The sequence below is a fragment of the Carassius gibelio genome, chromosome A8 (assembly GCF_023724105.1).
Source record: "Carassius gibelio isolate Cgi1373 ecotype wild population from Czech Republic chromosome A8, carGib1.2-hapl.c, whole genome shotgun sequence".
Taxonomy (NCBI): Eukaryota; Metazoa; Chordata; class Actinopteri; order Cypriniformes; family Cyprinidae; genus Carassius; species Carassius gibelio.
The window spans coordinates 25,943,000-26,087,178 of record NC_068378.1 but is presented as its reverse complement, the minus strand read 5'-3'; the positions used below and the strand labels follow the sequence as shown (position 1 = coordinate 26,087,178).

The window sequence follows — 144,179 nt, the reverse complement described above, 5'->3', positions numbered from 1 at the left end:
ACAGGAAGAACGACAGGTCTACAGGAAGCTGAGCTTTACACCATGTGACACTTCCAGTGCTCACACATCAGTCGTCACCTCTGGAAGCGTGTTTGCCGCCGGTAAGGAACGGTCTTGGTGGAAATAGCAGTGTTCTTGTAGCTGTTCTGCTGGAAATGAATCTGCAAACACTAAGAAAATTGTAAATAGTTGTTATAAATATCTTTGTTTTCTTTATTTGTACAAAAAAACAAAAAACAAAAAAAAAACAGAATATTAAGCAAAAATGTGTCTCGTTTGCAGAGATTATTAATATATTGAATTTAGACATTTCCTTACTCCATCAGCAATTTGTTCTTTTTTGTAACATCCTCAATTTTTTAACATTCATTCAATTTCATAATGTGCAATCAATTTAGCAAGCAGATAAAAATAGTTAGTATAGCAAAATAAATAAATATGGTCACACTTTATTTTAGGGCCCAGTTCTCACTATTAACTAACCATTAACTAGGACTTTTGCCTCAATTAACTCCTTATTTGCTGCTTATTATTAGTTTATAAGGTAGTTGTTAAGTTTAGGGTATTGGGTAGGATTATGGATGTCGTGCATTATATGTACTTTATAAGCACTAATAAACAGCCGAAATGTTAATAATGTTAATAAGCAACTAGTTATTAGTGTGAATTGGACCCTATACTAAAGTGTAACCATAAATTTATAAGTAAATAAATATAAACAAATAAGTGAAAGTGACATGTGGCCAAGACCCATAATAAATTACGTAACCTTTAAGGAGAACAGGAAAAATATATATATAAATATATAAATATGTATAATTATTAGAAAATTATTAGTAAAGTATATAATTTACATTCTTGATCTATAAAATGGACTCTTTTCCCTCCTCTCCTTCACCTGACCATCCTCATTCAATATAGACACTCAAGCCAAAACATGGATGGTGAGAATGATCGAAGAAACTGTGAGAAAATCAATTTCTGCAGACTTGAATCACAAAATCGACTTTGTTTTGCTGAAAGTGTTGAACTTTCTTTCCTGCACCATATTCTTCATGCAATCCACAATGGCAGCACAATTGAAAGGCTTGTTTGAGCTGCACTCTTGACTGTACAGATGTGAATTCGTATTTCTCATTCATTTCACTTTTGGTGTGAAAGGGCATTTTACATTTGCCAAAAGAATAGCTTTTTATATAAGAAATAAGAAGCACAGCCCAGAAGAGAAAAAAGTAATGCAAAAGTAATGTAACACATTACTTTTTATGAAGCCCCTCCCTCAGAAATACGCAATGGGCTCTGATTGGTTAGTTGTGATTGCTAACCGCCTAATGCATGTTGTCTGAAAACATCACGCCCCTTCGTGCAAGCCTGCAAACTTTAGCCAAAAAAAGCAGAAAGGAAAGAAAACCAGAGGCTGTTTTTTTATTTACCTTACGTCAATGGAGGTGAGGCTTCACTTCGCTGAATAAACAGCTTATCATTTAATGAATCAACAGCCTATCCATTATCTTCAACATGTTTTACACTGAGTAAAACTATACAATACTATTTTAAGAGTTTACACCATTTAATAAAAGAAGTCACTGTCTTTTTGCGACAGGTGGAGTTCACTTCTCATTAGTTCCTATGGTGTTCGTTAACAGCGACTGAGTGTCGCACAACTCTGACTGAAATTCGATGATGTCAAGGCTATAATGCGATTGATTTTTAACGCACTCTTGATGCGTCTGCCTGCTCTGTTTCTCTTTAATAACTTGTCAAATCAATAGCTATTGACAAGTAGCATATCGATCACACAGATTATTCCTGTCTTGTTCGACTTTATTTACATTTATCCCTTTTTTATCCAACTCTTTTATCCAAAGCAATTTACACATTTTTCAAAGAGACAATTTACTTAATACACAAATGTAAAGGATTATGAAGCAACTTGATTAGGAAGCAAACTAGAGAAGAGGACAAACGCAGGGAAGGCTCAGTCTGAATGTGGTCTACAGTGAAAAGCCTTTCTACGTGATACTAAACCTGGTCAGCACAATGTTTTTCCATCCCTGTTCAAAGATCCAGCACGTTGAGCTCCAGAGGAGGAGGGATGGCCTGGGGCACTGCCCCCAGCAGAGAGAGCCCATGCTGGGCATCCCGCTCTGAGCCCCATGAGATCTGAAGAAGAAGAGCCAGGGAACCATAACAATACCATTTTTCACCCTTTCACTTCTTTTTTTAATGGCTATGGTACAAAGGCATGCTTTGGTGTCAAACTTTTCTTTCTTTCTTTCTTTCTTTCTTTTTTAAATTTGGCAGCAACATGGCCTCACAGGAGTGTGAGTTTTGGCCGAGGCTACCTTATCCTTGCTGTTTTTTCCACCAGCGGTGGTTTTCATTAGCATTAAACCAAGGGCTTCATTACCAGTGTGTCCTCATTCAAACTGCCCCACCAAAAGGGCACGCGAGCAAATTTCTAAAACTAAATTAACTCCATGATGAAGGTCAAGAGCAGCAGATCTGTACGGAGGTACTTCTAATGATCACGTAGTATTGAAGACATATGTTTTCCTTCAGCGCGTGTTGGACTTTGGTGGGATGGCCTGGTTTTACATGAACACTTTGGCCTCTAAAGTCTAGCAGATAATGATGTTACTGATGGAACAAATAGATCACATCCTATAATGATGCCAGATAAATGACAACCTAAGGTTTCCAAAGGAAACTAACAAGCACACTTGTTGTTTTCTTGGAACACCTTGTATTGGTCTAAAAATTGCTTCTTGGTTCCTATTTTGCATTTGTTAGTTTTCCTAACAAAGAACCTTTAGTTGAAGAACTTTTATTATGCAGGGTCAGTGGGTGACAGGTGGATACAAAGGGCCCTATTTTAATGATCTAAACGTAAAGTGTAAAGCTTAAAAATTTGTATAATATATATATATATATATATATATATATATATATATATATATATATATATATATATATATATATATATATATATATATATATAATTAGTCTACAAAAAATTCTTATGCATTGCAATCCTTTAATTTTTTTAATATTTTGCATGTTTGTGTGCTGCTGTGCATCCCTGTGTTTAATAAGCAGCGTGTACGCTCTTTATATAACTAAGAAAAAACATTAGACCAGGTTTGAGTTGGTCTATGGCGCAATCTATTTTCAGCTCCTTAAAATAGCGCCATGTGTATTATAGGGCCTAAAGTGTTCTCAGCTGATGCTTTTGACAAAATAAGTATATTTTGTAATGTTCTGAGTTTTGTGTTCCAGCAAACTTTAGTGTCTTTTATTTTGAAAGAGGTTTAATTTAAAAGGAATTTAATTATTTTTGTATTTCATGTATCTTACATGAATCCATCTAATTTTCATTCTTTATTTTTTTATATGGCACAGAGAAAAATGTACTTTGCAAAAAGTAAACTGTTTAAGTTTGAGTGACGTCACTTAGTGGCGCTGTCGCGTTTGACTCTCTCAGTTCTACATGTGACTGAAGAGAGTAAGCTGTGTTTCTTTGCATCTCTGCATGTCGATTTATAAAAACGATAAAATGGTTAAAAAAAGTGTTAAAAAGATGGATTGAGTGAAGATGTTTGACTTTCTATGAAAAGTGAGATATATTTATCAAGTTTAAGAATCAAGTTTAGTGTTGCCGTCCGCGTGTTAATTTAAAGTGCGGTTTTTTTTCCTTTTAATATAATTTTAAAGTACAAAATTTTGGTGAATCGAGTCTGTATAAATGTTATGCTGCCTATTTGATTTTAGTTTAATGTGTGATTTTTATTTAAGTCATATAATGTGTATATATTTAGCCAAATGAGACCCTGAATTTGCAGTCATTGTGTTAATGGAGGACAGGGATTAATCTATTATTTCTCTCACATCACTCAGAGAGAACTGTTGGTGAGAGGATGTTTGTTTGATGATCCTGTGTCTTTTATTATTAAACTGCAGAACCTGATTCACCAAAGTGCTAGGAGCTGGTGTGTCATTTGTGGTGCTGAAGGAAATCCGCTACAATTTAACATATGTTTTACTGCAGAAGCCATTTTGCTTCCCTGATGTTGCAATGATGTTGAATGAAATGATCCAAAAACCCCAAATCTGACTTGAAATCTAGCACATGTACACAGAAATAATATAAAAAACAAACAAACAAACAAAACTCACCAGAGCCTATATGACCTTGTTGAACCATAGTAGGTGAAAAATATAGAAAGAGGATCTTCAGGATGAAGACTGACTTTGATATTCCCTGATTGTATTCCTGTTTAATAAAATAGATGTTTACCTTTATATATTTATTTAAAGTTTATTAATTTATGTTCAAGATTTACTTAATCTTATATATATATATATATATATATATATATATATATATATATATATATATATATATATATATACAGTGTTGGGCAAGTTACTTTTAAAAAGTAATTAGTTACAGTTACTAGTTACTTCTTCCAAAAAGTAACTAAATTAGTTACTCAGTTACAAATTTTAAAAGTAACTAGTTACTTAAGAAAGTAACTATTGCGTTACTTTTAAGTAAAATTAAATTTTAAATGCTCAAATGTGACCCCACCTCTACCCCTCTTTAAAGGAACTTAAAATACATGTGCATGTTCAATTATTTATGATAAATCTGAATATTATAATGAAATGGACACTTAATACAATACATTATTAACAGAAACATGAAACATTGTACACACATCTAAAAAAAAAGTTGCTGTGGGACAAAGTGAGACTAGCCTCCAATCAAATGCCATGTATGTAGATATTATGTTTATATAGTGGATCAATGCAAATAACACGATAGATTTTTGGGAACTTTTGATATTTCCTTTTATTGTTTCTTTAATTTCTTGAAGGAAAAAGTAATGTATATACTTCCATTTAGAGAAGGCTACTTTTGGATTATTTGGGCTCGTCGCCATACCTGTCTCTCGTTGACTGACTGGCTTGTGTTGTTCCTTGTGTGTCCTGTCCTGTCCGACTATGCGTTATGATGGGTTGTTCGCAATTCATGAGCGTTAGTGATGATGGGTCGTTCGCGAATGAGCTTTTGATGAGTCGTTCGCGATTCGCGAATGAGCCGACTCTAAGAGCCGGCTCTTTTAGTTGAACTTCGGGAGCTGGCTCACATATCTGAAGAGCCGACTCTATTTTTTCAAATTTAGCCTATAGAAATTAAATAATTATGTAATAAAAATTGAAATATTATAGTCAAACTCATTTAAAGAGCCGTTTGTGAGCCAAAGAGCCGGCTCTTTTCAGTGAGCTGAGTCAAAAGAGCCGAATTCCCATCACTACTATGCGTGCTTTCGAACACCCGCCCAACTCTACCTCTGATTGGCTTACAATGAAATTTTACTCTACCTCAGCCAATCTTCAGCATTTATGCGCTTGTCTCGTGCTCTGCCCACTAACCAAGGAAGAACAGAAAAAAAAAGTATTTGCCTCTCGCTCAGAGATCTAGTTGGTCTGATAAAAAAAAAAAAAAAAAACAGCTTCATCATCAGTTATAGTAACGCGTCGCATTTTTTGGCAGTAATGGTAAGGGCGTTATTAAGATGAGAAGAGTAATCAATTAGATTACTCGTTACTGGAAAAAGTAATAGTAACGCCGTTATTTAAAACGCCGTTATTCCCATCACTGCATACTTACATAAGAAGGATCATACTAAATGCATGATACATACACACTAGGGGTGTAACGATTCACTCGTTTTCTCGATGCATCGATTACAAACCCTGTCGATTCATATGAATCGATCTTGAAACATGATTTTTGAATCGTGAATCGCCGATTTTGGACAGCAAATCGATTCAAAATGCTAAGAATCGAATGAATTGCGATTTCTATAGCGATTCAATGCTTTCAAAATGTATACACATTAAATTACTACACGCACGAATTAATGGAGACCTTGAAGAGTGTTTGTGAATCGTGCCTCTTATCTGTCCTACACGCGCTCCACTGTTTACCGCGAGATTTAGCTGATAATATGCATGAAAGAAGCGTTTGTTTCAGTAGCAAACAGACATTTGGCGCGTTTTCTCTCAGAATCATTCGCTGATGGAGAGGAAAAGTTAAATAGAGATGAAGACGTTTTCAAACTGAAAGAGAAGCGATCCCGCCTTCATAGACGTGCCAGGCTATATCTGCAGCTAAACTGAATAAAAGCAGAATGAACTGATGAAACAAAAAAAAAAAAAAAAAACACAAACAATTTATGAATGATGCAGCAGTGCTAATTTATTACAGTACAGAAACTATAAAGTATATTTTCTACCTTATTCTGTGCAGATAATTGCTAATTAAATGTAGCCTAGCATATAAAACAATCATAAAATTGCCATTAGGAAAAAAATATCGATTACAAATGATTGATTATTGTCCAGCAGTGTATTTGATTTATTACAGCTAATTAAGAGTAATTAAAAAAGAAGATAATTCCTTGTAAAAATAATAATAATAATTTTTATTATTATTATTATTATTATATAGGCTACATACATAAAATGATTGTATTTGACATTTCTGTCACTTCTGAAAATATGGCTACGCCCCTGGTGTGACAAAATGTTATCTTATACATAATACTCTTTAAGCTCTTTTTTTAAAACTTGGCTTACATACATTTGTACGTATGCCATGTCGCATCATTAAACTAGCATTTAACCTATGGTTTCTAACCTATGGTTCTCTAAACATAAATGCTACTGTAATTTGCCCCCTGACTAAGCATTTAAAGAATTTAGTAGAAGCATTTAAATAATCCCGTGAATGCACTTAAAGAATGCAGAATCGAATCGTTATAATTGAATCGAATCGAATTGAATTGTGAATCGAATCGAATTGAATCGTTCTAAATTAGCAAAAATCGTTCTTGAATCGAATCGAAAACCTATGAATCCTAATCGAATCGCTACCTTGCCAAAGATTCACAGGCCTAATACACACACATATATATATACACACATATATTCAGGACTTTTTTTCCAAGAACATTGGTTGGTTTCAACGAGGAAATGTTGCTACTTTTAAACTGATTGTGGCAGGTAAAGTCTCTCACAGCTGACAGACACACACTCACGGTGCAGTACGGCAGGTGTTGTCTGTGACCCTGCTCCATAATGTATGTGACATCGAGGAGGCTGGGCAGTCATGTGTGTGAGCGGAGCGCAGGAACGGCTCACTGTCGGACACACATGTCAGAGACGCCTCAACCTCGCCTCTCCACGGAGCAGCCCAACACACGCCTGACAAATCTGTACAAGCAGTCATCTGCTCACTCAGCTGCACACACACCAAAAATACAAAACATTGCTTCACTGCAAGAAAAAATCACAGCAATCAATAGCAGACTGTAGAAGATATGCCAAGTTCTCTGCTACTCCATGCTTTATCACTTTGATAATGTTTTGTTTAATATACAGTAAAGCACTGTGCTAGCAAGGACAAACTCCTGGGTTCGACATCCAGCGAATACATCAACTGATCAAATGAAGATGCTGTATAAGTCATTGTGGATAAAAGCGTCTGTCAGATGCATGAATGTATATGTGAGTCTGTTGAAACAACCTCTACATAGTTTGGTTAAGAAATTATCTTCTTTTATTCAAGTTTTAATTAAGTGTAAATAAAATCAAACTATTTTGAGCACAATTTTAACAGTGAGACTGATTTGTTGTTGTTGTTTTTCAAACTCGTTATATAATACTTGTACTTGAATAAACAGTATAAGTTAGTTTTTACCATCATTCGTTGGCCTGCCTTTAATTGAAGATGATTTTATTTATTAAAATGAATGCATTACCGTAATAGAATGAGATAGACAGACAGACAGGTGTAGATCTGTATAGATAGATAGATAGATTTAGGAACCCCTTGCAGAATCTGTGAAAATGTGAATAATTTTCCAAAAATTGGAGAGGAAACCAATTTTCAGTGAAAACTTTTGAAATTTGAAGGTCAAGGTAAATTCTACAAGTATCTTTTGTTGCTTAAGAAGTGCAGAACTAAATGGAAGATAAAAAATATTTCCACAAAATAAGAAAAATTTGTCCATCTTCATCGTGTTCAAAAGTTTTCACCCCCCAATTAATAATGCATCGTGTTTCCTTCTGGAGCATCAGTGAACGTTTGAATCTTTTTAAATAGTTGATTTTCAGTGCCTCAATTGTCCTCAGTCTGAAAAGATGTATCTCAAAATCATAAAGTCACTGCTGGAAAGGGTTCAGATATGCAAAGATACTGGAAAACTGAAGAATCTGCAGGACCTTAAAGATTTTTCTGAAGAACGCTGCTCAGTTCAACTGTTCAGAACAAACAAGGGACTCATGCACAACCATCACAAAACAGAAAGACAGTCGAGGATCATCAGGTAACAGAACACCGTATTAAGAACCAAGGGTTCCCAAACTTTTGAGTGGGTTATTTTAATAATTTCAGCATTTTTTTTGTCTTGTGGACTAAATGTAAACATCTTTTATGTACAATATCATACTCAGGACAGTACTAAATAAAATATAACATGCATTTAGTATGATCTCTCTTATTTTTTTATTTTTTTTATTATTCACATTTTCACAGATTCTTCATGGGGTTCCCAAACTTTCACATGCCACTGTAGATAGATAGATAGATAGATGGAACAACAGAGAGACAGGCAGATAGCTGTAGTTCTGTAGAGAGAGAGAGAGAGAGAGAGAGAGTAAGGCAGCAGTGCTGGAGGTCTCTGGGGGCAGGATTATGTGTCTGTATGCCCCAGGCAGGGCTGTTCTGAGGGGGATTATGCCTCCAGACCTGCTCCCCGTCTGGATTACCTCTCGCTGCCTGCCTCTCCTGCTCTTTATGGAACAGCAGAGACTCAAACTCGTCCTCTCCAACACACCAATAATGCACTAATTACTCTGTGTGAAAACATGAGTTTATTTGATTAACCGAGCTGATGAGCTCCGCGTTATTCATATCAAATATAACAGTTACAGTATTAAAAATCATAGTTATTGATATAATATGTATTCATATATTCCATTTTCCCCTTGCTTTAACCTCAGCAGTTCAACCGGAAAAACCCCAACATCTCAGAGCAAGGATTCCTCTTGCCCAAATATTAAGCTTGGTCTCTGGTGCCGCATTACTTGAGGAGCAGCATGAAGTGTGGCCTGTATTTGTCCCTGTATCACTGATGGACCATGGCTGGATATTACTCATGTGTGCAGGTGAGTTAGCGCAGATGTTGTTAAAATCTAAAGGTCAGTCCCAGAGCTGCTTGTTGCTGCTCGTGGATCCACTCGACCATCAGCTCGTGCGATTTGCAAGTCTGCCAAGCTACAAAGACACCACTTTTCCATCTGCCCATTTGAAGCACACTCCCAGAATTCTGTGCAGAGGAACTGGCAGCTGCACTCTTTATAATTTCTGACTTTTTAAATTCGCCATTTACCGTAATTGACTATAGGACCCAGTGAGCTATCTATAAACTGTATATACAAAGAAATGTATACTAATTTATACAGCTACTTGCAAAAACAACATTTCTCCTTTTTTCATTTAGTGCAACTTGATGTACTAAAATAACTAAAACTGCAATAAAAATGAATAAAAACAAGAAATATTTGTAAAAAGCAATAACAATAGAGACAAAATACAAGACAAAATTACTAAAGCATTAAAACGAAATCTTATTTAACCACAAAAACAATAATAGAATCTCAATTTTACAATACTAAATCCAACATTGATCTACTTTTTGGTTTTATGCATATTACTACACTTACAATGCAATTATCTAATATTTGTGTTTTGTCAGTAATTAATTAAATATCATTAGATTTAAATTTAAATTCATCCACCATCTTGAATGATTTAGAGCTAGTTTTAAAGCATTGTGCGATTGATTTCCATGTTCTAGTGAAGGATGCATGCAATTCTGCATTTAATTTTTACCAGCTCTCACTTTTTCTTAAGTGTCCTATCCTTTGGAAGACCTATTAACCCCTAAAATACTGTCTGAGTAGGCAGCTCACTAAGATTTGTAACAGAGCTATTATGTTTCAGGGAATATACCGATATAAAAATATACATATAACACATACTTCCTGCCAGCTTATGATGTGGATTTCACAATAGCTTCACAGTTAACTCTGTAACGCGTGTTTAATTGGCCCTGTCTGAGAACAGAAACGTGTTTTACGGTATTGAATCTTGAAATAGAATAAATACACTTGGCACGCTCATTATTGCTAATCCTGAGAGGCTAGTGAATGTGTGTGTGTGTGTGTGTGTGTGTGTGTGTGTGGGATGCAGACAGTTGGCAAGCGTGTGCGCAGCTCCTTAACAAGCCTGACACACACTCGTACACTCTCTCTCTCTCACACACACTGTGCTCTAACCCCACACACCGAGGGTCAGTGACCTGCATATATTAGGCGCACCATTGAATGCAAATAAGCCTCCCTGACTCGTCCTCTCCTCTTTTCTCGCCACGCTGATCTCTGCTCAGCAGCTCCGAACACAACAATGCTCTTGAACTCTTACTTTCTCAAGCTGGGCTTAAGTTGAAAATCAGTGTCATGTCACGCCTACAGGCCTCTTTTCGGCATCTGTGTTGTGATATATGTTACATCCACTGCATGGTTCAATATATCATTAAATGGTGTGAAATGCATGATATCATTAGTGGTTTCGCTGAGCATCTCTATTACTGCGTTAAACTTTACAAGCTCAAACTTCTGGTTAGGGATTTGAACAAACCCATTACCCAACATCTGTGTGTCCTGACCAGGTCAGCGATGAGCAATCTGTCCAGTGACAGCAAAAAAATAAATAAAGTAATAATAATAATAAATAAGCAATTGGAGCATATTTGTTTTGTGTTTTTTGTTATGCATAGTGAGATTTAGATGGATGGATAGAAAGACAGAACGATAGGCAGATATAAAGATGTATGCATGTATGATTGTTTAACCCGTTAAGGCCCAGATTTGTTTTTAAATGAGTTTATTCTGAATGGTGAAGCTGCCATGTGTGTGCATGAATTAAACGCCACCGTATTAGACGTTATCCAGCTAAAGCTCTTCGTAGACACCCGAAAAATATTCACGAAGCGGCTTAAATAGCTTCCAGCTGTCTGTGTTTGTCAAAGTAACGGACATTGTAATAGAAGCTCGATTTGTTTTGCATTGCAACCGCGAGCTTCCGTAAAACCATGACCAATTAACACAAGAGCATGTCCAGAGCTTTCGGTAAACGAACACAGCCGTGTGTTTATATGCACACACCCACACACGATCACACACACACCCCTCGGAGCGCTCGCTGGCACACATATGTGAGCTCTCTGAATGTTGGCAGCGTGTTAGTCTTGCAGCGGAGTGGAGAAGATGTGCTGTCAGGTCTTGTCTGCAGGCAGTGTGCGTGTATTCCCTGCCACAGAGACTAAATAGGAGTTTAATTCTGTTAACAGCCAGTTCACCGTGAACTCTGCGGGGCCCGGGCCCCCGGTCCACCTGGCAGTAAGAGTCCACGGAGGAGCGATAACTGCTGGGAGCCAAATAAAAAATCGATGAAGATCTTCGCTGCTACGGGTGGAGTTTAACAGCGATTTCTGCTTTACTCTCTCCAGACCGGAGCTGAGGAAAGCACCATTGATTTTCCCTCTCTCTGCATCTTAGCATGGTTCTTTTTCAATAAATATCAGTGCGTATGGACAAACAACGAGGGTGAAACGTGTTGACCTGCACTTCAGGGCTGAGGACCAGCGCTTGTCTTGCGGTAGGACTGTCGGTCAGCGGCGTTTGGAAGTCGAATTTCTTACCTCTCAGCCACTAGTTCAGAGGATTCCTCATCCTCGCAACTGCACTCATGCTATTCTCTGTGCATCCGCTGACAATGGACATGTGCCCATGTTTTATTCAGCTCCTTTTAGATCAATAATGCACTGTGTAGCAGAGTCCTGGAGAGAAAGAGAGAGAGAGGTAGAAGAGTCAGAACATCATTGCACACAAACGAATAAAGCCTCAAATCTGCTTTCAACAGCATCAGCTTCATTTAGCTTCAGTTGTGTCTCCCTCTTCAGGGCGGATAATACATTGAATCCTCAAACTCTAATCAGCATGTTCTCTTCAAGATGGGTCATTTAAAAGCAACACTAACATCTGGGAACAATCTGGTTTAGAAAATGCTAACTCTACCCAAAATAAGATCTTTAAGCAGATTATAAATGCTAATATTGCATTGCTGAAAATAAAATTGCATCCAAATGTCTGTTAGTAGAATTTGAATCAGTTGAAACTATTGAATGATCACATCTATTATACTTAAATATAATTACAATATTTATATCCAGCTTCATATTTAGCTTTAGCTTATATTATATCAGCTAGTTGCAACATTTGTCTTTTAATTAATAAAATTAAATCAATCTATTTATATATATATATATATATATATATATATATATATATATATATATATTTATTTATTTATTTATTTATTTATATATATATATATATATACACACACACACACACAATTAGATTGATTTAATATATATATATATATATATATATATATATATATATATATATATATATATATATATAATTTTTTGTATTTGTAATGAAATTAAAACAAAACAAAAATTACACCAATTAAAATAAGAAAATATAATATAGAAAATCTATAAAAAATAAAACAGAAAATGTGAAAATAAATTTAATAAAAATAATAATATTGTATTTTGTATTTTATTGTTTATTATTTGTATAGCACATTTAAAAGCAACTCATGTTGGCCAAAGTGGTTTCCAATAAAACAATACATAACAAAAACTTAAACAACAAGAACATAAAATAACATGACTTAAACAAACAAGACCATCACATATACACCAACTATCTCACGTCAAATGCCCTGGCAAATAAGTGCCCTCTTTAAAGTGTTTTAAAATGACCAAATGATGCACAACGTCTAGTTTCCAGTGGCAGGTCATTCCAGAGGCAAGGTGAGGCACAATCTCCTTTTGACTTTAAGCAGGATTTTGGGATCTTTAACAAACATTTTTGAGATGACCTCAATGGCCGTGTCAGAGAATAAAACTGGATCATGTCTGAACTGAACTCTAAAATTAACCAGCAGCCAATGCAACGAAGCTAGCACTGGGGAAACACTGACCTGTTTCTGGGTCCGAGTCAGTAGTCTGATTTCTGCGTTTTGTAATACTTGAAGACGATTCAACAGAACAGTGGGAATCCCCAAATACAACGAATTACAGTAATCCAATCTTGACATAATAAAAGCATTTATAACACGCTTCAAATCATCAAAGGACAGAATCGTTTTTATTTTTGCGATATAACTGAAAATATCCCGCCACTTGCTTGTCAAATTTAAGCTCTGAATCGAAGACCGCTCTCAGGTTTCTAATACATGTGGAGACGGTATAATAGGGCGATATTAGCCTCATTTAACTGTAAAAAGTTATGTTCAATCTATTTCTTAATCTCATAGTAGCAAGTAATCAAATCATGTAACTCATCACAGTCACCTGCATTCAGTGGAAGACTGAGTTGTGCATCACCTGCATAAAAAATGGTATGCAACATATCTCAGTGGTACTTAAAAAAAGCACTCCTATGTTTTGCATGAGACAGCGGTCATTACATACAAATATCTGACCTAATAATGCAGCGATTCACCAGTTAGAATAAAAAATTCCAGACACACATGGAATAAATTGAATCATTTACAATTCTAAACAGTTTGTCTGTATGTGCTAATTGGAGACATTTAATTCCATCTGAAAACGCCCTAAAGCAGCTCGCATCCTGTGACTCGGGTCCCCAGTGTCACACGCAAGAGGGACAAAGCTTCCATCTGTCAGCGAGGACCAGAGGTCCCAAAAAAGACCAGACCTGCACCGAGGGCCGATCCAGCCAACAGCAGGGGCCCGGGGACAGAAGACACACTAAAGAGACAGCAGTCAGGACCCACAGTCTGTCAGACGAACCTCATATCTATTATAAAGAAAACAAGCCGTTGTTTGCAGTAGAATTAAACTGAGGTTGTATATAAGGTCACATTTATGCAACTTATTGAATTAGAATGGTTATAAAATTAAATAAAACATTCCATGAAGGATTGTTCCCTTTAAAACATTGAGCGTGAACTCTGAGCTTCATCAGTTATTGTTTCTGATAATAACTATTCATGCACTACGATAGAGCTATTTTATTGTATACATTGCCTTGGGTATATCTTTGCAGGTCACGGCCTTTTTAGTGTACAAATTGATGTACATTACAAACTGGTTTCATTTTAATGTGAGTACGTCTCCAAAGACCATTTAAAGACAGTAAATGAAATATAAAATATTCTGTTTTCAGGCACTTGTATAGTAATGTTGATTGTGTCCTAAGGGAAACATGCTGCTAACTGATCCGTTTTTGAGCATTTTAAAGACATTGATTCTCTCACCATCAACCAACAACATGTAACATGGATCCTCTTGTGTGTGTCCTTCTCTCCATGTTGAACACAGTCACTGACCCACAGTGTAGGGTGTTGATGACAACTAATGCCTGGTTAAAGGATATAAAACACAGTTACAAGGGTTAAAGCTTTGTCATATAAGGAAAACATACATATATATGCCAAGACTCGATCTCAACTACATGAAATCACCGGGACTAAAGGAACTAAAAGTTGATGTTTAGCCATCAAAGAGGATAATAATAGATTTGTGAAATTAATAAACATCATTTAAATAAAATCAATAATTGACTGCCTTATATACCTGCATTGCATTATAGCATGGGAATAAATGTGAGACTGAATATTATCAATATATCAGGGTTTCCTAAGCTTATGAAAATCAAATTAATTAAGTTAACATAATAATTATTTAAAAAGATGTAATCTGAAACATGTTATCTGTTTCTGATGCAGAAAAGCTAGTTGATGCATTCATGACCTCTAGACTGGACTATTGTAATGCACTTCTAGGTGGTTGTCCTGCTTCTTCAATAAACAAGCTACAGGTCGTCCAAAATGCAGCAGCTAGAGTCCTTACGAGGTCAAGAAAATATGATAATATTACCCCAATTTTACAGTCTCTGCACTGGCTACCTATTAAGTTCCGCATCAGTTACAAATTATCATTACTTACCTATAAGGCCCTAAATGGTTTAGCTCCAGCGTACCTAACTAGCCTTCTACCACGTTACAACCCATCACGCACCCTAAGGTCACAAAACGCTGGACTTTTGGTAGTTCCTAGGATAGCAAAGTCCACTAAAGGAGGTAGAGCCTTCTCACATTTGGCTCCCAAACTCTGGAATAGCCTTCCTGATAATGTTCGGGGTTCAGACACACTCTCTTTGTTTAAATCTAGATTAAAAACACATCTCTTTCGCCAAGCATTCGAATAATGTATCTTTTTAATTGTGAGTGTAGTTGCTTCTGATCAAAGGTGCATTTTTATTCATTAGCTTGGGTTAAACTAATTTTACTTTGTTGGATCAGCAGCTATGCTAATGATGTCTGTATTTTGTTTCTATGTTTTGCCACGGGATTCACATCCCGTGGTAACTAGGATTTACACAAGCTCCAGTCTGGATCCAGAACACCTCAGAAGAGATGATGCTGACCCTCAGAGGACTTCAGATGATGCTAACCCTGAATGAACAAACAGAACTAACAATTATTCCTAAATGTGTGACTTAATCATCTAATAACTTAATTAATAATATTGATAGTTCATCGTCTAGCTGACTACGTCTTGTATTATTATTATTATTTTTTAGTTTTTCTAAAATCCTGTCAAATGTGCACAAACTACTAGCTACTACTAAATATTGTAGAAACATAATTTTCTGTAAAGTTGCTTTGTAACGATTTGTTTTGTAAAAAGCGCTATACAAATAAACTTGAATTGAATTGAATTGAATGTAAATATCAAATAAATGTAAAATTAAAAAGTACTTTTTTGGTTACTTGTGTGTCATATGACCATTAACTAACATACTGAAATACAGTAAAAACTGAAATATTGTTAAAAATATTTTTTTTATTTCAAATAACTGATTTTTATTGTAATATATTTTAAGATGTTATTTATTTATGTGATCAAACTGTATTTTCAGCACCATTACTCTCCAGTCTTCAGTGTCACATGATCTTCAGAAATCATGAAAATATGCTGATTTGGTGCTCAACAAAATGTTATGATTCATTGATGAATAGAAAGTACAAAAGATTTTAAAAAATAAATATTTTGTAACATTCAAAATATCTTTACTGACACTTGATCAATTTACTGTGACCTCGCTTAACAGAAGTGTTCATTTCTTTAAAAAGACTCACCACAAACCATAAAACAAATGCTCATTAGGTCACAGCCTGCTCGAGTTACAAAAAGATATCAACATTAATACAACTAACATTTCCAGTCGTGTAAAATAAACATTTGTCATGCTAACATCTTACTTCCCGAATGCAAATGAACCTGAAAAAGAATATGCACTACTTTCCCTCAACTAGTCACTGCGCAAAACAACACATAGTGCACTGCAAATCCTACTGCGATTACACCGTTTATCACTGTGTGTGTGTGTGTGTGTGTGTGTGTGGAGACTAAAACAATGAGAGAAAGTGCAAAAACATCTTTGGTCTTTGGGCTTTCTGAAAGCGTGCATTGGACTATCCATGCATGGAGAAATATTATTGACAATGAGTAGGAAGCGGTGGCCTTCTTCCCTGTTTTAATTAGTATGTGTGTGTGACTGTATTTTATTTGCAGATGAGGGGTGAGGTGCTGTCAGCGTCACTCCTGTGACCCACCTTACCACACACACACACACACTCGCTCTCAGATGCTGCACTGACACACACAGATCAGCGTAATGAGCTATAGTCACCACAAAAGGTCAGAGGTCAAAGCTATTATACCGCATCTCCACATTAAAACACTGCAACATGGCCCAGGCAGCCGTCCTCACCCCTGCTCTCCACAACCACAATTAAGAGCACGAATCACTGACCTGAAACACAACACTTAATATAAAGAAGTGCAGTTAGTTTAATAGCTGCAACACAACACACAAAGATGCATACTTTAAAGATGCACTAAACTGGCACAAACATTCATGAGATCAGTGATGACTAATGATTTTTTGAACTAGTTTATAGTGCTAATTGCAATGTTATTAAACCTCTAAAAGACTAAAAATGAGTGAGTGAGTGAGTGAGTGAGTGAGTGCATCATCTTATAACGTTTGTGATCCAGACATTAATGTGTCTTGCGATTCTCAAAGGAAGCTTATTTTTGGCATGGAATAATATATAAAGATGGTCACTGTGCATTTTTTTTTATCTCACAATTATGACTTTTTTCTCATGCAATTGAAAGTTATTAATTTTGAGATATAAACTCAGAATTTGGAGAAAATAATAAGCAATTGTAATATATAAACTCACAATTCTGTCTGTGTGTTTGTGTTTCTTAGAACTGAGCTCTAAACTAAAGATTCTGTCCTTTTTTCTCGCAGTTATAAGATTGTCTTACAATTCTAGCCGACATTTTTCTCCGAATTTAGAAACTCAGCTTGCAATTCTGAGAAAAAAATCTAGATTTGTGAGACATAAACTCATAATTGTGAGAACTGCAACTTTCTGACTAATTTGTAATTCTGAGAAAAGTCACGTTTGTGAGATGCAAACTTGCAATGGCGAGAAAAAAATGGTCAGGATTGCGAGACAGTCACAATTACCTTTTATATTTATATTCCAAGACAGAAATAGGTTATTCATTTTGAGATGTAAATTGAAGGGGAAAAAATCTGAATCATGTAAACTCACAATGGCAAGTTTATAACTTTATTTTTATTTTTTGCAGAAACATGCTTTCATTTAATTTTCCAGCTATAGTCCAAAACAGTAAATAAATATATATGCATAGTGAAGAAGTGACTCGAGCTATAACTGTTTCTTCAAAACATAATTAATCATTAAATTCTTCTTAGTTTGCACACACTAAACTTCATGCAAAATGTTGATGTTCATGGATATTTAACTATATAAAATACCCATTAAAAACCCTTGTGCACAACGACACGCGTTTAACTCCAATTAATCTGACACCGCATCGCTCGTGGAAGCCTCTGTGAGAAAATCGGTCTAATTGTACGTAATACAGGACGATATAACCAACGCATTTGATTGGCTGACCTGCTTCTATAACGCACATGGTCATCGAGGAGTTAATTAGTACCAGTGCGTCTAAATTTCGGAGGGTAAGAAGCTCCTCCTCATTAGCACCGCACATGACACACGTCCTTGATGAATCTCAGGATGTGTTTTCATAAAGGGCAGCATGCTTTTGAGTAATACCCACAGTGCTCATGTAAATACACTTGCCATGAAGGTCTTTCGTTGAGTGTCAAGGGGCCAGAGATGATGACAAACGGTTGGAGATTTAATCAAACGAGCAGTTGGCTGAATGAACATGAAGGCAGACAACAGAAGACAAATGTGTGTGTGTGTGTGTGTGTGTGTGCTGGAGAACAGCGCCCTCTGATGGAAACACCGACATCTGCTCTGACCACATGCAGTGTCCACAGGGTATTATCATTGTGCAGAAACACAACATTAAAAGCAATATTTAACTATTTATTGACCTATTTATCAATTTTATGAATTCAGAAATACTACTTTGCTCACATACAGGTTTAATTACTATTATTTTTTTTATGTTTTTTGCCTACGCAATTCTCCAGTATTGAATATTCAGAAAATAACCTTATAATATTCATTCACTAGATGGTAGAGTACACAGTGCAGAGTATTTGGGACACGACTCCAGTATTTGCTATGGTGTAGTGAAAGATTGCAGGAATGTTGCATATGTCTCAAGTCAAAAGAGCTGTTTTATCTGTGTGAGAAGTGCAAGTCTAACTGCTTAGCAAACACAGCTGCTTGGGATGTAATATTTAAATAATATTGCTCATTAGGCTTCAGAATACTTAAACTATAAATTAAGTCTTTTATAATGCCTATGGAGCTTCTTCTCTTTGGATCTTGATGTGCACCTGCTATGATTGGATAATATAATAAAAAACAGAACCTGCATGCTTCTGATGAAATATTCCTTTAACCCTTAGACATAATTAATCTTTAAATATACATTAGCATGCATAATTATTTGCAAGTGTTGGTGAGAGCAATATCCGTGTGTGTGTGTGTGTTCTCTGCCGTGTGTGTGTCTGTCTACTGTATATGTCAGAGAGTTCACTGACACAAAGGATCGATGGCTGGAGGAGATCTGGAGCCAATTATTTTCAGCTTAATGGTCCCTCAGGTATCAGCTAGAGGAACAACAAAACGAGTCTGCAGGAGAGAGCGAGTCCTGACAACCCCAGCGCTCTGTCACCGGCGTAACGCACCGCTCTGCCATCAATTCCCATGAGCCTCTGAGGGGAGGGGGGCGATCTGATTGGCTGGCTGGCCTGAGGGGGAAACTGCCATGAGAGATGATGCTATGCAGCGTTCCTGTATTGAGTGGCTTTAGAGAGTTTTTAGAGTTTCTGTGAAATTGATGTCAGAACGTGGAGTGGTTTATAGAAGATAATATTGAGCATTTCTGTGAGAGCTGCACTTAGGTGATCTTGCTAAAACCAATCCATGCAATGCATTACACAACAGTTTTCAACATGAAGAAATGTTTCTTGAGCAGCAAATCTCTGAAGGATCATGTGAAACTGAAGACTGGAGTAATGATGCTGAAAATTCATCGGAAGGAAGCAGTTGTTTGCATGTGTGCATTGGTTTGGCAGTAACAAACCAGAATAGCTGTAGAATTTCTTTCAGATGTCTTGTTTTTCTCGGAAAGATTACCTTCAAACGGTTTCTCCATCATGATAGCAGTTAACCTGAAAGATCCCGGATGAACGAAGAATCAGTCATCAGCTGTACACGCAATATGAGAGCAGCATATATGTGACCCTGGAGCACAAAACCAGTTTTAAATCACTGGGGTAAATTATTAGCAAAAGCTCAAAAAACATTGTAGGTCAAAATGATCTAATTTTCTTTTATGCCAAAAATCATTAGGATATTAAGTAAAGATCATGTTCCATGAAGATATTTTGTACACTTCCTACCATAAATATACAGATAATTTTTGACTAGTAATATGCATTGATAAAAACTTCATTTGAACAAATTTAAAGAAGATTTTTCTCAGTATATCGATTTTTTTGATTCCAGATTTTCAAATAGTTGCAAATTTCTGCCAAATATCGTCCTTCTAATAAACCACACATCAATGGAAAACTTATTTATTCAGCTTTCAGATGATATATAAATCTCAATTTCTAAAAATAAGACTGGTTTTGTGGTCCAGGGTCACAAATACTGGAACAATAAATGCTTTTACACTTAAATCACATAAATCACATGAATTGCATAAATAATGTTATGAAATAAATGTTGTAAATATGAAAATATTTCTGCTTTGCATTTACACAGAACTAAAGTCGTTGTTGTTGTTGTTGTTGTTTGTTTTAATGCAAGGAGTGATTTGGGTCAAAGTGGCCTATTTTGAAACTTCAGTGCCTCAATATTTGGAGCAGGCACAGAGCCACCTCACCTTCAGCAAAAAGGTGCTAGAATAACCATTAACATGTTTATGGTCTGTGTGCTGGTGGGTGGTGCAGCTTGGCGAAAAATAAACCTGGAGGATTGTGTTGGAGATGATGTGAGAGCTTTGCCCGCTTTAGTTTGCAGTCAGCACTAAAGCTAGCTTTCTCCTGTGTCTCTCTGGAGGCATTTCAACAATGGTGCATCGTAAAAGTACAATACTTACAGCACAATATCCATTCATGTTTCCAGATCAGCCTGATATGACACGTTCAGAGCCCTGGAGGTTTAATTCTTCTGGGAGAGGACAGAGGATCGGGGGAAAGCCTGGAAAGAGAAAGAGAGGGAGAGAGAGGAAAGAGGGGACCCGCAGCTCTTTAAAGCGTTCCCAGAAGGCATCTGATATGCACTGAAATCTGGGGTGCCTCTGGCTACACTTTCTCTGCAGCTTAGACATCATAAAGTATTTAGGTGCACTTAACACACACAGGTAAGTAACCAAACATTCAGAGCTCAACTTAGAGACGGATGAAACGTTTGAGGTTTGAGCCCTGTCACGATCTCCTCTGATACACGTTTCATTAGGAAGAGGATGTTCATCACAGAGACAGCCATATAATCGTTTACATCTCAGTATCCAGTGAGGAGACAGACTCGAATGAGCTGCTCTCGACAACTCTTTGAAATTATGGTCTTGGACTCAGACTTGAGTAGTGCAACACAGGTTTGTACACAATTTGGGAACCACATAGTTCAAGCCATGCTAAGAGACATGATATAATAACTGTTGCCAAACATCTGTACCATTAGCCAAGGTGATATATTAAGTAAATTAATATATTAGGAGTATAATTTTTGTCTTGTTTACTAATATCTAAACATCCTCAAATCAAGCTGCATTTACTCTGAGAAGCAAAGTTTTACAAATAAGAAGTCTTGTCTTCTGAGAAACTGATTAAAATAAAGTGAGTTTTTGCTGAAAACATTTTACTTACCCCACTGGCAAATATTGTTTTCTTTTTAAATATCTCAAGTAATCTTGATTTAATAATGTTTAGATATTTGTATGGGAAAACATGACATTCAGTACGCTCTAAACAATGCTGGGTTGTTTTAAACCAACTTTGGGTCAAATATGTATTAATATTACATTAAATTTTTAACCTTTTTAAGTTAGTCCATGTTTGACCCAAAGCTGGTTTGAAGCAACCCAGCATTTTTTTGAGTGTAAGCGGAAGATTATGGATGGATGGATGGATGGATGGTATCCTTTCCATTCCACGAAAGGTTCTTTATAGTGGAAAAGGTTCATTTTTTAATTATTTTAAGAACTGGTTCTTTGGGGAATCACTGTGAAAACCATCAACTGAAATGAAGAGTATCTACGGTTCCATGAAGATCTTTCACATCAATGGAACTTTTCAAATGCTTAAAACATTCTATAAAGTAAACAGTTTCTTTAAATGATTAAAACATTCTTCATATTAAGAATTTGTTTTTGTCTTTTAAGGACTGTTCACTGAAAGGTGCTTTTTGGAACTTCTGCTTTTAAGGTGAGACACTGCAGGCAAAAACACTGTTTTTTCAAGCACCTGTCAATTTTGAGATTTTGGGCTTTTTGGTTTTTCATAAAGTGCTTTTTCAAACTAGTGGAAGGAAAACATCCAAAAGACACTGTTAAGTGTTTCTTTTATAGCACTTTATCTGTTTGTGTCAATAGATTTCAATTAAAATACATATTTTTAAAGGCCGTTTTCTCAAAATGAGTTTTTTCTTCAACACTGAGCCATAAATCTCCACTTCAGTAGCACTTACACACACCAAACTATATATTTTTATTCCTGTCTATATTCTGAAGGTTTTGAAAGAGGGATTTGTTCATATATATTTTCCTTGATTATATACAACATCCCCCCCCCACCCCCCCAAAATTGTGAAAATATATTGTTTTCTGGCTGTTCAAAGTATTTTCTGAATTATGAAGTGACAAAAAAGATAACCAGAATTCCCTCTGTAAAAACATTTGACTCTAATATGTCAAAAAAATTAAAAATGTTGAAACTGACTTCATCTAGTGTTCAGATTTTTGTACTAGACATTTATGCAAATTAGCACATATTTCATTAAATAATGCCTAATTTGCATATTTAAACATAACATTTTTGAAAACTTGTAATACAAAAAATTTTGCAATAATCAATGTAATCAATCAACTGGGTAAGTAAGGTCATAACTATTAGTTTTTTTTTTTTTTTTTTTTTTTGTCCTATTCACCTGCAGTGTCTCACCTTAAGAGTAATATATAATTTAAAATCGACCCATATTTCCTAACCATGATACTATCTCAGTGTGCTTATTACGTATGTCTTCCACAGTAACATTTTTTAATTTCTTTACACTAAAGACCCCGTCCATCAGCAGAGCTCACTGACACAGCTCTAACGCTCCTCTGAACTTATTCGGTGGCTCTTTCTCACTCCATCACCTCCACAATGTGCTGGAAACAGTGATGGATGAAACGAGAGAGAGGAGCAGGCAGCGAGGTCGGCCTGGTCACCTGCCGGTCAGAGAGCAGTGACCACTCCTCCCAGAGGGTTTGCAGGGATGTATGTGCATGAGTTTATGTACGGCATGTGCATGTACCAATCTGAACAAAGAGCTTCCCCAGAAGAAATATGAACATTCGTTTCCTGTTATAAATGTGTCTGTGAAGCGTCTTTGCTGTGTGTGCGTGTCGGTCAGAGAGCGATGACCACAGCCGCCTGCGCTCTCACAGGGGGGTTCATTACAGCGAGTGACAGGGCCTCCTCTAAAACGCCGTCTGAGGAATACACACTCTGCGTGGGACAAAATAAACACCCGGCTTCGAGTGGGGGCACCATAAATTATTTATATCACCGACAGAACAGCAGAGACGCTCTTAATATCGCTACCTGGTCGTCTGGACGCGTAAAAGATGATTTATGTCTTATGGCCACATTAAATTTCACTGCAATTGGGCCTTGTGCCTTCTGGGGTCTGGGGAGACACAAAATAGTGGTTATAAACTGCTGCAGTTGTTCTCTGGAAACACAGAATCGAGTGGAAAGCTTCCCAGCGGAGTCTTCTGGCTTTTGTTTATTTCTGCACAACACGTCTTGGTCAAGTTCTTCCATGTGCAGTCGCGATCCGTGGATGATACAGAGATGCCGTTTTATTTTGGTTGAAATGCAACCATGCAAATTCTTACCGCTTGAAAAAATTTAGATCAACACCAATCAAAAAAAAAAAAAACATACGTAGACAAATCTGCTGGATGAGAACCGAATGTAACAGCATGGCAGAGTTTCATCATTTGTAAAAACATGCAAACGCATATGCATGAAGAGAAAGACACCAAACATCATGCAAGAATACTCAAACTGTCTTAATATTTCATGTGCCCATTAAAAACACCAGATTTTGTGTTCAGCATGTGATGAACCCTAGAGGCGTGCTCAGTGCATGAGACACAGCAATAATCCTGTGTTTATTTCCATTTGGAGCGAAGGATGATGTTTATGGAGCTACACAGTTATGCATCAGAAATGCGCTGTGATACACAAATAATCTTATATGAAACCACTGAGACTGTGAGATATGCATCATCGATAACAGGTCTTTCAACTTGATTAACCCATTAGTGGCCATCATTTCCTCTTGCACAATCTTTCATAAATCTGTTCACAAATATAAAGCCGTTTACCCTTTTACAAGACTTGGATTGAAATGCTCAATTGATATGAATGGCACTTTTATGGGTTTTGGTTATCTGGACTTTCAATTAAAAACATCTTGATTTGTGTATCAAACATGGGTTTGGAACAACATGAGCTTGAGTAAATAATGATATATTTCATTTTGGGTGAACTATCATTTTATATTTCCACAGGGAGATTATTTAATACAGACACAAATTTAATACAAATGCACACATTTTTCCAAATAGAAACTCTAATATAAATCCATCCAAACAATAATGAGAGATTGTTTTCCCCCCCACCAGCCACTAAAGATGCCAAATGCATTTCAGGAGTAAATACCAACCCGATCTCACTGCAATTCGTACATTTTTCACAAGGTGGCTTATTCGTATGAATTCGTACGACCACACTCGTACAAATTCATACGATTGTTGCCAAATCGTACGTATTTTACGATTTGCACAATTCGTATGAATTTGTACGAATGACCTACACCTAACCCCGCCCCTAAACCTAACCGTCACTGGGGTCGTATAAAATCATACGAGTGAGGTCGTACAAATTCGTACGAATAAGCCACCTCGTAAAATAAGTACGAATTGGTCGTGAGATAGCGTTGGTAAATGCACAAAAATGGCAGTGTGAATTAAACACCATATTGTATATCATCCAGCAAGATGTCAAAAGCTCTTCCTAAAGCTGTCTACTTCTAAACTGGTTCCCTACAGTTCAAAACACAACTAAAAATAGAACTTAGCATTGCCCACTTTTAAATGAATATGCCTCATATACACACACATATAGAGAGAATTGGATCATTTCAAAGCATCGTTCTTGCAAGAAAGAAAAAATAAAGATCAGTGAACAAGTACAAGGCTTTAACATCTTCACCAATATTTGAAACTATAAAAGCCCTTCAAACTAATGGGAATCTCTCTGCGCCTTTTCTAATTTCCTGACATTTGCACTCATTACTCATTTTTAATGGAAATAATGGCCACGGTTGGTGGCGAAGGGACCTCTCACGCAGACACAAACAAAACTCTGAGAATAAAAAGGCTTTCCACCGAGATCAATGCTAGCGGAGGAGAGGAGAGACAGGTCTATTTCTTTTCCTCTCTGGCTCGCTCTATCTCTTTCTTCTCCTCCTGTTTAAGGGAGCTCCCCAGCCGCCCCCGGTGACAAATGGGGGTGGTTGAGAAGTGGCCGTTTGGTGTCTGGCATCAGCGCAGTCACAGAAGAGTCTTGGAGTCTTCAGGGTGGGGAAGACAAGCCCTCGACCACAGCCAGCGGAGAGGGGGGTCCTCAGGGGGCCTACAGGCGAAACGGACCCCCATAAATCAGTCTGTTTGAGCTGTGCTCACCATCCATCTCGGCCATAACGTCCCAGAGGAGAGAGAGAAACAGAGAGAGAGGCAGGCCGGAGAGGAACAGGGAGGGGTTCGAGCGAGCAACCTAAATTCTCACTTTACAGCATGTGTGTCTGCATGAGAGAGAAACTGAGACATTCACAGAGGAAAGCAAGGATGGAAACAAAACTTTATCTAAAACACAGTTTAACAAGCTGTTAAATAAATCAAGGGACATTATGCATTAATATTAATTTCATTCATTACAGCTATAAGGTGTTTTACTGGAATCACAAATAGTTTTGCATTCATACTGACAGAAGTATTTAAAACCTGAAACATGCAAAATGAAAAAAGTGCTAAGCAACAAATTTCCTTCCTTTATTTCAGTATTGCGAGGTATTTCTATCTGAAATGGAATATTAAATAGATTCTGGGGTTTATTTCTCCACCTCTTGCTCACAGCGGACTATAACGGTTGGAGAGGTGTGTTTAAGGATATTCTGCCCTATAGCCTTTAAACTGATGTAATCAGAGAACGAACGCCATACCAGAGCGGAAGTAGATGTTCAGATTACCAAAACAAACTTTTTTAGTTTAACTCAAGACTAGCAATGTGTGCCTGCAAAGAAAATAATGTACTTTTTGATTGCCTGATGATTTTAAAATGTTTGTTCAGAATCTGTTATGCTATATGGAAGTTTTTTGGAGAGGGTTGTTGGCGTAATATTTGCATGATTATAGTTTCAGGAAGTTGGTGTATATCTGGTGTACTGATCATATCAGTTACCTTTTATACTAATGCATTAGGTTCAAACATTGCTCAAACATAAAAAAAATTAAAAAAACATGTCACCATGACTTGTCCTGATAAGTCAAGGAAATGTTTTACTTTCACAGTCCTGCCCATGCAAACATATCTTCCACAGTAAAGCAAAATCACAGTTTACACACAACCATTCCAACGTTTGTTGATAAGGTTTTACACATATGTATTTGAAACATTATACACTCTTGTGCTCACCAAGGCTGCATTTATTCAACTGAAAATACAGTAAAAATGTGAAATATTATTACAATTTACAAGAACTCTTTTCAATATGAATATATTTTAAAATGTAATTTATTCCTGTGATCAAAGCTTCAATTTTAGCATAACTGTTCCAGTCTTCAGTGTCACATGATATTCAGAAATCATTCTAATATGATGATTTGCTGCTCAAGAAACATTTCTTTTTTTATCACCAGTGTTAAAAATAGTTGTCCTGCTTCATGTTTGTGGTAACCAACATTTTTATGCATCCTTGCTAAATAAAAACTTTTGAACAGCAGTGTATAATGAGACATTAAACACTCACAATATACCAAGTTGACAGACTTTATGTACATTGGTGCTATTGTCTCTGTGTAGGACTGTGAGATGTTAGTGAGCACATATGTTGTGTCTTCCTGAGGCGGTGACCCTATATGAACTGACTGATGTTCAAACACACACACACACACACACACACAGAAACCACGTCGATGCCGTAGGCTTTCAGTGTTAACAACAGCAATACGATGTCTTCAAAAGATACCAGACGTGAGAAGAAGCCAATGCCGTTTTGGTCGACCTGTTTTTCTATACGCATGCAGGCCACACAGAGTCCAAGTTGTGTCATGACAGATCGTAGATCACACAGCGACAAACATACTGACACCGTCCAACATTAAAAAACACCAGCGATGGAGAGTGTTTGCATTACAGAGCAAAAGAGAGAGAGAAAAAGAGATTTCATTACATCCCAAGTCTACCATAGTTGTGAATTCTGCATGCGGTGTTGAGACGCCATAGAAAAGTCGTTCCCCAGAGTGGCAAATGCTCCAAAAGCAAGCCAGTAAATAACAGTCTCCATTCTTCAAATGAATGCTAATTTCATACTGTATCTCTCTCTCGCTCGCTCGCTCTCCTCAACTTTGTTCACATATTGATGTGCTCTGAAATCAACTTCAAATGGTGCCAGCGATATATCGCTGAGAAAGGGATCCCTGATTCTTCTCCGTGTCCTTTTTTTCTTCTTCAGCGATGCCCTGAATGTCGGTTTCATTAGCTTGCCGCTAATTAGCCTCCTTCTGCTGATTTGCAAGTCGATGGCGGTGGCTGCAGGACAGGCGTCTTTGAGGCTCTCGCCCCTCTGATCTTGGGGGTCCTCCAGTCCCCCTCCCGTCCACCCAGCGCCCAGCCTTCGCCACAATTAGTACTAAAGAAATTCATGTTCCTTTTCACAGATACATTATTCATATTGTCTCAGAATGTAAATAAATCATCACGTTCTAGCGAGCTTAGCTCAACCGCTCCTGTTCCTCTGTTACTGCGAGCTCCAGTCGACTTTTGTCGAGTGACCTTCGCCCATTTCCTTCTCAAACGACCAATTTAGTGTCTCGAAACACCAATATCTTCCTGATAGATGTCTGGCTACTTAAACCAGTGGTTATCTTACTAGTGTTGGTAAATATGATTTCTTAAGGCTCTCTTCTCTGCCGTTGATCAAGCGTTTCTGGGAGAAGCGCTAACTGGACAGACACGCTGCAGTGATTTGAATGATTTAGTAGCTTCACTTTGTGCTATTATTCATGGGTCTGAAGGGAGGCCAGGTTTGGCCGAGAGGTCTGCATGTTTTATAACCACTGGAGGGCAAAGCTTTCCACCACAGCCCTGCACTTCTGTGAGGGGAGACCAGACTCTTTCACACATGGAGATGTGCTGTAAACACAAACTGAGATAGTGTTTATTCACACACACACACACACACAGAAACCAGTGTGGAGGACACAGAGACCCAAAAGCTGGTTTATGGCCATGTCCTACTCTCTGTCCACCAGAAATACCAGCATTTGTTGGTGCTTGTCGGAGGAGATATGAGAGTGTTTTACAGTGAAACTCTGCTTAAAAAGAAAATGTTTTATTGCTTTTAAGCCCGGGATACACAATATTTGTCTGTCTTAGATGGAAGACTTGCATCGTGAAACAATCTTGGGGATTTCTATGATTGTGGCTCCTAATCTGTGGTCTGATGTCGTACAGTGAAACAGGATCAAAGATGGCTGTTATCACGGTCTTGTGATCAAAATAGCGTATAATAGTTTTCTGACAGTGTCACGAATTCAACATGATCGTGTGTTTTCTGCTACGACCCACTGACCAGCTAATAAAAATACGAACTCAACACGACAGCGTTAAAACTTAAAACTGCTTACCTCAAGTTTTTATCCCTTCCACTTTTTTTCTACACACATAAAAAGTACAACTACACTTTTTGTTTACCACTAGCACACGCTGATGGCATTTTATTCTTCAGTAGAAACTTCCATGTCCATGTAACACAGTGTGATTTGCAATGATCTTATAAGACTACTGAAAAAGTTGAAATATTTGTCTTTAAAATACTTTCACCAGGCTCAATCAAATTCAGAAATGAAGATTTGACTACCGGTCGATTAAAAAATGTAGCAATCGAATCCGAATTTAAAAGTAAATCTCTTTTCTGCTCCCCCTTCAGCAGTCTGTTTGCGAAGTGTGCTATTAGGGATTTTCTATAGACTCATTTGGAGCAACAAATAAGCAAATATGAATATGTGGCTTCATTTTTCTATCCAATTAGAGCAGATATCAGGCATTTACTACATTTGGAAGAGTCTTAGGTTCCATTTCGGGTTCATAACTGCTCTTCTGAGAGAGACCAATGGCTCATTTTGGGTGATTTGTTGCACAGATTGACTATGTCTTTGTGCAGGACGGGGCTTTGACTCATTGAGTCAGGGGTGACGGGAACGGGGCACCCCGTGGTTTTAGCAAGTCTGCTGAATTGCAAATGAAAGAGGGGGGCGAAACTGACGAGGGAAGCCAGGACCGAGACAAGCACCTCATCTGAATCATTTAAGCCCGGCCCCAATTATAGATCCGATCCGTTAGCGAGAACAGAAACGGGCCGGTTTTAAAGGCAACACAAATCAATGAGAGCTGACAGTAATCTGTTTGACAGAAAGACCTGTTAGCGGTTTGAGGGTCATTACCTCTCCGTCGCCCGATGCATTATGGCAATGAAACACGAAATGGAAACACAAAACAGCGGGAGGCTGCGTGCCATCTGCATCGCGGCCCATGACTGCTTGTTTGTTAGCCCTAAAGGGAACGGGCATCTCAAGTTTATGCCCCTTGAAGTATTTCCATCTCGTAAACTGCTGAGGTCGGCCCACTCGTCCACCTTGACCTGCCTTTCAACCCGATGGACTTCACTCACCCCCTCGTATCAAACCTCCTGCAAACACACAGCCGTTGATAATCATTTGCAGGAGTTTTCAAGAGCTGTCAAAGTTCACAAAGGAACCTGACCGCTTGGAGAGAGAGCGCGGTGGAAGGATATCGATTCCCGTTGAATCACACACACACACACAAGAATTCGAGATGCAGCCGGTTACGGATCTCCGAGCTGCCAAAATCAGCAATTGTCAGTAAACGCTATTAGCATAGATTTGGGCATTGCATTCCCTCTTGACTCGACTGAATACTGTGGTCCATATACAGTATAAGAGCCCATCTGTAGTGGCCTGGGTCCTGGATGGTGGAGGGTCTTCTCAAAACCCCACCCAAGGGAGAACGGATGGGGGAGGCCTGGCTCCTTGGCTGCTTGTGTTCGGTAGCAGTATTCCCCTCTGCTCCCGGTCGCCATCTGCCACGGCGCTGGTGTGAGGAGTGTGAGGAGCGATGTGAGCTCGGCCGGCTGTGTTCGAGGCAGCTGGAGCGATGGCGGCCCGTGTATCGACAGGGGAGTACATTGATTTCCTGTCGGCACGTTTTTACATCTCATAACACCTATACACGTCGGAAGCCTTTCCTATACTGTGTCGGTCGGAGGGTCTCAATTCTGATGCTAATACCAGCTTTAGCAATGGCACAGCGTGAGGAGAAGATCTCCGTACCCCTGGGACCTATTAGGAAGGCTTGAAAAGCATCAATATTACTATTCGCTATTGATTTGCATTGGGGAACTTTGACTTCTTTGGTATTTTTGACCAACCTAGACCTCATTCTTGTGTGAATTTAAAAATATATATCAAGGAAACGTTGTATGTTTGACACGACCGCAAATTTACTCTAATAATAATTCAGACCTGTAAACCAGATAGTGTGTTGACAGAAATCACAGATAGTTAATGGGTTAGTTAATACATTCAGAAAAGTCATCTTGTGAAAAAGAGACGCCTTGACGGTTGACGACAAGGAAACCCACCGTTTGTTATTTATTCAGACCTGGCATTTATTTGAAGCGCAATAGTGCAATCTTGCATCGTTTGCTGTAAAATAGAATCCCATTTGCCCTTTGTCAGCACAAAACACTTGGATATAAAGGTTTGACTACTGAGTAAGCAGCACATCTCAGCGCAGCCCCCTGAGACGCAGGAAATGCACAAAGGTCACTTCCTCTCGCCGCTCCTTCATCAGCACCCCAGTTGCCAAACAATCACTTTAGGATTCATTTATTATTCAAATCTAACATGAGCGAGGGCATCGACAGACAACAGCCAAAGGGTGTTTACAGACCAAATACAACGCATGGCATGAGATTTCTGGCTTGACAGTGGTCTCTAAAATGATCCCCTGCAAAATAAGTCTGTGCTGAAAAATACACATGTCTGCAATACTACTACTACTAACATATCTGCCTTTCATTCATGCATCTGTCTATCTACCAGCTATTACACTCATAGATCTATTTATCTGCTATTTAAGTAACAAAACCCTGACCAAATCTCTTTACTTTCATTCATATGCATTCAAAGTATATGCATTACTTTATTTTTATATTTATTAGGATGCAGCTGATTTTGCAAAACTGATGAATCCCCCTCAGGACCTTTTACATAATATACAGTACAATGCATTCCTTTATTATTATTATTATTCATATCTAGTTTATATTGTACTTTTAAGTTTTCCATTTGCTGTTACGTATAATACTTTATTATTATAATCCTTCTGCATCTTGCATCAAGTTTACCTGCAGATGGTTGTTTCTTCATTTCCAGATCCTCTGACTTTTCTTTAAATAAAATCTGATGAACAAAGACATATTCAGCAAGAAATAAAGGTAGAAAATATTAAATAAGGAACTTGAATAACGGTTATACACCACATCTTGTGTGGAATGACAAAGGCAACGGTTTCAGGCCTGTTTGTGAAATAGCTGACACACCAGCTGAAGCATTGCTTTTTAACGTTTTACTGTGTCCTTCTGTTAACATTCGCATTACCTCGAAAACGGTATAAATTGATGTGACAATTAGACCGGCGCTTTGGCGTACCCAAAGGATGCCACACATACATAATGAGCACGTTTTAGGGATGAGTTTCAGCAGAAGTTGTCACAGTATGCAGAATGGTCTAATTATCTCTAGCATGCCCAGCTGCAGGTGTGTGATGACTGGTTAATAGGGTCTCTTAGTGATCGCTGCCGTGGGTTTTGTGGGCTTTCGGGTCACCAGAATGACGCAGAAGATGCACGCCTATGTTCTGCATAATTGCTCACCTGTCTGCAACAACACCAGCCATGCTTTCCTCTAAAACGCATCCAGAAAGCAAATCAATTTCTGGCTGATCAGTACATGTCGCACTAAAAAAATATTGCATTCACCATCCAAAATTCTGTCAGGAAGTAAAACCTGGAATCTACCTGAAACCACTTTGGAGTTTCCACCTCCATCAGAGGTGTTGAGACAGTCATGCACAGATCAACAGCGCCATCTCCAGGACAGAAACAGAAGATTTTATGAAGAAAATTCAGAGAGATGAATTGCTCCTGGATCTTCATGCAAAGTTTGCTCGAACCTAAGGACGTATAGAAAACCTGAAGAGCAAGTCACCCAGATCCAGATCCAGCCTGCTAGGACTGAGATCACAAAAAAGACATTTGCAATTAATAGATAAAGTCTTCTAATGTCATTACATAAACAGTACTTGTTATACTGCTAAATGAAATGTGTTGTTCTGGGAAAGGCACAGCTGACCACAGATCCAGTTTCTGAATACACATGAATCTGCAGATAAGTAGACCTACTATGCATTGTTAAAGAAATAAATAAATACTATGGCCATCATGCACAATACAAAATGATAAAAAAAATTGACAAAAACACAATGTCAAGCACACACTGCAGTATTTTTTTATAAATTATATTCTGAATATAACTGTATTTAGGTTTTACTGAACTGCCATTTTTTTGCTTGTTTTTGGTATAAACAACAAGTGTGTGTGTGTGTGTGTGTGTGTGTGTGGGCATGTTTTTGTGACATATCAGGACACAACTCTGTATAATGACATGGGTATGACACAGGTATTACAAGGAGAGGGAGACTTATGAGGACATAACCCATGTCCCCATTTTTCAAAACACTTATAAATCACACAGAATGAGTTTTTTTGAGAAAGTAAAAATGCACAAAGTTTCCTGTGAGGGTTAGGGTTAGGTGTAGGGTTGGTGAAGGGCCATAGAATATACAGTTTCTACAGTATAAAAACCATTACACCTATGGGATGAACACACTTTACACAAAAACAAACATGTGTGCGTGTGTGTGTGTGTGTGCGTGTGTATGTCTATATATGTACATATATATCAGTTTGCTTGTTTAATTTTTTTAAAGAAGAAGAAGAAGAAAACCATTTTAATCTTACTGTTTGATAGTCCACTAAATCTATTCTGGACAAACTGGTTTGTGCAGTCAGTTATGTTGATAAGCGACAGCGAGACAAACCCATCTTATTTGTGTACTTTCCCATAAACCTGAATAACCACTATCATGACCAGGCCACTCATAACCTGAAACGCCAAGCCTACCATTTCTCAGATATAATAACTTTAATACAAACATAATTATATTACCATGCATACTGTACATTGTGTCTCACAATTAACTATTTAATAGTAGTATTAAATGATGTCAAGCTCAACCCAATGATGTCATACAGTGAACTGATACTTACCATTGTGCCTTGTGTTCCCTTCTTGTCTTTTTTACATATCACTGAACCACAGAGAAGTTAAAGGAGCCATTCACTTAGAAAAGGAAATAAATGTATTTAAACGTATGTTGTGGTTTTCATTCTTCTGAATGTACTGTAGTAGCTGGTCACTCTTTCCCATTCAACTGCAAACAATCTGTTGGTTGTGTGGTTGACATTTGTCTGACTTCAAAGTCAAAGTCTGGTAAATCTGCACTCGGTCTGGCCATCATGAGGACACAGACACGTACATGGAAACTTGAGACACTAGACAGAGAAAGACATGAATGGCACAGTTGCACAACAACAGATGAATCAGCTCAAACGTCAACGAAACATTGCACTCACTCAATCAACACTCGCTTTATCATTTCTAGACGTTTACTGCACTGGACTGTGCTTGTCAAACACCAAATTCATTTTCAACACTAAGGATAAAAAAGACTGTGGACCTTTTACATCTGATAAATGTGACCACAAAGAAAACCAAAACCAGAAGCATTTGTCTGTCACCCAGAATGCATACATTTACTGTATACCTCCAGCTCTCTCTCTCTCAGATAGTCGCCACATTGCATCACATCACAGCACAGTGCAAGGATTGAAATGATTTCCTTATGAAATGAACTCCTCGTGAATGCAAATGCAATGCCACAAAACAAAACCGGTCACATGGTCCAGGTCACTAAAAGCCCATAGTGTGGAGTGTATTTTATATGCTGAAGTCAGTTATACATTATACGCACTGTATAGTTGTTTATTCTCTAAAACACCTGAGTGCTTTGCTATGCATTTTGTTCATTGTTAAATCTGTTTGTCTCCTTAGCTGTTTAAACTAAATCCCGATCAATTCATGTAGAAGACAGAATATGCATTAAACCTTCGAACCAGGCCGCTGGATTTTTCTTTTCGGGCAGGCGGGTGGATCCTTACAAACAGCTCATTCATACAACAATTCTTCATCTTCATAAATATAAAACTGCCAAAGAAAATAAATGGAGGCACACACCTGAACTAGTCCATCAAGGTCTGCGGGTTTTCCCGTCATTAACACAAAGCCAGCATGTCATGAGGATGGAGATGTGGTTAAAACCAAATCTAACACACCTCACCTCACCGAAATCAATCAATAAATACATGGTGTGGTGGTGTAAAATATATTAAATTAACCATCACAAGTTCTACTTGTAATATTCAAATTCAAGGAGAACAGCATTTTGTACACATTTAATTCTTGTATTTAATGAACTGGGTGGGAAGAGTAACTTTTATTAATATTTACATGTATTATAGTCATTGCACATGCATATAAAAGTATAGCGCACTTGGATCTGTGAATGCATGCCAGTCTTTAAATCAGGGTGCATGTGTGCATTATGTGTGCATTACTATAGATTGAGTCTGGTTTGCTTGACTCACCATGCATGAACATTAATGGGTCATTTCTGGTATCAAGTAACATTTTGGCTTCATAATAACAAAAATAAATAAATTATACAAAATAAGTGGCATGTTAACCATTAGGAATATATATCAAGCTCAGGGACTCAGGGAGCTCAAAAACATATGCTGTTAATGCTCCTCACCTCATTAAATAAGACAAAAGTATGACAGACATTAAACGTTGTTTTTTGTTATTGTTATTATTATTGAAAATGACTTGTCTAACCTGTAAAGGTTTGGTGGTATGGCTCGGTTTAAGGGTTGGTTAAAGTGTCTACAGTGTACAAGGGTCAGTTTGATTACTACTGTGGTTAGTTAACAATAGTTTGAAAGCGGCTAGTTAAAGTGTTTTTATGCTTCTTTATGATGGTATTCAACTTAGTTAAACATTGAAGTGTAAAGCCTCTCGTTCGAGTCCAGTCTTGTCAGTTTAATCTTTTCTTTCGGTCAAACAATTAGTAATTTGTTGGTTAAAAGCCAAATCTTTCAATGATGTTTCTATTGACAAGAAAGCTTTGGAAACACTTCAGAATATGTCGGAATGTAAAAGGACGACAAAAGGAGGAGTGGTTGGTTTAATTGTCATGACACTAACATATTCTTGTTCTTTTGTTGCTTTTGGTTGCTTCTATTTACATCATTTGTAAGTTGTTTTGGTGCTAAATGTAAAATGTAAGTATAAAACAATAATTTGCATCATATAACGTTGTTATTTTTATGTATTCTGAATTATATAGGGAGGAAAACAGACGGATGGTTTTCATGTTGGATGCAGTTCTAGCTCTGACAAGTTATGTTATGTTATTTTCTATCCGCATTTTACTTGATAATAGTAATATATATATACTTAAAATGTACTTATAATTCATTTTGAGTCAGCCAAAGTTCATGTGCGTTGATTACTGGCTTGTGCTGAGAAAACGAGTGTTATCATGACACAAACCAGCATATAATGCATACATTTCTTCAAGTACCAGCATCATCACTTAATTATTAGATCATTCACAAGCAATGATTAGTAAGCAAAATACTTTCACCAAAATTGTTACTAAATCTTGTATAAAAAGTCACAGTTCATATATAAATATCTGATTTCAGGTGATTTTAAGACATTGACATCAATTGAAGTACCACTCATAGAGATCGTGAGCTTCTTTATATTGTCTGTGTCGTGCGGTATAGTCACACGCAGTGCAAATAGCCAGAATAAACTCTTGTGTCTGTAATATTAAATGAGGACTTGGAGTGAGATGTTTCCTCCAGTTAAAGTACTTGCGATATGCATCTTTATCCTTGTCCAGATAAAGCAGATATTTGGCTAGTGACTTTGCGTCTGGGAAGTCATTGACATGAATGAAGGACTCGGCGGGAACAAAGTTCTCATAGTTTCTTCTCGGAGGACCCAACACCACAGGGACGGTCCCCGCCGCGAGCGGCCCGTTGATCTTCTCAGTGATGTAGTCTTTGTGGATGGAGTTCTCAAAGGCAAGGTAAAACTTGCAGGAGGCCAGGGTTGGATAGTAGTCGTCGTAATTCAGAAACCCTGAATAAGCCTTTCCGAACAAAGTCACTTTGATGTATTTGCTGAGTTCTCTGTAAAAAACGTTCCTTGTGTCAACACCTGTTGAGGGATCATCGTTACTCACAATCCAACACACCAGTTTATCCTTTTTGGGAATGATGAAATCCTCATTAGGTTTCTTCCTGGTCATCAAGCGCATCCGTACAGGAATATCAGCATCCTGTCTGTAGCTGAGCGTGAGATTGAACAGGTTTTCCAGACCTGGAATCCTTTTGGTGTTGGTTGGTGATTCCAAATGCAACCAAAGCCACCTTTGGAACGGAGGACGAGGAGATGGAGGAAGGTTGGAGAGATCCCATTGGATGTTTCTATGATAAACGATGACGTTATCCGCACTGCTGTAGAGCGCTCTGTCATCCGTCAATTGACAATTATCAATATTGTAAAACTTTTTGCAGACACTGAAATCGAACCTATAATTTTCAGGCCAAACCCATAACAGAAGTATAGGTTTCTCCTCTGCTTTATCAGAAAGAGAACTGATTTGTGAATATTGGTGTGGTCTAAAAACTGGAGGTGGGCATTTGTTTGGAGATGAGAACCAGAAAAACATAACGCCCAGAGAGATGACTCCAGCCATCGTCACTATTACACCCAGACGAAACAGCGATGGGCCATTTGTGTTTGACATTTTTAATCTAGAGAGAATAATTGAAAAACATTTACAAACAAGAATAAAAAGAAACACTCTGTAGAATCAATTCACACTTTAGTGTGGGACAAAAAAAGTCACAGAAGTGAAATTAAATCATTATCTTGTAATAAAATATAAAATTTGACCATTTTAGTCTGGTAAAACATATATTCAAATTACTTCTCTTTTTTAAACAAAGTACTTAATTGACTTCCTTACCTGATTAAAGAAATAAAATCTGATTTTTGGTCTCCCATTAAAAAGCCGGTATCTGATGATTACTCTAAACGGACAGAAACATGGAAGAGAGTTTCTTTAAAGCATAATTCCGTAGTTTAACTAAAGACAGAAAAACCGGGTTGTTTTGTGGCTTGCCACACCTGGAGGAAGTGCGGTCTGAGACGTGCACGGCTTGGACCAATCACAGCTCAGCATGCAAATATCACCATGAGACAAAACCTTCCGCAGTTAATCCTCTGATCTAAACACACCCGAACCAGTTTATTAAAATTCACCATTTACAAGCAGCACGTATCCTGGTTAAAGCACTGCATCTTAATAATAAATATTGTCTAAAACATAAGTCAAATAGAAGACAATTACTGTATAAATATGCAGAGAAACACCTGGCCAGCAGGTGGCGCTTGTAGTGCACTCATGACGTGAGAAGATCAATCATGTTCTTCAAATATTAATGCATTTCAAGGAATTAATTCCCAAAACTAATTCTGCGTGTGGTCTTACATCTTTTCAATCTGCGATTGGAATGCTCTGCAAAACATTGTCAAACTAGATAAACTAATTACAATTTCTTCCTTCAAAACTAGTATATCATACTTGTTCACGGACAAATGCAGTTGCTTCACTACATAATTATAAGTTTTTTTTTTTTTTTTTTTTTTTTTACAGTAAATAGATTGATGATGTTTGATGTTGTGATATGTATTTATGTAAATGCTAACCTGTGTTTCTAATGTTCTGTATTTATTTTAGCCCTACTTCCCTTTCCTTAAGTGGTCATTCCACTTTTCAGGCTGCCATTGTAAATAAGAACATGTTCTTAATGACTTGCCTGTAAAAATAAAGATTGAATGAATGAATAAATGAAGAATACAACATTAAATAGCAATGAAGCAAAGCTACAAGTCTGACCTTGTTCCTGGTGTGACGTTCGTTTAAAGCAATACTATTATACTGTAGGTAACACAAATATAGCTTTTTCACAAATACTTTTAAACAGCAAAATATTTTCCCTATTTTATTTGTGTGTGTGTGTGTGTGTGTGTGTGTCCCAGGTTGAATCAGAACAGGGAGAAAGGTAAGACAGATCCTAACTGATAGACTTACAAAAAATAAACACATCATCTGCATTGCATCAGACAACTAATATTGATCTAGTATTAATGACACAGGTGCACCTTCTGAATTGCATCAGTAAGGAATTTTGGTAAAGAAGTTGGACAGATAGTAATCCAAAATTCCTTTTAAGCTCGAGCTTGACATGTTCTTATCTAAAGAGAAGAATGAAAAGGAACTGGTTATGTTTAAAAAAAGATTATTTTTTTATTTTTTTAAATAAAAGGCATCTGAAAAAACAACAACAAAAACACACACACATGACATCTCTGACCATATTTCCACATGCATATTTCATTCAGCACACGTTCTCATGTCTTGACTCTTCTACTGGACCTTACAGCTTTAACACTTCTATCTTAAATGATATAACTGAACCATAACTACTACCAGACTAATGGAGTACCAGTCAGTTAAGATCTTACTCTAAGCTGTTGGAAAATGGGTCTCTATCTGAAGATTATTTACATATTAAATCAATTATCTTCATACCTCATTTTACTACTACTAATGTGCTCCTACATGCCATTTCAAAGCTGTTAAACATATTTGCTTATACCCAACTTATAACTAATTAACTTATCTAATTCTAAACAGTGTGTGACATTCCTGAAAAAAAGAAGAAGAAGAATTTAAAACTGTCATGGTTCTGCCATCATGTTCTGAGTTTTCTCTAGTCTAGAGGCAGGATCATGAAAGACTCGTGTTTTGTGTACAAGCACATGGCCTTGTCTTGCTTGTGTTGTCTCGTTCCCTTGCCCCGCCCCCCTTGTTATCCTAGTCTTGTCGTGATTGTCCCATCTGTGCCACCTGTCGTGTCTTGATTAGTTCCCCTATTTAGTAGGGGTGTAACGATACGCGTATTCGTATTGAACCGTTCGGTACGAGGCTTTCGGTTCGGTACGCGGTACGCACTATGTACCGAACGGTTCATTGGACTAATTAATTATATTTGGAAAAAATAATTGTGAAATATAATGATACGCATTCAACAAGGTAGCCCAATAACCCAAACGACGTAACAGGCAACGCCCCTGACACCCCCGAAGAAGAAAAAAGCACCAACTTATATGTTTATGTTATGCTGCTCAGTCAGGCGCTTGCTCACTCAGTACGCGCTGAAGGCTCGTTTAAAAAATGGCCAATGCGTTTAAAAGACCAGAAATAGAAAATCCTCCAATAACCAACAGGTCTCGTGTTTGGGTGCACTTTACCAATCGATCGGGGCATCCAAACAAGCACGGAAATCAAAATGGACTAGTACTATACTGTGTCGGAATTTCCTGAGCAGTACGATACAATTAACAGGCCTGCACGTTATTAGATAGAAGAACTGTTATAAATAGAACGTATGCAAGGGCAGTTTTGAAAACTCCACCTACTTTGCTCTTGGTATGGTGCAGCGCAAATCGTGTTGTATCTGAAGGGCAACACTGAGCCCAGGGTCCAGCACCGCGCATACCGCGTCCTGTGTGAAAGACCCTTTGGCCATTTTCCAACGAGCCTTCAGCGCGTACTGAGTGAGCGAGCGCTTTACTCTGTAGTGGAAAACGCAGGTTTTAAGAACATGCTTAATGTAATTGAGCCCCGTTACAATATTCCTTCACGAGCCTATTTCAGCCAGAGAGTAATTCCTGCTTTGTTCCAAAAAACATAAGCCCTATAGAGAACCAATTGAGTAAAAACACACTCAATATAAAGAGTTATAGAGTTCCATATAAAAGGTTACATCTTTCTATGTGTTCATAACTACTACAACAATATGACATTTTCATTTTTTTTATTTTTTATAAGGAGCTGTTTTTGTTTATACAATATGCTGCTAAGAAAACACCATAGAATATGGGTAAAGAATAGCTCCATCATTGTTCAATGTAAAAAACAAAAAAAACAAAAAAAACATACTTTGTTAGTTTTAATAAATAAAACATTTTTTAAAAATCAAGGAAATTTATCTGCCAATTTTTCTTTTTGCTGTATCTAAAACGTACCGAACCGTACCGAACCGAACCGTGACACCAGTGAATCGTATCGAACCGAACCGTGAATTTTGTGAACCGTTACACCCCTACTATTTAGATCTCCTAGTGTGCGCTGTCTTTTGTCGGTTCATTGCGATTGTTTCATTGTGATTTGTGATTGTTTTCTCAAAACTGTTCTACTTCTGTGTTCCTACCTGTCAGCCTCCTGAGATATCGTGTCCTTGTAACCCCTCAAAGAAGTCGTTGTACTATTGTGAGTGTTTGTTAGTAGTTAGTGTTCAGAGTCTTTGTTTACCTTGTTTATTGTGTTTAATAGAGTTATTCAGTGTCTACCCTAGTCCTTGTTTTCCCCCTCGTGGGTTTTGTTTTCCCCTTTTTGTACAATAAATCTTGTGTTCAGTAAATCCTGTCTGCACTTGAGTTCCTCCCTACCCCTCCTCATAACAGAATGAACCGACCAAATAGGAACTCAGCAGACAGGATGTCCTCCACTCCTCAATCCCAGTTGGAGTTTCGTCGTCAATGTTGGATGTCATCCCCCACCGACAGGAAGGGGGTTACCCTCCCATACTCGCCCGAGGGGGAATGGATCCTCCACAATTATGCCCGGCTGTGGGAGAAGTTCTCCCAGGAGGAGCCACAGGCCTCCCCCCAGAGGTCCCCACCATCGACCCAGCTGCCAGTGATCCCAGAGGGTCATCTCCTGGCAGTTACTACACTGGGGGAACAGGCAGATCCCTCCCAGAGTCCTGAGGCGCCTTCCACAGCCATCAGTCTCCCCAGGAAGCGTGGGAGACGATTGTCGTGGGAGTCAGCTTCAGAGTCTTCGGCGACCGAGTCTGCCCTGCCCGAGACCAAGCTCCCCCAACCCGCCTCCGACCCAGCTGTGGCCTCTGCACCGCGGCCAAGGAGGAAGAGGAAGAAGAAGGGGCCTGCCGGTCCTGTGACCCTGTCTCCTCCTGAGTCGGCGAGGTCTCCTGAGCCAGCGGCGGTGAGCGCTGGCGTGCCCGAGCCAGCAGCGGAGAGCGCTGGCGTGCTCGAGCCAGTGAATAAGAGAACAGTTTTCAAGTCTGCTGTCGTGAGGGCGGAGGAGAGAGCCGCGGCCGACTCTGCAGCAGAGACTTTGATACAGTCTGTCTCATCTCGTAAGGAGATGCCGGTTATTATAGCCGCCAAAGCCTTGTCTGATTATTTGTCCCGTCTTGTCCAGATCCTGGAAGTCCCCGCCAGTCCTGTCTTGTCCCCAGACCCTGTCCCCAGAAATCCCGAGTGTCCATCCGCTGTCTCCCCGTGTCCTGTTGTCTCCCCGAGCCCAGTAGATGTTGTCTCCCCGAGCCCAGTAGATGTTGTCATGTGTCCCGTTGATGTAGCCCCGTGTCCCGTGAATGTTGCCCCGTGTCCCGTTGATGTAGTCCCGTGAACGTTGCCCCGTGTCCCATAGATGTCCCGTGTCCTGTTGTCCCCCCGTGTCCAGCTGTCGTCTCCCCACATCCCGTAAGTGTTGCCCCGCGTCCCGTTAGTGTTGCCCCGCGACCCGTGTCTGCTCCTGTCATGTCCTCTGTCAGTTGTCCAGAGACCTCTTCCCACCCCTCACCACCTAGACCTGCCCGGACCCCTCGTCGTCAGCCTTTGTCCCGTCCTCCTAAGATTCCTGACCCACCCACCAACCCTGGTCTGTCCCCCATGAACTTTGTGGTCCCGCCTCCTCCCCTTCCCTGTTTGTTTTTTTTGATATGCCACCCTAACCCTATAGTTGTGTTTTCATGTTTGCCATTATTACTATTTGTCATGTCGTGTTGGTTTTTGTCTCTGTCCCAGTCAGTCGTGTCCCGCGTTTGATGTTCCCTTAGGGAGCGTCTGGAAGCCGCTCCTTAAGGGAGGGGTTCTGTCATGGTTCTGCCATCATGTTCTGAGTTTTCTCTAGTCTAGAGGCAGGATCATGACAGACCCGTGTTTTGTCTTTGGGCCACGTGCTTGTGTTGTCTCGTTCCCTTGCCCCGCCCCCCTTGTTATCCTAGTCTTGTCGTGATTGTCCCATCTGTGCCACCTGTCGTGTCTTGATTAGTTCCCCTATTTAGATCTCCTAGTGTGCGCTGTCTTTTGTCGGTTCATTGCGATTGTTTCATTGTGATTGTTTCCTCAAAACTGTTCTACTTATGTGTTCCTACCTGTCAGCCTCCTGAGATATCGTGTCCTTGTAACCCCTCAAAGAAGTCGTTGTACTATTGTGAGTGTTTGTTAGTAGTTAGTGTTCAGAGTCTTTGTTTACCTTGTTTATTGTGTTTAATAGAGTTATTCAGTGTCTACCCTAGTCCTTGTTTTCCCCCTCGTGGGTTTTGTTTTCCCCTTTTTGTACAATAAATCTTGTGTTCAGTAAATCCTGTCTGCACTTGAGTTCCTCCCTACCCCTCCTCATAACAAAAACACTGTATAATGCTACCTGTTGTTAGTAGCATACGTGTCGTTGTTTTACGAGTGACAGTGTGTTTGCTTTGTTAATGTTATGGAAGAATGAGTTGATTTGGATATGAATGGAGAAAGTGTGTATAATTCAGCCGGTTAAACTGGCCATCTGCTTTAAAACTTTTATTGGTTTGTTTTATAGTGTAAGGTTCTTTTCATTACACAGTGTAAAACAGACTTAGGCTCGCCTTAGGCGATATGATAATACTGGATATTACGAGAAACGGTGTATTGAATTCTGTAGTGGTTTAAAGAAGGAAACATGAGAAGAACAGATCATATGTCAAAACCCTTTCAAATGAACCAGTCTTAAATGATTCAGTAGTTCAGCAGTTCTCTACCTGTTGTTGGTTCTCAGCCAACACGTTATTGAAATCACCTTGTTGGCTGAAGTCAGCACTAAAAAGAGAGGCAATAATTGTCAGCACCGTTTGCACAGATGGTAAAGTGTGATGTTTATTTTGACCAGATCGACCTGGGTTCATATCTGCCTTTTGGTGAACTTATTTTTCTTTTCAAATTTCAAATCACATCAGAAAAGCATTTATTTTCAATGAAAATAAAGAATATAATCAAAGAGTTGAAAATAGAGTATCGAGTAGGGATAGGATAGGTTTAGGGCTTTATTGTCCCAAATAAAGCAGCATCAATTTATTAATTTTAATTAAAATAAAAATTTACACTCAATAAGTTAATATTGCATACCGTTTTACAATGTAGGCTACTACAATACTGAGGTGCAGATAATTGCCACTATTTACAATAAGTAATAACATTTTAACATAGTGTAAATAGAATCTATAGCCATTTAGCACTTAGTGTAGCTAAATAGCATTTCACAAAAAAATATATATATATTTTCTTCTATTTGCACTTAGTGTAAATAGCTGCTGTCCATTAAAATAGTCTATAATTATTGTGTTTTGTTGGAGTTTTCCCTCTTTTCCTAGCTTTCCTTCACATTTAAATCAGATGAATTGTCCTTAAGTGGGACACTGCCTAATGTGGGACATTTAAGGTTTCATGTTAGTAGCTCCCCCATAAATACATGAATGCCAGTGAAACTCTGGGTTACCAAAGCTGGGGGCACATCCTGTTTTTTTTTAAAAATGGTATTAGTTGTGGATTTAATGTTTTGGTTACACATCGCAATATATCACAGAAATCTGAAATGCAAAAAATGTCCCACATGTGTTAAAAATGCTCATGCGCATATTACTTTGACTTTCGGCAATGCCGCATCAATTGCTTGAATGAACAACAAAAACAACAACAGTACAATAACAAACTCACTTAGCCTATATTACACATAGACCTAGAACTTTCAATAACAAAATGATTAAAAATACACCATATAAATAATAAATCATGTTTATAAGCAAAACAAATAAGAAAGTTTAAGTGAAAATCAGCGCATTCATTTAATCACTAAAAAGCTGTCACTCACTTCAATTTGATCGCAATTGAACATTTTCGTACATGACAAAAGCTTCTTGTGGTTTCTTGGTTTGACTGATTTGAGCATCCTTAAACAACGCAAAGCATAGACATTTTAAGTGAACCCTATATAGACAAATAATTTCCCTCCAGCTGCATTTCGCGCCACAGCAATGATGTCATGTGCAAACAACCGATCTGTCACTTACAGTTTGCAGCATTGTTGTTAGGTCCAGAACAGTGTGTGTTAATCTGTGAGCAAAAGAAACCAAAAATAGAGTAAAAAATAAACTGAATGCATTTTTTCTCTGAAATCGGGATCCATCAGCTGAACCTGAAATAAGGACTGTAAAAAGATGGACAAATTTAAAAGCCTGCTTCGACTGCAACAGTTTTATCATGCCAAGGACATGTCATGTACAGGTATCTACAAAAATTATTTGAGAACTAACAGAGTTGAGAATTAACAGAGGTTTAGATGTTTTAGTGCAAATGTTTTGTTCGACCTCACCATTATTGCAAACAGGATTTGCTTTAGTTGGTCTCTTGACCCTTGACTCTTTAATATTAGTTTTTCTCTTGCTGCTATGAGTGTTTTTGTGAAGCACATTTGTTATAGCAGGAAATGCCAAGAAAAATGTATTATGTGGTTTTGGTTAATTATTGACGGTGGTGTGATCAGCATCTAGTGGCTTGATTTACTGATCTTTTCCAGAGGCTAATCTTAAATGATATGGAGTGGTTTATAATTAGTGTTATGATGTCATTTATAATAGTTATATGACTTTATGAGATGGCAAAGTTTTCTGAAAAACTAGAGCACTATATAGACACTTACAAATATCAGGAATCAGGACATGGATCTCAACAATGGTGATTATTAACCAAACAAAAGTTTAATGCTGCAATATGCTGGAGGCCAGAGTGGTACAAAACTCCCAGCATGCACTGCAGCATGTATTAATTATGCAGCAGCAATTATTATACCATAAAATCAAGAAATAAATAAAAAAAAACAGCAAAATACTGCAAAACCTAACAGTCAATTTTCTGTTGTGTGTTTTGTGGGTTGAATTGTGCTGGACTGTAAAGTCAGTTGGATGGACAGAGAAACAACGATGTTATGCTCCAAGCTGCTTTATTTAATGGCAGTAACTGCAGTTACTGATGCAGTGAGAATCTCTTTGATTATTTCAATCAAACATGCATGTGTGCTGCTGTTATCTGCAAGAGAATAGGGGCCAGATGTATTAATCCGCTCAGGGAAACAACAAAAAAATTACAAAAAATGTATTAATAAATTATTTAAGAGCGCTAGAAAGGTCTCCCAACCTAGTTATGAGGAACAAGATGGCAGTAAAGAGGAGGAGACACACACTTTCCAATGAAGATATGAAGTATTGGAGTTATGATAATGTTATGTAGTGGATAAAACAATACAAATTTGATCATCAAGATACTCAATTATTTTTGTAACTGATCAAGAAAAACACTTTTATAATTCCACTCTACAAATCAATGCTCTAACTGATGAAATAAAAGTAGTAATTACATATTGTGGGCTAGAAAAATATTTTTGGTTCAGGAATCATTTGAATCATTTCGGGAGTTCGGAGCGGGTTTGCGAATCATTTGAGTCAGTTCGGGAGTTCGATACGGGATTACGAATCATTTGACTGAGTTCGGTAGTTCGGAGCGGGTTCGCGAGTCATTAGAGTCAGTTTGGGGATTGCAAATCATTTGAATCAGTTCGGGAGTTCGGAGCGGGTTCGCGAATCATTTCAGTCTGTTCGGGAGTTCATGGCGGGTTCGCGAATCATTTGAATCAGTTTGGGGATCGCGAATCATTTGAGTCAGTTCGGGAGTTCAAAGCGGGTTCGCGAATCATTTGAGTCAGTTTGGGAATCGCGAATCATTTGAGTCAGTTCGGGAGTTCAAAGCGGGTTCGCGAATCATTTGAGTCAGTTTGGGGATCGCGAATCATTTGAGTCAGTTCGGGAGTTCAAAGCGGGTTCGCGAATCATTTGAGTCAGTTTGGGGATCGCGAATCATTTGAATCAGTTCGGGAGTTCAAAGCGGGTTCGCGAATCATTTGAGTCAGTTCGGGAGTTCGTAGCGGGTTCGCGAATCATTTGAGTCAGTTCGGGAGTTCGTAGCGGGTTCGCGAATCATTTGAGTCAGTTCGGGAGTTTGATTTGGTATCACGAATTCATTTTTTACCTGGGTCTTCAGTCTGTGATTAAATCACCTCTTGTCTGACAAGTCTTTGGGTTCAAGTCATTCCTTAATCACGTGACATATCCATGCACTATTTCTAACATTTCTGTCACTGTGTTTTTGTTGTTTCTTCAGGATCTGTGGTGTGTTATTATTTTATAAATAAATAAAACCTTGTTATAAACAAAATATTGAATAATTTGTCTTTTTGACTGCCTATAAGTAAATAAACACTAGGCTATATAATAATATAATAATCCAAGTATTTATAGCCTAGTTTTATTTTTTATCCAATTTTGAGTTTTCTGGTATAATAATTGCTTTTCCTAGGCAGACTTGACAAATTGGTCTAATATATGAATAAGATGCTTGCTCAAAAAGGACATAATGATATAAATTAAAGCAAATAACATTTTGAATCCTAAACAATACTACAGTTCTATAGTCTAATCTGAAGGGTGAACTCAAAAGACATAAATCATACAACAAGGTCATTTTTGAAGATTAGAATCCACTGTAAATAAAAAAAAAATAAAAATAAAAAAACAGTCAAAGATATGTCGCCATCATAGAGACAACTCATTCTTCCCTAGCCACATTAAAGATTCGTTCAAAATGAACGCATTGTTCAAGAACGACACATCACAAGACACCTTGCTTGTGATAGCAACTTGCTATCAAACAGTTAACACTATCATGGTGATCTGCATATTTTGTATCAGTTTATTTTGTGACAGTGACCACATAGCAAGATTGCACAACATGACAATATGCACAAAATATTCCATAATAATAATTGTCTGGTGACACGTTACTTGTTAATGCATGAGAGTAATCAGTTAGATAGTCAGTTAAATTGTCAGCCCTAACTTAGTCATTTACACGTGAAATGACATGGATGCATGTCATTGAGACTGAGATTCAGATTGAGATAACAGAAACACAAAAGTGTTTATTTTGAAGGCAGGGAAGAGAGCAGTGCCAAGCCATGAAAAGAGGTAAAGATATAGAGAGTTTCTTTCAAAGAATATATATATATATATATATATATATATATATATATATATATATATATATATATATATATATATTCTCAAATTTAACTTAATGGATATATACAGGGATGACAAAAAACTAAATTAATAAAAAAATTAGCTTTATTACTGCATATGTTTACAAGTAACTTTATTCAAGTTAAAATAATATTTAATAATATATATTTATATTTATATTTAAAATAAATAATAAAATCAATAGGATTTCCATAATATACTGTAGAATTTAGCTTCTTTTTTTTCTTTTTCTTTTTTTTTATTTGTCACTAGCGGGCACCCCATTTGGAGGCAGGATGATGATGATGAGTGGATAAAGACTAGAGCGATCAAATAGAGAGAGAGTGATCTGCTCACCTGTTCGTGGATGTTTCGACGTGGAAAGCAGTTCGGAATGGAAATATTCATATTTTATTTGTTAACACATACTTTTCGTAACTTAATTTCAGTAAATGTAATGAAATTAGAGAACTAAGCCAATAGTAGCGCTGGCGTTTTCATTTGATTTGGATGGGAACTTCAGATTGTGAATCATTTGAGTCAGTTCGGGATTCAGAGCGTGATTCATTTGAGTCAGTTTGGGAGTTCAAAGCAGGTTTGCAAATCATTTGAGTCATTTTGGAAGTTTGAGTCATTTCCGGCTTCGGATCATTTGAATCAGTTCGAGAATTCAGAGCGGGATCGCGAATCATTTGAGTCATTTTGGGAATTCGAAGCGGGTTCGCGAAACATTTGAGTGAGTTCGGGAGTTCGTAGCGGGTTCGTGAATCATTTGAGTCAGTTATGGGATCGCGAATCATTTGAGTCAGTTCGGGAGTTCGTCGCGGGTTCGCGAATCATTTGAGTCAGTTCGGGGTCCGCGAATCATTTGAGTCAGTTCGGGAGTTCGGAGCGGGATCGCGAATCATTTGAGTCATTTTGGGAATTCGAAGCGGGTTCACGAAACATTTGAGTGAGTTCGGGAGTTCGTAGCGGGTTCGTGAATCATTTGAGTCAGTTATGGGATCGCGAATCATTTGAGTCAGTTCGGGAGTTCGTCGCGGGTTCGCGAATCATTTGAGTCAGTTCGGGGTCCGCGAATCATTTGAGTCTGTTCGGAAGTTCGATATGAGATCATGAATCATTTGAGTCAAGTGTGTTCTGATTGGTGGATGATGACGATGAGTGGATAAAGACTAGAGCAATCAAATACTGAGAGAATGATCTGCTCACCTGGATATGTTCGTGGTAACCCCACCAGACACAACAGTGGCCAAAAGTAATGTGTGGAGTTTTTTCATTTTTTATTTTTTTATGACCCCTCATTTCACTTAAACCCTGAAAATCCAAGGGGGAAACAACTCTGACCAGTGTTCAATTGAAAGTAGCTAAAACAGTCATTAAAATGTTACTAGATTACATCATAACGGCCAGTTGACTGATTTATATAAATAAGATCAGTGGGAGAGTCTTGGAATCTAGAAGAGGTTTGTTAAAAAAAAATAGCTTGGCCTTTGAAAAAAAGTTTCAAAATGGGCAAGGAAGTAAAGAACAAAATCACTAAATTGCCAACACTGACATTGATTAAAACATAATTACAACATAATCAGTTATTAGTATTTCGTTAGTACTCTCACATTACTAACCGCATTAGCCTGTTGGCATATTTCATTGCATTATTATCACAAATAAAACAATTGATTCTAAGCAACTGTGCAATATGCTTACAAAAATCATATTATTTTAATTAAGTGCGAATATGTCAGATTTCCTAGGCTGAACATCACTTTTAGTCACTATACTATATGGCAGCTACTAAACTTTCCAACTGACTGCAAAAACAAGTCACTTTTATGAATCTATTATAATGAAAGAACCAGAGGGAAAACTGTTTATTTTAGAAGCATTCAGTAGGAAATGGCAGACAGTTGGGATGTCATACAGGTCGACACTATTAACACTATTAAGCAAAATAATTCACAACTTAACAAGTTATTTTCACACATTTACGAACAGGACATTCAAATCTAAATCATACTTTACACATTATAGGGAAACATAAAACAGGATGTCATGAATTTACTATAACCAGCTTATTAAATGACGGTCCAAATTCAGGAAAGCAAATAAATATAGTTATGACATTTATTAATAATAGTAGGTTATAGTATAGGATATAAGATGGTTTAGTCATTCTTTTCACACTCCAGGTGGCGGTATGCACCTTTAGAGTTGGTTTGCCCACCATTAAATCAAAAGAAGAAGAAGAATTATTTGTGTACAGTGTATCTGTATTTCCTGCTTTCTCCTGCGTGCTTGCGTTACGCATTGTGTATATGTTCCCAGACTATCATTTGTCTGGCTGCTTAGAGTTACTGTGTGTTTGCCGACAGGATTTGTCTGACTGTCTGTGGAGTATCCTAAGGATATACATAGTGTGGATCCATGGGTCTATTCAGTCCACGAGTAAGACAATCGGAATTATATTGTCTGGAACGGACAAGCAGCAGAATGACTACAAGAGAGTCGCACCTAAAGTTTTGGAAGAATCTTTGTCAAGCGAGAAATTGGAACATCTGACATCTGTTGAACTGAAACTGAAACTCTGTGACGTGCTGCTGACAGACAGTTTAACCTAGTGAAGGGAATGTATCTGCTGATTTCCTCCAAAGTTTGGACATTTTGGCCTTAATTCAAATAGAGCTCGGACGAGATCGGGAGGAAACCCGAACCGGGATTCGAACTCGCTCCGCTCACGCGCAAACGGGTGTGTCTGAACTCTTATCATGAGGTCGCAAGCGCTGACTTTCCAGTGTATTTTCAGAGTAATTTCCGATCGGATACTTTTTAAACTTCCGTCTTTCGTCATAGATATAGTGCAATCCTCTGGCACTGACTGAACACGTAGTCAATATACGCAACAAACAACTTCAACATTATATTTTAATAAATGGCTCTTAAAAGCGGTGAGGATTGTTTTTTATTTTATTTACTTTTTTTTTTTTTTACTACTTATACTAATTTACTAGCCTACTTTGTTTCCAGACATGTTGCACTATTTAACTCTTATCTAATTGTATGACACACGTCAAATTTAGCTAATAACAAAATATCGTGTTTTTATTCTCGTTGGTGTTCGAGTCTGATCTCTTCCCTTTTGTTATTGTTTTTAGATCAGAAGATGTCAGGCATAAAAGGCTCATGGCTGTGCCGTTTGGTTGTAGTAGTGACATTGGCATGTGTCATCTCTATGAGCATCATGTTTTACAGTTTCTCGCCTTCTAACTGTCCACTACCATTTCCTAAACCCAAACAAAACTGTGCAAAGAGCAGCATCCCTCTTTCTGATAAAGCAGAGGAGAAACCTATACTTCTCTTATGGACCTGGCCTGAAAATTATAGGTTTGCTTTCAGCGACTGCAAAAAGTTTTACAATATTGATAATTGTCAATTGACGGATGATAGAGCTCTCTACAACGATGCAGATAACGTCATCGTTTATCATAGAAACATCGAATGGGATCTCTCCAACCTTCCTCCATCTCCTCGTCCTCCGTTCCAAAGGTGGCTTTGGTTGCATTTGGAATCACCAACCAACACCAAAAGGATTCCAGGTCTGGAAAACCTGTTCAATCTCACGCTCAGCTACAGACAGGATGCTGATATTCCTGTACGGATGCGCTTGATGACCAGGAAGAAACCTAATGAGGATTTCATCATTCCCAAAAAGGATAAACTGGTGTGTTGGATTGTGAGTAACGATGATCCCTCAACAGGTGTTGAAACAAGGAACGTTTTTTACAGGGAACTCCGCAAATACATCAAAGTGACTTTGTTCGGAAAGGCTTATTCAAGGTTTCTGAGTTACGACGACTACTATCCAACCCTGGCCTCCTGCAAGTTTTACCTTGCCTTTGAGAACTCCATCCACAAAGACTACATCACTGAGAAGATCAACGGGCCGCTCGCGGCGGGGACCGTCCCTGTGGTGTTGGGTCCTCCGAGAAGAAACTATGAGAACTTTGTTCCCGCCGAGTCCTTCATTCATGTCAATGACTTCCCAGACGCAAAGTCACTAGCCAAATATCTGCTTTATCTGGACAAGGATAAAGATGCATATCGCAAGTACTTTAACTGGAGGAAACATCTCACTCCAAGTCCTCATTTAATATTACAGACACAAGAGTTTATTCTGGCTATTTGCACTGCGTGTGACTATATCGCACGACACAGACAATATAAAGAAGCTCACGATCTCTATGAGTGGTACTTCAATTGATGTTGCCTCAGGTTTTGGTGACAAATATTTTTAAATAATTAATTAATCTTTTCATCTGCAAATTCCTTTTAAATCACCTTTATATCATAATCAGGAAAAAAAAACAACAGTTATAAGTTAATAGGTTATTCCTCATGTCTGTAATTGTTGTTTGCTGGTTTCTTTTTTAAATACAAATGTCCTCATGTGCAGTTTGTTAGCTACATTATTTCTGTTTGTAATTACAGTTTGGTTATGTTTATTACATAAGTATAAGGCAATGTCTTTGAACCTGTCAACCCAACTCTGCAGTTGTTTTTAAAAAGAAGCAATTACCCATGGTCCAAAACCTTATTTACACTCGTAAGCTTATTGTACACTTGAAATACAATGCGTTTGCTACCTCATATTCATGGTATTTTCGACGTAAAAGGTCAGATATAAAATATTTTGTCGCCAAGACAAAAGAGGGCACCAGAACTCCGAGTCAAACGGAAGAGACTGACGTTCTTGACGTACGCAGCGTTAGTGACGTCACGTGCGTGAAACGTGTTTTGTACTACAGCAGAGGTGTTCTGGATTGTGTTTTAAACCAGGAGACTAGTTTTATTATTCATCTTTAAATCGTCAACTCTTTGTTTCATAACGGCTTAACGCTTTAGTTTCGTCAGCACGTCATCGTCTGTCGTCCTTATTCTTTAAATGAATCACTCTTCGTAGGAAATACTTAAAGGTTTGTATTATTATTATTATTTTGTTAAATGATTTTTTTACACATCAATTACTATTCTCAATGCATTTTAATGTGTTACTCTCTTAAATGATTCTTGAATATGCTGATTCTCTCAAACGCTGTGAACTTACATATTCATTTATAGTTTCTGAAAACTATTTAACCCTTTCAGGCACTGAATGTATTTCAGGTATTAGTTTAGTCATTCGTTAAGCGAGTAACAAACCAGTAAGCAGTGCACGGGTTTAGGGTCATTTTGAGGTTTTCACCAGGGGTCCAGGTACATAGAAATGCACTTTTACAGTTCAAACCAACAACTTTGATTTCTGTTATGGGGAAATGCCATTAAGTAATGTTATATATTTATATTCTGAAGCATGTTACTTTAAGAGGACATTCAAATAAATATTAAATATGTGTGTGTGTGTATGTATATATGTGTATATGTATTTCAGAAGGACCGTCATGTTCCTTCAATCTAAAGAACATTTATGAAATGAGTTGGAAATAATACTAAGTGCCTGAAAGGGTTAAAGCAGGTGTTTTCAAACTAGGGTCCACAACAAGGTGCACGAGGTTTGTGAAAAAATATAGTGAAATAAATTAAATTAATTAATGAGATTAACTAAATAGATATATAATTAGAATAAAATAATTAAATTAATATATTTGTTTTATTTTTTATTTTTAATAATCAATCTAATACTACTATGTTGAGTAGAAAAAATTTAATGACACAATAAAAAATAAATGAGTTAAATTTGGTCTTTATACATATAGCTGCATTTCCATGAGTTCAGTCTAGTTTAGTGTTTTGATATCTGACATTTCTCTGAAATGCTGTGCAGTGTCCTGTGTGCGTCATCATGCCGGTCCAGTGCAGTAACTGCGTCCAGAGACGTGCCGTACTCAAACGGCCCAAGACCGGACACTCTCTCTGTAAGGACTGCTTCTTCTGGGCGTTTGAAGAGGAGATCCATCAAACCATCGTATCTGCCGGACTCTTTAACCGTGGAGAGACCGTGGCCATCGGTGCCTCGGGCGGAAAGGACTCTACTGTCCTGGCTCATGTGATGAAGGTCCTGAACGAACGCTACGATTACGGCCTGAATCTTCTGCTGCTGTCGGTGGATGAGGGCATCACGGGTTACAGAGATGATTCGCTGGAGACGGTGAAGAGGAACCAGCAGCAGTATGAGCTGCCGCTGAAGATCGTGTCTTATGAAGAGCTGTACGGCTGGACCATGGACGCCATCGTGAAGCAGGTGGGCCTGAAGAATAACTGCACTTTCTGCGGTGTGTTTCGCAGGCAGGCGCTGGACCGAGGAGCCATGATGCTGAAAGTGGACAAGATCTGCACAGGCAAGTGATCGGTGTCTTACACTGCCTTTACTAGTTTAATCAAGCATGGAAATAAATAGCATCTCAACCTTAAAACATGTGCATGTATGTTTGGAAATAGAGATGTATTTCGATTCTTTCAAGGTCTTCTGATTATTTAATCCTGATATTTCCGTTCATGTATTTGCATTTTTACTAAGATTATCCTCCACTGAGAAACATTGCTAAACATAAAATTGTGACACATTACAGTATGTAACTAAATGAATATTAAAGTTTATGCAAAAAATATAATTGTGTGTTTCTTTCTTTAAATTTTAGGCAAATTATCACATAAAAAAAAATTGTTTCATGTGGGAATGCATAAATTAACCTTTTTTTTCCAAATCAAAAATATTATTTAATAGGACTAAATCATCATGAATATATTAGATTACACTTACAAAACATTGAGGCTAATTTATAAGGATTTATACATTTATATGTAGTTTTTCCTGTTTCATCTAAAATTATTCTGAAACACTCAAATAGTCTGAACTACTATAGAAGGGATAGACCAAAAATCATTCTTGTGAAGAAAGAAAGAAAGTTAAATAGAGTTAACACTTCTCTTTTATGCATGACCAAACCTGTAAAATTAAAAATGAATGTAATAGACCAGATCTGATGCTTTTCGACCAATGATGCCGAAAGCACCAGCTCCCTTATTTCCATGCTGCACACAGAAAAGTAAAAATAAATAAGTGTATAAATAAATAAATATGCAAATAGAGATACAAAGAAAAAAAAAAAGTAAAAAATAATTTTAAAAATAAATACAGAAAAAAAAATGTAATTAATTAACAAAATTAATCTTTGTTTTTCCTTTTATTCATTTATTTATGCAAGTTTGGTCCTCCATACATAAAAAAAAAAAAAAAAAAATGATAGAAAGAAAAGAATTTTTAAAGGCCGACTGATGTTGTGTTTATTGATCAGGGCACAATGCAGACGACGTGGCAGAGACGGTGCTGATGAATGTCCTGCGTGGAGACATCGCTCGTCTCCGCCGCTGCACCTCCATCAGCACAGCCAGCGACGGAGAGGGTGCCATCCCACGCTGCAAGCCCCTCAAATACGCCTACGAGAAAGAGATCGTCCTCTACGCCTATTTCAAGAAGCTGGATTACTTCTCCACAGAGTGCATCTACTCGCCCAACGCCTACCGGGGACACGCTCGCGCCTTCCTCAAAGACCTGGAGTCCATCCGGCCCAGCTCCATCATAGACGTCATCCACTCCGGCGAGACGCTCTCCGTGAAGGATGGGGTGAAGATGCCAGTGCAGGGAACGTGCTCGCGCTGCGGCTACATCTCCAGTCAGGCCCTGTGTAAGTCCTGTGTTCTGCTGGAGGGCCTGAATCGAGGTTTACCCAAACTGGGCATCGGGAAACATCACAGACTGCACGGCAAAATTCTGGCTCGGGAGCCTTTGACCAAACAAGAGGAGAAGAAACTGAAGGCAGTGGACTTCTGACACAAAATCAGGAGTTGATTTTAAAAACTTGACGCTTGAGTTACGTGTCATCTGTGTTTTTAAGACGCTTTGAAATGAATGTTCATAATGAGAGATGATTTTGGAAGTCTCCAGCAACTTTTTATTCATTTTTTTTTAAATCTCAGACACAGTGAACTGAATGTAACATGCATTTGCTGAAAAAGCATCGTACAAACTGCTGTTCAGAATCAGAGAAGCCTGTTTAAAAACAAACGTGAGCTTTTCCAAGTTATGGCACGTTTATTTATTTAAACACTATGACAATAGAGTTACTTGTTTTTCAGGTTTTTCTCTGCCATGTACAGACGAATTGTTTTACAGGTGACATGTAGAAGTTTTTTAATGCTTTTCAGTTTGTGACATGATAAAACGGATAATACACGTGATACATGATCAGCTTCCTCTGGCTTTCAGGTTATTCATTTTATAATATTTCATGATTATTGTTCGTTCCTCATTTAGCAGCGACTTAATTATAGAAACTGAACTAAAATAGAAATATTTGTCCTTTAAATCTGTCCTTTTTGTGCAGGACATTTACACAACTACATGTGCATTAAATGAATCTTCTGTATTTTCAGGATCACTTCTCTTCACTAACTTGTGTTAATTCTCAATGTCTTTGAATGAGCAGGTGTTTAGTGCATGTATGGGGTCAGTTATTCGCAAGTTTATACAGGTATAGGAGAATCACATTCATTATCAACATGATCCACTAACCACAAAACCGTTTCAGCATCTTCCAAGAGAAATTATCCTTCTTATCGTATTGAAAAAGACATTGTACTTGTGCATTACAGTATTTGTTCCCCAAATATGATTCAAGTACTTTTCAAATGGAAATTATGAAAATGCAAAAAAATAATAATAAAAAATAAAAATACATTTTATAATCTTTTTAAATATTATTTTTATAAACTGATTTTGGGTGAAATATGAAATTTAACTGGCTTTATTCCAGTCAAAATAAAATTTTATATAACTGAATCAAGCTGAATCAATTTAGTTACATCTTTAAACCTAAACCCCAGTTTATAAGAATCTGATCAAGTCAAAACAGCATCTAATGACTGCACATGATGATGCATGATGTGGTGTCTACAAGGGAGCAGATAAATAATATTTCATTTTAAATTGAAAATTATAGTTTGGAAGATTTACAAGGCGGATATTAACATACAAAATAAATGACTATTATGTTAACGTTGACATTGTCACATTTTAAATGCTGACAGTTTTAACAGTCGAGAGATTTTCAAACATTAATCCTTATTACTTTCCGAAGAAGTACATGGTTTACACCTACACACGACATTTTAAAATTTTTGATTGAAGCTTGGTATATTTAATAACATAAATATTACTATGTGATAACATACCTATTCATAAATATGTGAAATGGAAAGTTTGGGGCTGGTTCTCGACGCTGTTTCGCTCTTCGGCCGCCAGGGGTCGCTGCAGGGGAGTGAGTTCCTCTGTTCTGTGATGTGTAGGGGGTCCAGTACGGTCCAGTCACACAGACCTGCGTCTAAACAGCAGGAAAAACTTCAGCAGAGACGTGTCTTCTGAAAACGAGCTTTTCACACTGTTCTCCAGACTCGGATCAGGAGCGGAGCACTTCTGGAAGCGCGCGAACATGGACGATCTAGGTAAAGACACCCAAATTCCCACATGCTGTTTACAGAGAGACACAAACATAGCGGAGAAATGAGTCTGAGAGAGGCTAACTACAGTAGCCAGTGAGCTAACGCACAATATCAGGAATACAAAGTAACAGTTCACTGACCGCGACGTCACAGAGATACAATGTAACTCTTGACGTTCCATTCTGCGGAACGCGTCATTAATCTGTTACAGTTACAAACTGAGTCCAGCAACTTTAGGCTGTGGGAAGCATCTTTAGTCAAGAAATGTTCTTTATCTCTTTAAAGTGAATCTCGCTGTCGCACATTGTTTGTCATTAAGTTTGTCATTAAATATCCTCTATAAATTCATTAAGAGAATGATTCCAGGTTGTGGCTCCAGGAAAGAGAAGAAATAGATTAGAATCACAGATTTGAAATGTTCATTAAGAAATCACTTTCTGTAAAGACATGTGATTAAAATAGCACATTTGACAGGTATTTTTGCCTGATTGGAAAATGCATTCCAAATGGAGCTTTATTTGAACATGTTTAAATACTCAGTGTAGAAAATGTGAAGAAAAAGTGAGGGCCTACTGAGGAGTTTTCACAGACCTGTCAAGCTTTTCATTTCAAGCTAGTTTGCTGATTTGTTTGTACTCGGAATAGAACTGTTTTGAGTGATTGATTAATAATAGATGAAAGACTATACAGCCTTATTTTTACTGATTTTGTGAACTGCTGGACAGATGATAACTTTAATGAACTCCATGTAGATGGGCGTGTCCTCTTGGGGATGAACTGGCCACGCCCACAGCCACCCACACCCCACTGCTGGCTATAATCCATAATGCTTCCTCATTAAAAAAAGGTCCTTCTCCTGTTTTCCTCTCAAATCAAAATCTTGATCTGCACAGATTTCTCTTCTGATTCAGATGAGATGACTTTTTCAGTGGAGAAAGCAATGGATGAAAGACTCTTAATGATTGATTTGTTTCTTACAAACACACTGCTTTCTCAGTCATGAGGTGACGGACTGGAGTCTTGGCAGAGATGTATAAAGTACTAGAGAACCATACTTGAGTAAAAGTACAAGTGCTCTATCAAAAAAGTGACTTGAGTAGAAGTAGAAGTGCTCTTTAAGCACCACACTTAAGTAGAAGTACTAAAGTATTCAACATTTTTTTGTACTTAAGTATTGCAAGTAGTCTATTTTAAAATTTACTACTCAAGTACTGAAAGTAAAAGTAGAAGTATTGTGTTATGTAGCTATTAAAGAAAGTAGTCAAAAGTTTAAACATATTGTTTTTACTATTTCAAATGATTAACCTAAAGGACAATCACAATTCCTTTGACTGTAACTTCTTGTAAACAAAAAACGGTTACTAGGGTTAGTTAGCCCAATTTGCAAAATGATGTCATTAATAACTTACCCTCATGTTGTTTCAAACCCATAATACCTCAGAGGGTCATTTCGAATCTTTTGAAGCATCGAAAATACATTTTGGTCCAAAAATAGCAAAAACTATGACTTTATTCAGCATTGTCTTCTCTTCCGTGTCTGTTGTAAGACAGTTAAAAACAAAGCAGTTTGTGATATCTGGTTCGCGAACGAATCATTCGATGTAACCGGATCTTTTTGAAACAGTCCACCAAATCGAACTGAATCGTTTTAAACAGTTCGCGTCTCCAATACGCATTAATCCACAGATGAATTAAGCTGTTAACTTGTTTAATGTGTCTGACACTCCCTCTGAGTTAAAACAAACCAATATCCCGGAGTAATTCATTGGCTCAAACAGTACACTGACTGAACTGATGAAGAGAGAACTGAAGATGAACACCGAGCCGAGCCAGATAATGACTCGTTCACGAGTCAAGAACCGTTTGTGTCAGACGCGTCCGATTCGTGAACCGAGGAGCTGATGATACTGCGCATGTGTGATTTAGCGTGAAGCAAACCGACACACAGAGCGTCTGGAACCGAACTGTTTTCTTTTGGTGATTGATTCTGAACTGATTCTGTGTTAATGTTATGAGCCCATGTGCAGTCAACGCCAATGACGCCATTGCATCGAGCGCAAAAGAATCGGTGAACTGTTTTCTTCAATGAATCGAACTGTCAGAAAGAACTAACGTTACTGGTCATCCGAAAACCGATGCAACCGGTTCTTGACTCGTGAACGAGTCATTATCTGGCTCGGCTCGGTGTTCATCTCTCTCATCACAGCAGTTCAGTCAGCACGCGCAGTCTTCTTAATCGCTTGATTCGCTCAATGATGTGCCAGCTTCATCAAACCTGCCATCTACAGTTCTAGCAGTGGTTTGTAATGGAATGAGTCGTAACATTATTATAATTGTAACGAGTAACGATGCAGCACATAAAAAAAATATCGGAGTAAAAGTATTAAACTCAGCGAAAATATGTACCGAAGTAAAAGTGGAAGTAGGAAAAAAAAATAATACTCTAGAAAAGTACAGATACCTCCTTTTAGTACTTAAGTACAGTAGCGAAGTAGTTCTACTTCGTTACTATACATCTCTGAGTCTTGGTGAGGTAAACTGTTCCTTTAACGCCAAAAGACAAGGGCAGATAAGCTCAGGTATTTTACTGTCCAAACTACGCATTGCCTGTTATTACACGGCTCTCACTCTGATTGGTCAGTTTCAGCACAACACTGTATAACAGAGCACTCATCTGGGCAGCCTTCCGCTTCTGCTGTCTCTACAGAGTCAGATAATAAAATAATTTGATCTCAGATCAGCATTTGCTCAAAGGTAATAGGTTCGATGCAGTGAATGCATGAACTGATGAACTGCATAGCTTGGATTCAGTGTCAGTCGCTGGGATAAAAGCCTTTGCCAAATGCATAAATGATAATGTATGTTCGTTTCGGAAGTTGTCATGTGATAAGTGGGCTAATGCACAGCTCGTTGGTCATTATCACTTGATTGTGCTGCAGTAATGACTGGCTGACTCTGACATACAAGCAACAGTTGCATGTTGTTTCCAGTCTCTGTCGGCTGGAGAATGAGGTGATTGTGTTCTGTCCCGAGCCGGAGTGACAGACGAGTGCGTGCCGGCCGGCCGTCAGTGTGTTTGAGCTTGAGTTTGGATCTGATGCTGCTCTTCAGCTGTTGGCATCACACGGGGAAGTCCAGCGGCTCGGTTTGGACTGGGGGAGGGAACTGACTCACTCCAGGGTCAAAGGGCAAACGAGAGGAGTTTTTCCAACCAGCTGCACAGTGGAATGCTTTATTAGCTTCCTTAGAGGTGATCAGTGTTTCAGATTAAGAATTAGTCTGCGGATCAGGCCAAATGACCTCAAAATATATTTGGCCATTTAATTTATTTTCTCAGATAGCTACTTCACTTCTTCCATTTTAATGATTTGATTAAGCGTACTGTTCAGCCCTGCTTTTGATTTATGCATCCAAATTCTGTGACATTCTGCATTAAACTGTAAAATCAGTGTTTGTGACTGGATTCTGTGTTTTCCATGTTGGGTTTGTGTGTAAGTTTATTAAAAATTTAGAGCCAGAGGAAGTGATTCCTAACGTCCCGACCCCAACACGGCTTCCCTGAGCATGAGCAGAGTTCATATAAAGCTCAGTATTCTCCCCTGTGGTGATCCAGAGATCTGTTTATGCTCACACACACACACACACTCGCTGTTAAAGAGGCTGTTGTGGTCATAACACACAGGTGCACAATGAGCGTGTTGTTCAAGTTAATGGTGTTTCTCATCTGGGACGAGTCGTGGAGGTAGTAATTTGTGGGGAACGGCAGAACAATGCTGATTTGTCTGTGGAAGAATTTGGCTCTGGCCCACTCAACCACAGCCTGCTGAAACACTAATGCTGGATCAGACGCTCTTTTACATTTCTAGTGGACAACGTAGCACAGACTGTGTTTTTTTTGAAGATATATAAAGCAATCTTATCTGTTTAGATTGGAATTCGGTCCTAATTGGGCACAAACATTATACACGTCACCACATTTGATCAGCTGTTAAATTTCTGTGGCATCAAAATCTCATTCCTCATGTGTTAAATATCAAACGTGGACCGAAGAGAATCATTGCATGAGCTGAGAAGCATCAGATATTGTCTGATCAAGAACAAAAATAAAAGCATGCTGTATGCAGAGTTATGAAACACAAAAAAAGTTTGGAAAGAGGTCAATAAGATCTGCTAATGTTTATGAAAGAGACTCTTCTGCTCACCGAGGCTGCACTTGATTGAAAAAAAATAGAGGAAGAAACTGTAATATTATGAAATATTATTGCAATTTCAAATAAACGTGTTCTATGTGAATAGATCGTAAAATATAATTTATTCCTGTGATGCGCAGCTGTATTTTCAGCATCATTCTTCCAGTCTTCAGTGTCACATGATCTTCAGAAATCATTATAATATGATGATTTGCTGCTCAAGAAACATTTCTGTTTATCATCCATTTTTAAAACAGTCGTTCTGCTTTGTATTTTCGTGGAAACCAGGATTTTTTTCAAGTCTCTTTGATATATAGAAAAGTTAAAGAACAGCAGAAATCAGATTTGTTTTCTTTACTTGCTGAATAAAAGTATTAATTGCTTTAAAACATTTGTTCTTTAAAAAATCATTGTGATTCTTCAGAACACGTTCACACATCTGATCGGCTTTGATTTTGTTGCACAGCTTTTTCTCTGTCTGTGCACTACAAAGGGTTTGTTACTATTTTCGAAAAAGGAGGAATAGAAAAATGACATGGCAGAGCCCCAGACACAGACTAAATTCTCCCTTCTCAAAGCACACTCACACACACACACACTCCTCCATGGCCACAGCTGCCCTCAGACCCAGGTTTCAGGGTCTTGTTTCACTTCCTCAGGAAACCCTAGAGAAGGAAGTGGCTTTTGTTTTAGACCCACTCAAGAAGTTCAGAGTTTCTGAGATGAGTCTGAGAGGTGTTGGTGTGTCCTTGAACACTAATCAACATCCTGTCTCCTTCATTTACTCACCCTCATGTCACTTCAAACCTGTATGAGTCTCTTTCTTCTGTAAGAAGAAGATCTTTTGAAGAACGTTGGGGTGCAAACAACATTGTATGGACAATAAATACTGAAACTGTTTTTAGGACAACATTTGTTTGGGTTTTACAAAAGAAAGAAGGTCGAACAGGTTTGGCATGATTAATCGAAATAAATTGTGAAAATAGTGATCATGAAACGGCAAATGGTGTAGTGTTCAGTTAAATAAATATATGCACTTCATGTTTGGGAGTGAAGCGCAGCACTGTTCATTTACACACGAGCAGCTCGTTACCTCCCGGTGTATCTGTGTCTCAGTTTGGGTCACTTTAATGAGCATTTTGGAATGCAACATGAAACATCTTGATAAATAATCATTAATAAGAGTAGATTATGAAGGGCTTCCCATCAGAATAAAAGTTTGTTGGTTTAACATGGTTTGAAAATGAAGAAATTAAGACAGCCTTAAATATTAGTATTGTAATTTTACAGTTGTAATATAAAATCAAATTCTAAGTATTGTTGTAAGTGCTAATGTTTTTATTGTAAAGTGTTAATATATTTTGTATTTATTAGGTATTTTTTATATATCATATAGTTACCGTAGTAATAATAATTTTTTTATTATTATTATTATTATTTTTTTATATATTTTATTTTATTTTATTTTATTTTAATAGTCATATTGATATAAAATGACAAAATAGGCAGCCCTACAAACAATACAGCAGACTTGAAGTATTTTTAAATCACATTCTATTTTTTATTTTTTTTTATTTCCTTTTCAGAAAAAATCAGAAGTACATTTTCCCCAAATTGTGCAGGCCTTAAATACAACATACCCCATTTGCCTTGTGTGTCAGTTTTTTACCAAAGTTGTTTGGAACATTTTTTCCATTACAGCATCTTACAATCTCTCACTGCATTAAGTTTGAGAACACTGACCATCATATTTGGTTGTTTGAAAACATTTTCTATTTTCAGTTTTCTCTCTTCAGTTAGTGTCAGTCCTAATCAAAAGCATTTTTAGGGACTGATACCCTCAGATTGTTGAGAAGTGCAGGTCAAACACACATCACACACACATCTGAAACGAAGGCCTTTTATGAGCTCCATGAAGTATAACACACAGAATACTTGAAGATTAGCTCATTAAAGTTAGCGGTTTTTCCAGCAGATAGTCTTCTGACTCATTATTGTGTCATTTTTAGAGTATTGGCCTGTTTTCAATTACGCTCATGGAGCGACGGTGAGGCTTTGCCATGTGTTTGCCTGCTGTTCTGAGGTGATTCAGATGAAAACGCTCGGACGTGTTGGCCTTTTCTCTCTGTATTTTGTTCGAAGTGGTTTTCAATGCCCCCTCCCTCTCTCCCTCTCCCTCCTTGGCGGGCGTCTGTCCTGACACACAGCGCTGATTGTTTTCCCGATGGCCTTGGATGTTCCAGAACTCATAGTTACAGCAGAATTCCTCCCACATGAGTGGATTTGGGAGACACTCCCTGTCTAAATGCTGCACTGGACTCATCAGAGTCATCAGAGGTGTGTTTGAGACACACAGGGATGTACGGATAACCAGTGGCGTGAATAAATATTATAATGCTTTCAGGCAGTTATTGAATAGCATGCAACATTAGGACATTTTGTAATGTTTACATCCTTAAAACCAATGCAAATCCTGAAAAGTAATCTCTAGAATTGCAAATCCCCAGAACATGATAACTTGGGATGCACTGCAAAAGATATAAGACTTCTTTTCAGAGATCGTTTCTTTAATATAAGTGTGTTTTGTCTTGCTTTTTAACTTGTTTATACTTCAAACATGATGATGAATCTGCTAGACAAAATACACTCATATTCAAGATACGGTTAATGAAAGCAAGTCTTAATATCAAGTCATTTTATCTTGTTTCAAGGATTTTTGGATATTTGAACTGGAAACAAGTCAAAAAATATATATTAGGGATGGATTCAGTTGCTCTCAGAATGTGAATGCTGAAAGCACTTATTGTTTGTAATGTGTTTCTTTGTTCCTCTTTATTAGTTAATATTTGCTTGTTTTGAAGCTATATTTATATTTTAACAATTCTTAACACAGTTATTTAGATTTATCATTGATTATTATTTTTAAATGTGCTCATAGTTATAAGTTATTGAATAAAAATGCACAAATAAATTTGATATTCAACGCCATCAAACTCATTAACTGATAGGGGAGAAAATCTGTTAATCAACTATAATCGGATTGTGATATTGATTAATAGTTTTTTTTTATATATATAATTATACAAGTAATTTAATTAAAGTGCACAGATAAATGTAATATGCAAAGTCGGTAAACTCAATAATTAACCAGATAAAACTTTAAATAAATGCAAATTGGATTGCGACATTGATTTAATAAAAATACCCAAAGAAATTGATGCTCAAAGTTTGTAAACTCAAAATAATTAGAGGAAAAATATAATTTAATTGGACCACAAGTTGATTTGTAATAATTGTAAAAAGTACTCATATTATAAGTAATTTAATATTAATAAAAAAAAATGCAATTATTTTCAAAGTCTTATTTAATAATTAATTCGCATAAACACATTAATTAATAAGATTATAATTGTAGTTACAATTATAATTGAATTTTGATTGCCTGAATCGAATCAGAAGGATTGTGAGGCACCCATAGGCTCTCGTCCCAGTATTTGTGGTCTCCGTGGGTCTCTTACCAGGTTTAACACGGTGAATAATGAGTCAGCTACAGCTTATCTAAATAACCATCCAATCAGATCTAAGTGTGCGCGACAAGTCGTTGGTTGTTCTCACTTCTGCGTAGATGTATGTGTCCAGAATAGACACGGGACCCCCAGTCTGCTTGGCTTGAAGTCCCATTGGGAAGAGCTTTTATTTTGGCCCCCTCGCACCCCACCTCTTGCCTCTCTGTTATAAATATCAGAGTAAGTTGGTTAGATGGTATAGAGTTTCCTTTGGTGAGGTCTCCAGTTGTAAACAAGCAGAGTTGACCAGGTCTCATAGGAATAGTGTATTGATTTGGAGAAATGTAGCATTGCCTCTGGATGATGATGCTCTGCAGTGAATGGGTGCCGTCAGAATGAGAGTCCAAACCGCTGATAAAAACATAATAATAATCCACAGCTCTCCAGTTCATCAGTTAACATCTGGAGAAGACAAAAGCTGAGTCATTGTTAGAAACAAGGTTTTTTTACCTAAAATTGTTGTTTTTGACTAATATATAATTTATCCATAATATCGCTTCCTCCTGTGTGTAGGTCGTCTGGTCTGAATCAGGAGAGAAATCTGCACAGATCAAGCACCGTTTACAAGCCGAAACATATATAAACAAATATGTGTGTGGATTTTGATGAGATAGACAACAGGAGATGGGCTTTTTTCACTGGAGGAAGCGTTATTCTGAATTATGTATTTCATGTGGAAGAGACTGTTTAAAATTAGTGTCTAAATGGATTTGTGTCTTACAAACACACAGCTTTTCACTTCATGAGATGTTAACTGATGGACTGGAGTGCTGTGGATTACTCTGATGATTTTATCAGCTGTTTGTGACGTATTAAAGTGCTCCTATTATGACTTTTCGAATATTGCCTTTCATGCAGTGTGTAAAGTAGCTGTCAGTGAATATACACGATCTGCAATGTTCTGAAGCTGAAAATGCATGACAGATAAAGTTATTGTCTCCCAAAATAAATTATTAGATCTGAACATCCTAAACAAGTCGTTAGTAATTCGAATCCACATTTGCATAATCCCTGTCTATGTTCCACATTGGTTGGCCGAGACCAACTTGACCCCGTCCACAAACACTTCATTTTACTGATGACTGTTTCTCGAATCTCGAGGAGTTCAACACGGATTCACAAACCTTGCTCTTGAGAGATGAATCAGTGTCCGGTTTATTTGGCTCAGCTGACTCCACTGATCACAACCTGTAAATATGATAAATTATAGATGTGTATATTTTCAATCGAGCGTTCATAATACAGAACTGTGGAAATAGGAATATCGTTTCCGGCATGAGCTGAACACGGTGGGCCAATCACAACAGACTGGGCCATCTGACCAATCAGAGCAGAGTATAGGTTCACGGAAAGGCGGGGTTTAGAAAGACTGAATCTAGAACTGCTTCGAACGAATCATTCGAGAATCACTGGAAAATTAGGTGATCAATGCATGTTTTGAGAAACAAAAGCATTTTTTGTCCTTGCATGCATGTAACCGTACTGTAGGAGGCTACCAAAACAATATTAGGAAGCTTAACAATGGCATAGTGAGGCACTTTAAAACCTAGTGGTTTGAAGGACAGCGGCAAAGATGGGTAAAAACTTTACTTTGTTTCGATTCTTCAAAACCCGTTTTGTCTTTGACCTATATATAACCAGTCACTTAGTTTGTCAAGGTGCATTCTGGGATTGCCTTCTCAGAGGACAGGCTAAAATGAGGCATCTCGGAAAGCAATATGATTACGCTGCTTGCGCACAAATGATGCTTTCAAATTCTGTATGTTAAAAGCGTGCAGCGTACGATGAGAGGAGTTTGGTTGGCAATCTGTCGGTGTTTAATCCAGTCTGACAGTGACATCATGGACTGGAGATCTTGCGGTGGGACTGTAGTGCGTTCACGGTTTCTGGTATTTTTAAATATAGGTGGGTGGGATCGTTCCAGTGGAATAAACACCAGTCGTTGTGAGGCTGCGAGCGCTACATTCCTCTCGCAGTGTCACAGTTCAGCCCACACGCCCCCTGCCTGTCCTCCCTCTCTCTCTCTCTCTCTCTCTCTCTCCCTCTCGCTCTCTCTCCCTCTCTCTCTCGCTCTCTCTCTCCGTCCTCTATAGTGTTCCTTTGGCAGCTCTCTGATGGAATGTGTGGAATTCTTTGCTCGGAGTCTAAGTAGGAAAGCGATAAAGTGGGAAACTGCCTCATTTATGAAAAACGACTCTCTGCAACACTTTATAATATGTGTTCCTTGTTAGTGTCACACCTTTTCAGATTCGGTTTCTTCAGATGCTTTTTATAAACCTCTCTCTGCTGATGTTGATGTTATATACTCCGCTATGCAGAAGAATGAGACTATAACAGCTTAATGCTGTAGCTAGTTTGTAACATGTTTAACATGCAGCGTCTTTTCACATGACACGAAGAAAGAGATCTAGTCTTTTATTCAGCAAGGACACATTCAATTTAAAAAGTGACATTAAATACATTTACAATGTTACAAAAGATTTAAATAAAAACAGTTCTTCAGGAGTTTTTTTTTTTATTCCATAAAACAATCGGGAAAAATGTCACAGTTTCCACAAAAATGTTCAACATTGATAATAATCAGAAATGTTTCTTGAGCAGCAAATCATCATTTTATTATGATTTCTGAAGATCATGTGACACTGAAGACTGGAGGAATGATGCTGAAACCATTTACCGTTTATTTCCTGGTAAAATAAAGGTAAAAAATTAAATTAAATAAAAATTGTAGTAATATTTCACAGTAGTACTTATTGTATCTTTGATCAAATAAATGCAACCCTGATGCGCAGAAGAGACTAAAACTTTTTTTTTATCTTCCCGCCCCTAAACTTTTTTATTGTAGTGTATATGTTGTTTAATTTTTGTTGTTGCTTGTTTTTTACAAACTGAGTTACATGTTAAAATTAGTATTTTGCTGCGTCTCAGAGTTGTTTAACCCAAAGATATTCCAGTATGACATTCAGTAACCCTAAAAGAGCGGAAGTTCGGCTTCACACCCGTCTGCTTTCTTGATCACCTTCACTAGCATTGGTTAGTAATGTTCTGATGAAATGCGTCTCAGAGCCTCCCTGACTCATCACAGATCCTGACTCAATACTGACACACGTTGGTGAAGTCAGTGAAGCTGTGGCATTGACATTTAACACTTGGAGCCAGCTTGCAGTCTTGTAGAGAGCTAACATTCACCAACAATCCTTCATTTTTCTTTTTTCTGCTTTTACAAACCTGGCAACTCCCAAAACAGGATAGCCATGTGGTGTTCAGGATATCCTGTCTCTGCACTTTTGTTCTAATGCACATTATAGCTAAAACACAGAAGGGTGGTTCAACTTTTGGAAAATGAACTCTTTAAATGCACTTTTATCTTTCTTACTAGTCACATTTTTATCTATTAATTTCTAGTAGAGTTATTTTTTTAACTATTATAAATACTTTAATGTGGTGTAATTATTTAATATTTTTCATTACTGTTTTATGTCTTCATTAGTTAACGCTTTATAACTTGTTTTTTATTCATAATTAATTAAACCTTATTTTCAGTTAGGTTAGAGATTAGGATCCAAAAGACATGAAAATAAATGCACAACTATAAATGTGTTTATAAAATTTATATTCCAACAAAAAAAATTGAAATCATTACATCATTAAAAATATGCTGTTTAAAAATTGTATGTAACTCTTTTTATTTGAGTGTTGAATAATGAAATATTATTAAATAAGCTTTATTGGATGTGACCCATCAGTGATGAAGCATTGCATTAGTCATGGTCATCTTCCCTGCTGTGGTCGAGGCATGTGTGGCATTGATTGTGTTTGTGCTGTTTAAGGTTGTAATGATTGTGCTGGGCGCTGAAGCCCTGAAGAGTTTATTTTCAGGACGTTTGCATTGACTGATCTCCATATACGTCATGCATTTAAACAGCCAGAGTTAACCATGGATCTTGCTAGATGTTCTGCATTTCTCCGTGTGTGTATTGTGTAAATGTCTCACACCAGTGGTCTGTCCATGCACATTTTGCATGCAGTTTTTTTCAGTGACCACACCTAATATGCCTGATTAGTTTAGGATGTCGGATCTATCTACACACACACATTTTTATTTACTTATTTTATACACACCATTTTTAACACTGCAAACAAGCAACCAACACGCCTGGAAGTTCATGATTTTAACTGTTTTGTTACATGTTTTTATTCATAGCCTATTTCCCATATACTTCCATTGTATTATTTCATAGTTTTATGGTTATGACTTCACTGAAATGCAGGAGATAGTCATAAACAGAATGTTTAGACACTGCATGTGTCTGAGGGCAGGACAGGGTTAATGAATGGCGTCTGCTGTGTGTGCATCCCCCTCAGACACACACACACACACACACACACTCGTGTACTAACACCCAGGTGTGAGGGAATGTTGGGATACATTCTGGAATTCTCTCTCATTCCCGTGAGTCCATGTTACTGATCTTTGCTCTGTGTAGGCAGCATTAATGCATCTTGGTTTGTGATCTGTTTTAACCCCTGGTTAACTTCTGAGCCAGGACAGTAGCAGACAGTACTCCCTTTTATTGTTAAAAATAGAGTGAATTCAAGAAAGAGACATTTAGATGCTGTTTCCAGTTTACTAAAATACTAACAAAGTTCATGTTTTTTGCCAGTTTTACTGTTTGACCAGTGAATGTCTATGAATAGTTGTTTTATTTCTGAATAAGGGTCTTCTAGAAATACATTTGATTCCATTATGAATGCATTATAAAATCATTTAGATTCTGAATGATTTGTGAATGATGTTTGAAGTCATTCATGTTTTGATGGATTAATGAATCATTCCGACTGGTTTGTTCTTTTGAATCAATCAAATCAGTCATAACTCTTTTAGAACTGAGCGTAAATAGAACAAGCTGACATTAGAATTTTGTTGTTTTCTGGTGTGTGTTTTCGTGTGAATTTTTTATTCTGTTTTAAAGTACAAACATGTTGTTATATTTAGCATAAATGTAACAGTAGCATGCATGCATATTTATGCATTTAATATAAAGTTTCTGTTGGTGGCTCAGAGGAGGGTCTCACGGTTGACTATATTAACTTTGCAGGCATGTCAATTTGCTAATACTCTAATGAGAGTTAGTTGACATATAGTTGCAACAGAATGTCTAACTGTATAACAAAATAGTTCAACCCAAAGATCATTTCAATAATAAATAACCATTAAATAATGCTTATTTTTGCATATTCAGTGTATAAAATACTGTGGAAATAAAGGATGATCTCACTGAATTATGTATTTTATTCTAAATATGATGGATGCAAACCATATAATTGAAATTATTATAACATCAGTGCACAATCTACTATCATTTGCACACTTTCATTTTACTTTCACTTTCAAATAATTTTTCATTCAGCTGTGAATATTGCACTTTTTATAAGCAAATATAATTTCAGTCTTTCTAGTTAAAATTTTATAAGCAGTGTGTTGCTTTCTGTTTTATTGTAATTATGTGTGAAATTAACCAGTGTTTTCATAAATAATTATTGAATAAAATTATTTATATAATAAATTAGTGAATAAAAGTAGATTGTTTCAACACCAATTAATAGCAATTAAACCGCTAGGTTTAAATGTATAAAATAATAAGTAATACTGCTATTATTACACCATTTAAAATATTTTTGGACACTAAATAAAAACATAACTTTTGAAGTAGGTTTAAATGAAAATACTATTTCTGTCTTGTTTAATTCATGGTGTTTGAATTTCATTTTTGTGGTATTTACTAGCAATTTTATGAGTGATAATTGTTTCCACATTTTTTTCCATTTAGTAAAACCTGAAATGAAAAATTCTACAGAAGCCATATTTTAAGTATGATTAGATTGGTCCCATTCAAAGACATGTAAAACATTAAATGCACAGCGATTGATCTCTGTCTTTAATGGGTCGTACTGTGACATGTGGCAACTAGACCACCAGTCTATACTAAAAGTGGGCACAACGGTGTCAAGATTCAACACTTAATTGCATTTGCAGACCGGACTGTAGTTTTCTGCTCGATGTTGGATGATTTAAATGTATTTATGCATCTCATCCTTACAGTAGTGGACTGAACACGTGTAATTCTGTCACAGTTCCTCGTATTGAAGGGTCTGTTCCTGAGGGGCAGATCATGTTCATAGCTCAACTCTTACTGCAGGATCAGAACGAGTACGGTGACATAAGCTCAGCGTGACGGATGTGTTGACAAGGTCTCTGTGGTCCGTCACAACGGGTGTTTATCTGCCAGCTGAGACGACCCAGACACAGCGACCGAACCGAGTTGAATAATGTCATAGTTAAGGGCTGTTGTGTGATGTAATGCAAAAAGTGGACTACCTATATCCCCTCTTGTGTATTTGAACTGAACTGAAGCAGTTTTCTGTTTAGTTTCTGTGAGAACAGCCCCTGTGGGAGGGTCTTTGGTTCCGGCGCTTACAGCTGTATCAGGACTGTATTTAGTAACATGAATGAGGATGCTTCGAAAGACTGGAATGCCTGACCGACTCAGACAAGCAAACATCATATCTGTGTTTGGAGACACTCACTCTCTCTCTCTGCTGGAGAGGAATATCATGCAAATTAATCTTATTTTTATGCCTGTTGTTCTTTGAGACTTTACTCTTTGATTATGTCTCTAGCTGCATTAGAGTTTTTTATTATGGAAAATAATTTCAATCCTTCGCAAACATAGAGTACCATTCAAAGATTTGGGGTTGGAAGGATTTTTTTTTTTTTAATGTATATTTAGAAATTAATACTTTTATTCACCAAGGATATATTAAATTGATAAAAAATTTATGATTTTACAAACGATTTCAAATAAAATTGTCAAATTATTATTAATTATAATATAATTATCTTTATTCATCAGATAATATTGAATAATAAATTGTGTCATGATAATATTTCTCAACAATATAAACTGTTTCTATTGTATTTTTGATCAAATAAATGCCGCTTTGATAACCATAAGAGATTAAAAAAAAACTGACCACAGTTTTTTGTTTTGAATGAGAGTGTATTTGTAAGTTTTTCTTTAAAGGGAAAGTTTTCTTTGAAACAAGTGAGTTTGATGTAATATTGACAGCAAAACAGACTTTTATATTATGATAGTCAGAGGGAGAGCTGCAAAGGTCATGCAAAACAAAACCTGACTAAGTTTGAAAGGAGTTTATTCTTTCCTTGAAGTAACTTGAGGAAAAGTGCAATAAAAATGTGTTTCTTCTTTTTGCACAGACGCATTGCTTGCAGATCTTGAGTCTTCCACAGCCCATATCTCCAAGTGCCCAGTGTTTCTACCCGAGGAGACGCCATATTCCTTTCCCACTGGTGGACACCTCTTCCAGGATGAATCTCCTCCTCCGCCCCTGCCCCCTCCTCCCTCAGCGGAGGCCCTGAACGGATCGCTGTCCCCGCAGCAGGACTCCCAACACTCCTCACAACAGGTTCAGCACACACTATCTTAGGACTTTCCGAAATAGTTAGTCATATGTAATGTCCACATCACCTCCCTGTGTCTTGTCATTGCTAATGGGTTTGCTAATATGTACAAAATACATATTTTGTAACTAAAGTTTGATAGTTCTGTACTTTATCTTGGATTCACAAATGATTTTGCTTAGTACTCAGATTTGATATTGAGCATTAAGTGGTGACCCAACACAAAACCAAAACTGTTGTATTAAGTCAAGGTTGCCCAAATGTTTTGCCACCTTAAATATTTACTTGAAGTTCCCCTGAGTTTTGATTTAATGTTTCAATAATTCAACAATTGTTCATGTTCCTCTGATTAAAGAGAACCGATTTTATGAATAATGGTCACCTGACATGCTGGACAACAGCTTTATATGTAATTATTATTATTTTTTTTTTACAAAACATATTGATTTTCTTTTCATAAACTCACAAACCCAATACAGTTCCCTAGAAACCCTAGTTTATGAAACCCTGTACTAAGTAAAGAAAATGTTAATTCATTACAATTTGAAAAATTACTGAAATAAACCAGCAATATGAAAAATTATTAACATGAACTCCTTTTGGACTGTGGCAAGCCAGTAAAGTGTTAGTGATGCATTACTTTTGCAATATAGATTTGCATAAAAGTTATGGATTTTGGTTTTCTTGTGTTGAAACTCAGTCTCTGGGCTCTGGTCCTAAAAGCACGTTGTCTCGGGACAGCAGTCCTCCAGCCTCGCATACAGAAGAAGACCACGTCTATAGGTGAGTTACAGTATCACAGATAAGAATTGACTGATGATATAAGACTGATAAACTAATACTGATATTGGCCAAGTAAAAAAGGTATTAGATATTTGTCATTCTATGATGTGAGTCACTATAATATCCCTTCCTTTGAGCCATGACCTGGTATTATGAAAATTGAAACATTAAATGGACCACTTCTATTGGTCTAGTTTTCCTAACAAGCAGAAGCGTTCAGACTCTTCGGCCGCAGCTATGACTTCTGCCCTGGGCAGCAACTTGTCTGAACTGGACCGCCTTCTTCTGGAGCTCAATGCTGTACAGCAAAATGTCCCATCTTACTCCACAACAGGTAGACATGAAGACACACTTAAGGCATTCCACAAAAAAAAATTATTACCATGCATGAATATACTGCTTTGATTATGGCTCAAGTAATGGCACTTTGAAACTAACTCTCTGTAGAAGATGCTGCACCTCCATTGCCGCCCTGCAGTGTTGCCCACTATATCCAGGAAAATGGCGCCCACCCAGGCATCGCACTGACACCGGCAGCCCAGGACAAGCCTCAGAGGAATGGTACGAAGGGGACAGAAGATGGCCGTTCCACTGTAGAAAGTCTTCTAAATGAGTTGGAGAGCTCTGTGCCTTCCCAAACGTAAGACCACTCTCAACTCTAGATGGAGAAACATGGATTTTTACATTGTGGGTTTTAATGGAATAATGTAATGTGCGTAAACAGGCCAAACCCCTGTGCTCTGACGAGAGTATTGACGGACGGACAGGTGGACACAGCTTCCGAGCAGCAGGGCAGAATATCAGCCACCTCCGCTACACGAGAACTAGATGAGCTCATGGCCTGCCTGTCAGATTTTAAGGTGCAGAGCAATGGGAGTGTGTGTGTATGTGTGCATGTGTGACATGGAATGGCTTTAGTGGGAAAGAAGTAAGTGAGTTGTGTCTGGGAATGTGTGGTGAATTATGTTGTTTGGGTGGAAATCTGAACTGTGTTTCCCAAAAACGTCATAAGCAGATTGTTGAGACCATTGGTGCCAACGGTGTCTACAATCTGCTTGGGCGTATGGTGCTGTTGGGAAACACTACCCTGGCCGGTCTTCATCTGACCATCACAAACTTTACCACTTTATTTATTTACAAATCTGTTTCTGCTTGTCTATGTCTTTTAGCTTTAATTTCATCTCATTACTTCAACATTCTGTCCACAATCTGTTTGGTTATTTCCTCAGCTATTCTGTACTTCTCATTGAAGTTATTTATTAATTACTTCTCATTCTCTGCCTTCCTTAATCTGTCAATCTCTTCTGTTTCTCCTTTTCCCCCTGTCCCTCCTTTATGTCCTCCAGCCAAGTTCACTGGGTTCCCTGAACTCTGAGTTAATGTTTGAGCAAACTTCTACAGTCGCTGAAATCCACCCTCCCCATACAACTGCCGTGTCCAAATCCCTGTCCCCTAATTGTACCCAATATTATCCAAGTCTCTCCCCTCTTTCAAACTTTGATCTGCACATTGTGGAGGATTCTGGTGAACCGGGGGCTCCACCTCAACCATCGAGTGTTGTCCCAAAGCCTTACTCTCAACTGTCTCCACCTGTAGCATCCAGTCCTCGTTGTTCTCCAGTACCTGACCTGGACTTGGATTCTTCCATTGAGGTTTCTGCTTCCCTGCTCTCCTCCCAGGTGGAGTCTCTAGTGGCTCTGTCTCAGACTATAACCACGACTTCCACATCTGGAGATGGGGACATGTGTAGTATCAGGGAGAGAAGTCCTTCTGCCAAATTGCCAAACACTGGGCTGAAGTCCTATTTACCTATTATCAAGTCTCCTAGTCCAACAAGTGCCCCAGCGGTCAGCAGATCCAATGAAAGAGTTAGTCCATTGTTGACACCAGCATCTATTCATCTGTATCTCTCTAGCTCTGAAGCAAAACCTATGAGTCCAGTCCCATCTCTTCCTATATCTCCTCTTCCTGCAGTCTCTGAATCACCATCTCTGTCTCTTCCCAAAGCTGTTTCAACCCCTCCAGTCCTGTACTCTTCTTCGTCTGTAGTGGTTCCCAATTCCCCAAGCCCAAAACCATTATCGGGACAGTCTGATTCAACTGTTTCTCTCAAACCCCTTCCTCCCACTTGGCTTGAATCCGCAACCTATGAGCCATCTCTTGATGATGCCTTGGATAACCTTCTTGCCATGAGCTTCAGCAGGCCTGAGAACGAGGCTCCAATCACAGCATCAACTGCCTCACAGCTTGCTTCAGAAGGGCAATCAGAAGTTTACGAGGAGACAAGAGTTGCAGCCGATCGCAGCAACATTTATCCTGACATTCACACAGAAAGTGAAGTTGGGGATGGGCTCTTGGAGGATCAGTCGGACTGCAGGAGTGATCTTGACTGGGCTGACATGGAACTGAAGATGGCCTATGAAGGACCAGATGGCTCCTTGACCCCCATGACTGAGGCAAGCTGGATGGATGACTCCCTCACTCCGTCATCTTGCCCTGGAACCCCAGATGCCCAGATGGACATTCCCATGCTCCATATGGCTGGCACGGTAGACAGGATCTCAGCCTCTGGACATGTATGGATAGGACTGCGATGCTTGTTGATTGGAATGCTGTGTAATTTAGTTTGGAGTTATTTCAGACAAGTCTTGCAGTGGTTTGATAGCCAGCATCTTAATAAATGGTGTCCAATCTTGCTCCTAGAAAGCCACCTTTATGCCTAATTAAACACATCTGAACTGTGCAGGTGGAAATGTGCAGGAAGGTGGTTGTCCGGGAGCAGAACTGAACATGCCTAAATTTAACCTGTTAGTCCGATGGTTGAAAGTCATAGTTGTTAATCTTCATTCTGAATTACATTGTTATTCTCCCTCTAATTGTTTAGTTTACACTCCATTTATGGTAAATTGTAATTGTAAGAACTTGTATGTTGCTGTGTCTGCACTTGATAACCTGTGGTACCAATGGTACATTGTGCACTTGATAACTAACAGTAACTTAAAGGTATACTCCACCCCATAATAACATTTTGTCATTAATCACTTTACCCCCATGTCGTTCCAAACCTGTTAAAGCTTCGTTCGTATTCAGAACACAATTGAAAATACTTTGGTTGAAAACCGGGAGGCTTTTGTCAGTACTTTTACTACAATAATTTTTTTTTTACAATACTTTTCTGGACCTCGACAGTGTAAGTTACTTGGAAGTCTATAGGACTGACAAAAGCCTCCCGATTTTCATCCAAAATATCTTAAATCTTAAAAAACAGTGCTAACCACCACCATGTGTGCAACTCCTAACTATTTTATGATAACTGATTTTGCACCTGAATGGCATCTGAATGCTTCCCTAGTCCCTGCTTGTCTTTATTGGTTTCTTTGGACCATAATAAACCATTCTTGAGGCATGTGGCATCTCAAGGAGTTTGTACTGCTCCCAGATCAAATCAGTTATTAGACGTACCAAGGAGATTCAAAACGTCCACCCCATGTACCGAGATGGCCTGATACGTAGGAAGATGGCCCCCCTGATTTTCCACAAGAGCAACTCCCAGGACCGGCTCATTGAGGAACTGCAAGGCAAGCTGGGAATTGCCCATAAGGATCGTCCAAAAAAGCAGCAGCCAGATGATTGGCTCACAGAAGGCGTCATTGTCATGTCCAACCCCAAGCGCTCACGGGAAGACCACAACAGGGAGGTGGATAAGGTAGACGGGAAGGATCTACAGATTCAGCAAATTCTGTTTCCATTCAATTCCTGTAAAATACTTTTGCTTAATTGCATTAAAGTTTCTCTTTAATCACCTGCTTCTTTCTTCTACATTCCTACTTTCCATCTTTTCTCTCTCTTCTTCTGTCTTATTGGTGTCTTCCTCTAGATAATCATACCTCCCGAGTCTCCTCTTCCACAGAGGAAGGTGATTCCACCTCCCAAGTCTCCCCCAATCCCTCGCCCCCCTCCCCCTGCTGAAGAACCAAAGCGCCCCTCTCCGGTCAGATTAGCTCCTGTCCCTGTACCTCCACCCCCACCACCTGCCCCCTCCCCACCTCTAATAGAGCCCATGCCTCCTCCCCAGCCAACACCACCTCCAGTTCCATCCAAGCCCCTGACCCCTGAACCTGTGGAGGTTCCAGCTTTTTCCCCAAAGCCCAACCCTGCACCCCAACCCACACCCACCCCACCACTTTCCCCTGTGGCACCACCCAAAGTGCTGGTGTCAGTTGGCTGCCAGACGGAGTATGACCCATTCTTCCCTCCACTGCAGGTGCAAACATGCTGTCATGCTCTCACTCTGTCCTACTGTCCTCTTTTAGAAGAATCACAAAACTTCTATGGATTTGTGATTTGTAAACTGAATGTTGTGTGCTTGAAAGCTTGGAGATGTTTTGTGTGTGTGCTCAGCCTCCTACTCTGGTCATAAATATTAGATTAGATTAGATGAGCCCCAGGGAGAGTTTGAGACAAGCACTCGGTTTGAGGCTGTGTTGTATTGATTAGGTTTGTTAATATTTGATCTGTGAATTATGTGATTGGATTACTAAATTATGTACTAAATTATGCTGTCAGTAGTATTATAAAATCTTGAATACACTCACAGTTCGGTTTTGATGTATTCCATAAATTTTGTGCAAAATATGGGGAGACAAAAATGTAAAAATGGAAAGTTGGGACATTTTTCAATGTAGTGGGACACTGACAAAAATTCAACAGATTTAATATTTACGTGATCAAGAACTGTAACTTGAAAGAAAATAATATAGTAATTATATAACAATTCTGTTCCGTCAGACATTTTCATCTTATTGATCTTATTTATTTAAGGTGGTTGTGTGTCTTTTTTTGCATTGAAGACTTTTTTTTATTCTAGATCTTTTGTTCTTGTTTATATGTAGATTATGTCCCAGGGAAAGGGTCCGCAACCACAGGTTAATAAACTGGACAACATGCTGGGCAATCTTCAGTCTGACCTCCACAAGCTGGGAGTGCAGACAGTTGCTAAGGGAGTGTGTGGCGCCTGCTGCAAACCCATTGTTGGCCAGGTGAGGAACCAAAGAGCTACAACACAAACACACAGAGGATTTTAGCTTTAAGCTAATAATAATGATACATTTTATTTGTAATGCACCTTTCTGAAACTCAAAGCACTACAACGGTTACAGAAACTAAATAAGAAATAAAAACAAAGCATATAATATATTTAAAAAAAGATCACAGTAATAGTTACAAATTAAAAGCTTTACTAAAAAGAAGTCTTAAGATGTTTCTTAAAACAGTCAAGAGAAGAAGCATTCCTAGTAGATACAGGTAATACAGTCTATAACTTTTTGTAATTATAATGAGGATGATGAAGGAGAGAGAGCCAGCAGAATGAAGTGAACGAGAGGGTATCGATGGTGTAACCGAATCATGGATGTAAACTGGAGCCAGCCCATGTTCTGCTTTAATAACCAAAATAATAATTTTAAAATCAATGCATGATTGGCCTGGGAGCCATTGCTGTTGCCGAAGCACAGGACCAATTTGATGGCTTGAAGATGTATAAGTCAAAACACGTGTAGCTGAATTTTCTATATATTTCATATTTGAGGTTAAAACTGTTACACTTAATAACATTAGTAAGAATACAAATTAAATAAGATCTCAGTTTTAAAACCGTGAGTTCAAGAAAGTTGTGTTTCATCCTTGCCTTAATTTCCATCAAACAATCAGAGAGAGTCGAAGAGGCAGGAGCAAGAGCAGGCTAATATAAATCTGGATGATAACAGTGATAGCCTTCTGGATAATCTGCCTCAGAGGAAGCATATAAACACTAAATAAGATAGGACCCAAGACTGACCCTTGAGGCACACCATCACATTAACACTGTCTGTCCGGACCTAAACCCGGATTGAAATGTTTCCATAAGACTGTTCATAGGAAGACGATGTTGCAGTTGGCCAACAACCACACACTCAAGAACTTTCTCCAGAAAAGCTATATTTGAAATAGACCTGAAATTGGAAATTTCCGCAGTATCACTCCCTGGCTTTTTAAGAACTGGCATGACTGCTTCCATTTAAAAGCGAAACGAGACATTCTTAGTTAAGATTACATGCTGTGTGTCTAGGTAGACAGATCTGGACACATCTAAACAAAAGATGTGTGTGTGTTTCTGTACAGGTGGTAACTGCCATGGGGCGCACATGGCATCCAGAGCATTTTGTGTGCACGCACTGCCAGGAAGAGATTGGTTCCAGAAACTTCTTTGAGAGGGAAGGACAGCCATACTGCGAGAGAGATTACCATCATTTATTCTCTCCGCGCTGCTTCTACTGTAACGGACCCATACTGGATGTGAGAACAAAACCATTTTTCATTCTGAACAGCAGATTAAGCACATTCAATATGTTTACTTGGTCGATGCAATCCATTTTTATATGTGAGAGATTTGTGTTTAGTGCGAAAAAAGCCAGTGTTTATTATGTCAGCCTGTATGCATTAATTTAGTGTCACCTCCATTATAAGTGATTAGTATTTTGATTTTTGAGACACAAGTGGAAATCAGTTCCTGTGGTAATTGACAGCGTGCTACAGATTATAAAAATCTAAATTGTTGTAACCTTACAGAAAGTGGTGACAGCGTTAGATCAAACATGGCATCCTGAGCACTTTTTCTGTGCTCAGTGTGGGGCGTTCTTCGGTCCTGAAGGTGAGTAAATGCTTACAGAAGGGTCTGATCATTGGGAAGTACCCACAATTACCCATATTTTGCTTGTTCACAAGTTCGTAATTTTATTTTTCCTAGAATACATTTACACTTTGCATAAACATTTGCATTAAAAATACAAAAAAGCATAATCATTGCCCTTAAACCTTAAAGGGCGACAAAACAAATATTGAAATTAAAAAAGAACTCTTCTGACTCTACAATTTGTAATGAAATGAAACTCTTGGACTCCACTGTTGTCTTAAACTAACAGGCACAGATGAAAAGCCACCAAACTATTTTCTTTTGTCTTTGTTATTGCATACTTGTTGTAAATACATCTTTGTTCCATTTTTTTTTAGGATTTCATGAGAAGGATGGAAAGGCGTACTGTCGTAAAGACTACTTTGACCTCTTTGCTCCTAAATGTGGAGGCTGCGCTCGTGCCATCCTGGAGAATTACATCTCTGCCCTGAGCGCCCTCTGGCACCCTGAGTGTTTTGTGTGCAGGGTTAGTGTATGACAATGAAAGACCTTTCAATTTTTTACATGTTCATTTGCTTTAGTTTTGAATATACAGTTGGTCAGAAGTTTGGAATAGTTTAAATGTCTTTAATGTTTCTAGAAGTAGTTTCTTCTACTGCCTTCATTTGATTAAAAAATACAGTAAAAACTGAAATAATGTGAGCTTTAAATCAGCATGATAGAATGATCATGTGACACTGAAGACTGGATTAATGATGCTGAAAATTTAGCATTGCATCGCAGGAATAAATTCAATTTTGGAATATTCTACAATAGAAAACACTTATTATAAATTGTAAAAATATTTCACAATATAATTGTTTTTTTCTGTATTTTTAATCAAATAAATTCAGCCTTTTCCAAAACCTAAAACAAATTGTTTATAAGTAGTCATGTGGTTTTGTTGTGTGTGTGTGTGTGTGTTTCAGGAGTGCTTCACACCCTTCATCAACGGCAGTTTCTTCGAGCACGACGGTCAGCCGTACTGTGAGGTTCATTATCACGCCCGCCGCGGGTCGCTGTGTTCCGGCTGTCAGAAACCCATCACGGGCCGCTGCATCACAGCCATGGGCAAGAAGTTTCACCCTGAGCATTTTGTCTGTGCCTTCTGCCTCAAGCAGCTCAATAAGGGCACCTTCAAAGAGCAGAACGACAAGCCTTACTGCCAGGGCTGCTTCATCAAGCTCTTCAGCTAGAAAGATGTCTGACTGACTGACTGAGTGTGTGTGTGTGTAAGTCTGCATATTGTATTGTTTGCCTCTCTTGTGTGTATGTTTGTATTTGATAATCAGGTTCTTGACGTCCCCACATGTCATTGCTGGTCAGATTAAAACGTTGGTGCCAATAGTACGTGCTCTCAAAAGCCAGGTTGTTTTTAGAGGAAAGTTCAGCTGAGACCGTTGAGTTCTTTTTAGAGAAAGTGTGTGAATGTGTTCTGCTCACTGGATGAGCTGGAGACACACTGTTTGATGATGAGAACAGTTCAGGAGGGATGATGGGAAATATGTGCAGTGTGAACGTATGAGACACAATCAGTAGAGGTAAATGAAAACAGCTAAACGAATAACCAACTGGAGCCATTCATTACTGCTGACTTTCATGAATTAATTCAGGTCATATATCAATCAATAAGAAATTATATTTTTCAATAAAAACATTTAAGCCATTTTAAGAATATATATATATATATATATATATATATATATATATATATATATATATATATATATATATATATATATTCATATAAAATGTTGCATTGTGACATTACTTTCAGAAAAAATTGACACATTTTCTACCTTGTTTTTCAATATTGTGTTACAAATAAAATCTAATTCTCATTACTGTAATATGATGAAATAATATTCTGTCCAATAGCTATTTTTTTCATATAATTATTAACAGTATTATTACTGTATTTCTTTTTTTTTTTTTTTTTTTACTAATAATATTCAGAATGGTGTTGTTGTTGTTGTTGTTTTTAAACTATAAATCCTTCATTGTTATTATTCCTAAAACACAAAATATAATTTATTGTTCTTTCTTTTTATCTAGGTGTGAAATATGGCCCTGAAATATTTTTACTATGAAAACATCTAGCGTTAAATTTCACCTCAAAGAATTGCTACTTTTAGTGCCTTGTTTTGTAACACAAGTTTAACTGAATTTAAAAGTATATCAAACATGTAGTTTTGAATACAAGATATAACATGAAGTTTTAATTGAGAGACTAAAGTTTAGATTATTCCTCATGAAGTCTGTGGAGTCATTTCTAATGATTAGTTGAATTATTACTGACATCTGGAGCCCATAGATATGAATGTATCCTACTGTTAATGCTCACTTTTCCCGCCGTATGCGTGGAATTCATGGGAGTTTATGCATCTCATCTCAAAGTGTTATTTTATTAAAGGAATATATGGGATTAAATAGACACAGGATATCATTTCTACCTGTTCTTTCATTTCTTAAATCAAAGGCAACAACCTGTTTACAGTTTTCAAAGTATAGCCACGACATTGGTTTCACAACACATATTTCCTTAATTTTAACGTTCTGGTGTCAATAGAATATAATATTTAACCCAGAATATTCCAGACTAGTCCTCTTTAGGAATTTTTGTAGTAAGAATGACTGATGATTCGAATGATCCACTCGAAGGAACAGTTCATAGTTGAAAATGTGTGTTTGTTTCTTCATCAGATTTGGTGAATGGGTGCCGTCAGAAACAGCTGATAAAAACATCACAATAATCCACAGCACTCCGGTCCATCAGTTAACATCTGGAGAAGACAAAAGCTGTGTGTTTGTGAGAAATTGTAACTTTTTAACTCCTCGATCTGTGCATTTTTCTCTCCTGATTTAGACGAGATGGCATTTTCAATTCAGGAAGGACGCGTTATTATGATTTGTTTCTTACAAACGCGCAGCTTCTGTCTTCTCCAGATGTTCACTGATGGACTGGAGTGGATTAGTGATGTTTTTATCAGCTGTTAGGACTCTCGTTCTGACGGCACCCATTCACCGCAGAGCATCCGTTTGCTGAGACACTGATGCAATGCTACATTTCTCCAAACCTGATGAAGAAACAAACTCATCCTAATCTTGGATGGCCTGAAGATGAGCACTCTTTCAGCATATTTTCATTTTTGGGTGAACTACTCCTTTAACAGAAATCAAAGATGTGATATTGTTCATCTAAATAGCTGTGACAATATTGTGCAATTCTCAACCTTTGATTTCAGTATATTGATTTGATTGCAAGTGAGTATCTTTTATTGTCTTGCTCATTCTCAGAGAAAATGTAAGACCATATTATAACTGCTGTATTATGATATTGTGAAATACTATACTAATTATTTTCTCTCTCTTTAAGATTATTATTGTTTTTCTTCAGTTTTTCATAAAAGTCTTAAATGTCTTTCAATCCTGTTAAAGGGTGAGTTTTGAAAACTCGTGGTGTTATGAAGGGGTGACTCGATGAAGACTTTCTTATATTTTTAGAAATGTGTTGTCACTGGAAATAGAAGTGATTTTCAGATTAAGAATATTGAATATAAACAGTCCCTGGTGTGATTGCAAACTGCAAATATGATATGTTGGATTCATTGGACAAATACACCAGCAAGTGTTTATTACACGAAAGCTTTTATATGACCCGATGCACCAGAGATCTGTACATGTCATTCTGTCTCATCTTTGACGCTACTTTGAAAGTAGAAGACACTTGTTTTGATTTGATTCACTTTGAATATGCCTTCTTTGATAACTCTGTTGTGATAATCTGTCGCTGTTTTGTTTGGCTCCTAATCGCTATGTGCCAAAAAATATATATAATCTAGGGATCATATGATATCCTTATGTGTTTTAATCACACATTTACACTGGTCCAATGTTGTGCCTTTGTTTATTTTGGGATTTTCTATCTTATAAATTGATCTGACGGTTTTCTATTTCTGTTCATAAATCATTATATCAGTGTCCCTTTTCAAATATTATCATTTACTTAATGTGAAAACAGCTATGCATCATTTTTTCTCTCTTTCTTGTAACACTGTCACATCTTGTTCTGTGAGTATTGGATACTGTTTCAATTCATGCAGATATATACAAATAAATTTGGTTGTTTAATGCACTGAATATTTTTTTTCCTCCTGATGTTATCATTTAAATATTTAAACCTCAGCACATTTTGCATTACAATATATTTTGTAAAATATACAACGTGTGTGTATATATATATATATATATATATATATTAGTGCTGTCAAAATTAGCGCGTTAACGCATTCGATTAATTTGAAATATTTAACGCGTTAAAAAAAAATAACGCAATTAACGCGGTTGCAGTTTTTTTTATTTCCAGTTGTGGCCTGTGTGTGTTCAACGTGCAAAGAAATATGGATAAGACCAAGGAAGGACTTTTAGACGGAAAGTTTCAGTATAAAACTCTGCCGGATTACTCTTCAGTCTGCCACAAGAAACATTACTCTTCATTCAGTCTGCCACAAGAAACAGCAACATTAAAATCATGAACTCAAATGTCATTGTTTAAAAAAAAAAAAACAATGACTGTAACAGTGCGTAAATCAGACCTTTCTGTAACGCTAATGTTAATAATCTTAAACGAAAATAACAAAATAATTGTGTAGCGGAGTATTTTTTGTACACAGTGCCGCGAACTGTCAATCACTCCTGTGCGCGTGCATCACTGTCCTCCTCGCAGCTGCAGCAACTTGCGCTCTCTCTCTTCATCAAGCTTTAAAACAAAAAGGGGACAAAACGATCATATTGTCTTTGTGCATAGGCTATAGATTAATTAGATAAATGAATATCTAAATTTGTGCCTTGCCGTCTACAGTATTTTTTTAGAACTTAGAAAAAAGATGCTGCAGCCAATGAGCAGCCAGCGGGGGCTGCAGGACGACTCAACCTCCGCAGACAGTTTTTAATGTTTATCAGACAATAAATACTCAAGATTTTGCTTTAGTATAACTCACAACGAGTTTCACACACCTTCTCCGGCCACGTTGAGTTGTTGACACTTAACAGTGGGAAAAGCGACACATGCGCTATTCACTTGTATAACTTAAGGGTGAATGGGTAATGTAGTTTCTGCTCTGGGTGGGATGAATTAGGAAGCTTGCATTGTGAAGGGCGCTCTGAAAAGCGGCAGCGGCAGGTAAAAGATTAAAACCTCTATTAAAACAGATGTCCAAATGAGCGTACCGGTACACTACAAGCACGTTCTGGGCGCACCGAGAGTTGGCGGTACGCTCAAGAGCTATATTTGGAAGTGGCGGTACTGAGTACCGGTGCGTACCGGCCCACTTAAAGCACTGGCAATGACTATACTTTTGAATTTTTTTGCAGTCCACTTAGAATTCAACATGGAAATCATTTTTGTTATTTATTGGCATTGATTGTTTTGAAATTCAAATGGTACTTACATGCCTGTGTTTTTATTTCTGTAATAAATATGGCTTTCAAGCCAACAGTTAATTTGGAGGATATTGATGGTTTATTGCAGGTATGTTGTTTACATGAGAAAATCTGTGTTACAAGTTAAACAAAAATTCCAATAAACAATCATATTTTGAATTTAAATAGTTTCTTTGTCTTGAGTTTACATTAATTATTTACATTTTACATTTACATATCCAAAAAGTTTCAGTCTTTTAATTGCGATTAATCGCGATTAATCGCGATTAATTTTAAAAAATTGTGCGATTAATTAGTTAATTTTTTTTAATCGATTGACAGCACTAATATATATATATATATATATATATATATATATATATATATATACAGTACAGACCAAAAGTTTGGAAACATTAATATTTTTTATGTATTTTTGATCAAATAAATGCAGGCTTGATGAGCAGAAGAAACTTCTTTCAAAAACATTAATAATGTTTCCAGACTTTTGGTCTGTATTGTATATTTATATATACACACACACAGACATATATGCGTGGAAAACGATTTAGTTAAAAATGCCTATCCATATACAGCTACCCCAAACTGACTCAAATAATTCGCAATCCCCAAACTGATTCAAATGATTCGCGAACCCGCTTTGAACTCCCGAACTGACTCAAATGATTCGCGATCCCCAAACTGACTCAAATGATTCGCGATCCCGCTACGAACTCCCGAACTGACTCAAATGATTCGCGAACCCGCTTTGAACTCCCGAACTGATTCAAATGATTCGCGATCCCTCTACGAACTTCCGAACTGACTAATGATTCACGATCCCCAAACTAACTCAAATGATTCGCGATGCCGCTACGGACTCCCGAACTGATTCAAATGATTCGCGATCCCGCTACGAACTCCCGAACTGACTCAAATGATTCGCGAACCCGCTACGAACTCCTGAACTGATTCAAATGATTCGCGATCCTGCCCCGAAGTCCCGAACTGATTCAAATGATCCGCGAAGCTGCTCCGAACTCCCGAACTGATTCAAATGATTTGCGATCCCCAAACTGACTCAAATGATTCGTGATCCCGTATCGAACTCCCGGACTGATTCAAATGATCCTCGAAGCGGCTCCGAACTCCCGAACTGATTCAAATGATTTGCGATCCCCAAACTGACTCAAATGATTCGTGATCCCGTATCGAACTCCCGGACTGATTCAAATGATCCTCGAAGCGGCTCCGAACTCCCGAACTGATTCAAATGATTTGCGATCCCCAAACTGACTCAAATGATTCGTGATCCCGTATCGAACTCCCGCACTGATTCAAATGATCCGCGAAGCGGCTCCGAAATTCCAAACTGACTCAAATGATTCGCGAACCCACTACGAAATTCCAAACTGGTTCAAATGATTCCCTCTCAATACTCCGACCTCCCAAAATGACTCAAATGATTCACGATCCCGCTCAGCCCCGAGCTCCCGAACTGACTTAAATGATTCGTGATCCCGTATCGAACTCCCGATCTGACTCAAATGATTCGCGAACCCGCTCCGAACTCTCAAACTGATTCAAATGATTCGTGATCCCTGCTGTGTCCCAAACCTAAGAGTAAGAACTCCGAAGTGCGAATTTGAAGTGCGAATGCGACACAGGAACTCGACGAAGGGTGACCCAAACTGAAGTGTGTGGACTACGAAGTGCAGATGTGAAGTGCGATTGCGTAACAGCGTCACGACGTAATCTGTCCCAAAGTCAGAATGCACACTTCGAAGGGCGCATTTGAAGTGTGAATGCGTCAACGCGGCGCGACGAAGGCTGGCGAATTTCGAAATCGACTTCAAATGCGATCTTCAATTCCCATGAAAATGAAGTGTACATCTGATGGACACTTTGCACCCTACAATATCCCAAAATCACTTGCGTGCATATGACAACGGTGGCAGGTGAGAGTTCTGTGGAGGACTTCACATTGATATGTAAGTAGGCTATTGTATTTCATTCACTCAAATAACTATTGAAAGTGTTAAAAAGCCAAGTTTTTTTTTTTTTTTTACATAAAGCCCACAAACAATAAGACGGCCACTACATAAGACAATTGTCTTTCTCTTTGTTGTGTTTTTGAAAAGCTGTCATGCGAGAGATGTCTACAAATGTTTTAACAAAACTTAAGCACTGCATTATTTTTTTATGCATGTCCTGTGTGATATTTTCTATTGTTAAGATTAAAAACCTGTCTTTATATTTTTCATAGGTGTTTCCATTTTCTCTCGTTTTATTTCTATTCTGGAGCGAGTGAGCCTGCTTGGAAAGACTTTTTTTAATGCAGCTTATTTTTTTTCCACAAAACATTCTTTTATGTGTTTATATTTTTAATCATTTTATTTACTAATAATTTGTTGAAAGGGAGAAAAAAAATACTTTCTAGTATATATACTAGTTTCAGGTCTGTTGAATATTTGACAAACCTGCGCCCTCTAGACACGTAACAAAGAAAAGACTCAAGCCCGGAGAAGAGAAGCACGTGGGGCACGCTTGGAACACGGTGATGACTCCGGAAGTGACGACTCAAATCCTTTCCAGATCGAGGCCGGCACGATGGCGGCGGACACGCAGGTTGGTGTGACTCGATCCGTTCCTGCGTGAACATTAAAACGCTAACTTTTTCTTCTGTGTCTCACCGCTTTTTTATGAGTTCTGAAAGAAGACGATGCGAGATCCGCGAGCGCGTGACGTCCAGATACGTTAGAAAACGCTGTGCGTGCGCGCGAGTACATGAACGTGCATTAATAATATTAAACTGACCATTAATAACGGCACAGTTGCACAACACACGCATTTATTAAGATTTAACCTTAATTTGGAAGCGAACGATACTGTTTTAAGCTTCTCATCCACTTATTTGATCTCAAGCACACATGCACTTCAGACTTTAGCAAGAAAGTGCCAGAAGAACAATGTTTCTGGACATAGTATCAAAGTAAAACTATGTGTTTATTGAAAATACAACAATGTATAATCACAGTAATCTACCGTGTTACATAAAACTGAGCCAACAGTCACCTAATGCATCTTGGAGTCACTTATGTAAAAGCTCATCTAAATGCATGCATGAACTACTAATATTAAACCATAATGAATGAATATTCATCAGTCAGCTGACTAATACAAGGTCAACTCATGCTCTATTATTGTAACAACAATTTGAGTGATTAATATGGTGGTGGTAGCATGGTTAACCATAATAAACTGTGATATGATATCCATGTTTTGATTGCGTTGCATGTGTCTGATGGCTGTTCTCTGTGTTTGCAGGGGCAGGTTTCAGACACACTGAAGAGATTCGCTGTGAAAGTCACGTCATCCAGCGTTAAAGAGCGCAAAGAAGTTCTTGAAGAACTGAAGGAATGTGTCAAAGGAAAGGGTGAGTTTATTCACCTAAAGAAATAATCGGACATGTTTAGTGACAAAAACAGTGTTAACGCATCATTAGAAACCCTGCACTGCTTTCTAATGTTTTTAAACGAGTCTCTCCTGCTCACCAAGTCAACATTTATATGATCAAAAATACTGTAAAAATTTGAAATATTATTGTTATTACAAAATAACTGTTTTCTATTTGAATTTATGTTGGAATGCAATTTATTTCTGTAACGCAGCGCTGAATTTTCAACATCAGAAATCATTCTAATATGCCGACTGCTGTTCAAAAACTTTTATTATTAGTATCAACAGTTGTGCTACTTTGTGTATCGTGTAAACACTAATGCATTTGATTCTTGAGGGTCTTTGTTGAACAGAAAGTTCAAAAGAACAGAATTTATTTGAATAGAGAAATCTTGTGTAATGTCTTTACTGTAACAGAAACAAACTGTACTTTTGAGCAGTAGTGTATTAACTCTGTGTGCATATTCAGAATGATGTGACTTTAATTTGAATCCTCTAAATAACTTTGGTTAAATTCTATCCTCAGATCTTCCCGAGCCGGTCATTAAAGGACTGTGCAAGCTCTTCTATCTGACTCTGCACAGATACAGGTGAGTGGGAGCCGTTTCCTCTCCTCTGTGCATTAAAGCATGTCCTTCTACTGAAGGTGGGCTTGATTTCTCTTCTCAGGGATGCTGCGTCTCGGCGAGCTTTGCTCTCGGCCATCGAGGTGCTCGTCCAATCACAGCCTGATGCCATTGCGACAAACCTCCCCCCCGGTCTGCTGAGCTGTGGGGTGGTCAGCAGGGGTGTGATGCCCGGGTGAGTGACCGCCCCATTTATACACAGCCCTGTGATCTCTGTAATGGGCTGGATCACAGAATCCAGGCAAAAAATGACGTGGAATGTCAGGAAATTAGATCATGAAATAGTGTCTGAATATGAATCTGTAAACTGGCTACTATATAATATATTGTTATTGTCGAGTAGAATGTACATATTAAAGTAACAATAATGATATAAAGCTTTAATTTTTAAAGAATAAAAAAATAAAATTTCCCCACGTTTTACTTTTAACAGTAAATCATTAATACAGAAAATTAAAACAAAGCATTGAATTTGGAAAAAAAATATTTATGTAGTTTTTGTTAACATTTTAATAAATTGTTGTAAACTGTTTTGTTTCATGATTTTAGTCCTTTATAAAATATATTTGACTACTGAAAATTTAAACTGAATCCAGAATTTTTTTTAAACTTTTTGGAGTAAAAAAAAATTAAATAAAATTTGTTAAACTTTTATTAAATTGTTTATTAATTGTATTAGTTTCATGATTTAAATGAATTAGACATAATTTTTGATTACTAAATTTAATTTAATCATTAAAACTGAATACATAAAAATTACGGTAGATTTTTTTTTTTTATTTGAGACAGAAAATGTAATTGATTTCACAGAGAAACCAGAAAAATGAAAAGAAAAACTATGTTTGGGAGCAAAATAAGATAGAATAATTTTTTGTTAATCTTTTATTAAATTGTTTGTGAATTGTATTACTTTCATGGGTTAAATAAATTAGACATAATTTTTGACATCATATCTAAATTTAATTCAACCATTAAAACTTTATCCAGAAAAATTAAAACGGAAAAAAGAAACGGAATTTGAGAATGTTTTTTATTGATTTCAATTAGAATCCAGAAAAATATTATATATTTTAAAAAAGAACTGATTCCAGAGAGAATGTGCGTTTGGAAAACTGTAGAATTGATCCACGATTTATTGTCTGACCCCTAATAATTATCAGACGTTGAAAAACCATGAGATGCAATCTGATTTAATGTCAAATGTCCTCAGGAAGAGCACAGCTTCAGGAGCCTGCTGCGCTCTGCCCTGGACCTGCTTGATCGTTCGGATCGTCTTCCCCTCCGCAGACAACAGAGAAGGGGCCAAATGGAAGAAACTGGTCAGTAGTATATGCCATTCAGAGATATATTTATCAGTCATAGCTGAATTTAGCAGTAGCTCCAAACCTCTGTGACTGACTGACTTGTTGTCTTGAGATCTTTACATGGGGTCTGTCCAATCATATTCTCTCTCTCTGTGTCTCCTCCAATCAGGTTGAGGTTCAGAGTGTGCTGCTGGCGGAGGTTGTGGGCGGAGCCTCAGGGAACGCTCTCAAGTCAATCAGCAAATGCTTTAACAAGCTGTGGAAGGAGGTAAAGCTCCTTTAGTTCACTCGGACGTCTTGTACACTACAGTTAAAAAGAACGAGGGTGCTAAGGTTTTTAATGTTTTTTGAGAGAGTGTCTCTTCTGCTCACCAAGTCTGCAAAAAACAGTAATATTATAAAATGTTATTGCTATTTAAAATAACAGTTTTCTATTGTAATCTACTGTAAATTATAATTTATTTATTTGATGCACAGCTGTATTTTCAGCATCATTCCTCCAGTCTTCAGTGTCACATGATCTTCAGAAATCATTCTGATATGATGATTTGATGCTTGAGAAACATTTTTTAATTATTATCAATGTCAAAAACGGTTGAGCTGCTTTATTTATTTTTAAAATCCTGATGCATCTGTTTTCAGGATTCTTTGATGAATAATAGAAAGTTCAAAAGAAATTTGAAATTTAAATTTTTAGGAACATTCTAAATTTCTTTAATGTCACTTTTGATTAGTTCAATGCATGCACACTGAATAAAAAAAGTGTTATTATTATTTTTAAAAGATCCTATTGACCCCCAAACACTTTTTAAAACTAAGTCCTTCTCTGTAAATGTAATGTTGTGTCTAATCAGTCTCTACTGTTGTTCAGATGAAGTCTAACTCTCCGTGTTGTGTTTAAAGCATGCACTCTATAGATTTGAGCTGATGAACGGAGTGTGTTTGTGCAGAACCCGGGTCTGGTGGATCAGTACATGAGCACTCTGCTGAGTTTGGATCAGAGCTGTGTGTGTGTGCCGCTGCTGGGCTTGTGTGTGGACTTCTGCACAGCTCACAAAGACATCGCCACCATCAACAAACACAAGGTGGAAAACTGGAGCGCTCCCTGTGCTAAACCTTCCCCGCTGCAGCTTTGTCTTAGTTTTTATATTCCAGTGTAGAAGTCACAGTATTTTTTTAATCATCAGAGATGTGCTGTGACTTATACATATAATATAATGTAATATAATAAAAAAATGTTTGCATAATAAATCGTAGCTTAGCAATGAAATGGTAGGCTATATTGTGAAGATGGTAACGTTTGGATTTCATAATGTGTGTAAACATTTCATTTGTTTTATGATACCTTAAATGGTTACCTGACATTTTTAAAATCTCAATAATGCACTTTTCCCCCAATGTGGCTTATACTCAGATGTGCTTTTTTTTTTTTTTCTGTGAAAAATATGGTTTAAAAAATTTCGATTAGCTTTTATTTTTGTATTTGTTTTATTTTAATTCTAGTTTAATATTTATAAACTTTATTGCATGTTTTTTTTTTTCATTTTCATTAAGTTTTTCTTTTTATCTTTAATTTATTTTTATTCCAGTTTTAGTAATTGTAGTACTTTAAACTACTTTATTTTAGCAACATTTCTAATAAATTGAATTGAATTTATTTATTTTTTTCATTAATTGTTTAACAGAGTTTTAATAAAAGCACCCTGTTGTGTTTCAGGCGTCTCTCTTGGACCTGTACGTGAAGACGGTCCTCATGAGTAAGACCAGACCGCATCAGCACATCCTGGTGAGAATCTGCACTGTCTTCGATGCACAATAAATCTTTGCAGTGCTGAAATCAGAAAGCCTAAAGCTGGATGTGTGTTTTCAGGAGAAGAGCGGCTCGATGCTTCGTCACATGTCTCACGCAGAGTTTAAGGAGCAGCTGCTGCCCACGTTACAGAAAGCTCTGCTGCGCAGCCCGGAGAACTCCATGCCGAGTGAGTTAATAAATATGAAAGAATCTCAGTCTTATTTTAGTATGGTTGAGATAATATTATAGCTTTATTAATATTTTGAGGTAGTTTTGACTCATGCATTTCTGCTTAAAGTTGAAGACCCAACTCTATATGTTTTGCAAGACCCTCTCTTTCAGTGAAACCTATTTTATTTTAAGTAGATAATGTAGGAAACTCACTTAAGGGGTTTAGTAAGATAAGAACGGTTTTAGAATTATGTACATGTTGTATTATGTGTGTGTGTGTCTGTGTATGTACACATGTGTGTGCGCCTATGTACACGTGTGTGTCTGTGTATGCACAGGTGTGTGTGCGTCTATGTACACGTATGTGTGTGTGTGTCTGTGTATGTACACGTGTGTGTGCGCCTATGTACACGTGTATGTTTATGTACACGTGTGTGTGTGTGTGTGTGTGTGTCTGTGTATGTACACGTGTGTGTGTGTGTGTGTGTGTGTCTGTGTATGTACACGTGTGTGTGTGTGTGTGTGTGTGTGTCTGTGTATGTACACGTGTGTGTGTGTGTGTGTGTGTCTGTGTATGTACACGTGTGTGTGTGTGTGTGTGTGTGTGTGTCTGTGTATGTACACGTGTGTGTGTGTGTTATTTCAGTTAAGATTTATTTTAAGTACTTGGCAAAAAAGTAATATTTCTGACAATCCACTGATGTTTGCTTTTGTTTCTAGAAATGCTAAAAAAAAATACAGATTCAATTGCAGGAATATTTATGTATTTACTTAGATTAATATTGTTCTCTACCAAGAGTGAACACGATATTACTTACTATGCTTGCTATGATATAATCCTGAAATCTGAAGTCTTATGTGTGCACCTCTGTTTGTCTCTCTCTCTTCTCCCCAGCGCTCTCCTGCATGCTGGCGTCCCTCACTCTTGATCTGAGTCAGTACGCGCTGGACATCGGGAAGGGCATCTCCAGTGAGTGCCCTCGTCAGTGTGAGTGATGTTCGTCTGAGGCGGCGCGTGCAGGTTTGATGTGGTTTGGTGTGTTTCAGGTCAGCTGAAGGCCAATAACCCAGAGCTGATGGAGCAGGCGGTGACGGCCCTCCAGAATCTGTCCCAGCAGTGCAGTGACCCCAGCGCCGTCCAGGACCTCGTCAAACACCTCTTCAGCATCCTCGGAGGTCAGTGCATGCTTTTACTGGCTTCAGTGGTCATGGAGCATGCAAACATAAAACTGTATAGCTTTATTCTGTTTTATTTAATTGTCTAGTTATTGTTGTTTGAGAGATTCGTGTGGAGTTAAACTTGTTTTAACCTTCAAAGCACATTCTGGTCTTTTTTTAAACAAATGAAATACAACATTGTATAGAAAGGGAATTTCGCAAGTGCTTTAAGATCCTTAAAATACACTACTTTTTTACCCTTTTAAACTGTTTTACAAAAAGATTCGGTCATTTTGGAGCTGGTTATGTATGGCTTTCCATAAGGTGTCAAAAATACAGTTGGCTTAATTATATGATGTTATTTTAGTGTCATAAAGCAATTGTAAAATATATTTCATTCTTTACCCATAACTCACACATTTTTGGAGATTAATTTTGAGAAACCTATATATGTACAACTATTGACCAATGTTAATGTTAAAGTTAATAAAAATGTTATGACTGTTTTATAAAACAGCAGAAATCATATGCAGATTTTAAATGCATTATGAGGGTTAAACCAGCTTTGTCATTTTTATAATGCATTAAGCAATACAGATAGTTTCAAAGCAGCTTAAAAGAGGTCAAATCATCTGTAAGCAAAAGTGCAGAATATTAATATTATTTTACAGTGTAACAAAGAAAATATACAGTGATAAACATTTGAGTTTATGAATTATAAGGTTTAAAACCAGACATGCATGGAAAAACACACTAGTAAGCTCAGTCAAACTGTTAATTGTTTTGAAGTCATGGGAAAAATCATGAAAAGTATTGTTTTAGTAAAGCGAGTGATCAGGACCAGCTCACTCTTTCAAGCAGGATTAAACTCATTCTGGCTTGTTTTGCTCAGGCTCTGAGGGGAAGCTCACTGTTGTGGCCCAGAAGATGAGCGTCCTGTCAGGTGAATATTTCATCTATCTGTCTCTCTCAGACGCTCGTTAGGTCTGTGGGTCAGTGCACTACATACATGGTTTTACAGAGCATTTGTATTCTTTATTTCAAGACAATCAGAGTGTACAAGGATGAAAGTCTCTTGAAAGTCTTTTACCACTGCTAATTTGCGTAAGGAAATGTGTTTTTGCATTCGACTGCACTGCATTTGATTATTTTCTTATGTAAACTTCCACTGCATCTTTGTGTGTTGCTCTGCATCTTTTGCAGTGTCTCTCAAATAAACACTGCATTTTTAGATGTTCAAAAGTTCAACTTTTTTTTGTGCATTCCACATTTTTTTTAAATGCAAAGAAACGTTTTGTTAAAATCACCCCCTCCAGCACAGCTCCCAAGTCTCATTCTCACTTTTGCATGAATCTGTGAGTCTCTTGCGCTCATGTATCTGCCTGCTGTCATCTTGAGCATGGTCTCTGTGTGATTTTGAATCAGGAATCGGAGGTTGCAGTCATCATGCCGTCTCTGGCTCTTCCTCTCAGTCTCTGAGCTCCAGCGTGGCTGTGATGTTCATTCCTTACCTGCAACAGGAAGGTGAGAAACAGTTTTTTTTTTTTTTTTAAATGTACATTAAAAAAATTACTTTTTTAGTATGTATTTTTAATGCCGATTCATTCATGCTTGAGATTGCTTTCATAAATTGTAATTTTGTGAAGGAATAGCAGGGGGTTTGTTTTTTAAAGAGCTAAACATTTATTAAATCATATGTAAAATAACCCTCATTAAAAAAAGAATCTTCCTAATCTTTTATTCCTTTTAAGCTATTTTTAGAAAAAAATGGTGCCTGCTGAATGCATAAATTTAAATGCCACATTAGTTGAAGCAAGTTTATTTATATAGCACATTTGGTACACAATGGTAATTCACAGTGCTTTACATGAAATAAGTAAAATAATCATAAAAGAATAATCACAAAAATAAAACAATTTTTTTTTTAGTTAAAATGAATTTAAGACAATGCAATCATTTTGAGTTGCAATTCATAAAAAAAATGCTCAAGATAAATAAAAAATCTATAAAAGATTAAACATTTTACCGCCTAGCAACATCAGAGAACTGTTAACATGTGAATCTGTTGTTTTGAAATGATTAATAACTTTAATATTAATGTAATATTAAAAAAGATTAATTTTAATAACTCACAATTTCAACAGGACTTCAAGTAAATATTTAAAGTCAAATATTGACAAAACACTTCGGAACTATTTTTACGCAATTTTTTTTTAACAAGGTCTGTTTATTCAAGATTTTACAATATTCACAAAAAACAAAGGAGAACTGAAACAGTACAGTGTAAAACAAAACCCCAACACAACCCATCCCTCTACCCATCAGACAGAAAATTATTGGGTATATACAGTAAAAAAAAAAAAATCTGGTAAAGATTATCAGAAAAGGATACATAAATATACATGCATAGACATGAAATAGATAAAAAAAAAACATATATAGATGAGAATAATTTTGGGACAGTATTCTCTACTTGATTTTTTCAACGAATGTCAAGAAGGGTTGCCAGATTGCATAAAATCTCTGGACAGACTCTTGAAGAGAGTATCTTATTTTCTCTAGTTTAAGATACTGTATAATCTCCTTAATCCAATGAGAAAAAGTGTGAGGAAGAGAGTCTTTCATTTAAACAATATTCATCTTCTGGCAAGAAGTGTGCAAAAGGCCAACATCTTACAATTATAGCTGCTCAGGTGCATGTTCTGTGCTGTAACACCAAATAAAGCAAGAAAAGGAGATGGTTCTATTGGGAATCCTATTGTTTCTGAAAATGCGTCAAATCAATTTCCAAAAGTTATACAAATTTGGGCATGTCCAAAACATGTGTAAAAGGCTTGCAGGAGCTTGCCTACATCTATCACAAATAGGATCTAATTCTGGTCTGAATTTACCTTAGACCAATGGAGCCGATGTACCACCTTAAATTGTACAACCATTTGACGTTGACAAATAGATGATGAATAGATCAGTTTAATACCCAATTTCATTTTATATATAATATTAACTTAATATAATTTTTCACTTCTTGCAAAATTGATTGATTTGCATGAAACAATCTTAAATGGTCTTACATTTCTAAAACGTGCATTAATTAGAAACCTAATATCTGCCGATTGTTTCCCTCTCTCTCCTCGTGTGTGTGTGTGTGTGTGTGTGTGTAGTCCACGAGGGGACGCTGGTGCATGCGGTGTCTGTTTTATCTCAGTGGACGAGCCGTTTGACGGTGGACGTGACCTCAGAGTTGAGAGAATGGTTTAAAAAAGCCTTCACCCTCAAGACGTCCACGTCTCTTGTGCGTCATGCGTATCTCCAGGCCATGATCGGGGCTTTCAAAGGTCAGTCGGGCTGCTGGGACACTTCAGATTTATCCTCCAGCTGCTGAAGTCTAGTCAGAATGAACAGTGTTTGTGACTCTGTTCAGGCGATGCTCTCAATCAGGCGGTGGAGTTCCTGCCTCTCCTCATCCAGACGGTGGAGAAAGCTGCTGCGCAGAATACCCAGCATGCTCTGCTGTCTGAAGGCGTGGCCGCCTCTGTGCTGCTCTGTCGGCTGTCTCTGCTGGACTCTGTGTCAGGTGAGCGTTCACACTGAGACTGATGACAGTTTTCCTGTGTCTCATGCTGGAGATGTTGATGTTGATCTTCATGTGTCTTCAGAAGCGAAGCTGGCGTCCTTCTGGAACCTGATACTGGATGAAAAGAAGCCTCTGTTCACTACCGACAAGTTCCTCTCTCAGGCCAGCGAAGAAGGTCAGAAGCTCTCCAGTTCTCTGATAGAACCAGTATAAGTGCATGAGGGGAAAAAACGGACAGATCGACCCAAAATGAAGTTTCTGTCATCATTTACTCACCCTCAAGTTATTCCAAACCTGTATGAGTTTCTTTTTTCTGATGAACACAAAAGAAGGATATGATTGTTGACGTAGCCAATGACGTTTAGAGTAGGGATGTCAACGATTAATCGATGATCGATTAATTGTCGATAAGAGATGCAATCGATTAAGGCTATCGATGGTCGGTTAACCGATTCAATGTTGGGCTGCGTGCGGCTCATGCGCACTCAACACGTGCGAGCGGCTGTGAGTGACGGTGACGATATATAAAAGCATCATCATTCATTCACAATGTACAAATTAAGCTTTTAATGTGATTTAAACTTTAAAGTACATTAAAATAGAAACAACATAAAAGTTCTTCAACATTAAATGCAATAGAAATGTAGTTACTAATCATTTCATCAGATAACTGTTTTATATCGTGCGCTTTGCAGGGCTGCGGGACACAGTGACAGGACAGGTAGTCTATTCATTCCTACAACTTGTTAATTCATTCCTACGAATTATTAATGTGGCAATTGCCCATGTTTCATTAATTTTGTTCCCTAAATAACCCATGATTTAAGTGAAATAAGGGAACAAATTAATAAATCGAACGAATTCTTAATTCATGAAATCTTTAATTTCCCTTCCCATGTTTACCACAGTAAGAGATGCGAAAACAGTTATTAAAAGCGAAAGATAATAAAATAAACCTGGGAAATTAGAGGGTTAGACTATGAAGATTTAGGAAAAGAAACGATGCCTAAATATACTGAATTTGTGGAAATTCGTGACCAACCGGCAAACCAGAACAAAGCCGCGTAAATGAAGACTATGGGGTCCAAAAGCATGGTCACGATCTAACATTTTCCAGTTAACCTATTATTCCTCTAATAAACAAAGCTTTTATACCACACTTGTCATAATCAGATCTTATCATTTCTAAATAAATAATTGCTGGATTCAAAACAGCGTTTAATAGGCGCTGTGACCGACACATTCCTGGAGCATTCACTGCTGTCACTAAACGGTGACGCCGAGCATCGTTCACAAGTTTCTGCATGGACCTGACTAGGGCACAGGTTCTAAGCCCTGGGACAAAATGGGATGCTTTAAGGAAAATTTATAGCCTACTAAGTAATAGGCCCAACATAAAAATAACTTTTTTTTTTTTTTAAATAGGCTATGCGAAATATATCCGACTTAAATAGGCTAATTAAGATTAACGGATTTAAAACAGAAGTGTGGGCGCTCCATAAGTTCACAAAAAAAAAAAAAAAAAAAGGATGACAACGCATTCTGTTTGTTTGCTTTATTTTACAAGAGCATAAATCTTCTGTTTTTATTGTGAGTGTGCACAAATGAAAGTAAACACTTTTGCGGAAAATATATATATATTTTTTTTAATGTCTCAGCTGTTTGGATCGCCCCGGAGCCTGCTGCACACGTATATTCTAGCGATTCAAACTTACATCGCAGTCTGTTCATTATCAAAATAAAATAGTCAAATAAACATTAAAAGGTTACACTGGTCAGTTTAAATAGACCGTAGTATACCGGTCCACTCTGCTGTTATGCCAAGGACGTTTTTGCTCATATGAAGAGGATCATCTTTTCCGTCTATATGCGAATGCGTGTTAAGTACAAGCCTAGTTTACATTATAAATAATAGTTTAACATTCAAATACATTGCGAATATGGAAACATTTCGATTTGTGCCGAATGAGACATGAGCAATAACCTCCAAATAAATCTAGCCAAAGCCGCGCTCGCTCATCCTCGTCTGCACGCATGCACTGTCACGATCTAATGCGCTGTATGCCGGATTTTTAAAAATCTGACATTTTCTAGGACAGAATCCAGCAGGATCAAATTAATGTGAGCAACTGTGTTTTGGTGCAGCAGCGCCGATGTAGTTCACTTAATGTGCAGCGCAGTCACACGCGCTCCACATTTCGGATAATTTTATACAATAATGTCAGTTGAAAACATTGCAATTGTGCTTTAAAATACAACAACGAGCACCACAAAACCATTTAAAGAGGCGCGTTCAGCGTTCTCCGTGCGGGATTGGAAACTGTCAACAAAGTAAAATTACCTCAAAAGTATGGCGTGCTCTCTTCATTTTATCAAATGATCATAATCGCATCTATTCATTTTATAATCCTGCTACTAGCATTTTATTCAGACTAAAACCTCTTTAATTCAAGTGAGAAAGCGTTTTGTGTGTGTGTGTGTGGCTTTTGCACATCCTGTCATACAGCTGACTGCGTGCCTGCAATAGACACATTTTGCAGTATTATGGTTAACGATTAATCGATTAATTGATCGTTAATTTAAACGACGATCGATCATGGAAATAATCGAAATTTGACATCCCTAGTTTAGAGTATGGAAAAGATTCTTTAACACTTGCTCCTCAATTCTATTTCTATTCTATCTGCTTATTTTATTTTATTCAGTCCCTCCAGAAAAACGCGATTATGCGATCGCGTGATTTAATGCATTATCAGCCAAGGGCCGCATATTTATGCGGAGGTCGCATTTTTTCAAATACGCCGCACTTTCGCCGCATAAATTGCCGATTTCAGGAAGCAAAATATGCGGAGGTGGCATGATTTCATAATAATAATAATTTTCGTTGCAAAAAAGTCACATATATCTTAGCAGAAAGTTGGAAAATGTTGCGTTTACTTCACACAAGTAAATCGCCATTATTTTCCAATGGGAACCTTATAAAGTGACGTAATTGCGCGACGTGAACATCATCTGTGAAGCCCGCGGTGAAACCAGGGTGAAGGACGCAAATCATTCTCATCTGCCAACAAAAATAAGCACAAAAGACCATGCAAAGCAGTTACCCGGTGTGTTACATGACAGTGGGGGCAAATTATTTTGACAGAGGGATGAGGATGGCGAATGATAGGCCAGTGTTAAAGGCTACGCAGTTAGTTTTCATTTTCACAATGGACTGTTGTAGTTTCATTCAGAAGTTGATGCACCTCTACAGTTGTAAGATTGTACTTTTTTGTTACAGAATAGTACCAAAACCTTACAGTTGTAAGTATATTAGTAGTATCTTTTTCATCAAACCGCAGTTTTTGCAAGTTCCCGCAATTTCATCGCATAAGATTGCAAAAATATCCTGAATATTCCATCGCATTTTTTAAGAAAACCTGCCACAAAATCAAGGATTTTTGCCCGCAACAATCACAAAAATAATCTGCGTTTTTCTGGAGGAATTGTTTATTTAATAAAACATTTGACCCTCTAACACTAGCACTTTCTCTTTATTTTCTATTTAATCTACTTATTTTTGTTGTTGTTGTGTATATTACAAATCTAGACCCTCTAACACTTGCTCCTCAATTCTATTTCTATTCTATCTGCTTATTTTTATAAAACATTTGACCCTCTAACACTAGCATGCTCTATTTAATTTCTATTCTATCTACTTATTTTCTTTAATTTATTGTATATAACAAATCTTGACCCTCTAACACTAGCATTCTCTATTCAATTTCTACTCTATTTCTATTTGTTCGACTAAATATATTTTGTTTAACAAAACACTTATTTTTAGAGGAGATTGAGATGAAAGGGTCTAGTAACACAGATAAATACCAGCGTCATTGTCATTTATATATGTCATTCTGTTGAGCTTTATATTATTTCTGTTTCAGTTGTATTGATTGAAGTAGTGCTATATCTCCGAAGTGTTAACCCTGTCCTGTGTCCTCAGCTCTGTGCACTGTCCTGCTGCTGTGTGAAAGACTGTTCCTGGATCAGCCACAGAGACTCAACAGCAGCAAGTCTCAGTGAGTCCCCAAAATTCCCCTGGGATGCTTTGCATAGAATATCATTTTCCATTAAATTTAGGAACTATTATTTCCTTTTGTTCTAATTCACATTTGTTTATTTCATCACTAGGATCACTGAAAGTTGACTATGATATGCAAACTAAAGTTTAATGGGATCGTGTGACCCTAAAAGAGTTTCACTGAAACCACTTACTGTTTTGTTGATTTAATTTTAAGATTTCCGTATAATATTTGTTTTATTTCAGTTTTATTTCTATTAATAAAACTGTTTTTATAATTAATTTTAGTTAACTGTAACAATGCAACCAATCACATTAAAATATTCCAGAGGGATGTATAATAATGTTATTAAAGCAAAAGAAAGTTAGCATTTTAATGAAATATTTGAAACTTCACCCTCTAACACTAGCATTCTTTGCTATTTCTATTCTATCTACTTGTTTTCTTATTATGTGTAAAAAAAACTTGACCTGACACCAGCACACTTTATTCTATTTCTATTCTATCTACTTGTTTATCTTATTATAACATGCTTGACCCTCTAACACTAGAATTCTTTATTCTATTTTATCTTCTTTCTTTATTATTCATTATAAAACATTTAACCCCTTTAAAACTAGAACTCCCCATTATATTTCTATTCGATCTGCCTTTTTATTATATATTTACATTTAGTCATTTTGCAGACGCTTTTGTCCAAAGTGACAAAAATCTAGACCCTAACACTTGCTCCTAAATTCTATTTCTATTCTATCTGCTTATTTTCTTTCATTTGTTATAAAACATTTGACCTTCTAAAACTAGCACGCTCTCTTTAATTTCTATTCTATCTACTTATTTTCTTTTCTTTATTGTATGTAACAAATCTTGACCCTCTAACACTAGTACTCTATTCAATTTCTAATCTTTGTACTAATTTGTATTTATTGTACAACAAATCTTGACCCTTTAACACTTGCTCATCAATTCTATTTCTATTCTATCTGCTTATTTTCTTTTATTTAGTGTATATAGCAAATCTTGACCCTCTAACACTTGCTCTTCAATTCTATTTCTATTCTATCTGCTTATTTTCTTTTATTTATTATAAAACATTTGACACTTTAACACTAGCGCTCTATTTAATTTCTATTTATCTACTTATTTTTTTATTTAGTGTATATAACAAATCTGACCCTCGAACACTTCCTCCTCAATTCTATTTCTATTCTATCTACTTTCTTTTATTGTATATAGCAAATCTTGACCCTCTAACACTTGCTCCTCAATTCTATTTCTATTCTATCTGCTTAATTTCTTTTATTTTATTGTATATAGCAAATCTTGACCCTCTAACACTTGCTCCTCAATTCGATTTATATTCTATCTACTTATTTTTTTATTTAGTGTATATAACAAATCTGACCCTCGAACACTTCCTCCTCAATTCTATTTCTATTCTATCTACTTTTTTTATTGTATATAGCAAATCTTGACCCTCTAACACTTGCTCCTAAATTCTATTTCTATTCTATCTGCTTAATTTCTTTTATTTTATTGTATATAGCAAATCTTGACCCTCTAACACTTGCTCCTCAATTCGATTTATATTCTATCTCCTTATTTTCTATTTATTATAAATCATTTGACACTTTAACACTAGCACTCTATTTAATTTCTATTTATCTACTTTTTTTATTTAGTGTATATAACAAATCTGACCTTCGAACACTTGCTCCTCAATTCTATTTCTATTCTATCTACTTTTTTTATTGTATATAGCAAATCTTGACCCTCTAACACTTGCTCCTAAATTCTATTTCTATTCTATCTGCTTAATTTCTTTTATTTGATTGTATATAGCAAATCTTGACCCTCTAACACTTGCTCCTCAATTCTATTTATATTCTATCTGCTTATTTTCTATTTATTATAAATCATTTGACCCTTTAACACTAGCACTCTATTTAATTTCTATTTAGCTACTTATTTTTTTATTTAGTGTATATAACAAATCTAACCTTAGAACACTTGCTCCTCAATTCTATTTCTATTCTATCTACTTATTTTATTTATTCTAAAACATTTGACCCTCTAACACTAGCATGCTCGATTTAATTTTTTTATTCTATCTACTTATTTTATTTTATTTATTGTATATAACAAATCTTGACCCTCTGACACTTGCTCTCTCTATTCCATTTCTATTCCATCCATTTAAAAAAATAAGCTTGCTGTGTTTACTGCGTTCAACTGAATATATTTTGATGCTCTTTTGCTTCTGTTGTCCTCATGTGTACGTCATTTTGGATTAAAGCTTCTGCCAAAAGATTAAATGTGAACACACAGATTTTGAAAACATACATGTTTATATACAATAATGTATAATCTTATGTTTTCACAAAAAGACCAGGAATATTTGTTAAGAAAGTAAATAGGGGGTCAATTTTGACTTTCAACAGTAGTGCAGAATCTTAAATTCATGAATGCAGAAGTGATCATGTGACTCAAACGCTTGTCTGCTGTCCTCAGGATGTACCATCAGGCCACAGTGATGGCGCTGCTCTCCCGTCTGTGGCGTGTGCGAAAGCGTGCTCAGCAGACCGTGAAGAAACTCCTGTCCTCACTGGGCGGCTCCAGTCTGGCCCACGGCCTTCTGGGAGAACTGCGTGTCGTCATCAACAAACACAAGGTGAGGGATTGACGAGGAATTCAATTCACACTGATGTGTTCCAAATTTACTTATTTTTATGTCTCTCGACTCAGATTCTGCCGTCAGACGTGGTTTATACGGAGACGGGCGAGCTCACAGAGATGGGCCGCTCTTACATCGCCCCGCGGATCCTGCTGGACGCTCTGAGCGTGATCTGCTCGGTGGCAGCTCAGTGGACCGACCCGGCCGAGACTGAGAAACTGGCCTTGGATATGCTCATCGTGAGCCATCATCCGTCGATCGGTCCGTCTCTCTGATGGCGTCCGTGCAGGAGTTATTCCAGCAGCTTTTGTTGAATCCTGTGTTAACCGGGCTCTTTCTCTTTCAGTGGCCGTCAGGTCTGAGATGTGGCCTTCTCTGCTGTCCACCATGAAGCTGGACGCAGCTGAATTCATCGATAAACACCTGGAGAAGATCGTCCCACTCCTGTTAGAAGCTAACACAGACAATCAGGTCTGACCGGCTGTGTTTAATTATCCAGCTCTGTTTTTTTTTAGCAAAATCATTTTACTAAGCTGCAGCAATATGTGCAAAGGACAGGTCACCCAAAAATTTAAGTTTAAAATTTAATTTAGGCAAGGCAAGTTTATTTATATAGCACATTTCATACACAATGGTAATTCAAAGTGCTTTACATAAAATAAAGTAAAATAATCATGAAAAATAAAAAAAAATAAAACAAGCAATTTTAAAATGATTAAAACATTTACTTAAAATTAATTTAAAAACAGTTAAATGATTTTATAAAAACTGTAAAATTATAGTGCAATCAGTTCGGACATAGCACAGTGCTCATTCAATAGGCAATTTGGTTCTTTCTCATTATTTGACTCAGTGGAAGCATATACAGGCTAAACAAGAGCGGTGCAAGAATTGAGCCTTGTGGCACTCCACATGTCATGGATGTCCATTTAGACTTATGATCTCCTAGACTCACATAATAGCCTCTCCCTTCTAAATATAACCTGAATTTAGTCTTTAGTTAAATGTTTTCATGCACATCGAATTTGGTTTTATACCACCATAATAGCTCCTACTTTTGAGCGATCATGTATTAAGTGTTATATTGATTTAATAGTAATTATATTGATTAACTAAACTTAAAATGCATGATTTAATCAAATGCAATTCTGTAAATATTTTATCTGTATTTTTAAGCTAAGCAGAGTCTATTCTGGTTGATGATTAGTATTTTTTATAAACTGTTTATGATATATCTATGGAAGCTTGTTTCCACCATGGGGTTCAAAATAAAAAAGGTAATTGTGACTGTTTATCTCACGATTATTTTTTTTCCTCACAATTGTGAGTTTATTTCTCAAAATTATGACAAAAAACTAAATTGTGAGATATAAGCCAGAGTCGTAAGATATAAACTCAAATTCTGAGAGAGAAAGTCAGAAATGTGAAATATAGATGCAGAACTGCAACATGAAAATTCAGAATCGCAAGATATTAGTAAAGATTTGGGAGATATAAACGCGAAATTGCAAGTTTACATCTCATAATTCTTATTCAGGTTTATATCCCACAAATCTGAGTTTATATCTGCGGTTCTGACTTTATTTTTTATTTTATTTTTTTCTCAGATCATTTAGTTTTTTGTTTTTTTGTGAGAAAGTCACAGTTGCCTTTTTAATCTTTTATTGCATGATGTGATCAAAAAAACTGAATTGCTACTAATGTAAACTGATAATTCTGAAAAATCTGAATTGTGTGATTTTAAAAAGTTACCTTTACCTTACCTTAAATTCCCTTTTTTAGGGATGCACCAAAGTGAAAATTCTAAACCTAAACTGAAAATTCCAAAATTGCTTTTTAATAATTATTTTATTATCTTATTAAATAACCTAAAATAATTTTGTAAGACTTTTTAATTTAACTCAATAATTAATTATACTACATTTAGAAAAATTGCAAACCAATAAAACGACCACACTTTTATTAAAAGTAAAACAATAAAATTGGGCAGAAGATATATTCATATTAAATATAAATATAATATTTTTATTCAGTTCTATGCAACAAAATTAGAATGCACAGATTGTTTGTTTGTTTAATTATACAAATAATGGATAGTCGTATAATACAAGTATACAACATCCAAAAAAAAATTAAATGCCATTTTCATCAGCTGAAATTTCGGTGCATCTTTAACTTTTTTTCATTTTGTGTTAACTTTTTAAATATGATTATTTAATAGCTTGTAGTGTTTCTCCAGATTCAGACAGACTTATTTTGGATTTTGGTTGAGATTGTGTCTCTCTCTCTCTTGTCGTAGGCCGTTCAGAATGCGGTCGGTTCTCTGTCGGTTCTGTCTCCCACCAGACTGCTGCCTCGTGTCATGGATCATGTGACCCAGCGCTTGTCCAATCCGGCGCTGAGGCTGGTGACGCGTCAGGAGTATGCCATCATGAAAACCCCGGAGGGAGAACTTTACGACAAGAGCATCATTATGAGGTAAAGTCAGCTGAACAAGATCGAGATGAAGGAATGAGAATCGCATGGATTGTTGTAAACGTTGTTGTCTCATTATTGACAGCGCTCAGCAGGAGAGCACAAAGAAAGGCAACATTAAAAGAGAGAATAAGGCGTATTCCTTCAAAGAGCAGATCATTGAACTGGAGCTTCAGGAGGTGAGTGAGAACTACAACACATGATCCACTCAAATAGAAATTATACTACTAATTTAGTGTTTATTATGATGAAAAACAAAAATGAATTAATACATTTTATTTGTAATGCGCCTTTATTAATCCTCAAAGCGTTAAATTATCAATTAAATTATAAATATATTTAATAACTGAGATATCTTGAATTTATAATAAACATTTTATGTAATTCTAACATGTATGTTTTATAAATAAAATATACAGTAATAATTTAATGTAATGTTATCATATTTTCTGTTCGATTTATTGTACATTATTATTATTATTTCGCATATATATGTGTGTATATAATTATATAATTATTAATTATAATAATGTACAATTAGTAGAATAAAAATATATCTTTGCATATTTGTATAATAAATCATAATATATAAGAAATTAAAAGCCTGTATTTTGGCAGTCAGATCAAAATACATAAAAAAAATCTTGGCTTATATTTATAGTTCACCAGTCACACTGGAAATGAAACAAGTACTTTGCATTGTGGGATACAGCGTATGTTGCAGTGCATTCAGTTTTATACAGCACATCTGATTGAGCTCGTGTTTGTCTTGTAGGAGATCAAGAAGAAGAAAGGCATCAAAGAGGAGCTCCAGCTGACCAGCAAGCAGAAGGAGATGATGCAGAGCCAGCTGGAGAAAGAGTCGGGGATCCGCAAGCGCTTGCTGGAGGTGAGAGGTCATAAGGTACCAGAGGTTACCTGAGACACAGCCTTCAGCGTAAACCAAACACTTTCTCTCTTGTTCTGTCTCAGCTGGACTTGGAGCTGCAGTGTGCGGTCAGTCTGCTGGAGGCGGCTCTGGCCCGTCATCCTCCTCTCATCTGGATGCATCTTCCTGGAGTCCTGCAGGTTATTCTGCCCCTGCTTCAGTCTCCTCTGGCTGCTCCACGCATCAAACAGGTCTTCCTGCACATCGGCGTCACTCTCATGCCTAAAGAACTGCACTACCTGGGTATGCTTTCTTTTGCCTGTTTGTTTAAACTTTGTTTACTTTTATTAAATGTCTTCATTTGTTTTTAAAAGTCCTTGTTTTTGCATATAAATTAAGGTTTTTTTTTTTTTTTTTATACAAGTGCATGTTTAATGCTGCCCATATGTTTTTGCATATATCAGTAAGAGATATTGTATTTTTTGGTTTAGTGTGTGATTGTGGCTCAAGTGAATATGCATTTGTGTAATTAAAATCAGATGTAAAAAAAGAAAAGAAAAATAATTTCAACAGCTAAAGTAATTGACATAAAAAAAAGTTTGTCTAAAAATCAATAACTGTTTCATGTTAAAACAAAATTTATATTTATAAATGAATATATTTTTTAAATAAAACAATTTTATTAAAAGTGTTATTTTCTACATTTGTGTATTTCAATATTTTATATTAACAGAATAAAATCATTTAAATTTCCTTAAAAAAAAAAAAAAAAAAAAAAAATATATATATATATATATATATATATATATATATATATATATATACATTTATTTATTTAGCAGACGCTTTTATGAAGTAAACAATACATTATTTGATCAGTTAAGTTAATTTACATTTCAAAAATGAATATTCACTTGTGTAAATGAAACAAAAATAATATATTTTATTAATTAATATATTTTGGCAGCAAAAATATTTGGCTTTTTTGAAAGATATGCATTTTTGTACAAATAAACATTATTTCACCTGCTAAAATAAGTAAAGTAAAAACATATTTATGTAAATAAAATAATAACATTTTCAAAATCTATTAACCAGCAAGAAATTTTTTCAGAAAATTTCTAAACAATGATTTTTAAATGCTAATACAGCAGAACAGAAACAGTGTTTATGTTCATTAAATGTCTTTACTTTACAGTTTTAACCTTATTTAGTGTATTTGTTTCACATATAAATGATTAATGTAAGTTAGTTTTAATGCAAATGCATGTTTAAAGCTTCCTGAGATAATTTTTGCATGTGTGCATAACGGTTGGTTTCATGTGTTTCAAATATCTCTGTTTTTCTCTGTTTAATTAGCGGTTCTCGTGGGTCATGTGACCTTGCGCCAGCTAAAGCCAGAGTGTGATTTGGATCCTGCCTGGGCTCAAGAAGATCTGGACACAGCGACACAACGAACCATCTCACTGCTGCACACAAACACGGCACTTCAGAGAGACGGCAAGACCGGTGAATAACACACACACACACACACACACGTGGGACATTCATCAAAGCTAAATGTCAACTATGGCAAGCCGTTTTAACATCTAATCAATAAATCAAACAAGTATCTGTTTGCATGCTACTAGTACTAACTTTAGGTACTAGTACTTTTTCATTAGCTACAAGTGCTTATTCTTCAGCTACTTGTTAGGTTTAAAAAGATAATAGTACTTATTTATTAGATACTGGTACTCATTAATATAGGAGTTATTTATTACTTGTGATATTGATGCTTCTACTTATTATTTGATATTAGTACTTATTTATTAAATACTAGTAGTTATTTCAGTAGTGACTGTCATTCAGTAATCAGCTGTTTAGTATGTATCCCAATAGTGACTGGTACATTTTTATATTCTAGTAGTTATTAATTAGGAACTAGTACTTATTTTTCAGATACATTCTAGTACCTATTAATTGAACTGTACAGTGGCAATTCTGCCTAGGCATAACATAAGACAAGTAAAAAAGCAGTTGTGACTAGGATAATAAGATTTGTTACTAGTAACAGTTATAAGATACTTGTCTCTAAAAACAAAATACTACTGATAAAATATTAGTGCCTAATGAATTACTATAAGTATCTATTAAATATGTATTAGTATCTAATGAAAAATAGTAGTATTTGATAAATACTAGTATCTAATGAATACTAGTAAAATCTTAAAAGATACTAGTCATAAGTGGAATACATACTAGTCAAATCTGAATAGCTGATATTGGAATGACAGATCTCCATAGAAGTCAATGGTAAAAATGTTAAAGGGGGCATATGATGCTATTTTAAAAATCATTATTTTTTTGTATTTGGTCTAACAGAATGTTGACATGTTTTAATGTTCAAAAATGTTCATTATTTTTCAAATACTGTACATTATTGTAGGTCCTCTATGCCCCGCCTCTCTCAAACGTGTCGTTTTCTACAAAGTCCATCCTTCTGAGGAGCAGTCTGCTCTGATTGGCTAACTTACCCAGTGCATTGTGATTGGCTGAACACCACAAGCACACATTTCCATAATTGCCAGCTTTATCTTTTGTATTTGAGACTTTAGTCTTTGCAAATTTGTATGATCTTCTTTATTCACCAAGAGCTTGTAACACTCCAAAGAGAAAGGAAAAATATAAATTGCATCAAATGACCCCTTTAAATGTTACTAATAACAATAAAATAGTTAATAGTCGCTATTGAAATACTTACTAGTATGTAATAAGAAATAGTATCTAAAGAATAAGAACTAGTAGAAGCACTAGCTCTTAATAGAATAGATACTAGAAGCTAAAAAATAAGTACTAGTGGCATTAAAATCAATGCTAAGATGTTAGCATTAAATGCTGAAATGGCATGCCATATCAAAACAGGTTTGTTTTAAGCATTAAATGTTGAAATGGCATGCCATATCACAATGGGTTTTGATGCAAGAAAAAGGACTTCATAGGTCAAAAAGCATTGAAGACATGTAGTTTGAAGGTCTTTTGTTATGGCATCTCTTTGATTTAAAGACTCATTAGAGGTGTGTTTGTGTCTGAATTGCAGGATCAGGTGCATTTGTCCTGTCGGCGCCAGCGTTCTCCTTCTGTTTCCCGCTGCTTCAAGCGGTTTTGAGTCAAAGCAGTGGATCCTCAGAGGAGGACGAGCTTGTGATGACCCGTGCTCTACAGGTCATCAACACGCACGCACAGCTACGGGCCAAATCCAACGACACGCTTGCAGACGAGGTACAGTTGGGTTCTCAGCTAGTCGTTTTGTATTTTATTTTATTTTTTATTTTTTTTTATTGATCTGTCATATATGCTATTATTGAAATCTGTCTGGAAATTTTGACATGTGGATTTGAATTTGATTAGTTATTTTATAAAGGCATATAAAGGTTTATAAAGGTATCATGCAAATGAATGCCATAATTAAGCCAGTGCATGTGTCTTGATTTTCTTTTGTGACTTGGAGAGAATGATGGAATTATTAAATAACTGACCACAATGAGGTGCTCCAGGGATATTATGATATAAATCAGAATTTAGTTGGTTTGTGTTGTTTCATGTCAATTCAGATATATATTAAAAAAATCTGGTATAACTCATATAATATTTTTATTATATAATATAAAAAAGTTCAAAAAGAAAAAAAAAAAAATTACAATTATGTTCAGGTATAAAAAGAAATGTACAAATGAATGACAAATTCAGTGATACAAATATAAAGTTTTATCTTAAAGATTATTGAAAATAAAATCATATTCATTTTTAAAAAATAAGTTTTATTTAATACTTCACAAATATTAAAAAATATTCAGTTATACCTTTACAAGCAAGAAAAATAAATTAAAAACAAGTTATTTTGATAGTATTAAAATTATACTGATAAAATAAAATAAAAAAATATTCAGTTATCTTTATCAAAAAATATACAGTACATTTGTAATAAAATATCTAATACATGAAAGTATTAAAATTATGAAAGTGTAAATTCTTTCTTTTTAATAAATAAATATATATTACAAATTCAATAATAAAAATGTCTATCTATATAAAATTATTCAAATTTAAATTTTATTCATGTCAAAACATTTTTACAATTAAATTAGAATAGATATATAAAAAAAATTCACCTATTGTAGCTTTAACTGTGCATGTATTAAAGTAAAATCTCATAAAAATGTCACAAATGCACATTTATTTTAAGTGTGTAGAACTGAAACCCCGGCAGTTTATAATTGTCTTGTTCTGTTTGTCCAGAACGGCCCAGAGCTGCTTCCTAGAGTCAGTATGCTGCAGCTCTTGACCAAAGTGATCGGCACGTCCACCCCTCGCCTCCAGGTAGAGACTCGCATCCAGGACAGCGCTCCGACGCACACACTGTTTGAGCAGAGGTAGTGACGGAGTGTGTGTGTGTGTGTGTGTGTGTTGTAGGTGCTGGCCTCAGGCTGTCTGACGGCGCTCTGTGCCAGCGCTGGAGGGGAGGAGGGATGTGCGCTCGCCGAACAGCCTGAGATTGACGCTCTGCTGGAGGCTTTACTGTCCCCGTGCTTCTCTGTCAGAGACGCTGCGCTCAGGGTCAGTGCCTTTCTCTTTCTAATGCGTATGCAATTACATTATGAAATCCTTTTAATCAAAGCCTGTCGCCTCGCTGGTGTAGGGTCTGCTGGAGATGGAGTTGGCGTTGCCCACCGACAGCGCTGACCCCAGCGGTCTGAAGATGCTGAGGAGACTGTGGGTGGCCAAGTTTGATGTGGAGGAGGAGGGCAGAGCTCTGGCGGAGAAGTGAGTCATGCCACATTTTCACACAAACAGCTTCTGGTGAAGCTCCTAACATGAGTTTGGTTGGTGCTAAAGCTAAACACAAACCATGTTGATTTGAAAATGTGGATCTGATAAATGGTTCATCTTGTGGACTCCAGTGCTGTTGTGGAAGTGAATTTCTGTTGATTTATCACTTTTATTTGTGTCAGTAAAATAAAGTAAAAGTAAATGTTATTATACCATGTAAAAGCATGGAGATTTCTAAAGTGAATATGCATTTGTGTTAGTTTCAAAGTGAAAATGTATTTTTGTAAAAAAAAAAAAAAAAAAGTAATTAAATTAAAATACGTTTTCAAATACTAAAATATGAATATGCATTTGTGTAGATAAATTAATTTTATTTTACTAGCCAAAAAAGATTGACATTTCTAAATTGTGTCAAAATGAAGTGAAATAAAAATACATTATTTCACTTACTAAAATAATTTTAAACTAAACTTAATTAAAATAACTAACTTTTTAAAAGTGAATATGGATTTTTGTAAATAATGAAAATAAAATATATTATTTTACCAGCTAAAATAATTGACATTTTGAAGTGACAGTGCATTTGTGTCAAAATAAAATGAAATTAAAATACATTATTTCACCTTCTAAAATCATGGATATTTCTAAAGTGAATTTGCATTTGTTTCAATGAAATAGAAAAAATAAGACCTATTGTTACACCAGTTAAAATAATTGATATTTTGTAAGGTGAATATGGATTTGTCAAAATAAAATGATACAAAAAAATATATAATATGTATATTAACCCCTTACTAGTAACCCCCCTTTTTTGGCATGGAGACCGAAATTACATACCCAAAATAAAAAGGTTTCTGCTCATGATTCTTTCTGACTAGATACATAATCAACCTTTGTTCACAAAGCTGACACTTTAAAGTTTACTGTTCAGGAATCAGAATCACTCAGGACTGTTATGATAATAGAGATATATAAGCTCAAACATAAAAACAAAAATAAAAATATTAAAAACATATGTTTTAAATGTATTTAAAAAAATGTTGATGTAGGAAATGAGTTTGAAAACACAGTGTAGCTAAGGCCACAAGTCTTCCAAGACTTCATAAAAAATTTCATAATCGAATCTGTAAAACTGTGAATTTTATGAAATATTTTCTAAGGCCATGTCATGTGTGTTTTTAGAGAAGGCTAATCAGATTGATTTATGGCCCTTGTCATCTCTGTAAGATCTCACATGTAAACACTGATGTGTGTTTTATATGTGTGTTTGGCTGTGAAAACTGCCCGTTTCATGATTGTATTGTTCTCACCAAACGAGTCTTTCACACCTCCGCCAGGTATGACACATTATCCGCATTATTCTTTTATCATTATTCTTTTGTTTTTATTCCACCTTTATTAGCCTTGATTGTGGTTTTTCAGGCTTTACAAAGCAACAAAGCAGCGATCTCACTTCAGTCTCTCTTTGCATTTAGCCCTTATTTATCAAAAGTCTTACTATAAAAATACAACAAAACATTTTCTTACGACCTTACGTGAATTATTGAGACAAAAATGCATTATGAAGAAGAAAAGCACCTGCTATTAGTAGCATTGGTGCTAACGTTAGCATCAAGCTACATCTGACAATTTATGAAATTATTAGTACACTTTTACTTAAAACTCACTTTAAACCCCGATCGAGTGTTTATAATAACTTCCTTTAGCGATCAGGGGTGGAATTTGGTCGTTTACTGTTGTAAAAATATGTTATTTGTAGCCTTTTTCATCGCTGCACAAGTTAGCATTTCCGATGTACATTTTCGATTTTTTTTATAAAAACGCCCCAGATCTCAAGAAATTCTCATACCAAGCTTTACTATCGTAATCGCGGGTTTATTATTCGGATATTTTGTGTGTACAGAGGTGTTTCAGTGTTGTTTTGGCCAGATAACTACCAGGAAGTGTGCAGGAAGCATGTGACACGATGGGGCGGTGTCCAGATATGAAACTCTAAGATGGACGTTTGAAAGACCCAATCAGAGTCTGAGTCACACACCGCACGAGCTGTGACTACTGCACGCACACACAGATCGCTGGGAGAGGCTGTTTATCATCTGATCGCGTAAATCCGTGGAAAATGAATAGAAATGACGATTCTGTCTGAAGAAATATGAAGTAAACATCAGTAAATATATCCATATATCTCCGCAGATATGCATCTTTTGTCTATAAATCCTTATTGACGCTGTTCAGTGAGTCTATGTGAACACAAATAAACCGCTCTTGACGTGATTGATTATGAGTGAGTTGTGAATTTCTATTCAAAATGTGGCATAATACGGATTTATTATTTTGCACTCCTGACATAAATCACTAAATATCTGTCACTGCAACAATGTTTTATCAAAATATTGGTCAAATATCGAAGCTTGAGTCTTTAAACTTTCCATTGATGCACAGTTTGTCCAGATGAAGTAAGACAGTGATGTTTAATGTGCTGTGAAAGTGAAACAATAATAAACTGGGGCCGTCAGCGATGTTTGCACGCAAAGGGGTTAACATGCAAGCATGCATTCACTTTAGAAACATCAATTTCAGCAGCTATAATTAACGTTTCTAAAGTGAATGCATGTATGCATGTCAATATAAAATGAAAAAAAAAAAATAAATAAAGATTTCACCTGCTAAAATAATTGATAATTCTGCATTTGTATAAACGGACTGACTGAATGTTGTAGTTGAGATGTTGTGCATGGTCTCAGACTCTGGCAGGCTCTGTGTCTGGATCTGGTCCCTGAACTCTGTGCGCTCCTGATTGAGGATGTGATCCACCACGAGGAGGCGGTGCGTTCGGCGGGGGCCGAGGCTCTGTCCAGCGCCGTCAGCCAGTACCACGAGCAGTCGGCCACCGTCCTGACCCAACTCACGGAGATCTACCACCAGAAACTCTACGTGAGTCAGATTGACCACTGAGAGTAATCGGAGAAATCATTCCCGGTCACCTTTAATTCATGGCCCTGCTGTTTAAAACTGAATGAGTGAATGTGACGGCTTTGACTAATGTCTGTGTTTTCAGAGACCTCCTCCTGTTCTGGACGCTCTGGGACGAGTCATTTCTGAATCTCCTCCTGACCAATGGGAGGCCAGGTGAGGGAACGTTTCCCATGATTCCATGAGTTTTATAGAAACTGAAGTGACTTAGGTTTCTATATCTATGTTTATTTCATTTTTAGTTTTCATTTATTAATTTGTTTTTGGGCATCATCTGTGGCAGTGTCACAGTACATAAAAATTATAGTTAAGAAAATGTCAAATTTTTAGTGTTCTGTTTTTGATTTCAGTCTGCTTTTTTGTTTGTTTTTTATTTCATTCATAGTTTCTATTTATTTATTCATTAATTTATGATATCTTCAGACAACATCTGTGGCAATGTCAGAGTGGTTAGGAAAATTATAAATACTGAATGTCTATATTATATTTTGCTTTTGTTTCATTTTTAGTTTATATTTATTTAAATTATACATTTTTAATGTCTTTGGACAGCATCTGTGGAATCTTTTTTTTTTTTTTACAGTTTTGTTTAGAAAATTTGTCAGTAGTATTTTGTGATTTTCAGTTTAATTTGAATATTTATAATGTGTTTGAACAACATCTGTGGGAATATTAGTTATTTTTATTAAAAAAAAATTGTTTTTATTTGATTTATTTGTGATCTTTTGTCAGAAAGATTAAATGTCAGAATTATTAAAAAGTTATTATAAAAATATATAACTTTTTTTTGTGTTGATTGATTTGAGTTTTTCTTTTTCTTAATTGATTTATTTAGTGAACATAACTACTTTAGTTTTTATGAAGTTTCGTCTGGCTGATAGTTTCCTCCAGGATAGAGCTGGTGAGTGATGCGTTTCCTGTCTGCAGGTGTGGCATTGCTCTGGCGCTCAACAAACTGGCTGAGTTTCTGGATGAGAGTCAGGTGACGCCCCTCTTCCTGTTCTTTGTGCCGGACGCTCTGAACGACAGACACGCAGAGGTGCGGCGCTGCATGCTGGACGCGGCGCTGTCTGCACTCAACACACACGGCAAGGTACTCCGTCCAGAGCACAGAACAGAATTACTAAAAAATAAAAAATAAAAATTTCTCCACCACCAATATAATTTCCTCTTATAAAGTAAATATGCATTCCTGCAAAATTAAATTTAAATGCAATATTTTGCCGCCTCAAATAATTTCCACTTCTAAAGTGAATATGCATTCTTGCAAAATAATAGTAAATTAAAATGCAATATTAAATTAAAATGCAATATTTTTCCACCTCAAATTATTTAAATTTATAAGCGAATATGCAATCTTGCTAAATAATAGTAATTAAAATTCAATATTCTGCCTCGTAAAAAAAAAAAAAAATTCTAAAGTGAATATGCATTCCTGCAAAATTAAATACATTTAAATGCAATATTTTGTCGCCTCAAATAATTTCCACTTCCAAAGTGAATATGCATTCTTGCCAAATAATAGTAAATAAAATGCAATATTCTTCCTCGTCAAATAATTTCCATTTCTAAAGTAAATATGCATTCCAGCTAAATTAAATAAAATGCAATATTTTGCCGCATCAATTAATTTACATTTCTAAAATGAATATGCATTCTTGCAAAATAATAGTAAATTAAAATGCAATATTAAATAAATTAAAATGCAATATTTTGCCGCATCAATTAATTTACATTTCTAAAGTGAATATGCATTCTTGCAAAATAATAAATTAAAATACAATATTAAATAAATTAAAATGCAATATATTGCCGCTTCAATTAATTTACATTTCTAAAGTGAATATGCATTCTTGCAAAATAATATTAAATTAAAATGCAATATTCTCCCTCGTCAAATAATTTCCATTTCTAAAGTGAATATGCATTTTTATAAATGAAATAAAAATATAATTTTTCAGCAGGTAATGTACATTTAAAAAAAATGCACAATTGAATATACATTTACATCAAATGAAATTATTAATAAAATAGGCGATACACTAGAACTAAATGGAAATTAGAAACTGAAATTTGAAGGTTTAAACTGAAGCACTAAAATAACTAACTGAAAAACAAAAAAATAAACGTGAATTAAAAAGAAATGAAACCTACTTAAACTTAAAAATGAAAAAGAACCTTTTTTAAAATCTGAAATCATATTATAATAGTATATAGATGATGCTCTAACTGACTCTGTGTTTGTCTCTCAGGAGAACGTGAGCTCGCTGCTGCCCGTGTTTGAGGAGTTTCTGAAGAACGCTCCGCAGGATGCTAACTATGACTCTGTGCGGCAGAGCGTGGTCATCCTCATGGGCTCTCTGGCCAAACATCTGGACAAGAGTGACCCTAAAGTCAAACCCATCGTGGCCAAGCTGATCACAGCCCTGTCCACCCCCTCACAGCAGGTCAGCTCCGTCCGTGTGTTTGCTGATAGTAACGGCATATTAACACATGATGACAGATGCTCCGTTTACTCTGAGTTGTGTCCGGTCGTCCTCAGGTCCAGGAGTCGGTGGCCAGCTGTCTTCCTCCTCTGGTTCCTGCTATAAAGGAGGACGCGGGTGGGATGGTGAAGAAGCTCCTGCAGCTGCTGCTGGAGAGCGATAAATACGCCGAGAGGAAGGGAGCGGCGTACGGACTGGCCGGGCTGGTCAAAGGTCTGGGGATCCTGTCTCTCAAACAGCAGGAAATCATGACCACGCTGACCGACGCCATCCAGGACAAGAAGAACTCCAGACGCAGAGAAGGTGAGAGAGCTGGAAACTCATCAATGCGTGAGCTCCCGTTCAGTTTAGTGGGCTTTACTGGCGTGACAGATAATATATTCCACTTTTTTTTTTGGTATGCGTCACCCTGGAGCACAAAAGCAGTCTTAAGTCTCTGGGGTATATTCGTAGCAATAGCCAAAAATACAGTGTATGAGTCAAAATTATAGTTTTTTTTCTTTTATGCCAAAAATCATTAGGATATTAAGAAAAGATAAAGATATTTTGTCAAATTCCTAGTGTAGATATATCAAAACTTCATTTTTGGTTAATAATATGCATTGCTAAGAACTTCATTTTTCAACTTTAAAGGCGAAAAATTTATTGTATAAATTGATGTTATGTTTATATTGATGTATAAATCTAAGTACACACACATATATACAGTACAGACCAAAAGTTTGGAAACATTACTATTTTTAATGTTTTTGAAAGAAGTTTCTTCTGCTCATCAAGCCTGCATTTATTTAATCAAAAATACAGAAAAAAACTGTAATATTGTGAAATATTAATACAATTTAAAATAATATTTTTTAAATGTATTATACTTTAAATGATCATTTATTTCTGTGATGCAAAGCTGAATTTTTAGGATCATTATCACATGATCCTTTAGAAATTATTCTAATATGATGATTCATGATCAAAGTTGGAAACAGTTCTGCTGCTTCATATTTTTTCAGAACATGTGATACTTTTTAAGGATACTTTGATGAATAAAAAGTAAAAAAAAAAAAAAAAAAAAAAAGCTATGTTTTTAAAATATAAATATTTTGTAATAACAATATACACTACTGGTCAGTAATTTGGGGTCAGTAATTTTGTTTTTCTTTACATAAAATCAATACTTTTATTCAGCAAGGATGAGTTAAATTGATAAAAAGTGATAGTAAAGAAAATATATTATTAGAATTTTTTTTTATTTTGAATAAATGCAGTTCTTTTTAACCTTTTATTGATCAAATACATTCGACAGCAGAACTGTTTCCAACACTCATAATAAATCAGAATATTAGAATGATTTCTAAATGATCATGTGATCGACTGATGTTACATGTGACACTGAAGGCTGGAGTAATGATGCTGAAAATTCAGCTTTGCATCACAGGAATAAATTATTTTTGTAAAGTATATTCAATTAGAAAACTATTATTTTAAGTTGTAATAATATTTCACAATATTACAGTTTTTTCTGTATTTTTGATCAAATAAATGCAGGCTTGATGAGCAGAAGAAAATTCTTTCAAAAACATAAAAAATGGTAATGTTTCCAAACTTTTGGTCTGTACTGTATATACACGTGTATATATGGATTTGTTTGTAATTTATCTAATAATTAAAAATATATATATTTTTCTAGACAAGTTAACTCTGTTTTCAAAAATTGTTTTATTAATAAATAAGTAGAGTTGTTCCGATTCCGATACTAGTATCGGAAATATCTCCGATACCACAACAAATTCTGGCATCGGCATCGGCGAGTACATGAACCCATATACCGATCCGATACCATTTTCTTAAAAAATACCTAGTTATGACCGCAAGCTTTGCCTAACCGCTGCACGGTTCTTCTTCGCTGCTCAAAATGCATTGAAAACACAGGAAGTTGTGCTGTGTTGCCACAAGCAACCCCTGTTTAGAGCAGCGAAGAAGAAATGAAAACGCGTTAGCAGCCCTGATCTATATATGACTGGATCACTCATCACATTCTAAACTGCCAAAAGACAGTGAAGCCGCTTCTATATTATAGATCAGTGGTTAGCAGTATGTCTCTGTAGTACCGGTAGTTACAGACTCTCGAGTATATTCAGTACCGGCAACTGCGTTCAGTCGCTTCCGTGTAAGTCAAAACGCAGGGCTCCAGACAGTAGCCGAATATATACTAGTGTCTGTGAATATTAAACTGCAAAATACTATTTAAATATTACTCCCGCAAAATCTACATCTCTGTGGGTGACTGGCACAGATGCGCGAGAGCTCGCTGTTTTGTAGTCTCTGCTGTGTGTCATGAGGACACGAACGCATAAACCGTCACTTCATGAGAATTTACCGTTTCATTTGAGAATACTGTCATATCATAAACACAGACACTCAAAGATCTTCATGGCAGCCCATTAAAATAAATGTTTGGTTTACATGAGTAAATTGACAATATATAAAGCTACTGTTGTAGCCTACAGTAATAATAATACGTCTCTATAATAATAATAATTATGCCTAGATGGTTGCTTGTTTTTTACTTGTTTTGTTGTAAAGAGATTATCTGATTAATAGATCTTTTTTTATATTCCTAGACTTATTTGTTGCAGTTTTTTTATACAGTTATATTGTAAAACTTAAATACCTTTTTTAGTTTGCGGTGTTAGATTTTTGGCTGCATTTGAAGTTCTTTTTTGCATATGAAAATAAATAATACTGTCAAATTCATGTTAGATAATAAAAATACTGTAATAAATACAGTAGTTCACCATGTATTTGTTCATGTTTTATTGAGGGATCTGTCTGAAGCACACCATAAAAAGAATTCTAGCAATTTACACAGGGCTAGTAGTATATACAGCTGTATTTACAGATACACACCCAGGTATCGGATCAGTACTCGGTATCGGCCGATACCCTGAGCCCAGGTATCGGAATCGGTATCGGGAAGAGAAAAAGGGTATCGGAACATCTCTATAAATAAGTTAAGAATAATAAATCAGTAAAAAAATACAAATTAATAAAACAGAACAAAGACTCACTAGACTAAAACTAAACTCGAATCAAAAACAACAATGCAAGTGCTGATCAATTCAGTCATGATGTATGATAACGAAATAATGCTAAATAAATTCATCCTCTTTTGAGCCGGTGCATGAGTTGTGGTGCTCATGTGGGTGAAGCAGGTTCGAGTCTAGCTTGTGTGCCGCTCCTGTTCCCTACTTTTTACCCAATAATTCTGTATCTACTCTTATGTATTTCACTATTAAATAAAGCCAAATAAATAATGAATAAAACATGCAGTGTGAAGAAAGAAAAAGACATGCAAAGAAGTTAAAACTGCTATAAAGAGTTGTGGTTGTGTGTCACAGGTGCTCTGTTTGCGTTCGAGATGTTGTGTAACATGCTGGGGAAGCTGTTTGAGCCGTACGTGGTTCACGTCCTTCCTCACCTGCTGCTCTGTTTTGGTGACGGGAACCAGTACGTCAGAGAGGTACAAACTCTTGTTTCATACTTTTTAACTCGCATCGTAACAAGATGGTCATTTTCTGTAACCCTAACCAGCCACTGGATTTCAATTCCTCGTGTTGCACAGAGTGGCCCCGCCCACAGAGAAATCTCATTGGTCCAAAATCCTGCATTACATACTTGAAGCTTCAGACATGTTTCGACTGGACGTGATTTTGTCACTTTGGTTTTGCATTTTTTTTTGTTTTTTGTTGCTGGTTTCATTAAAGTGAATATTCCTTAATCTGTGGTGTCTGATCTTGTTAGAATGAGGTTGCATACGAATGCATCTGTGTTTTGAGATGTTGCATGATGTTTGCTGTGTGTCAGGCGGCGGATGACTGCGCTAAAGCTGTGATGAGGAACCTGAGCGCTCACGGCGTGAAGCTGGTTCTGCCGTCTCTGCTGATGGCTCTGGAGGAGGAGTCCTGGAGAACTAAAGCAGGTCCGCTTTAAGATGCAGAGTCATTTTTTGGGAGTGTAGTGTTCAGGCATTTGTTTGCTGAAGAGATATGATTACTGGGTTTTTTTTTTGTTTGTTTTTTTTTTTTTTTTTTTTTTTTATTTAAATTATAATTATATATTTTTTACTTATTTATTTTACATATTATTTTTTTATTTATCACTGTCTCACATGGTAAATTTATTTTTATTTTATTATTATTATTATAGATGATGATGATTATTATTATTATTCAGTTATTTATTTTTATATTATTATTATTATAGATTTGTATTATTATTATTATTATTATTCAGTTATTTATTTTTATTATATTATTATAGGTTTTTATTATTATTGTTATTATTATTATTCAGTTATTTATTTTTATTATATTATTATTATTATTATTATAGATTATTATTATTATTCAGTTATTTATTTTTATTTTATTATTACTATAGATTTTTATTATTATTATTATTATTCAGTTATTTATTTTTATTATTATCATATATTTAAATTATTGTTCAATTATTTTTTTATTGTATTATATATATATATATATATATATATATATATAATATTTTAACTATTATTGTAGTATAATTTATTTTAATTATGATATTTATATTTTTGTAATTTAATATAATTATATTTATTATTATTGTTATTGTCTCACATGAAAATGCATAGCATTGTTTTATTATTTATAGTATTTTTTTTTTTTTTTACATATATATATTTCATTGATTTATTATGTATTAATCATGATCATGGCTTCACATGGTAATTCAGTCCATTATTATTTTTGTATTTTTATTAAATAATTTATTTTAAATGTTACAATTATTGTTTGTATTTTATTTGTATAGTATTTTTAATTATTAAATATAGCTTTTTGTTATTAGTAATATTTATTTCATATTTTTTCTTAATAATTCTTGTTCTGGACATAATTCTAGTTGTGTTATAAGAGTAGTATTTGTTTTCTGAATCGTTATGGGTCACTCTCTCCGTGTGTCTGTAGGCTCGGTGGAGCTGTTGGGTGCGATGGCGTACTGTGCTCCTAAACAGTTGTCCTCGTGTCTGCCGAACATCGTTCCCAAACTGACGGAGGTTTTGACCGACTCTCACGTGAAGGTGCAGAAAGCCGGTCAGCAAGCGCTCCGACAGATCGGCTCCGTCATCCGCAACCCTGAGATCCTAGGTATGAAATATTAATGCTTTTTTTAAATGAGTAAGTGAGTGATTGGGGATTTAATGCATGAAGCATGAAAGGTTTAAACCGTCACTGAACTGCGATTGTGAACTGGACAGCGATCTCCCCCATCCTGCTGGACGCTTTGACCGACCCGTCTCATAAGACACATCACTGTCTGCAAACGCTGCTGGACACCAAGTTTGTGCACTTCATCGACGCTCCGTCTCTGGCTCTGATCATGCCCATCGTCCAGAGAGCGTTTCAGGACCGTTCCACCGACACACGCAAGATGGCCGCGCAGATCATCGGAAACATGTACTCGCTCACTGACCAGAAGGTGGGAAGTGTTTTATATCTTTACTAATGTGTGTGCTATAACAGGTTTATAACCTCTGGTTCCCTTTTCCACCGAAGCTGGTGCAATATAAACAAATGTAACTATAAAAAGACTGTTCTTTTAAAACCTTCTATTTGGAGAAGCCTTAAAAATTAATATATGAAGCAGCATGATTGTTTTTGATTTGTTTCTTGAGCAGCAAATCAGTATATTAGAATGATTTCTGAAGATCATGAAGACTGGAGGAATGATGCTGGAAATACAGCTTTGATCAAAGAAATAAATTATATTTTAATAGATATTCACATAGAAAACAGCTATTTTAAATTGATAAAATATTTTAAAAATTTACAGTTTTTATTATACTAAATATATTTATCAGCCTTGCTGAGTATTAGCTTCTTTCTAAAAAAGTTAAATAAAAAAATTAACCAGTAATGTAAAAGAAATGCTAGTGCTGGCAACAAAATAAAACATTTTGTTTTTGTCCTTTATTTATAATTTATTATTATTATTATTATTATTATTATTATTAATTTATTATTAATTAATAATTATCTGAAAATACAGCTTTGATCACAGGAATAAATTATATTTTAATAGATATTCACATAGAAAACAGCTATTTTAAATTGATAAAATATTTAATAAATTTGCTGTTTTTAATATACTAAATATATTTATCAGCCTTGCTGAGTATTAGCTTCTTTCTAAAAAAGTTAAATAAAAAAATTAACCAGTAATGTAAAAGAAATGCTAGTGCTGGCAACAAGATAAAAAAACATTGTTTTTGTCATTTATTTATAAAGCGATTTGTTCAATTGTTGATATCATATATAAATAAAATGTTATGTATTGTTTACCAAACAATATGCAGCCTGCAGCTGGATTAATTATCCTGAAAGAATTGCTCTTTTTGATTATCTAAAATATCTTTAGGATAAATATACAAATAAGTCAAATAAGTACAATCTTTTTGCTTCGGTTCCGCAAATCCAAAAAAGTCCAAGCAAACAAGCAGAAAAATCTTAGTAGGATAACATGTTTGTATAAAAGCATCAAGCCACTTTAGGCTTTATTGACTCACCATAAGTGGCTCCTCGGTTTATTATGGTGTTGTGTTTGTTCGCAGGATCTGTCTCCGTATCTTCCCAGCGTGGTTCCAGGACTCAAAGCGTCTCTGTTGGACCCCGTGCCCGAGGTAACATCAGCCGCACTGATCCATGGGAACTCTTGAAGCCAGCATGCACTGACTGTGTTACATGTGACGTGTGTGTCCATCAGGTGCGGACCGTGTCTGCTAAGGCTCTGGGTGCGATGGTGAAGGGAATGGGCGAGTCCTGCTTCGACGATCTGCTGCCGTGGCTCATGGAGACGCTGGCGTCTGAGCAGAGCTCTGTGGATCGATCCGGTGCGGCTCAAGGTGAGAGAACATCACTGCACCTCCATACATGTGTGTGTCCTTCTGCTTTACTGTATTAATGCTGTGCTTCATCCCTCTCCATCTCTCAGGTCTGGCTGAAGTTATGGCAGCGCTGGGTGTGGAGAAACTGGATAAACTGATGCCAGACGTGGTTCAGACGGCCAGTAAGGTGGACATCGCCTCTCACGTCAGAGACGGATACATCATGATGTTCATCTACCTCCCTCTGACCTTCGGGGACAAATTCACGCCGTACGTGGGTCCCATCATTCCCTGCATCCTCAAGGTGAGAGGATTTCACGTCGGATATCTCCTGCATTTTCAAATTTAAGAATGTGAGCTTGAAGTTTAATGTAACCTGTTGAATTGTGAAAAATATATTTATAATTAAATATTTGATTTAATATTAAGAGGCTGTTTACTTTCTTTACATTCTAGAAAATAAATATTGAGATTTATTTTCTATTTAAGCTATTATTAAACTATTAATGTTTTTTTTTGTTATGTTAAGAAATGTATTTCTTAATAATAAATTATTATTTTTGTTATCAATAACTATAAATTACTAAAGAATATTAGCTCAAAGTTTAAAGTTCGAGTTCGAAATATAGATTTACTAAAATGTTTGTTTTTTGGTAAGAAAACTTACTTTCTAAATATTTAATAAAATAAATGTTGAGATTTATTTTCTATATAAGCTGTTATTAAACAATTAATGTTTTCTTTGAGTAATGTTAAGAAATGTATTTTTTAATAATAAATTAATATGAGCTCAAAGTTTGTAAGTTCGAAAAATAGATTTACAAATTTTTTTATTTTTGTACGAAAGTGTTTACTTTCTAAATATTTAAGAAAATAATATTTCGATTTATTTTCTTAATAATAAATTATTAAACCATTAAATATTTATTTTATTATTATTAAACAAATGTAATAAATTAACGTAAATTATTTTAAATATAAAAAAAATAGTTTATTTGCACACTTTATTTGAGAGAAATAATAAGAAAAAAAAACTTCTAAATAAATTAAGAAAATATATATATTTTTTTTTCAGTAAATGTTGCTGGTAATTATTGTGCAATGACAGATCAATCCATGTTTCTCTAAAGTAAACTTTACACCCTTCACATTTTATATGAAGGGATAACTCACCCAAAATTAATTATATATAACATGATAGAAGATATTTTGAAGAAAGTTGCCATTGACTTCCATAGTAGGAAAAAAATACAGTGGGAGTCAATGGCTACCAGCATATGAGCATGCTTTATCCTGTCGACCTGTTGATCTGTTTCTGTCTTTATTGGTTGTTCATACTGTTTTCTAAAGTCTCCTAAACAGAAATGAACTGGTCTGTTTGAGTAAGATAATAACTGTGTGTGTGTGTGTGTGTGTGTGTGTGTGTCCAGGCTCTGGCCGATGAGAACGAGTACGTGCGAGACACAGCCCTGCGCGCCGGCCAGCGCATCATCAGCATGTACGCCGAGACGGCCATCGCTCTACTGCTTCCAGAGCTGGAGCAGGGTCTGTTCGACAACCTCTGGAGGATCAGGTACCTCTCATCACGCCCTTCATCATGTTGTCATAGCGACGGATGCTGATGCTGAGTGTGTGTGTCCTCTTAGATTCAGCTCGGTGCAGTTGCTAGGCGACCTGCTGTTCCATATCTCCGGGGTGACAGGGAAGATGACAACAGAGACGGCGTCAGAGGATGACAATTTTGGCACGACCCAGTCGAATAAGGTGACCCTGGAACAGACCACGGGGCTTGTAGATTCAGGAGATAAGAGTAGATCGCTCACTTCCTGTTTCATGGAGACTTTTAGAGTAAATGTTGTGTTTTTAATGCTTTTCCCCAGGCTATTATTGGAGCGCTGGGCCCGGAGAGACGCAACCGTGTGCTTTCTGGGCTGTACATGGGCCGCTCGGACACACAGCTGGTGGTCAGACAGGCGTCTCTTCACGTGTGGAAGATCGTGGTGTCGAACACGCCTCGGACGCTACGAGAGATCCTGCCCACTCTCTTCACGCTGCTGCTGGGCTTCCTGGCCTCCACCTGCCCAGACAAGAGAACGGTACACTCCAAACACAAACTACAGGCCCTTTTGATTTTTGTGGCCTGCATTTGGTTTTTTTTTTTGTGGAAATTAGTTTCTATGTTAGCAACTGCATCAGAATTGTAGGAGTTTTACGTTGTTTGGAAAGCAGTATGTATTTAGTATCATCAGAATTGTGCTCTTATGTTTTTTATTATGATTAATTTTTACGTTTATTTATTTTTTATTATTAATTTTTTTTAAATATATTTGGAGGAATAAAATTCAGTAATGAATGACGTTGAATATGATGTCAAGAAGTAAAAAAAAAACAAAAAACATGAAATAAAAATTCTGACTCTATAAATACAATTATCATCGTTTAAATTTGAGAAAATAAATATTAAGAAACATTTTTTTGATTATAAATTAAGTAAATATTTATTCATTTAAATTTTAAGAAAACATCTACTTAATCTTTAAGAAATATTTTTTGTAAGCACATTATTATGGTAATTACTATTAAATCATTTCTGATATTTCAGAAATGTAAAGAAATGGATTTTCTTAATAAATTGACAAAACAATTGTTTATTTTAATATTAAGAAAACGTTAACTTTGTTAATATTTGAGAAACAAATTGCAAAAAAGAAATTTTTTTTTTCTTAATAATAAATTAGTGTTAATTTTTATATCTAATGTCTACTTAATATTTGCAAAAATAATTTTTGCAATGGTGTATTATTATTATTATTATAGAATTTATATTAGTTTTCTTATTTATTTGAGAATATATGTATATAAATATTAAGAAAATCTTTACATTTTAAAAAATAATAAATTCCAGTCATACTTAAAATATTTGTTTATTTTTTTTTACAATTATTTGAGAAAATAAATATTAGGAAATTATTTGCTAATGAAAATATATTAAAATATTGACATTTTAAATATTTAAATGCTATTTAAAAATGGTTTGAAAAAAGTTTCTCAAAAGAAAAACGTCATTGTTCATGTCTGTCCTGCTCCAGATCGCCGCTCGTACTTTAGGCGACCTGGTGAAGAAACTGGGTGAGAAGATCCTGCCTGAGATCATTCCCATCCTGGAGGAGGGTCTGCGCTCGGATAAGAGCGACGAGAGGCAGGGTGTGTGCATCGGCCTCAGCGAGATCATGAAGTCCACCAGCAGAGACGCAGTGAGTCGCAGCGGATGAATGATGCTCAACGGACTCCTCTGTTCACCTCATCATGATAAAGCGCTGTTTTTGTGTCAGGTTCTGGTGTTCTCCGAGTCTCTGGTTCCCACCGTGCGTAAGGCCCTGTGTGATCCTCTAGAGGAGGTTCGTGAAGCGGCTGCCAAAACCTTCGAGCAGCTCCACACCACCATCGGACACCAGGCCCTCGACGACATCCTGCCGATGCTTCTCAAGCAACTGGTGCGGCCGCCTTCCCACAATCCCCTGCGTTTACTTTGCATTGCTGAGATTCCGAGACATTTTGAAAATTATTAAGCGGTAAAACAATATTAAAGGTGTAGTTCACCCTCCACTTGTTTTAAACCTGTGTGAGTTTGGTTTGCATCCAAACAGCTGACGGTAGCCATTGACTTCCATAGTATTCTTTTTCCACACAAGTCAATGGCTACCGGCTGCTTTTCAGTTACCAGCATTCTTCAAAATGTCATCTGTTGTGTTGAACGGGTGAAAGAAATGCTTACAGGTTTAGTAAATGATGACACAATTGTCATTTTTGGGTGAACTGCCTTTTTGGAAAAAAACTACAGATGATGTGAATTGAATAAAGAAACCAAAAATACAGTAAAACAGTAATATTGTGGAATATTACAGCAATTTATTATACAAATATTGGTAACACTTTATAATAACTGCACACTATTAATCATTAAGCATTAGTAAACAGATAATTCATAATTTATAAAGCATTAATAGACAGTAATAAGCAGTTTATAAATACAGATATAAATGCTTTATTCTTGATTTAAAAGCATATCTATAATGTGTATTTTCATACTTTATTCATGATCAATTTATAATTTCTCAATGAAGTATAGCATTATTTACAAACCAGTTATTTAGGAGTAGCCAGTGATTCATAAGATCACAAGAAATGTAGTAAATTCAGGTAGTTATAAAGCATTTAGTCGTGGTCAGTTAACGATTTATGTGAGCTCATCTAAAGTGAGGACTAGTTATGCCTTGTAAAGCATTTATAAAGGATATTTAAAGGCTCAGTTATCTTCTAAACAAAAAACAGAAACGAACACAACGCAGTGATACAGAACATAGAAATATTAACAGCCTTTAAATCTCATTTGTAAAAGCTTTACAAGCCATAAATAGTCCTCACTTTAGATGAGCTCACAAAAATAGTTAACTAACAACTACATATGTTTTATAACTACCTGAATTAACCCTGAATTACAGTAGAAATACATGTTAATAAACCATTTATTAACAATATAAGTAACTATTACTATATGTCTGAATAAAAATATTTTTTTAATGCACATTTAAGTAATTTATTAATCATTTACTTACAATTTCTAAGTGATCTTATGAACCATTGACAACTCCTTAATAACTGGTGTGTAAATAATGCTATACTTAATTTAGAAATGATAAATTGATCATTAATAAAGTATGAAAAAACAATTATTAAACACGTTATAGATATGCTTTTAAATCGGGTGTAAAGCATTTGTCTATTTATAAACTGCTTATAAATGTTTATTAATGCTTTATAAATGATGAATTAACTGTTTCCTTATGCTTAACTAATGATTAATAGCATGCAGTTATTATAAAGTGTTACCCAAATATCTTATTTTCAGCATCATCATCCAAGTTTTTAGTGACAATTGTGCTGAATAGAAAGTTAAAAAGAAACACAAGTATTCATTTATTTTTAAAGATCTTGTTGACACCAAACGTTTGAACGGTGGTATAGTTCTCCACGTCTCAGTCCTCTGGGCTTTTGTTTCAGGAGGACGAGGAGACGTCAGAGTTTGCTCTGGATGGACTGAAGCAGGTGATGGCTGTGAAGAGTCGATCTGTCCTGCCGTACCTGGTGCCTAAAGTGAGTTCTCTTCCCTCGCAGCCTTTCTGAACTAATCTGAGCATAAACAGAGAGTCAGAAACTGGTGCGTCCAGACTTTTGACTAACAACGTCAGCGTAATTATAAGCTTTTTCTGGCCTAGAAATGACCACTTTAGGCTGGAAAAAATGACCAACCACTGTTTGTTATTATTCATAGTATTTAAATTTTGTGTATCCGATATGAATCCCTTGATTATTTCAAAGGTTTGATATTACAAACCTCGCAAAATGTGTTAAACACATGCCACTCATTATATTATGTGTGTTATTCTATTGCCATTGACATACTATTATAGTTTTGTTAATATATTGAATTAAAAGTGATTTTGTGTCCATAGAAAGCACATTAAATGTAAGTAAAATGTCTACTTTTAAGGTTTCAAATAAGTTTTTGGAGAATAAAATGTCAAAATTTGGTTGAAATAATGTTACATTGTCATTCAGTGTAACACAATATTTATGCAAAAATTCAAATAACATGCTTATTCTGACGTGTACATAATAAAATATCTAAATGAATAATGGAGCATACTAAATTTTACTGTGTTTTAAATTGGTACAAAATTCTTACTGACAAATGGGCAAAACCTAGGAGAGTGGCAAATGTTAAAAATGTAAAATTACAACTCATTAGTATTTGGGGTGAAAGTAATTAGTCTTTTGATGTCATAAATTGATTTTTGTTGTAAATATGCCTGACAAGATTGTTACACTGAATGACATTTTACTGGGTGTCTTCTGTAAATCAGGGGAAAATTTATGATATTTATTTTTTGCTCAGAAAAACAAAAAGAAAATTGCAATTAAATGAAACAGAAAACTTTTGCATTTTTTTGGGGGGGGGGGGTATTACACTTTTATTTATGCTTGAACACTTTTTTCGTCTTTGACCCATATATATATATATAGTTAGTAATATATTTATTTTGTTATTTATATATTTTAGTTATATATAATTTTTTTTTTCAGTTTTCGTTTTGTGATTTTGTCATTTTTATATATATATATATATATATATATATCTCTATTCCGGATCATGTTATGTAACTGTTGATTTTTCTCCTCTGTAGCTGACGGCTCCTCCTGTAAACACGCGTGTCCTGGCCTTCCTGTCTGCGGTGGCAGGAGACGCTCTGACCAAACACCTCGGGGTGATTCTGCCCGCGCTGCTCTCCTCTCTCAAAGACAAGCTGGGCTCAGACGAGGGCCTGCAGGTGAACACGACAGCTGTCAATCATCCCTACTGATACATCACATCCTCTACTGCTCAAAACATCGCAATCATTCAGATATTTTAATGCTTCTTACCCTGCCTGCGTTTATTTAATAAAAACATTAAAAAACCGAAAATGTTTAAAATGTATTTTTCTGTGAATATATTGTAAACTATAATTTATTGCTGTTATGCACAGCTGTATTTCCAGCATCATTCCTCCAGTCTTCAGTGTCACATGATCTTCAGAAATCATGAAAATATGCTGATTTGCTGCTCGTAGAACATTTCTGATTATCATCAGAAATCGTGATACAGATATTTTTCGGTTTCAAAACAAATGCTGTTCTTTCAAACTTTCTGTTCATTAAAGATTCCTGAAATAATTTTCATCATTGATAATAATCAGAAATGTTTCTGGAGCAGCGAATCAGCATATTTTCATGATTTCTGAAGATCATGTGACACTGAAGACTGGAGGAATGATGCTGAAAATAAAGCAGCGCATCACAGGAATAAATTATTTTCTAACAGATATTCACATAGTAAAAAGCGGTTTTAAATAAGAATAATATTTCACAATTTTACCGTATTTTTGATCAAATAAATGCATCCTTTGTGAGCACAAGAGACTTTATAAAACATTTGAATAATTGTACTAATTCTCACACCCTGGCTAGTTAACATACACGTTTAAATGTGTGCGTCTCTGGTCTCGTGCAGGAGCTGAGCAACTGTCAGGCGGTGATCCTCTCGGTGGAGGATGAAGTGGGCCAGAGAATCATCATTGAGGATCTTCTGGAGGCCACACGAGGAGCAGACGCTGGGCTGAGGCAGGCGTCCGTCACCATCCTCAACGGATACTTCTCTCGGACACGGCTGGACTACAGCGCTCACACACGTGTGCTGCTGTCCGGCCTCATGCGGCTCATGAACGACCCCAACCCCGAGGTGCTCAACCAGAGCTGGGACACCATCAGCTCCATCACCAAGGTGAGCCATGCGTTGTGCTTCAGCAGGTCTTCTCAAAGTCTCAAACCACCTTGACCTGTTAGTATGAGAGTGTTTTATAGTTGGTAAGTCTGATTCATTTCTATGAATAACTTCAATTGTCTTTTTTTTCACTGAATCGATTCAAAGCTGATATTGCATCACTGAAACTGATGGACAAAAAGCCTGTATTTATCTTAAAATAAAAGGAAAAGTATATGCTTTTAAGTATTTTACATTGTTGCATATACAAAACTGGTCAAAATATTAAGTCTTTTTTTTTTTTTTTTTTTTTTTTAAGAATTAATACTTAAGGCATGAGTAAAGATGTTTATAATTATAAAAAAATATTTATATTTTAAAGAAATAGTGTTCTTTTAAACTTTAATATCCTCAAAGAATCTTGACAAATAAAATGCATCTCAGTTTCCTCAAAAATATTCGGTTTTCATAATCCAGAAATGTTTCTTGAGCTGCAAATCATCATATTTTCATGATTTCTGAAGATCATGTGACACTGAAGACTGGAGGAATGATGCTGAAAATACAGCTTTGATCTCAGAAATAAATTGCATTCTACAATATATTTATATAAAAACTAGTTATTTTAAATGTTAATATAATTTTATAATTTTTACTGTATTTTTGCTCAAATAAATGCAGCCTTCGTAAGCAGAAGAGGCTTCTTTCTCTTATATTTATTACTTGATTTATGCTACTAATGGGAAATAAGCAAGAAGTGATGAAATATGACTGGTATCATCGTTTGGTTGATATAGTTTCACTGTGTTTGTGCAGAAACTGGACGCTGGCAGTCAGCTGTCCCTTATTGATGACCTGCACAGGGACATCCGCTCTGCAGCTGCTGAGGTCAAAGGTCAACACTTACCTGGCTTCTGTCTGCCCAAGAAGGTGAGAGTCACTTACTGAGACAAACTTGACTTGGCAGCTAACTGAAATGCAAAGAAGTTGATTTTTTTTTTTTTACTTTTTTACTTTTTTTCACTTTTTAAAAGGACTAAAAATAAAATAAATATTTATTTTTATTTTTATTGATTTTTTATTTAACCTTTATTTAACCAGGTTAGTCTCATTGAGATATAGAAACTCTTTTCCAAGAGAGACCTGGCCAAGATAGCAGAACAAATTCTACTGAATAAAGCTGAATAGAATTATTTAAAAAATGATGATGATAAAAATGGCAAAAGCAAAGTGTTCCATTTGGAATATAAGCTTTATGAATATGAAAGCGTGTTGTTTTAAAAAAAACTTCTAAAAATTATTTTCTTTGATTTTAAATAAAATCTGAAAATATTAATATTAGATTTTAAATAAGACTTCAAGTTTAATATAAATTTTGCTTTGACAATTAACTGAAAATAAGTACAACTAAATTGGAAATAAAATGGTGAATAGATTTCATTCTGGATGGAGCATTTATGAATGTGAAAGAATTTTTAACTAAAATTAAAGCTAAAATAAAAAACTAAAATAAAACATAAAATGAAAAAAGCAAATAAAAGTATTACATAAAAAAAGTTTAATTTGAAATACTAAAATCACAAAAAATTAAAACCGAAATGAATTTAGTTGAAGCTAAATAGAAATATAAAATAAAAACCAATTTAAAGATTTAAAAATAATATTCTATTAATACAATTTGTAGAAATTTGGACTGAAAGTGTCAACAACAAACAAACAAAAAAAAAAAAAATTACATGAAGACTTCTAATTCAAACCGGTAATAAATACTGTAATAGCCCTGATGTGATCTGCTGTGTGTGTTTCCTCAGGGAGTGACGTGTATTCTCCCCGTGCTGAGGGAGGGCGTGCTGACAGGAAGTCCGGAGCAGAAGGAGGAAGCGGCTCGTGCGCTGGGCGGAGTCATTAAACTGACATCAGCGGAGGCTCTGCGGCCCTCTGTGGTCAGCATCACCGGACCACTCATCCGTATACTAGGAGACCGATTCGCTTGGACCGTGAAGACGGCTCTGCTAGACACGCTCACTCTGCTGCTGGCCAAAGTCAGTGTCCATCACACCTCCGTCCTGATGCTGATGAAGAGACTCATAACTCACGCTCACATCTCCTCTCTCGTGCGCAGGTGGGCATCGCTCTAAAACCCTTCCTGCCGCAGCTCCAGACCACCTTCCTGAAGGCCCTGCAGGACTCCAGCCGCGCCGTGAGGCTGCGGGCGGCCGAGTCTCTGGGTCAGCTGGTCTCCATACACACTAAAGTAGATCCACTGTTCACAGAACAGCTGTCGTCCATACGCAACGCAGAGGACTCTGGAGTCAGGTGAGAAAAAACTACAGAAAACACACGCACAGTTCTGAGAAATGTCTCTTCTGCTCACCAGGGCTGAATTAACTTGATCAAAAATATAGTAAAATCAGTAAAATTGTGAAATATTATTACACTTTAAAAGAATGGCTTTATTTTTCAATATCTGTTAAACTGTAATTTATTTCTGTGATGCAGCGCTGTATTTTCAGCATCATTCGTCCAGTCTTCAGTGTAATCTTAAATGATTTTCTTCAGAAATCATTCTAATATGATAATTTGCTGCTCAAGAAACATTTATAATTATCAATGCAATAATAATTCATGTTAAACACTGTTGTTCTGCTTAAACGTGTCAAATGATGTTGCTAAAAATAACTTAAATAGAAATTTCAAAAGGGCATTTTCAATTTTGATCAATTTAATCCAGCCTTGCTGAATAAAACTGTTCATTTCCTCCAAACTTAGCCAGTAAATAGTTGTACATTTAAAATAGTTTTAATTGCTTTATTAAGTGCAAATAAAGAGAGTGCAGAGAGATATGAAACTAAAGCTTTGCAGGAAATGGTATTTGTGTCCTGGTGCAGTTTTACAGTTGAATGCTTTTCATAACACCATTGAGCAATCAGATCTTAATAAAGCTAGCTAGCAGTAGCTGATCGTTCATTAAAGTCATAGTTTTTGCCTAATTAATTGGTCACTATTAATTATTATTAGCTCTTGCTCATAATTAGGGATTCTGATCTTTTTTCTGTCAGTCATTCTGTTATTGTCTTCATTCTGCAGGGAGACGATGTTGCAGGCCCTGCGCTTCGTCATCCAGGGTGCAGGGTCAAAGGTCGACCCCTCCATCAGGAAGAACATCACCACCACACTGCTGGGCATGCTGGGACATGATGAGGTACAGCTACTAGTCAGGATTATTATGGTTAACAAATATTAAATCCATCATTTAAAGAAGGAGGGGAAAAAAAAACTTTAAATGAATTAAACAAATAATATAAATACAAAAAACTTTTTTAAGGTAGTTGCCCAGGCAACATTTCTAATTTTCATATAGTTTAATTTGAAAAACTAAAATAACCAAAGCTAAAATTTCAGTAAAATTAATCAAAACTACATAGACATATTTTCAAAACCTAAAATTAATAGAAATGACAGGAAATACTACAAAATTACTGCAACAAAAAAATAAAAATAAAATAAAAACACTAGTATCTTGATACTACAATATTACTACTTTTATTTTACTTGAAACAGACATTTTTAAATATAAATATAAATGTAATTATTTTAGTGTTTTTAATGTGTTGAGTAAACAAAATAAATATTTTTGTAAATTATTATTATTATATATTACATATGTTTTTGTTTATATATATATATATATATATATATATATATATACATACAGTACATGCGCACACACACACAGTTTGTCTAGGATATTAAAAAAATATTTTCAGATAATATATTGTCAATAGAAAAAGTTACATTTTGCAAAAGACAATGCTTAAATTTGTGTGTGTGTGTATATATATATAGATATATAGATACAGATATAGATAGACAGATATAGATATATATATATATATATATAGACAGAGATATATATATATATATTTAGATAGATAGATAGATAGATAGATAGATATATAGATATGTTTATGTAAAATATTCCTATTATTTATTTGGTTAAAGACATTCGTGAATATGAATGCATGTGTTCTTTGTCTTTAAACCCGTAACTAGAACAGGATGTGGTTATGTGAACATGTCGTTGTTGCCTTACTTCTCTGTGTGTGTGTGTGTGTGTGTGTGTGTAGGATGCCACAAGAATGGCCTCAGCAGGCTGTGTTGGCGAGCTGTGTGCCTTCCTGTCAGAAGAGGAGCTGAAGAGTGTGTTACAGCAGCATGTCCTCGGTAAGATCACACACACCTGCCACTGGTTTGTGGATGAGATGCATGGAGAGAAGCCCTTGATTCTAGAGCTGAATCCCCTCATGTGATCTGCTTGTCTGCAGCGGATGTGTCTGGCGTGGACTGGATGGTGCGTCACGGCCGTAGTTTGGCTCTGGCCATCGCAGTGAAGTCCGCTCCTGATCGGCTGTGTTCGGAGGAGTACAGCTCGTCTGTGCTGGAGGCCGTCTTATCCAGCGCCACCTCGGACAGAGTAAGACACCGCAGTGAATCAGCAGAAATCATGGCTCATACCGGGACCCCTGGGGTTCTTTAGGGCCAAATACATCTCAAATCTCATGAATATGTAACTATTCAACCTCGGACTTTCCTAGATCCACCGACAGGTTTAAAGCCCAGGGTTTCTTACACAGAAGGGAACATACAGAGTTTGATTTCAATACTTTTTCATACATGAGTAAGTAGAGGAAAAGAGAAAACGATGGTATGGAAAAAATATTCTGATTTCTAAAATATTTGTTTAAAAAAAAAAAAGTATGCATCATACAAGCAGAGTGTTTTTTCATGACACTTAGAGCAGCCAATCAACCTTTCAGTAATAGTTTAACATAACTAAAGAAATTGCCTACTTTTGTATGTTTTAAGACAAAACTGTTGAATTATTGTAAACAGTGTACTGAAAAGATATTGTAATCATAATACCGTTGATTTTGCTATGATTTTAGCCATTGCTGCTGCTATAGTATTAAATAAAAAATAAATGCATAAATAAAATCATTTATCTTATGTTTAGTATGCTCTGGTCATTTTGAAATGGAACATTTGTAGGAATCCTGAAAGCTCGCAACTCCTGAATGTCGTTTAACATCAAAGGATTTAATAAGATCTTGCAATTTTTTTAGTGCACTGATGCAAACGTTTGATTCTCGTGTGTGTGTGTGTGTGTGTGTGTGTGTGTGTGTGTGTGTGTGCGATTTCTGATATGACTCAACTCTGTATAATGACATGGGTATGACACAGGTATTACAAGGAGAGGGTGACTTATGAGGACATAACCCATGTCCCCATTTTTCAAAACACTTATAAATCATACAGAATGAGTTTTTTTTGAGAAAGTAAAAATGCAGAAAGTTTCCTGTGAGGGTTAGGGTTAGGTGTAGGGTTGGTGAAGGGCCATAGAATATACAGTTTGTACAGAATAAAAACCATTACGCCTATGGGATGAACACACTTTTCACAAAAACAAACGTGTGTGTGTGTGTGTGTGTGTGTGTTTTCTGCAGATCCCCATCGCCTGCAGTGGCATCAGAGCCATGGGTTACCTGATGAGACACCAGCTCCGCTCAGGAGGACCGGAGAGCGTCTCGCCCCGCATCATCACACAGTTCATCAAGGTGAGACTGACTCCAGCACACACTGAGACAAACCGCTTGCTATACAGTAGTGTACAGATTACTGGAGAATGGACACTGCATACTTGATATGCTTGGTAACAAACAATGAGCAGCACTTTTGTTACAGTGTTCATTTTTGTTTGCATTAGTTAAAAAATATAGCTGGTTAGTGTTCCTGTAGCTCAAGTGGTAGAGCATTGTGTTAACAAGCGCAAGGTTGGGGGTTCGAATCCCAGGGAACACGTTAGGAGAAAATTGTTATCATGAATGCAGTGTAAGTCGTTTTGAATAAAAGCATCTGCTAAATGCATAAATTTAATTTAAATTTATTTTATTGTTAGTAATTTTAACTAGGGTCCCATGTGTAAGAGTAAATGTTGAACTTAAACTAATTAACTAATGAAAAATTGCATTTATTACGTTATCACAATATAGTTTTTCTGGTTATTTTGAGCACTTTACATTATGGGATACGGTTTGCCATGTAGTATAGGATGATATTATTTTTATATAATTTTTCATATCTTTCGATATTGACACCAAAATATTTAATTTATCAGGAAATTCATTTGACGTATCCGTTAGACCTCAACAATGAACACAAACATAACTTTGTTATAAGTAAACTCTGTGCAATTCATTGTAATATTTCCCTAATTCAGTGTTCGAATGCAAATTAATAATTAAAAAAAGTCTCTAATAAAAATGAATCCGTAAAACTTGCACAATTTAATCAATTTTAAAATGTCAAATAATTTTATTTATTTTTTTGTCAGTGCAGCACAAGAGAAGTTGCGTAGTGTATAAGTTAATAAAATATATTTTAAATACAAATTAAATTCCTCATAATAATAATAAATCATTGTTATTATTACTTTGAGAAGTACTTTTACTAGACAGTAGTAATATATTTCTGGCATCATTTGTACAAAATTACTCGTTTAAAATGTAAAAATACAAACAATAACTTAGACTGTTGTTTGATAAAGTGATTTATTGCACAGCCCTATCTGGTTATATTCCGTACGTACGTACATATTTTTTGTACGTCATTGCGAGTAAACTCACACACATTAGTTGGACTGACACACAGCAGAGATGTTGAGTTCCCCGTCTGCTGTGGCTCCTCCCACAGTGTCTGCAGAACCAGTCGAGTGACATTCGTCTGGTGACGGAGCGCGTGCTCTGGTGGGTGTGTAAGGAGGCGGAGACTCCCACGCTGGAGCCCAATCTGGTCAAACCGCTCATCAAAGCCCTGCTGGACAACACCAAGGACAAGAACACCGGCGTCCGAGCGCAGAGCGAACACACGCTCGTCAGTCTGCTGCGGCTGCGCCAGGGAGACGACGGCATGCAGGTCAGTCCGAGCATGCTCCTGATCTCAGAAGGATTGTGAAAGCTTTACATAAAACAGATATCACAGCCCTGCATCTAATGCATCAAAGAAAAGCCTAACAGTAGTATCTTATTTGATAATGCACAGTTCAAAAATATCATGTTTTTTCAAATGATATATAATATATCATCTTTAAATGATGCACTTATAAATAAGCTTTTTTCACAAAATCTGAAATTTCTGCAGCTGTTTGTGGTTTTAAGTTTATGGTTGCGTATTGAGGAATTTATTTGGTGTTGGCTTTTTTTCTTTCTTTTTTTTTCAAACAAATTTTCTAATTTAGTTTTCTCATCAGATCTAAAATGTATCCGACTCCATTGAGTGCTCATGCTTTTTATGCACATTTTAGGATTTTAACACACATCTGCTGTTTCCATACAGCATTTAACTCTTTCCCCGCCAGCATTTTTTAAATAAGTTTCCAGCCACCACTAGTGATTTTGATGATTTTGCTCCAGTATATTTTGCTGTATCAATATTTGAATATGCAATACACCAACATAAAGATCAGAGCCTCTACTTTTAAACAGAAAAATCTTGTATTCTAGCTTAATTTTTTTTTGCAACAACACTTGAATATAGGTGGGTTTCATGAAAATGTATAGTTTTGATCAAAAAGGTGAGAAGGATTTATTTATTTTATCAAAAACTATAATATGGATGATATGCAGTATGATTATCAAGGCATAAATCCAGTAAATCGCTTCCATCAACACCTCCAAAGCTTGCACAGACACATTCCACTTCCTGTACAAACATTTTATTCTTGCTGTTGATCACATTATTATGAATATGCATCTGCTTACATAAGAGATCGCTAGTTCCTCCGTCCTGTTCACATGTGTTTTTGTTCGGGAGGTTTTGTACTCGTTCAGAAGATGTGTAATGGTGCCCCCTAGTGTATAACAGTGAAAACGCAAAAAGCTGTGAAAACTCGTCTTTGACGGGGAAACGTTGTCTTCTAAGAGACGAGATAACTCGTCAATGGCGGGGAAAGAGTTAATGTGGGAAATCTCTGTATCTCAATGTTGCATGGCATTTCTTTGTAATTACTGTGAAATTTACTAGCAATTTCTGAAAGAAAACAGTCTTTTGTTTTCAGTTTGGATGACAGATGTTAGGCAAAATATTTACAGCTTTTTCATTCAATAAACACCGATCATTGATAAACAAAAACTTGAAGCCAATAAAGACACTGCGTTTCAAATAAGGTCTGCATGTGTAAATTGGTTTCAGAGCATCAGTGCGATCCTGGACTCGGCCAGTAATGAGCTGCTGTCAGAATGTTACCGCAGATCCTTGAAGAAGATCTCCAGCCTTCCCGACTCCAACGAAGAGATCGACGACACCATCCTGACATGATGGACTGCTTCAGCTGCTCTGAATCCTGCATCTGTCAGTCTCACACACACACACACACACACACACAAACTCCTCACGCTAGCTTTGACTCTTCATGTCGTTTACAACACAAGGAAAGCCTGGGAAAGTATTCATTGTGCTGATCCCCTGAAATCATCATCTAAAATCTGCATTTTCCTTTTAATTTAAATTTGTGACTTTTTCTTTTGGTTTTTCTTCTGAAAGATGAAGTATTAATTTGTGCCATTTCTTTTCAAACACTGATGTTCCGCTGCCCTTTTCTATTTTGTTTGGATGGTGAGCAGTTTTTTTGCTGTTGTGATTGATTTCTCCGTGTGTGTGAGAGACACGTGAGCCATTAACAACCCTAAGGATGTGATGCTGATGTATCCAGTTAGCACGGTGTCCTCTAATAATGGTTGTATGAATAAATAGAAAATGAAAAGTTTGCTTTAAATAAATGTTTTGAGTCAAAGAAATGACTTTTGTTCTGTTTTTTAATGTTTTAATATTTAGTTGGGGGGAGGTTTTGAATGAATAAAATGCCTTTTTCCAACTTCACACAGTCTTGAATCATGCTCACAGAAAGCACTTGATAAATTGTCTCTGTGGCTGGGTTACAAAGTTAAAATCGTCTAGTGTTTCGGGGGCCCTACGCAGCTTGTGTACTTTTTGTAAAGAGGGAATCGGCTCTGGTTGAAGGGATAGTTCACCTAACATCGCTGGTCCCCATTGACTTCCATTGTATGAGGGAAAAAACCTATGCAAATCACTGAAGATCACCAACTGAAGGTGAGCTAAACCTTTAAGGACATATTCAGACTTTAGGTTTATTGGGTGGTAAATACCATCAACGTTTTGCTGTAACAGAGCTAGAAATATAATATAAATAGATTGCATTTATGTAAGAGTCTGTAACAAATAAGGATGCTGGAAAACAGTGTAACCTCGAAAACATCTTGATATTCATGAATTAAATTTAACCTCATGAATTGAATCCTGGGATGATTTAAACACTGTAAAATCTTCACTTGTTGACAATCCAATTTTGCATTAAAAAAAAAAATGCCTTTGATCCAAAAGTTTTTAAAATCAGTCATGTCCACATCGTTTTGTACCTAAAACTAAATGTATTCCTAAAGAAAGAATAAGTGCATAACAATAGACAAAAGGGTTATTAGACTAACAAAAGAGTTCATCCTCATCATAAAGCCACGGATCTGAAGTCTTGATTTGAAAGGTCTGAGGGTTTCAGCAGTGATCAGACGCATCGTAAACCCCTCTGTGTGTCATCACTGAGCCCATAGAGAACAGAATTCATCTTCAGCTGATCCCGAGGGAATCAAATCTGCAGTTTTCTGGCAGATTCTCAAAGTTCAGACAGCTTTGGAAAGTTGCCCGGAGTTTTCTGGCTCTCGCTGAGAAACTGCTGAGATGTCATGAATGCATTTCTTTGTTGGCACTAAGGAAGAAAAATCAGACATTGCCTTTAAAAAGCACTATGGTGGTACCATGGAGCAGTATCAGATGGTAATACTACCAATAGTACATGGAAATGATAATTACTATGTTCAAATATCATGGTATTAACACTGTATTTAAAATAATAATGCTCTATTAGACTATCATAACCAAACATTTTCTTTGTAAGTGTAACATCCAGTAGTGTAGCCAGAAAAGAGACTCTGGGTGTGCCACATTTATTGTCAGATTACTGTGCAAAATTATGGGATAGTATTTTTGTCACACTGCTTCCATCCAACCATACTCCTATAGTGTTAATTTGCAGGTCGTGTCAAAATGTAGTTAATTGTTAAATGTAATCATTTTCTTCCAAATACGATAATTTTGAACTTCTGGTACAATACTTGGACATTTCCAATCTGGCAACACTGTCTGTTGATGTTGGGCCCAGGGAGGGAGAGACATCCTCATCAGGTGTCACGCTAGGCCTTGTGTCCCGGTTGTTCATCAAGCCAAGGTTTTTTGCTAAAAAAAAAAAAAATTAAGAAAGGAGCTCTGCAACATATTGCTAGCTAGCAATATGCAATCAAAAATTATCTGTTTATATCATAGACTGCTGGGGTCACAGTCAGCTGCTGTTTTCTGATTGGTTGGCAGTCCGAATGTCAGCAGATATATTTAAACAAAAATAATTTCAAATGTATATTACATTTGAACATTTTTAGCATTATTGCACCATATATTGGGTTCTTATTTCTGTGCCCCTGAGAGTATGATTTAGAATGTTCAGTGACGTCACAGAACTGTCAGATTCAAACTGCTTTCGCGCGTTGGCTGCACTGAGCCAGAGACGGACCGCTCAGCACTTGTCATATATCACAACTAATATGCAGTGTTTTCAACCACATAATGTTTATTTTAGGTTTCATACATTTAAATATACATAATCACTAGTAAAACAATACATTGGTAGTTTGTAAAATACACACTGATGTCTAGGGTAGCAGCAAAAACTATCTTATCAAATGTAATTTGCCAACGTGTATATATATATATATATATATATATATATATATATATATATATATATATATATATATATATATATATATATATATATATATATTCTAAGTAAACAACAATAGCCCAAGTTTAGTAAACTTTTTATTGAGACTATAAAAAATAATTCTGCATCTATTTTTAGGTGTGCCAGCTGCCACCCTGGCACACCCGTGGCTATGCCACTGTAACAATGGATGAAAAGTTTAGAGCCCTACTGATGGTTAAGTCTAGAGTGTGTCCACCTTTGTGTGTGGGTCCATGTACATGCTGAATCGACAGGTACAGTAACTGCTTCGATGTCCAGATCTGAATTATAAAAAAAATCTCAAACATGCTACGATCTGAATCAACCGATTCGCGAACAGCTGCTCCGAAGTGCCGATCTGAATCAACCGAGTCGCGAACAGGCTCCGAAGTGCCGATCTGAATCAACCGAGAACATGCTCCGAAGTGCCGATCTGAATAAACAGAGTCGCGAACAGGCTCCGAAGTGCCGATCTGAATCAACCGAGTCGCGAGCAGGCTCCGAAGTGCCGATCTGAATAAACAGAGTCGCGAACATGCTCCGAAGTGCCGATCTGAATCAACCGAGTCGCGAACAGGCTCCGAAGTGCCGATCTGAATCAACCGAGTCGCGAACAGGCTCCGAAGTGCCGATCTGAATAAACAGAGTCGCGAACAGGCTCCGAAGTGACGATCTGAATCAACGGAGTCGCGAACAGGCTCCGAAGTGCCGATCTGAATAAACAGAGTCGCGAACAGGCTCCGAAGTGCCGATCTGAATAAACAGAGTCGCGAACATGCTCCGAAGTGCCGATCTGAATCAACCGAGTCGCGAACAGGCTCCGAAGTGCCGATCTGAATCAACCGAGTCGCGAACAGGCTCCGAAGTGCCGATCTGAATCAACCGAGTCGCGAACAGGCTCCGAAGTGGCGATCTGAATCAACCGAGTCGCGAACAGGCTCCGAAGTGCCGATCTGAATCAACCGAGTAG

The 144,179-nt window shown here is 36.5% G+C and overlaps 5 protein-coding genes across 11 annotated transcripts; 4 read left to right on the top strand and 1 right to left on the bottom strand.

Moving 5' to 3' along the window:
* Positions 1–34,975: 34,975 nt before the first annotated feature.
* LOC128019034 (4-galactosyl-N-acetylglucosaminide 3-alpha-L-fucosyltransferase 9-like) lies at positions 34,976–37,792 on the bottom strand. Its single transcript, XM_052604988.1, has 2 exons — positions 37,645–37,792; positions 34,976–37,429 (listed from the first exon to the last, which is right to left on the bottom strand). The coding sequence occupies exons 1-2, from the start codon at positions 37,680–37,682 to the stop codon at positions 36,328–36,330; spliced, it is 1,140 nt and encodes a 379-aa protein (XP_052460948.1). The 5' UTR covers positions 37,683–37,792; the 3' UTR covers positions 34,976–36,327.
* A 12,737-nt stretch (positions 37,793–50,529) lies between these two features.
* On the top strand, positions 50,530–56,361 carry LOC128019033 (cytoplasmic tRNA 2-thiolation protein 1). 3 transcript variants are annotated; one of them, XM_052604987.1, is made up of 3 exons: positions 50,530–50,678; positions 53,751–54,264; positions 55,222–56,361. In XM_052604987.1, the coding sequence occupies exons 2-3, from the start codon at positions 53,769–53,771 to the stop codon at positions 55,755–55,757; spliced, it is 1,032 nt and encodes a 343-aa protein (XP_052460947.1). In that variant the 5' UTR covers positions 50,530–50,678; positions 53,751–53,768; the 3' UTR covers positions 55,758–56,361. The 3 variants fall into 3 exon arrangements, with proteins under 3 accessions (XP_052460947.1, XP_052460946.1, XP_052460944.1); XM_052604986.1 differs by lacking the exon at positions 50,530–50,678 and adding an exon at positions 52,526–53,478; XM_052604984.1 differs by lacking the exon at positions 50,530–50,678 and adding an exon at positions 52,527–52,902.
* On the top strand, positions 50,534–53,319 carry LOC128019032 (4-galactosyl-N-acetylglucosaminide 3-alpha-L-fucosyltransferase 9-like). 2 transcript variants are annotated; one of them, XM_052604982.1, is made up of 3 exons: positions 50,540–50,678; positions 50,783–50,877; positions 51,085–53,319. In XM_052604982.1, exons 2-3 carry the CDS (start codon positions 50,862–50,864, stop codon positions 52,188–52,190), a joined length of 1,122 nt encoding a protein of 373 aa, XP_052460942.1. In that variant the 5' UTR covers positions 50,540–50,678; positions 50,783–50,861; the 3' UTR covers positions 52,191–53,319. The 2 variants fall into 2 exon arrangements, with proteins under 2 accessions (XP_052460943.1, XP_052460942.1); XM_052604983.1 differs by lacking the exon at positions 50,783–50,877 and having other exon boundaries at positions 50,534–50,678.
* Positions 56,362–57,244: 883 nt separating the features above from the next.
* Positions 57,245–84,295, top strand: LOC128019031 (paxillin-like). 4 transcript variants are annotated; one of them, XM_052604979.1, is made up of 15 exons: positions 57,247–57,427; positions 72,460–72,668; positions 73,364–73,446; positions 73,641–73,780; positions 73,894–74,086; positions 74,171–74,306; positions 74,793–76,022; positions 76,886–77,152; positions 77,324–77,710; positions 78,339–78,485; positions 79,606–79,779; positions 80,053–80,134; positions 80,494–80,642; positions 81,085–81,383; positions 82,859–84,295. In XM_052604979.1, the coding sequence occupies exons 1-14, from the start codon at positions 57,415–57,417 to the stop codon at positions 81,349–81,351; spliced, it is 3,477 nt and encodes a 1,158-aa protein (XP_052460939.1). In that variant the 5' UTR covers positions 57,247–57,414; the 3' UTR covers positions 81,352–81,383; positions 82,859–84,295. The 4 variants fall into 4 exon arrangements, with proteins under 4 accessions (XP_052460940.1, XP_052460939.1, XP_052460938.1 ...); XM_052604980.1 differs by having other exon boundaries at positions 57,245–57,427; positions 73,897–74,086; positions 81,085–84,295; XM_052604978.1 differs by having other exon boundaries at positions 81,085–84,295.
* A 3,765-nt stretch (positions 84,296–88,060) lies between these two features.
* LOC128019030 (eIF-2-alpha kinase activator GCN1) lies at positions 88,061–141,137 on the top strand. The gene is made up of 58 exons (XM_052604977.1): positions 88,061–88,204; positions 88,904–89,012; positions 89,562–89,625; positions 89,705–89,836; positions 90,872–90,980; positions 91,135–91,233; positions 91,916–92,050; positions 92,683–92,751; positions 92,836–92,944; positions 93,824–93,898; positions 93,976–94,104; positions 94,979–95,029; positions 95,512–95,610; positions 97,248–97,421; positions 97,508–97,660; positions 97,743–97,835; positions 101,646–101,721; positions 104,236–104,395; positions 104,470–104,659; positions 104,745–104,869; positions 106,698–106,876; positions 106,959–107,052; positions 107,649–107,762; positions 107,846–108,044; positions 109,101–109,250; positions 110,821–111,002; positions 112,020–112,100; positions 112,194–112,337; positions 112,420–112,544; positions 115,295–115,484; positions 115,609–115,679; positions 116,451–116,616; positions 117,776–117,970; positions 118,066–118,312; positions 121,402–121,523; positions 121,868–121,982; positions 123,010–123,189; positions 123,300–123,520; positions 124,653–124,721; positions 124,805–124,943; positions 125,033–125,229; positions 126,356–126,498; positions 126,572–126,689; positions 126,806–127,021; positions 128,015–128,179; positions 128,258–128,419; positions 129,987–130,079; positions 131,171–131,314; positions 132,037–132,306; positions 133,102–133,215; positions 134,097–134,327; positions 134,408–134,601; positions 135,373–135,487; positions 136,413–136,509; positions 136,611–136,759; positions 137,790–137,900; positions 139,036–139,257; positions 140,533–141,137. The coding sequence occupies exons 1-58, from the start codon at positions 88,187–88,189 to the stop codon at positions 140,656–140,658; spliced, it is 8,019 nt and encodes a 2,672-aa protein (XP_052460937.1). The 5' UTR covers positions 88,061–88,186; the 3' UTR covers positions 140,659–141,137.
* The last annotated feature ends 3,042 nt before the right edge of the window (positions 141,138–144,179 follow it).

Excerpts from the sequence above, each read along its gene's own strand:
- LOC128019031 (XM_052604979.1), top strand. Across the intron at positions 73,447-73,640 it reads GAAGAAGACCACGTCTATAG|TTTTCCTAACAAGCAGAAGC; the intron begins GTGAGTTACAGT and ends CTATTGGTCTAG. Across the intron at positions 77,153-77,323 it reads ACAACAGGGAGGTGGATAAG|ATAATCATACCTCCCGAGTC; the intron begins GTAGACGGGAAG and ends GTCTTCCTCTAG.
- LOC128019030 (XM_052604977.1), top strand. Across the intron at positions 121,983-123,009 it reads GTCCTGGAGAACTAAAGCAG|GCTCGGTGGAGCTGTTGGGT; the intron begins GTCCGCTTTAAG and ends GTGTGTCTGTAG. Across the intron at positions 136,760-137,789 it reads CCAGCGCCACCTCGGACAGA|ATCCCCATCGCCTGCAGTGG; the intron begins GTAAGACACCGC and ends TGTTTTCTGCAG.
- LOC128019034 (XM_052604988.1), bottom strand. The coding sequence starts at position 37,682 with ATGGGAGACCAAAAATCAGATTTTATTTCTTTAATCAG. Across the intron at positions 37,430-37,644 it reads GATTTTATTTCTTTAATCAG|ATTAAAAATGTCAAACACAA; the intron begins GTAAGGAAGTCA and ends TATTCTCTCTAG.
- LOC128019033 (XM_052604987.1), top strand. The coding sequence starts at position 53,769 with ATGCCGGTCCAGTGCAGTAACTGCGTCCAGAGACGTGCCGTACTCAAA. Across the intron at positions 54,265-55,221 it reads AGTGGACAAGATCTGCACAG|GGCACAATGCAGACGACGTG; the intron begins GCAAGTGATCGG and ends TTTATTGATCAG.